This window comes from Xiphophorus hellerii, chromosome 2 (genome assembly GCF_003331165.1).
Source record: "Xiphophorus hellerii strain 12219 chromosome 2, Xiphophorus_hellerii-4.1, whole genome shotgun sequence".
Taxonomy (NCBI): Eukaryota; Metazoa; Chordata; class Actinopteri; order Cyprinodontiformes; family Poeciliidae; genus Xiphophorus; species Xiphophorus hellerii.
Genome location: NC_045673.1, coordinates 19,020,521 through 19,126,222, shown reverse-complemented (window position 1 = coordinate 19,126,222; position 105,702 = coordinate 19,020,521). Strand labels below are relative to the sequence as shown.

Here is a 105,702-nt window from a genome sequence, read left to right as displayed (position 1 = left end):
TAGCGGATCCAGCCAGCCTCCCGGTGTGGGTTTTGTTTCAGTTCTGGGCACCTGCATTAACACGCTGTTGCAATTGATTGTAAATAAAGAGAAAGTACTGTTCTGATCTCCAGATGGTGTTTCTGCATGTTGGTTAATCAGCTTTCCAAAAGCATGACAGAATCTTAATTAAGTCTTCAGTTGTTGATTGCTTTTCATCATCAAAGCACCAAAGCGATTGTAATTCTTTTACAGAATGCCAATGGTATTTATGCACACCAATTCAATGTATGGCCTCCCATTAGTTGATATCCTACAAATCAGACTATGACTATTTTATCTTTATTCACTAATGTGGGCTTAGTCTGGTGTGCACATTGGTGTGGACTTGTAGGGTTGTGTGTTGTGTTCTCGTATCGCATATTTCTATGTTTCAAAGGTCAATATTGATCTCAGAAACACCTAGTGGAAAAAAAAACACCTCCCATGAACAAGTCAAACTCTATAGTGGAAAAATGTGCTCTTCCACTGGCAATTTCTTAAAACATGTTTTTTCCATAAAATCTTCCCTCCACATTTGTTTTGATAAACCACGTTTTAATACAGTATCATGCTGTATAAGAGAAGGGGCTGCATACAGGAAATTTGAGACACTCATCATTAAATGTTCCAGTTGTGGTTTGGTTTGCTGTTCATTCTGCTTATGCAGACATGTAGGTGTTCCACTAGGGCCCAATTTGATTCCTCTCCCACACACGGATGCTGTTTATCTCCCTGTTCCCATTTTAACATATAATATTTCCATTTCCTTAGAGACCTGTTTATTTAGTTCTACTCGACCATTTACTGACATGAGAAAGGAGATTCTACACTCAGCTGTAAAAACCTGTTGCATTCAAACTTTTGGGTTTACATAAAATACAGGATTTCAAGAGACCTTTTTTTGAGACAAAGGCCTGTTTGTGTTTGTCCATGGATGTCCTGTATCTACTAATCACATGGTCAGTGTGTTTGCTTCAATGAGGTTTAAGAGTTTTCACTGATCAGAAATATCAATCAAAACCAGGTGTTAATTTGCATTGTGGATACAAATTAAAACTGAACACTGGTCTGTATGGAGTTTGCACATTAATCTTCTGCGTGTTTGTTCTCTCTGGGCACCCCAGCTTCCTTCCACAGTCCAAAAATATGATTGTTAGGTAAATAAACAGTCTCTAAACAGACCTTAGAACTGTGCGTGTGCATGGTTGTTTGTCCTCTGTGTTGCTATCTGTGCGCAAATAATTCATTTATTTCTACTTTTGTTAAACGTGTGCCAGTTTTGCCACAAGTACAAGTCAGTGAACACAGCCTCACAAATCTGTTGCTCAATATGTGTGACTTCAGATCCACTTCTTCCAAGTTGTTTGTATAACAACCCAGCTGTTAGCGGGAGGGGATAGAGTGTGGGAGCGTTGTCAAGGCAACATATTCAGCCAATCATAGTGCGAGCTCTAGTTTGGCCTGGTTTGTCATTCAGCCTTTTTATACAGTATTAAATGGAGCACAAAACTGAGGCAAGCTATTTTGATAAAACACTTTCTTAGTTTTTGCTACTTCTGCCTTTAATTAAAAAAAAAAAAACAAGTAACATACATCAACTCCATTTTGCTCACTACAAGTAATGTAATATGTTTTTTATGCTGGGTTGTTTAGAGGTTTTATTTATTGATTTTAGTCTCTATTATTCTGTATTCCTTAGTCTCATTCTTCAATTAGATTAGCTTTGTTGCTGATGTCTCTAGTTTAGTCCTTTCTTAATGATTCTAATTTACTATGTTTGTTTCTTGTGTCTAGTTATTTAAAGTTAGTCTAGTTTTATTATGTCTAGACAGTACAAAGAGTGAACAGGGCTTCTTTGTTCACTCTTTTATAAAGTGTTCACAACTTTTTTAGGGCCCCTGTATAAAATGATGTTTCTAATGAGATTACATTGAAAATGCACAGTCCACACTATTTCAAGTTGCTCCTTACTTTTTGAGAGATTTTACTGGTCAGAAGTTTTTATGAGCAGAAGTTATTTTGACTCCTGTATAAAATTTTCTTCCTGTTTCCCAAAATTATATCTGACTGCTATGTAGTATGGGTAAGATACTCATTTATACTTTAAAAATAAACTGAAATATCCATTTAAAAAGAGGGTACAAGCCACTAATTATGAGTGAACAATAGCCTGCTCCGAATGGAAGCTAATTATAGAAGGTCGGGTAAACGATGCCCCATTTTAACATTCTCATCAACATGGAAACTGTCAACGCACAGAATTGTGTGTTTTTGATCTCTAAAAAAAAAACAGGATAAAAGGGGCTTAGAGGTGGTGCTGGGATCATCCCACCAGTAAGTAGATGTGAAGCAAGAGTAAGTTGAAAGAGCTGCAAACGAGGTCACTTAGTGTGCAACTACTTCATCCCCCAGCGGGACTCTGAGCATCAGCTGCGATGCACACAAACATATGTACGCACACACTGATTCACATACTGTAATTGCTCAGGCATGCTAATGGTACCACTATCGAGATCTATTTTCTTCTTCCTGTCAGTGAGCAGTGAGTTACTGACTTGTTTGTGATCTTTGTGGGACAAAAATGCCAAGTACTGTGCTATGTTCAAAATGCTCTGCGACTAAACAAACATTTAAACTTGAAAAGAGATAATGGACATTGTCCATCCTTCGTTATTTTGCAGAAAATAAAAAAAATTTAAATGAATGATTTGGTGTTTTTACATTATTTTACTGTATTTAGTTTTCAACTTTCTTCATTACGTTAATATAAAATAAAATCTATTCTACCTGTGTTTAGTTGTATGATTTTATGTCAGCTGTATCTAAGGCTTAAACTGCCTTGCACATTTTTTTTTTTTTTAATTACAGCATAATCTCTTGCTCACTATTTGAAAAACTCTACCACAGCCCATGTTTGGATAGATTTAATAAATCTGGATTTCTCCAAACAACCTAAGTGTTGTTTTCTTTTTTCATTCTTTACAGTTTACAGTAGCACTTCACCAAAGGTAAAGGTAGGCTTTTGGATGTAATTGTGATGGATGCTAAGAGGATGGAAAGAGGAAAGCAAACAAGAAACAGCTGTGAGAGGAGCAGGAAGCAGAGACAGTGAGGAAAGGCTGGAGGTAATGGCTCATTCTTATTCCCTAAAGAATGTTAGTGTTACCTATTGTTAAAAAATGGCATGCATTGCCTTGATAGTTGGACAAAATAAATAACATACTATGATGATCTCTGAAAAGCCTGTTATTTAATTTTAAGATTATTACCAAAAGTAGAAACTCACTATGTCAGTTATTAATGTTAACATTTTTAAATTATCATAATTTATAAGTGTTAGGTAGTTTCTTGCTTTAATTTTTATCTTTGCGTTTGAACTTCTCTTTACATTTCTGTTTTATTGTTAGTTTTAGATTTTTTTTCCTTTCACCCATAGTGTGCCTGTACCTGCCTTATCTTTCTCCCTTCTGACAGCCTGTCAATCTGCTTCTATTCACAGCTGTTGCCTATTATCTGATTGTCATGACCTGCAACCAATGCCAGTCTCCATTCTTCCTCTGTGTATTTATAAATCACCAGTTTTATAGTTCTTTGTTGGATCCTCTGTTATTCTACTCCTTTTATTTTGGTTCCCATATGTCTTCCCGTAGTCTTTGTATATATTTTCAGTTCTTTGTTAAGCTCTTCATTATTGGACATTTGTCTCTATCCTACTGTTTTTGGGTTCTCCACTTAACGGCAACATGACAAATTACATCAAATGACCTAATAATATTGAAGAATACTGATAATTTACTACACTCTAATTTTTACATTCTCTCTGTGCTGTGTTTTTATTTACAAGACAAAAATCATACTATTATATAACCTGTGAATATCAGTTCAGAGCACTTTCAAAATTTTTTGTCATTTAGTAAAAGAAGAAAAAAAAAACTATATCCTTCCCAAGCTACAGATTTGCCACTATCACATTTCTGAGACGTCACAAGCACAAAAAAGTTACGAAACAAATGGATTTATTAATCCATCCAGATTAAGTAATGGGGACTGTTTATCTCTTTTAAGTCATTCTTAATAGTTTCATGGAGAACAAAATGTTCATAGCAAACTAATATTCTTATAAATTTTTCTGGTGCATGTAAGTTAAACACAAAAGGAAGAAGACAAGTAGTTTTGACAAACCTAAAAATCCAACAAATTACCAACATAAATCATAGACTTTTTTTTTGTAATTTGTGGAATTGAAGTCATGCTCTCAAACAGATTCAATTTGGATTACAGATTATCCACATTGTGCTAACACCTGGACATTTTCGACTTTACTTGAAGGGGGTCCTCCTTAAAATGTCATGAAATATGGAAAACCTTTTTTCTTCTTCTTGTTTACCCAAGAAGGTGGGAAAGCTTTCCACCTTCACTGAGTGAGCCTTAATGTCTGCCCTGGAGCACAGCTTATGGCTTCATTTACCTTAGTTTCTGGTCCACTAAATTGTGTATTTTTATTCAGACACCTTCACTTAAGTGAGCAAACGTTTTGGTTAGATCTGTACATACAAATCTGTCTACAAAGATGCTCCCAATGCTGATGCTTGGTGGGATAAACTGGAATAACAAGTGTTACAGCTTAGCTGCTACAGACAAATATGTGATACATCTGCAACCATTCTGAGCTGTAAATAGCTCGGCTGTCTTTAACTTCGCAGGCCTTTTCAGGCTGGATCAATCTTCTTTGCATCATTATGTTGAGTTGGTAGTTTATACTTTCGCAAATGGAATCTGCAAACAGGACTACAGACCAATTAAGATGTAAATGCATCATAGAAATCGCAAGATATTTTTTTTGAAGCTTCAAAAGCTAAGAAATGTTAAAACGTTAAAAAGCAGCTGTGTCGTTCAAAACCAAAAGCTGCATTATTGAACATCTTTTCATGAATCCCTGCAGCTGCAAAGTCACCAGCATCAGGTTAATAAAAAGGAAGAGTAGGGACCACAGACAAATAAACTGGAGAGAACCTTAGAATACGAGCATTAGAAGGTTCATGCTGATAATGTAAAAGCTAAAATGTCAAAAACTATTGCAAAATAAAATAAAATCACTTTACAACTTATGCTGTTATTTGTTACTTTGCATAGGTCAAGGGAAACTTTTTAATCTCTAGAACCAACACAAAACCTGTGTACATGCTTCAGAAGAAACATAGACGGATTATAACCGCATCAGTTTATTTTTATTCAACTAATGAATATTTCTGTGCATATTTAAAAATGTATTAATTTAGAAGAGTCAGAACTGCATTGGCAATTTACAAAGCCTCTAAAATATTCCTTTCAAGGTGTAAAGAAAAGTTTGGTTGAAGCTAAAGGTCAGGACAAACATTAAAAAAAAGTGCAATTCAGCTAGAGGAATTAATGTGTATAATAATTGTTGCGATAAGTTAAAACGGTGTTTTTTATGCTTCAAATGAAAACATGCATAAAAATCATTGGCTAAACAAATGAAACAAGACTTGGTTATGATTATATTATTTTATGTGTCTACAGACTCAGCTAGAATTCCTTGCAGATACATTTTAGAAAAAAATGCAGGAAGAAATCTGCTTTCATTTTGAAAATGCTGTATTTAAAAAAGAGTCAAGGTAAAAAATAACCCTTCTGCTTCCATCTAAGCTTTTTCTGGTCTACACTTTGTGTTCTTGCTATTCAGATACTGCTTATTATCTTATCTAAACCTTCACTCAAATGGACATTTGATGTGTGAGGACCCTGCGTTGTAATAAACAAGTGACAAAAAAGTAGTTGTGGTGGAGAGCCCAAGACAAAGTGAGTACATGTACGTCTGTTAAGAAACTAGAGGTGTGACCTCGCTCTCAAGCAAAATCAACTCATCACATACTAAACTACAGAACCGATGGACAGACAAACATGATGTCCAGACTGGGGACTTTATAAATCTCCTTTAAAACTGGCATAAAAAGCCAAATGTTTTAACACAAACTCACTATTCCTACATTTTTCTTTTAATACCTTTCTATGTACAAATCAATCCTTAGCTCTCTGAAGAACTGCTGAACTCAGGGGTCATGTTTTTTCTTTGCCCTTAGTACCACAGACAAAAGCCCTGGTGTGGTACGTCAGTATGCAGAGGAGATAATAAAAAGAACTAAACCTTCAAAAGGCTTCAAAGGAGGATTTATTTGTCTTTTATAGGAAGAGTATATATACAAAACTAACATTCTTTCTGTTTTTGTCCGACAGGGCCAAACATCCAGGTAAGGATGTACAGGGCTGTTCAGGACTGCCACCATGTGGGAAGAACATGCTATAACATGTGGAAATATTCGTGTAGTAACTTTCCAAAAAGCATTATGTTATGGCGCAGTATTTTTATCTAGTACACTGCCTTTAAGAAGTATTCACCTTCTGTCTGTCTTACCATTTTTATTGCTTTTACAAATTATGGACAAAAACACCCCAAAACTTTTAATGTCAAAGTGAAAACTGGTTTTCAGAAAATAGTGATGGTAAATAAAAATATTGAATACAAAATAGTGATTGCACAATTATTATTTAAGGTAACTGACCTAATTCAACAGACGTAAAGCTGCTTACAACAGACGAGCTAGTAGTTCGACAATGAGTGGACTGGAGACAGCTAAGTATTTCTGGCTGCCATTAAAGCATAAAGACAAAATAACGGTCAAAGAAGTTCAGAGAAATGGTTTTTGAAAAGTCAGAGGATAAAAACAAAAAATATCTTAGGCACTAAGCATCCCTTGAAATTCTGTTAAATCTGCCACCGAGAAATGGAAAAAAATATGACACGTGCAAATCTGCCTGGATCAAACTGTCCTAACAAATTGAGTAACTGTGAAAGAAGGAGTTCAGTGAAAGGAGTCTAGTGAACGAGGCCACCCGGACACCTGACCACGCTAAGAGTTACAGGCTTCAGCAGCCAAGCTGGGAGAAACATACAACACATTGCACAAGCAGGAATCCCCACTGTGAATAATGGTGGTAGTAGCATTGTGGTGGTGGCATCATGCTGGAGTGCCCCAGTCAAAGCCCAAATCTCAATCTCATAGAGAATCTGTGGCAGGACTTGAAAAGGGCTGTGCAAATCCACAATAGTCAGTACTTTTTATAGGCACTGTATAGCTTTCAGAATTTCAAAAGACTCCTGTAACATGTGCGTTCGGGGGTGAAGGGTTTAAATATTGAATATGTTAACAATGTTGTCAGGAAGCCTTCCACGGATTCACAACATCCACAGATAAACAGCTCCATGAGGCTTGACTTGCCTGCTTGGGAGCTGCTACAAAGTGCCTCTGCTCTCTTTTAACCTGAAAGCATGTCTAATGGTTTCCCTCATTGTTTGAGCTGAAATAACATCCCCACAACACAAACAGAAGCACAACATCATTCACTATTGATCATTGGTGGATAAAATGCTGTCATACTTTGCTCAGTTTTCATTATTCATGTATCTTAATGTCTCTTTGTGTTGAACAGTTGAGTACATCTGGCAGTTTAAGTAAAGAGTCGCTACATCTAAGACTTTTAAAGGTTTGTTAGGTTTGCAAGTCAGGTGAGATTTTTATCAAGATACATTAATCTGTCAAAACAATATGACCACTTGCTTATTACTGAGTAGATGCTCACTTTGCTGCAAACTGAACTGTCACCATTTAGAGTAGGGAACAAGAAAGTCTGACAGAAGTTTAAATCATCTTAACCCAGATGATTTAAACTTCTGGGTTAAAGCAGCAAAATACTGCTGTATTTTGCTGCTTTTAAGAATTGGAACTGGTCTTTCCCAGTACAGAACAAACATGCAGCTTTGAGAATGTCAAAAACAAGAATTGACTGTACACATGTGAAGCTGTTAGTCTAAATTATACATATACAGTAGTCTCATGCATACACCATCCTCACTAATGTGTTAAGTAGTAGGGTGCAAACCAATCATATGTTTAGTGTGTGAGATTTGGTTTTTTTTTTTTCTGGTGTCAATAAGGTTCTGTTACAGGTCCGGCTGGATATTTTACTACTCTTCATGTCAGAATTACTAGACTTTATGAAAATGGGTTTGTCCCCTATAATAATAATAATAATAGACCAAGATCTTTTTCTTTTTTATTTTTATTTTTTTACTAATTTTGACTGTATTACTGAACTTGTGGGAATCTACGTTCTTGTGTCTCCATCTAGCGGACAAAAACTGAAATTACATAATTTCTTTGAAACTTAAGACTAGTACAGGTGCTCAAGTCTAGTCCTCTAGTCATGAATTAGAGACATGAAAGAGTGCTTTCTGTATCATGAAAAAAATATGAGATTATCATGAAGAACATATTTCTTGCCATCAGAGAATAATGTTGCCTGTTTGTTTTGTACAGTTGTATTGTTACATTTGATAAATAAAAAGTAGAAAACTGTGTTCAAAACTGAAATGCCCTCTAAACGCAATTCTTGTGTTACAAGGCAAAGTTTTGTCCATATTAATTTCAGTACTTGTTCACTTTTACCAGAATGGATTCTCCTTGGTAAGACAATTATATCTAATCTATTAATCAGTAAGTCACAAATAGGTTCAAACTTGTGTATGTTTTGAGAATTGCTAAACTCAAATAAGCTGAAAGACCAATTATCATTCTGGGAACTAAAAAGTGAATTACTGATTTTAGAAATAAAAGCCCCTTTTTTAATACAATTCTACATTTGTATTTATGAATAGGCACTCGTTTTTTTTTCTGTTTTTTCTAATTTTGATAATAAACCTTATTGAACTTGGATAATGCTGAAAGTAATTTTAGATTTAAAAAAATGTTCAATGATTAAAAAACTTCACATTTACACTTTTATTGTAAAGGTGGTTTCTTACAAAACACTTATGTGACACAGAAATGAACAAAAAAAGAACAAAAGCAACAAAATAGTCAGAATTTAAAGAAAGTAGCTACAGAAATCTAACTTTGGTGATGATGTTTTTATTTAAACAGAAAACTAACCTGCTGACAAATACAAAAAAGAAAGTAAGCAACATAAAAACTATATACGACAAAATCTTCTAGCAAAAGCTCAGATAATGACTGGCTGCATGGTGACCTGTCCCATATGTTTGAAAAGTGTAACAACTTCCACATCAAAGCAGCAGATCAGCTCAGTGCGACTCACCTAGGATCCCATCTAATTTTTCCTTTCAGAACTAACTAAAGCAGATACAGCCTTTAAACGATCTGTTCTGTGGCAATAAGTACACCTGGAGAAGCATACTAGCAAAAACAAAAAATTGCACATGCTAAATCAAAGTTCTGTGATGTTATCGCAGCTTTTAATGCTACATCAGCTGAAACAACAGATAAACAGCAGTACAGTATATAAAGAACTAATCTGAACAGTATAAAACATTTCCACATAAAGTATTTGTTTATTAGAGAAAGCAGTTTAGTGATTACCTAGCAGTGTCTTTTATAAGTGTGGTTAGATAGATTTACAGTACATTTTGAAGCCCTAAAAGATTTCCTGTTTAAACATCTGTGTCCTGCAAGAAGCCCCCAATATTTTTATTTAAAAAAATCATCATAGCCTTATGCTGTTGGAGATAAAAAAGTAAAACTTGTTGATGATAAATTATAAAAAAAATACATGATTGTAAGGAAGTGTAACAATCCTCCTTTCACAACTAAATTACTGTTATACTTTTTAAAGCTCACTGAAACCAGGGGAATCCCATTTGAAATGAAACATTTGATAGTTTGGGAATCAGTTTTATCTACTGTCCTTCTCCATTGTAAGTTAGATGGAAAAGTTTGAATCACACTCAGTCTTAGAGTAGTATACGTGAAACTTCTACCAGCAGCTATTTCATTTTTCCGTTGCAAATAAGCAACAGAAAAACTGGCTGCTTTCAGATGATTAGTTTATGTTAAGAAAAAAAAAAGCAGAGCAAGTTGATGCTGCACATTTCACACACAAAATCACAGCAATACATGTTGTGTACAGTATATATGCAATGTTACATATGCTGTGTATTATTTAGTATTAAATAATGACTACAAAAATATTTTTTGTTGGCCAATAACTTAACTTTCATTGATTTAAAGTACAAATCCATGTTTTTGTTTAAATCTCAAAAGAAAATTTCTAAGAAAAATTTTCTGCATAATTTGAATTTAAATGTTTGCACATTGGTATTACTGAGATTTATAAGTGACGTCTTTGTTTAATATGTGATAAACTGTGGCAGCCTGTTAGTATTTTGGACAAGAAAACAGGTGGAAATCATTAATCAAAATCTCAAATTTTCTGGAGATACATTTTAAATCTGAACTACAAGCATGGTAAAAACAAAAGTATTTCCGTCTTTCAGTTCTAGGACAAAACATAACAGAACTGATCTGGCCTTTAACAGCTTCTACAATTATGTAAATATAACTTCAAGTGTACAAACACCCAATTCATTCTAGATTATCAATCATTGCACAAATGTGAAGCCAAAAAGGAAATGTTTGATAAAATAAACATCCAATTTACTTGATAAATGAATCATCAGAGTGATCACTTACTATAAATTCAGGAGTACTGGCAGCTTGCTCATCTGGGATATAACAACACACATTTTCTGAGAAGCAATTGTTGATGCCTGCCAAGATAGGTAGTTAAAATGCCATTTTTAAATTAGTTGAGTGCATCATTCTAGAGTTGGAACAACTTTTTACAGTTGGAAAACATTTAAGAGAGATAATCTACCGATGGGTGGACATCCCAGAGACAGTGCCCCAACAACACACTGTGCACTGCTTTGAGAAGTGACAGAAACTTCAAGATCATCTCAGTTACAAGTTAAATTTAGTTAAAGAGTAATTAGAAAAAATCTCAACAAGTATAGATTTTGGTTTGAGTTTCTGAGCAAATCCTCCTTTACCTAAAATTAAAATGGCATCATGCTATAGGATTGTGAACTTGACTCTGAATGAACTGCAGAACTTGTGGAATAATGTCCTTTGGTCATATCTCTGGTCATCAACAGAAGAGAGATACCAAACACAGCAGCCAAACATTATGGCTTTAAAAGGAAACAAAGTGATTTGTCTGACTGTCCCAGTCCAAGTCTAGATATTAACACGGTTCAGATGCTTCGGTTGGACTTTAAAAGAGATGTTTCAGAACAAAATATCTACCAACTTCAGTTTGATACAATGCTGAAAGGCGAGAGGCACACAAATCCTTCACAATGAAGTGATAAAGTCAGACAAGTGACTATTGAGAGTCACAGCAGCTAAACGTGCTTCTACAACGTATTGAATTATGTGAGTTTTTCAAATGAAGCTTCCTCCATTTGGCTTTATCTTTGTTGAATAGAAAGCACAGACCAACATTGTGTTTTTACACTCAAAGTTAGACTTCAAAAGCTTCAAAATCTTGCAAAGACCAAATCATCTTTGTTATACTTTGCTAAACACATTTGAAAAGGATGTCTTTTCTTTTTACCATGATTGCATAATTTAAAACCAATACTGCAGATGGTGGGAGGGTTGTGAGTTGGTAATGCTGAGGTTAACAAAGCTGTTAGTTCTTTGAAAGCATTTTTGCAGGACACAGATGTTAGTGTCTACTTTCTTTGTGTTCTAAAGTGAAAACCCTTCCTGTTTACTAATTTCTACAACAGCTTCACTAAACATCAAACCTTCTCTTTCTGTACTCTGTTTTCCATCTTCTGAGTTTATCACTTGCTTCCTCTTTCGCCCGTTTCTCCTTTTTTAAAGTTTGAAACTAACCCATCATCATCGCCCTCTCTTCCCTTCTGCCAACACAGAACAAGTTTCTTATTAAATTTTGACATTTCTGATGTTTGCAACACTCCTTTCCTCCCTGCTCAGAAGTAGCAGGAGTCACTGTTACAGGCACGGATCTCCCTCCGGTCCTTGCAATTTAACTTTCCCCTTCTTTTTGCCGTCCTGTAGCGCTCCTGTAAGCCTCCTCCACAGGGTTTAGTGCAGTCAGTCCAGCTGGTCCACGGCTGCATACGACAACCCGCTGCACCTGAACAAACGAGAAGCAGCAGGAGAGGCAGAAACAAAGAAAGAAACCGTCATTCAGAAGTAATCAGCAATGCACATGGAGGACTCTCTGTTGTTCAACACAGTGCATGCATGTCGCAAAAAAAAAAGACTTATGTCTACATAGTTATGAATTAATCTGATTTTAAATAGAGATGCAATTAAATTGTCCAAATACTTTTGTTTCTCTTAGTCAGTTGTTGAAGTGTGGACTATATATATCTAATTGGGTGTCTTGGCTCAGTGTTGACATTTTAACAGGGCAAAATCAGCAAAAACTAAGCTTCTTGTTCAATTTAATGCTTCACATTTTTGCAAATTTGCAGCTTTGTTCAAACTTTTGTTAATTACATCCTGTGAATTGTTTTGTTAGAGTGTATGGAAAATAGCTTTTTTTTAGTTCATGTGTTGTATAAACACTGTATATCAGCTTTCATTCAGTTTCTTTCATGGTGCATCTATTTACCCAATCCCTTGGCCTTACTTCCACCTCCCCCTTTTGTGCGGCACTTCCTGATCTTGCATTTCTTCCGCTGGATGGTCTCAGGACAAGAGCTGCCCCCAAACTGCGGCTCCAGTTTGATCATTCGAGTGCGAATTGTGTGTCCTTTACCGCAGGACTTGTTGCACTCCGACCACTCCGACCACTCTGAGACCATGCAGTCCACCGCTGGATGATGATAGGAGCAATGGGAGGTAAAAACATAAAGAGAAAGAAAAATCAAAAGAAAAAGAAGATGAATAAATAAGCTTTTTTTATGTTACAACCCAAACAATTTTTATCATTTTTGGGGGATTTTCACAATGCACAATGGTCTCTGTTAACCTTCTTAAAACCTCTTAAGTACACCTGATTCTATAATACACTTACTTAAACCTACTCTTACTTAAACCATGAGAAAACCATAGATTTTTTGTTGGTCTATCACACAAAATCCTAAAAAAGATGACTGAAGTCTGTGTCTGTTATGTTCCAAAATGAGAACAAGTTCAAGCTTATGATAACTTTATCAAGGCACTGAGCATGTGACACATTTTGGCTGGGTACAAACTGTGCAGAGCTCCTGGGAGACTGACTCCTTAAACAGTGATGAATATTTAGGAGGATCTTAAGCAGAATACTTTCTACCATTTATGAGATTCAGTTTGATACCACAAACCCAATAGATCATTTTATTTTATGAAACTTGCACATTCACAGCTAACTTTTTAAACAGCCTTTCTGCAAAGTGAGGGTTGTGAAGTTTTATCATCACATTGGACAGATCAGCACACAGCAGAATAACTGCTCCCACTGATGCTGCACCTTCCTGTCCAGAAACAATAGAACATAAAAACAAGCGTTTCATGCTACACTGTGCGTTTTTAAGACAAGAGAAATGACCAGGAGACACTTATGATAGATGACGTTTGTTCTGCTGTAATGTGCAAATGAATCCCAGTTACATAACGCATACCAATATTATCAAAAAAACAATATGCAATAACACATGTATTGCATATGTTGCTGTTTTAACCATCAAACCCATATCTGTGTAAACTCATTTGTCCTTTGAGATCAAAGGTGGGCAACATTTTTTCCACTGGTTTGTTTTGTTTCAATTTAAAGAAATAAAGGGTCAAAAACTGAAGTCAAACATGGAGTAATCTTTGTAAAACAGCTAAAACATATATTTATGGTAGTGCATGTTGCAGAGGTAGAGTATGTAGTCTGAGAATGATTGTGTGCAGTTAGAAAATGATGATTGGCATAAACCAAGCTGCAAAAAAGGTTGAGAACCATTTTCAGATGTGATGGCCCCTTCAGTGATTGTGACCCTTCAGTCCGCCCAAAAAAGACAAAGCATCTTTATAGTGATCTTTCTTCTCACAAAACTTTCCTGGCATTTCAAACAGCATTTAATCATGATGTTTAGATGCTGGCTAGTGGTTGATAAATGCAACATTGAGAATACATTATTCTCAATGTGTTAAATTTCTCAATGTGTACTCCTTCTTAGGAGTACATATGTTGTGGCAGTATTGTCAGTTAAGAATATTAAAAAAGTGAATCTCCTGAACAAATGAAAATATTATAAATATGATCAATTCTCAGAAACTCACAAGTAGAAAAATTATTGAGTGTTCTGAAAATGTGAGTCATTTTGTTAAGCAAGAAATTAGAGGGAAAAAAAAAGTTAAATTTGTCCCATTTTTCTTTATCTTTACAATAAGGACAAAGTTCAGGTTGATCCATGAGCTCCTTCTCCAAAGCTACGCATTTTACCTGACTATATACAATAAAACCACAGTGAAGAATGACAAAACCGCACCTGGCAGGTTCATAAAGAAGAAGTACATATATTCTGCACCAGTGAGGTTCATGACTGGTGAGGCACCGACTCATCTGGAGTCGCATATATAAATCCCAAACAGAAACTTATTGCTCACTTTTGACCTTAATCTAATCATTTAGTTGACTTAATTATATTTTAATGAACTCCAGACAGATGAGAATAAGGTTGTCTTAATAGAGATGATCACCACAGAAGAGAGTTGGTGCTATTTTGACTATATTTTTGGTCTTTTCAATCATGAAGAGAGAAACATGCAGGAACCCTTTGGCACCCTCTGTGTCTCTGGGACTCGACACTGCCCTCTATCAGTACAGCAGAGTACTTTTTGCCTCAATCTGTGCATTTTCACTGTGCATTTATGACCAATCAGAAAGACTAAATATCGCACACACTTTCATTAAATATTAGATATACTGTGAAACTTTATGTGTACCACATGTGTAAACAAACATGTACATTGGCGATATAAAGAGCGACAGAAATGGCAGGATCATTCAGTGTGTCTTCAGAGAGGAGGCACAGTTTCTCATTGCTTCACCTTGCCTTTCTCCCATGTATTTGAAAGGCAATGCATGAACTCAGCAATTCTGACCATGAAATGTTGAAATCCTAGAGAAAGCAAATTTATAGACTAGTCAACTGGACAAATTGATTTTCTCTTATCACTGCTAATTTACTTGTCATGATGACAAGTGAGGCCGCCTCACATATCTCTGCTCACTGCACGTCACTGTCCTGAACTGAAGGGAAGAGTTTAAAATTCAAGAACTCACGGCATTCAGGCAACATGCATTTCTCGGTTTGCTCCAGCTCCTCGGTGCACTCAGCAGGATCCGACTTCAGCATCCTCTGACGGTTTCGAACTCCCCGGCCGCACGTCACACTGCACTCACTCCAATCCGACCAGGGGGACAGCATGCAGGGGATAGTGTCTGTACACACACCCACACACACCCCCCCACACACACACAGTTGCAATCTGAAAAGTGTAGATCAATTTCCCTAAAGAGAACTTAAGTAACTGAATAACGTAAAGGAAAAATATGTAATAATAGATCTAAATCATGACTTTTATGTTGGTTCCTGATTCACACAAATGCAAAACAACATGAAGAAACAAGCATGAATTCCAAGTATTTGGTTTCTGCTTTACATATGTTAAAAAAATCAACCCACATAGCAACAGTGACAGGACAAAAACATCATGAGTAGGTTCTGAGGAAGTGGGTTATTTAAAGTAAGTCTGGATTTGTAAGAAAGTAAACTTTACATGTTTAGAACCTTTCATAGGACAAATACTACAAAATAAGCAAGCTCAAGATAAAACAAGGAAAAATAAAAACAGCATATATATAATAACATGCAGCATAAAACTAGTTAAAAGCCAGTCTGAATATATATATATATATATTTTTTTTTTAAACCAAAAGAACCCAGACAGCGCAAAGATGTAGCATTGTACAATCTGAAGGTGACAGGACAAAAGCATTTATGCCCTCTGGTCTTAAATTTTGCTTAAGGAACTATTAACAATCTTTGGCTAGAACTAATAAAAGTAAGAATAACTGTAAGCTCACGGCATTCTGGCATCATGCACTTCTCCACTTCAGCCACCTCGGTTTTACACATGGATCCATCTATAGGGGGCATCTTCACCATGCGCTCACGTCTCCTCATGCCAACACCGCAGGTGATGCTGCAGGGGTCCCACTCTCCCCACTCTGTCACCACACAGCTGCTGGGAGCTGTGGGGAGCAAAAAGAAGACAAAAAAAAAAGCTAAACTAGAACTTCCAAATTAAACACTTTTGCTTAATCTTAATAAAATGAAATGAAATGCTCACTCTTTTAGTTTACTTTCTTAATTCTGCAGAAATTATGGGATATAACAATAGGGTTTCCAAAATGCCTAAATCTAAATGGGACTTTGGGTAACTCATAGCAATGACATTCAGAAAGGGTGTTTTTTTTTTTTCTTTCTGGCAGCCTGGTCAGATGTGAAGTTGTGTGATTAAAGCTACTTAGAAAGTGATGCTGGTTGAATAACCTCTTAAATATGAACTATTTCTGCCACAGACAACAGTCTGTTAAAAACCTGGCCTGAGTTTTTAGTGATTGGTTTAATATTATGTGCATATTTCAGATCAGAGCTGCAGAAAATGTAAAAAATAAAACCATAGTATCACACTGTGCACACTGATGGAATACTTTAGTAAATGAATGAATGAATGAATATACTTTATTAATCCCAGAGGGAAATTCACAATACATGTGTTTTTCATTTCTTTGCATTTGAGATAAAAGTAAGTAACATGATTCAAGCTTTAGGGCCATAAAATGTAAATCGTAAGGTAAAAAAAAGATTTCAATATTAGACAAGCATCAAGACAGGGAGAATTGTTGGGACAAAAGGCACTGTAAGGAAATTCTTCAAGCTGTGCTTATTGCCACTGCTTACTTATGCAAGACCATGTTCCTCAGAGAAACCCATTATGATTGAAAAGGAGCATAAGGCTTAATAACAGGGTGTGAATAGCAGAGGGAAGTGTAGAGAGCCAGAAGTCCCTCTGCAGGCGACCTGAATCATATTCAAGCAGCCACTAGGGATTAATGAGACCTGACCAAACGTGTCTGTTTTTGGTTGATCAAACACCAGACATGCTGCTGTTTTGGACTGTTTAAAGGAGTTTCACTGTGAATTCTGGAAGATCTTGTCAGTGAGCACAACAGAATGAAAGTGGTGGCACACAGAGTCCGATGCTACACTGCAATAATTCTTATTTTTCTATCTTGCTAAAATGTCACATGTTTAACCAGGTATTTCCACGGATTTTTATTGTTATTTTAATTTTTTAAAATAACAACCCTTTTCTGTGAAAGTATGATTGATGCTTCAGCACTGTTTAATACTTTAGTTCAGTAGTTTATTAGGTGGATATCTAGAACAATGTGATCATTATAAACCAGGAAAGACTAAAGTGTTTTTCCACAAACAAGAGATGTTTGTGGAAACAAACATCTCTTGAACAACCCTTGAACAAATAGCAATGTTCAAGGGTTTGACCTCTAGGAAGTGCCATTTCATCAATTAGACCCGAATTGGGCTTTCTGGGTCAGGGGAGGGGCGTGCTGATTATTGTTAAAGATTTAATCTATTTAAATTCATATATTTCATTTCTCCGTTTCCAACCACACAATGTGTGCCCTAGAAGTGAAAATAAATGAGTTTGCTTGTACTTTTTACGAATTAGTTTTCAATATTTTTACTTAATCTAATTATGTTTCAAATGATTAAGAGGAAGGGGGCAGCATGTAACTAGATTTGAACTAGATATAATGTAACTATCACAGTTCAACCAGATTCTAAGTTCTGGCAAATTGGTCACGTGATTTAATATAGTCTGAAGTTTGGTAAGCTTAACTAGAGCATACATCAAAAACAAAGTATTAAAAAAAAAAAAAAAAATCCAAATATGATTTTTACAATGCCCTGAAAAGCATAGAGGGCACAGAGGATTGTGAAAGTGAAAAAAGTTTCATCATCCATCCACCCTGTAGTTCTGCGACACCATGTTATTTCCAGGCCTATAAAGAATTATGTTATAAAATTTATATAATGTTTTCCAGGATCACTTCTGTAAAGAAAAAAAACTAATTACCATTTCCAGGTGTACTTGTAGTTGTTTAGAGGCATTAGACTTAAACCTCAATGCTCAAATTTATTTTACTGGTATTTCATTTGAAAGAACAAAAGAAAGAAATGCATTATGCATTTTTGAGAAGTGGAAGGACTTCTCAAAGTCCTTCCACTTTGAGAAGGACTCAAAGTGCTTTTGAGTCCAAGTTTGTCAGTTTGAAACTGACAAACTTGTTTGTCAGTTTCTTGTTTATGACAAACAAGAAACTGAAAAATGTGGTGAGAATTTATACTTAGCATCCTTTATGATGATACCCCTCAGTAAAATCTGGAAAAAAACAATTGGTTTCAGAAATCAACAACTTATTCCCAGTATAAATTCAAGGCCTTCAGATGTATGAATATTATTTTTTTCAGCATGGACATGGGAGTTGGTCAGATGTGAAGAAGAATAGAGTTAAATACTGTACAGGAACATTCTAAAATTCAGGACTTTTCAGGTTTTTGTAAAACCATGTGCTATGATATTTTCACCTCAACTTTGTGTTTGTCTATCACCTAAAATCCAGATAAAGTACAACAAATATCCTGAGAGTAAAATCTGCTGTGAATTTCAGATTACATATATTCTAAATAGACTGAGAGCTATCAGGAAACAGAGAGGAGCTGTTAACCCGTACATCATTGGCACATTAATGTGATCTTTGATATTTTTTTGTACTTATTTTGATCTAACTTGCTTTATATACATCTTTGAACACAGTGATACAAGCACTGCATCTCTCAAGGCAAACTCACAGCATTCGTCGTTGACAACACATTTCTCAGTCTCCTCAGTTTGAAGCTGACAGAGCGAACCGTCCTCAGGATACTGTTTGACGTATCGTTCTCTGGACCTCATCCCCATCCCACAGGAAACACTGCAAGCAGACCAGCTGATCCACTCCGACATCATGCATGTTGAAGGCTCTGTCGACCAGGATAAGAAACAGACACTTTTAAAAGTACGTGATATTTTTTTCTCTTTGCATTTGACAAAGAGAAATGTGTGTGAAATGACAGAACACACACAGATTTTTCTGAGCTCAGAGACTCCAACAAATCTGAATAGAAATGTGTTACAAAATTAAATTAATATTTCTCAAAATTCTTACGTCAACAGCAGACAAGTCGTGAAAAAAATTTTTCTTGACAAGTTTTATTTTCTTCTGATTTTACAACTTGAGATCAAAATACACTGATTATTAATGCCAACAATATGAAACTCCATTTAAACAAAAATAAATAAAATACAAGTAATGAATGGCTTTCCTTGGTGTCATAAAAATGTGGTTCCCCCAAAAATTACATTTGCTAAGCGTTCTTTTTAGTTCAAAGTAAGTTAATCGTCATCCAAATTTCATTATGGATATCAATTTTTAACATCCACAAAACAAGTTTCAAATTTATTTGACAAAATTTGCAAACGGAAGCTGAAAGAAAGAACAAACAAGAAAAAAACATTTTTGCTTCTGTACAAAAAAGCCCAATTAAGAAAGACGGATTTAAACAAAACGTCAGAAGTGCTTATATAAACTGTATACGTTTCTTAAAAGTAATTGTTAAACCCTCAGTCAAATGTGTTCACCTCAACTAGCACTACAAATGAGTGCCATCTTATGTTTATAAAGATTAAATAGAGCACTTTTGAATCAGAGAAGCTGTTTTGAGTTCTTATTGAATGGATGTGAAAATCTAGTTAGCTGCAGGTATGTTGGGTTTGTATGTTTGACCTAATGCAAACTTTACTTAATAAATAACCTTGACTTTTTTTGCTTGTGTAGCTGTGATTCACTTCAGCCTTTACTGTCATGGATCAACAATATTTACTGAAACATAATCAATCTGATATATAGAAGTTCATTGTTTGTTAATAGAGGTTTCTGGTATGGATTTATATTACAGGTGTGGAAGGTTGGTTTGACATTTCCCCTAAATGTCAAGCAAAACATTAAGTGAAATAAGTAACAACTTTCTCTCAGCCATTTAGATTCATCACTACTAAATAAAAAGGCAGCCAATCTTTAAAGAAAAAGTTTGAAATACATTAAGAAGGGCTGTAGACCTTTTGATGAGGAGCACCTTTAAAACTTAGTAAGGTCTGGCTGGTTGGAAGAAAAATATAAAGAAATAAGGTGTATTATTATAGTGACCAGAAATCTGCCACATTTCACTATGACCAAGGCTTCTGAAAAAAGCCTCCACCATGATTTAAGACTACGGTAAAATAATATTTTATCTCACAAACAATGTTCCTAAGATCTTAAAATTATGGAAAATGAAAGGAAAAGTTATCACCAAACTGTTTAAATTACTGAATACATGTGAAATGCTTCTTATATGTATGAATGTATACTTGCACTACAGACTTAACAAGTTTGTGTCATTTATGGCCTTTATTGATGAAAAGCTTCACAGGGAGAAGGTCAGAGAGAGAAAGGGAAACATGCAGTAAATGATCTAAAGTCGGGAATGAAAACCACAACAGTTTTGTGGAGGACTGTAGCCGCTATACACACGTGTCTGCTGTAGCAATGAACTACGCGGCACCCCGACATAAGTGAACTTTGGCCTTTCAAAGCATGATTTATGATCGTTTAGAATTTTAAACATATATTACTGTGTAAAAAAGAGCCTTAGTCTTTTCATCCCTCAAATTTTATAGGACAATCTGTACTTTATAGAAGGAAATACAGATAAATACATATTTTTCTCTCTCAGGTTAAATGAAAGGTTTGAAAAACAGTTGAAGATATTTTGGTTTTGAATGGAGACTGTGCAATAATCACAAGATAAATGGTTATTGCACCCCAAAGCTAGAAGCTCTGAATCTGACATCTCCATTCTGATCTTCATGTGAAATGCAGTTGTAATGTTTTTGGTTCATTATATGCCTTTGCTACTCAGTCAAACCCATTTGTCATCGTCAATTGTTAATACACCCCATGCTTTCAGAGCAGGTTCAAAGAGCACAAACATCATGCTGCTGGAATTCAGGATTACACCAGGGACTTTTAGATTTTCAGTCAAAGGCTCTCCAAACTGAACAGTTTCAAAGGCTGCATGACAGAAATGTCTGTGCCTTGTCCCCTGGTCGCAGGACACCTGTCCCTACACACTGAATATTCCACGCAGTTGCTTGGCTAGCAGCTTCTCCACTAAGCTCAAAGTTTAAAGAAGCATTTTCAAAGAGTTCTCTTTTCAGAAATGACTTCAACCCAGTTTTCCCTTAGGGACTGTCCTATTCACAGCAAGGGCCTGAGGGAGCCTAAGTCAATATGTATGACCTCAGCTTGGATCAGGTGAAGAGTGAACTGCAGCCTCCGAAGCTTAATGAGGCTCAGCTCTGCCATTTTTTCATCACTATTAGTCAGGGTGGTGCTCCACGACCCCAGTTTTATTTGCTTGTGGAAAGACACTGTACAACCCTAACTGCTTTCGACTGAAACAACCCCTCTGAGATAGGAATAGATAACATATCACAAGTGTAAAGAGGGGGGCTGTCAAAAGCAGGTGATTATGTGGGAATAGACCTTGTAAATTGTAGATTTTCTTCGGGAATGATCAATGAACTCTGACAAACCTAAATGAGCCTTTCTTTGACTAACAACACTTGACTCTCGTATACTTCAAACAAACTGATATTGCTTACCAGCTGCAGCCTAATAAAGCAGAACTAAGTGAATCATTAATAAAAGATACAGGTATCTCAAGCTCAGCAGGGCCTCCAGAGAGTCGGAGTGTTTCCCTGGAATATTAATCATCCTGAGTGTTGCTTCCCATCCTGCCCCAGCATGGACCCCACAATTATCAATCTCCCACCACACACTAATGGAGCACTAAATGAAAACAAAGGAGAGGTGCTTGGGAATAAAAAGCTATCTGTGTTGCGGTCTAATAATCGATAAAGGGTGTAGTGGAGGGTAGAAGCGTGGGTGTCTGTGAGAAGCTCCTTTAGCCTTGAACTGTTTCACTTGTCTGATCACTAAAAGACTTCCTGGGAGTGAAAACTGAGGACTTGAGGAGACAGTGGAGACAGGCACTGCCTTTCAGCACTTGTTCCAGATGCTTTCAATAAAAATTGGACAAAAGCAAACTTCAGGCATTTTGTGATAATGTGTGCGCTTCTTCAGCATCATCATCTCTACCTTGCAGGATAAGAGAACCAACTTGACAAATTGTCATAAGAGAAGAGAAACACAATAAAAGGCTGATGTTAATCTGTGGATATCTTGAAATTTAACAGAGATCTGAGTTATTAAATATGTATTTTTAACTTCCCTGCTGTGTGTATTAGTCCTAATTATCCTTCAGAAAAAGACATTTGTTGTTTTTTTTGCTCTAGTTAGGTTTGACATAACAATGAACACATGGAGTGTTGATTTCTTTGATCCTCAGAAAACACAATCAAATCCCTGTTTAGAGATCTGGGAAGCAGAGCGCTGCTGAGATTTAATTGCTAATCCTCACAATTTTACCAAGTGATTATTAGTCTTCATGCAATGTGAGATTTACGTGTACATTCCTTATTTGCCTATCCACCTCAAAGATCTGTGGACTTGTTAGGACCACTTTTTTGTCAAATTGCTGCTCATTCTCCTTTGCGCATCTTAGTGGGAAGAGCATTGTCTTTCAAACCTCCTGATCTGATAAAAAGGCATTTTGAGTCATCAGGATGGATAAAAAGGCTTTATGCAAGTTTAGACAATTTGCGCTCGAGAATCACATTTGTTTGAAAACTACAATTTGGGATCAAGTTTTTATTCTTCTCTAAATAACTTTAATCTAGGTGATTGGAAAGAAGGTTCAGATTCACAAGAAAAATTGTTGATGTCAAGGCACGGGACAGCAGATCGTGTTTTTATCCTTGAAAAGCTGCTTAGAGCATTCTGAGATTTTGGTTTGATTTTCCACTTGTTTAGAGGATATGGAGAAGGGTTAGAAGGAGTTCAAGTCACATGGTGTCTTGTTCACAAATGATGGTGAGATTGAGCAGGAGATGGATGCCCAAATTGGAGGCTTATGACTCCATTGTAATGCACGTGTTGATCCCGTCTGTTGTGGTAAAGAAACAACTATTGCAAAAAGCAAAATTCTCAATTTACCAGTTCATCTATGACCAAAAGCCATTGTGACTGAAAGAATGAGATCCCAGATTCAAGTGGCTGAAACACGTTGTTTACATTGTAGGGTGGTTGAGGTTAGCTTTCAGAGATTGGGTAGGGAGGCAGAGGAGTTCTTAGTAGTTTCTGCTCCTCTGCATCAAAAAGACAAAGCTGAGGTAGTTCAAACATCAGCATTGACTCTGTACCTTCAAGAACCAATTCGTAGAATGGATTTAAAGTATTGAAAGAAAAGAAATCCTTTTTGAAAATATCTTCAAAAAGGCCTGACATTAAAAATAGTTTTAACTAGTTTGAACATTAATCTGATTGAGCATCCCAAGCTCTGAGATAATTACATCACAAGAAAGTGCTGCAGTAAGCTGCTTAAACAAAACTTAAATGTAATCCTCTTTTGATGTTTTGTGGAAACTACACTGATCTCCTCTTCTTTTGGGTAATCAAGCTATAGATGACATTGGTAGGTATTCAAGTGCTTTAAAAAATATAGTAGGTCCTCTGCTAAAACCAAATGAGATAAATTGTAAAAATAATATTTTTAGCTAGATATTTTGGATGATACAAAGCTCCTTTTTTAACCAAAGACAGTATTTTATGCTGTAAGTTAAACAAGGACAGAATATTGAAATATGTTCTATATGAATTTACAGTGCAAGGACAAAAGTCATTTTAAACTTACATATTTAAGTTTCTCTTTAGTCTATGCTTTTTTGTCAAACTTAAATGTAAAATTTTTATTTCAGATAAATATAACAACAGAAAATAAAAATAAAAAACTGTGGACTTTAAATAAATAAATAATTTTGAACCTTGTGCAACAGATTATGAAGCTCAGGTTGGTCCGAAAAGGGGAAGTCTATGTCAAAATATGGACCTATTATGCAAATTTTGGCCTACAAGTTAACTTCCAACTTCAAATCCAGACTAAACTCAGAACACAATTGAAATAGCAATTTGGTGAAAACTGTGGGCAGCAATTGGACCCACAATTGGACCAATCCTAAGCAAGAGCTAGGATTTGTAAGCCAAGTGTAAGCAGGGCCTAACTCATTAATTTCCAAAGTATTGAAGTGGCTCAGTAAGATAAAGCTGACCCCATTAAAAGAGAATTAAAGAATGCTTTCCTTCAGTTTAATGAGAGAAAATACAGAATTATCCTGATCTGTATTTCAGCAGTGTAAGCCCAGGCTGTTTCATATGCAAATAAATTTTACTTATGGACAGCAAGCTGCCACAGAATGCTTATTCTTTTAAAATCTTTATATGCATTTATTGTGTATGCCTTCTTACCCTCCATACTGCATCCTGGCGCCATGCAGGGCTGGAAGTCCTGGGTGTGAGGGCAAGGTACGCTGAGATCCAGCTGAGCCTTTAGCATCCGTTGCCTCATTCGGCGGCCTTTGTCACAGGTGGCACTGCTACAGGCTGACCAGGGAGACCAGGCAGAATAGATACACGTCTCCGGTGTGTCATCTAAGAGAGGCAGATGGACAGATCATGAAAGGGTAAGGGCTAAGTTCATTTATTTCCTATTATTCGGGGAAAGCCTCAGGTGAAACGGTCAATGTGGGAAGTTTAATTTGCATCTCAACAGATTAATAATCTATCTCACTGTGAATGAACCAGAATTCTCTTTCAGGTGCCGTGAGAATGAAGAAAATTACTTAACACTGAGTGTAAATGTGAGTACAACACATAGCAGACCACCAGAATCCCCCAAATCATATCCTGGCAAGAAAGGAAGCAGCAAGGGATTCAGGCTAAGCACAAGATGAATGTGATTTGTGAATGTCTCATCCAATTATCAGCTGAAGCAGTGGTATGAGAAGTAGCAGGGCTATGAGCTTCAATTAAAATTTCTCTCCTGGGACTTTGGAAAGGCAGGAAAAATGAGAGGAGGAGGTGAGAGTGAATATACTTTAGGGCTGCAGGGACGAACCGAAATGGACCCAGTTCCCTGGGATAACACATAATGACAAAGGAAAATGAGGAAAGAAAAGAGCTTAAAAGCTAAAGAGAGAGATGGGTGGATCTGTAAGTGAAAGCGTTAAAGGTCTGGGCTGACCAGAGGGAGCAGCCTGAATGGAACCTCTCCTCTTTAGACTCATCCCACATAGAAGCAAGAAAGAAATCCTGGACATGCAGAGGGACAGAGAAAGTCAGGAAAAAGGGAAATGGGTCATGACTCAAAGGGGTAGAAATTTATTAAACAGCTGGAGATGCTTGCTAAGATTTTTGCCCTGTGTGCAAAATCTTGAACTCAAACCAAAAATCGTTTCATGTAAAAACAGGTATTAGGGCCGAGATGAGAGAGGAAAAATATTACACATCACTTTCTTAATCACGAGTTGTTCAGTGGGTTGAAAAAAATATTAATACTTTGACTAAACAGAAGTAGAAAATTGAGTCTAATCAGCTCTAATTACCTAGTTTGTTCACACAAAGACAGTAATTTTACACCAGTTTCACACACTCTCTACATACAGATATTTAAATCTAAAAACTAATAAATAAATAGTATATATATCCATATGAATAGAATAGAATAGAATACAAGAGAAGAGAAGAGAAGAGAAGAGAAGAGAAGAGAAGAGAAGAGAAGAGAAGAGAAGAGAAGAGAAGAGAAGAGAAGAGAAGAGAAGAGAAGAGAGAGAATAGAAGTTGTTTGGACTGGATGCTTTGACTATAAACATCAAAGACTCTTGTAACGCAAAGTGCAAAACATTCAAACAGGTCTTAATGACAGATGCATTATACCTGTAAAATATTGCTCAATAGCTAAAATTGGTCAGTTTCATGTAGAATCTCATCTCTGCAAGGACTGGGGCAGAAGAATCCAAATGGCTGACCACAGTCCAGATCCCAAATCCAAATCCAGTCTTGTCTAATAAATTTTTTTTCCCCCATGTCCACAGTTGAATCACTTTTTTATGTAATACAGTACTTATAATGAGTACAGAGTGACAATGGGTCTATCAGCTGCTTTAATGATATGAAGCCTAGGCGCAAATTCAAACTGGAAGACTCTTTTATCCCCACCGGGACCCGTTAATTGAAGCGACCTGCCCACAATCGTCGACCTATCAACGCCGGACCAAGCCACGTCACGTCCAATCACCGACCAAGTCCCAGCTGATAAGGACCTTCATCCATGGTGTCCTTCGCTCTCCAGCCGAGCTCAACCCACCACCACCCCTTCTCCTCCATTCGCCCGGTCCTGAGGCCCGCACCCTTCTTCAACCTCCACCACCAGTGCCGGGCCCCGGGGGATGACGTTCCTAACAGCATCGGGGATGCTCATCTGAAGCCTATCGCTAATGCTGCGATAACCGTTATCCCCAGCCGGGGCCCGAGCGCCAAAGACTTTAAATTCTGTTTGTCAATAAACTCTTCTAATTGTCTTCTCATCTCCGTCTGAGTCTCTCCAGATTGAACTATACTTTCTTGCCCACTCTGTCAATTAAGGTGGATGGCAATCTCTTGCTAGGTTTCAAGTTTAAATGATGGACTGAACAATGCTTAGAGAGATGCCTTGGGTTGTTGTTTTATTATCTGTCTCTTTTGTTACTTGCTACTGATTTTATTTTCATCAATTTATGTTGTTTAAGAAACCTATGTTTCTTAGACTTTTTCAAGAACAGCTGTATTTATGCAGAGAATAAATAAAACACAGGTGGACAAATTAGGAGACTTTTAAAACCAGCTTGTCAAATTACTGTATCCTTTTCTTTCTGTTTCATAAAAATGCACTACTTTGTTTCCTTGTATTTACAGTAAAATACAAGTTTTATGTTGTTGCTTTATTGTAAAAAAAAAAACAAAAAAAACATAGAAACATTTAAAGTGGTATGACTTTCCAAAGGCCCGCTATGCAGTGCTACTAGGATATCAATATTCAGATCAAAAAACATTATCAGGTGTATTTGAGAAGGACAGGACTCTGAACCAGGGGTGGTGCTCTGCAACAACACAAACTCCACCTTCACCCAGCAGGATGAAGCCAAAGGCCAGCTAGATCTATAAAGTTACTATTTGACCTCTAATCTTAGCTTCATCTGAAACCAGCTGTGTCTGCAATGAGCATGGTTTGCTTTCTCAAGCTTAAAAAGACTCAGTTTCAACACAGCCTCCAGGATTCAAATAAAGAGGTTCAAATGTTAAATTTACAAGTTTATATAAATACAGACATCTGAAGAGAACCATTTTCCAGGAAGATGAAGGAAATATAAAATCGCATAATAATAAGGCTTGAATTATTTAATAAACACTTCATCAACATCTTAAAGTTACTGTGTTGTGTTATGGTTCATTTTCTGGTCAGCTGTAATACAGAGTGTCTGATTGTCCAATTTACTTTACCTTCCTCCTTCTCCTCCTGTCCAATATCGGCTACTATGTCATCGATGGTGTCTGGCACCACATTACACTGTTCTCCCTGTAAACAGGAGGAAAGATTAGATTAGGATCACAGGAAATGTAGCTCCTATGTGTCGCTTTTAAGTTAAGTTATTACCAATGTCTAATCTATGGTTCCTTCAAAGTTGGACCAGATCTATGCCAACTAAAGAATATCTATATTTGTGCACCTTTAACCATTGATTGTCATTTGGGCATGCCTATTTTCTATGTCATCGACACAGTAGCATAATATACATATACGGTGAATATTTTACCTTTCTAGCAATACGTTCCACCATTACCCGAGCCACCGGAGTAATTGCGCCCCCTTCTGGGTCATAGAAGGGGCTTTGAGGGTGATCCAGACTGGTCAGAGGCCGGATTTTCTCCTGAGGAACAGTGGGCTTGTTTGGTGACTGAAAAACCAAAAGGAAAAAGTGTCAGTGATCTGTAAAATGCTGTGAAGTAATAGTAAATCAAGAAGCAAAGATCAGTAACTGCATACAAAATAAGTTTTCATATTCAAGAGATATGCCCAAGAGAGGACAGTATAGATTTGAAACAAGGAATGGTTAGTAATTAAAAAGAAGAAGCTGAAATTTAGAACCAAGAAATCATTCATGGAACAAGAACACTATTCCAACTGCAGCATAAAAGGAATGAATGACTATAAAACAAGCTTTTCAAAAGAGGATAATGACATTGTTTCTCTTGATGAGAACAACTTAGTCACAATTCTTCAGAGTCAATAAAAAAGTTATGATGAAACAATAACCCCTAGATTTAATTACTAGCCAAGATGGCAGGTGTTTTATTATTTGATCTCTGCATGCATCAGTGATTCCCTTCTTACTCTGCTTTAATAAGAAAGACCCAGCTCTCTTTTCAGGTGCATCAAAACGTGAGTTTTCAGGCACTTGGTTTAAAACAATAAGAAAATGTAAAGAAAGAAACATGACAAATATCAATGGCAGCAAACTGCATGGTCTATTAACATACAGCATCACTGGATATGTTTCATCATTCTGACCAATACTATGGATGAATAAATACTTTAGCAACATTATATTTTCATCAATTGAATGTTTTTTTAAACCACAACAATATATCTATGAGATTGATGAACAGTGCATGACATTAATTTAGACCAGATTGCTCCAGCATAGCTTCACAGAGCTAATTTCAAAATCAAACGAGAATGTGTCTGTATCTGGAATATCAGCAGGTATGGGTTCTTAATTTATATTGACATAGCTTTGCATTGTGACTCCCACATCATTTTTGTTTAGTAATATGAACAATATTTTCAGTTATTTTTATAGGAAGATTAATTGCTAGCATACAATGTTCAACAGAGGAACCATAATGAATTAAAGCATAAATCCTGGTAGAGGTTATTACAATCAATGCAAAAGATGTTTGATCCAAGATATTTTTTCAAAGGTTTTTGTTAAAGAAAAAGAAAAAGGCCTAGTATAATCTAGTATGCAATATGTAGTAATAAATCTACAAATTTGTGAGTATAACACAACACAGGCATATTAGTCTCACTCTGTCCAAAAAGTACCTAGACTAGGTTAGGCCTAGGCGTACCCTGGCGGTTTTAGAAAACCACACACAAAAAAAAGGAAGAGAAAACATAATTTAATAGACAAGTGTTTCCAGGAAAATTCTTCAAACACATTAATCTTAAGGAAGAATGAAAACAAAATCCCACAGTTTTGTCTTTGTTCTACTATTAAACTGACTTTCATAAAGAATAACTTTCCCCTGCTGTGAGTGCTAATGTTTACAGAAGTGACACTGTCAAAAAGCTCACAAGGCTAAAATTAAGCCCCGACTACTGAAGAAACAGTTTGCCTTTCAAAAGTAACACACCTGGCTTCATGTGAGTGAGATTTTTGGAAAGTATTTACCATCTTTCCTCTGCAGGATGAGATCCATGCGTATTCATGAGTACACAAGCTATAAATAAATTGCTCTAGTCTCAAAACACTTGGTGAATATGGATAAGCCTCTTTTATTCCATGACTGTAGAATCTAAAGAAGCCTTTCACAGTACCAGAAAGCAAAAGTGAAAAGCACTTGGATCCTGTGTTTAATAACCAGACTGATTTAGACATACTGCCTGTGGTCCTTCCATCATTGTACAGAATAACACGTAGAAAGTCTAAGTTTGATAGACTGCCCTTAAAAAGAAGTTCAGTATAAGCTAAAATAGAATCATGGGAAAATAAAACACATACATTCCAACCTTGCTGCCTCTTATGGAAGATGTAAGCTTCCATTTAATATCACATACAAGTAACTTGAGAAAATGGAAAATGGAGCTGCTATGTCTGTTAGCACCACCTCAAGCCAAACAGACAAATGCAATGAATTTAGAGGAGGGATTGTTGAATCACATAAAGTAACAAAGGTTATTCACAAGTGGAAAACATTTAGAACAGCTGCTATTCCCAGGAGAAGGGATCAGAGAAAATTTACCCTTATAGAGAAATAACTAAAAAACACAGTAACTTTATCTCAGACACTCTAAAAGACTCAGTTAGTAAATTGTTTTAATTTTCTTGTGTGAAGACAACTTCTTTTTAAGAAGACTGTAGTTTGAATGAACCAAAACACTTCCAGAACAATGAAATCTGAACAGATAACACCAAAGTTGGGATGTCTGACTATAACTTACAGTACCACATTTAAATATAATCTCAACATACAGTATCTGCATAGGCAAGTTTTAGTAATTTTCAAGCATGGTGATGCAGTGGTGATGATATGGGACTGTCAGGACCTTTTCACTCTATATTCCTTAAGTTTACTATGAACTCTTCTGTAAGTCAACATTTTCAACTGTCTGACAGCTGATGATTGTCCCAAACTGGGTTATAAACAGGACAATAATCCCAAGCACAACAGCAAATGTACAACAGGATAAATGAAATAGAAAGGAACTGAAGTCTAGCAATGTTCCCCTTACCCGGACTGAAATGCTAAGGCTGCATTTTGAGAGACCATTAACAAGATAAATCCTAATTGTGTGACAGCATTTGTCTATTACCTCATGTTTCATTGTGATGGCAATGCTGAACAGCAAAGACTTCAGTAATGTGTCTCTAATGTGACCACGTTTCATTTTTTGACTTAATGACCCTTTTTCCTCACTGATGTTGTGATTCCTTATTGACCGTCATGATGACAGATTTTATAAATTGCCAACATTGTCAACAAGATGCTTCTTTGTGGCAACTGCAGGATTCTTAATTTGGTAGTTCTCTGTCTCTGACATAAAAAGATGTAATAATACACAAAATAGTACCTCATATGTAACACCACTGTCTGTGCCTGCATCCCACGGAATGAGGTCTGCGACAAGTCTCTGGACCCAGCCACAGTCCTTGGTACAAAGGTCCTCTCCGGACAGCCCCACGTTCCAGTCTGGGCTGGGCCCAAGCATAGTCAGGAAGGACATAAGGTGCCGGGTCTGATCCACAGAAAACTCTGCCGAGGGAGCAGCTCGCCTGATTTAGGTGGTGAGAAAATAAAACACGTTAATGTTTCACATCATAAAGATGTTTTAATATCGCACACAAATAACGCAAGTAAAAACACAATGCAGTTTTGAAATGATGATTTCATTTATTAAGGAATAAAAGTTATCCAAATCATTAAAGCTCTGTGTCAAAAGTAATTGCCTTCTAAATCTAATAACTGGTTTTGTCACCCTTGGCGGCAGCAAGTACCATCAAGCTTTTCTCCTTACTGGCAATCAGTTTTTTCACCACATTCGGGGGTGATCAAACACAAATGGCTGCTTAAGGTCATACCGCAGTGATCAGATTCAAATCCAGACTTTGAGTTGGCCACTGCAAAACCTTACATGTTTTGGAGCTGTTTAGAGGCGGACTGTCAGGCTTTTTATATTATTTACACTTCTTGAATGAGTTGTTAATTGGTTTATACTTGTCAGACTTGCTACTCCTGGGAACATTTACCAATGTTCTACTGCATGGTTTCTTTATCTGTAAATAGATAAATTAAATTTACTGGGATTTGCTGGCATTGTAACCATTTCCACATCAATAAATGTCAGTGGAAATGTTTCCTGCTGTGTTCTAAAATTTTAGCCAATGTGTTGTTGTCAGAAATGTTTTATCTTAGCACTAGTCATGGCCGGATTCAATTTATTTTAAATAAAATTGGAAATTTCACATAAATCATGATTTACATGGGGAAAGGCAACTAGTTTTTCCAAATATGACAGACTTGGTTTAGGATGCCTTTTTACTTTGCGAAACAAAATAACGTCAAAACTGCTTGTTGTACATGTTGTACTTTGTCAAAGCACTGTTTATACCATATTTGTAACTGCAATGTAAACACATTGTAAAGTTGTGCCAAAAAAGTCTTGTTAAAAATCTTGTTTTTAAAATAGCTGACTATTTCAATTTTTGAGGTGACAATCATCCATTTGCATAGTGCTTGAAATCAGTCTTCTTCTGTTAACCATGTTACTTGAGAGGAAACGGGCTGTCATCATCAGTTCACAGCAAAAGATTTTCACAGGAAATAATTTTGCTTCCCGTGAAACTTTGCATAAATTAATCTTTTGCTAGAATCATCAACAACTCCAACAAGGAAGCTTGTACTGCAGTGAAGGAAATGTCACTAAGGAAGGCCACTAAGTGCAATATTCTAAAGATGACTCAACTGAGGGAATGGATTGCTGTCAGTGCAGAGATTGCTCAGGAATCGCGGTTGTACCACTGAGAGTTTTGGATTCTAGCCTTATGCCAAAAGGAACAACAAAGAAGCTACTCCTCTTCAAGAAAATCATCAAGGCCAGGCTGACACTTTGCAAGAAGTTCCAGGAAATGTCAGCAAAGTACTGGGATAAAGTTCTTTTTCTGGTGATGGCCCCTTCAGGCTCTTAGGAGAAGAAAATGTGAATAGAAAAGGTTAATATTAACATAAGTCCCAAATCATGCTGACAGTAAGTAAGTCAGCAAGGCAGACTAAAACCATTCATGTCTGTGTTTGTCTCTCATCAAAGGTGGTAGGTTCACTTACTAGTAAAAGTACTTACGACTTAGATTTTGCCAAAAACCACTTTCATGAATAAAAAAAGGGATCCTAATATTGTCCAAGACCAAGTTCTGCAATCTTTGCACAAAAATAAGGAACAATTTTGAAATTAAAACTATTTTTTTTCAGCATGAAGTATCTCAAAGATCAAAACAACACACCTGAAACAGAAGAGTTAATGAAAAATGAAATTTCTGTTAGTCTCAAAACCTTTGTCCAGGTCTGTAATTTATTCACATACATAATCATTTGCAAGTTCAGGAAATCTTTGGAATCTCAATTAATTGCATGCAAATTTGACAGTTTACATGTTTTGACCTCTGACCCCAGTTAGACCGCTAATGGCTTGATAATTGCATCCACAAAATAGCTAATCGAAAGCTGAAAATGTCTGATTATGCTGCAATCATCTTGCGTAGCCATAAAGTCAAGACTGCATTGAGACATCTGGGAAAGAATTAGGTTGCAAGAGTTTTTGTTAGTGACTTAAACTTTTTATTCTAACCCATACAAGGGCAAAAACATTACATCCCAGCAAACACAGTTGCAGAATAGAAACAATGTTTCAGATTCACTGAGAGTGTGACTCTGCAGGTGCATGCAAATATGTGACTGCTGGTACTCATAAAAATAAGAGTTACACAAGCTATCGCAAATTGCTGACAATTCGAGGAAGGGCAATTAAACAGATGTTTAGTGAAAGATACACAAGTGTCGGCGAGTAAGTGAGTGTGCACATAAAGCCTCCAGGGTTGCAGTCGTGATAAGATCCTAATTGCTCTTGAACTAATTCTAGAGGATGCTAGTGTGTTAATATTCAAACAAGTCAGCATGCCACTTACCAAGCATATAAACGATGCCGTCAGAAAACAATAAGGTTTATTAATATTCATGCACAACAATAGCTCATTGATTGTGCTAGAGCTGAAACTTTATTCAAACAACTTCTATGTTCTGCTTATTAATTGTGGTAATTGCTACTTATGATGCAGATTAATTCTGTCATTCATGTATAAACCAAATTATCTGAAGATACATTCAGGACAAGAGAAATAAAGTGTCTCATACTTTTCTTTTGATCATCTGTTACAGATGATGAACTTTCTTTGTTATTTTTAGTCATGTTTGTTTGGTTGTTATTTCTTGGAATATGCTTTGAATAATTTTGCAGTCGTGTCCATATAATTTCTCAACAAAATATAATCATTCGTTTCTTTGTTTATCTCAAAAGTAAAGTCAACGTTGTCCAGACTTCTGAATGTTCAGTGAGCAGCTGTTTTTTCAGCAGAAATTACAAAAAAAATTAGATTAACACATTTCTTCAAGAAGCAACCTCCAGTAGTGCTAAACAAGATGAAAACATGTTTGCTCACACCTACCTACCAAATACCACACATATACAAACACAAATACATGCACAATTGCTGCAGCATAAGTCCCATCTTTCCACTAATATCTGTTTTTCAATCACTAACACATTCTAAGAAGCACAAGATCAGCAAATAATTGTTTAGCTTCTGTGAATTAAACTAAGCTTTATTATGAAGTCGAAGGATACCACTCAACACCAGCAATTTCCTAGGTATCGGAAAAAGTTAAAATATTAGTATTTGGACAAAATAATCAAAAACATGTACACCTATGTATTTTTTGTTGATCCCAAACTTTTGCTGGGGAAAGCCATCATTATTGCTCAATTTTTGTTTCAATCCATAGATTCAGAACCTTGTCTTATGTGAGCCAACAACTGAGGAGGTCTGCTACAGCCTCTTGTAGATCATTTCAGACCCCAATATGAATGCTAATAAGCTTTTAGTTTCGGCAGAAACACAAAGTGACAACTTGTTATTGCTGTGCTCACATACAATTAAGAGAATTGTCCTCAGACAATTAGAGTTACATTAAAAAACAGCTTCCTGACAAATCTGCAGGAATAAGGGTAACACTAAGGTGACACTAACGTGATGCTAATATCAATTAATGATACCAAGGACTGCAAGTGTTACAATTTAATAAATGAATAAGCCATTATATGAATTATATAATATATATATATATATAAATAATGATCCAATTTCCTTCACTGTGTATTGTTGGAGTTGGAGAAGTTACTCTCAATCAGTAAAACATTTAACTGATTGAGAAATAAATACTCCTTGGCCACAAACTTGTCACTTATATTTCTGTTTAATCTCATCTCAGAAGTACAGAAGTACCCTCTGTTTTGAAAATTGTGTGATACTTACAGGTTAAGTGGCTGCCATGCTGGCCACTGAGCTTTGGTTTTAATGACGGTCAGCACTTCATCACCCTGCAAAGAGACAGAAGAGTGGGTGTTACGCAGTGTAATGTGCTTCTAAATGTACAATCACAAAGGGAGAAAAACGAAACATGCACAGGGAAAAGACAAAAATTGACAAATTGACATGACTGGTGGGGAGAAATCTCATTCAAGGACAACATAGTATATACCAATTTTCTTAGGCTTAAGAGTGTGGGTAAAGTGGGTGTCATCATGACAAAATGGTCCTCAGGTGTTTTACTTTAGATGTCTTTGATTCTACATGGTGACGTCACTGTGCCCCCACCAGTCTGGTTGTTCTCTTTGCAGCATTACAGCCACTTTATGTACTGCAGCACACTCTTTCCATTACTATGAATCCCAACAAATTATTCAGCCAAAAGCAGGAGAAAAAATGATAGATTTTGCCTAAACTTGAAGAAGTTAGTTATAGAGGAAGGAAATTTGAAGTTTTAAACACACCTTTACAGTTCAATAAATATCTTTAATGCAATCTCAAATTCTCCATCTTTCACACTTTCTCAGACACGCAGAAAGAAAAATGTTTTATCTGGTTGACTGAAGGTTACAATCTTCTCTATGAGGCTGAATAAAGAAAAACAAGTTCAGGCTGGAGCATGGATGTGTATTGTGTCCTCTGTTTGAGTTTGTGTGGTTAAAAACAATTTTAACAAGTGAGTGTTCATTTTCTCTTTCGTGCATCCTGGGGCTTTGAGGCTTCAGTGGCTTCAGACCTCACCCCACTCTTCCACACACCCAAGCACACGCACACACCGCCAAGCACCAAATAGTCACATACAGACAGAAAGACACACACACACACACAGACAGATATGGAGACAAATACAAAAACACTTCTCTTGAGAGGGCAAGAATCAAAACACAGTTCCAACAAAGTGACAAGAAGTCAAGAGGAACAGAGTCATAAATGCATTAATCAATGTGCAGTGGACAGAAATCCAGACAGGAGCGGTTTCAGGCAAAGCAATAACAGAGATCCTAATCATACGTTTCCTTCTGCAGCATAGCCTTTTTGTGAGGAGAAAAACTACTTATTCAACTTTTCTGGATTTGGCATATTTTCAAATACAGCAGGTCTTTGCATGAAAACATCATGATTGTATTCAATAGAACGAGCAAAAATAAAGGTACATGTTTTGATTTATGCAATTTATATAGATGTAACAGCAATAAAGTTGCTACAGGTGTATAATACTGAACTGAGACTAATAAAGTATTGGTGATAAAAAGCATTGGTGACATCCAAACGTTTGAAATTGTTTCCAGAGACATGTTTTAAGGTGCGAAAGAAACAATGAGCCATTTGGCCACAGTGATAAAAATAATGTATGAAAGACTTAAGATGAGGCTTTCAGACCTAAGAACACTATATAGCTGTCGATTATGGATAGGCAGTATGGACTCAAATGTTTTTCAAAACACTTTGCGATATTTATTGTGTCAAACATAAAGTGATGACAAAAAACTCCCATGAAGTCGTTTTTAGCAATACATTGTATTTTATTGTGCATCACTGCATAACAGCATACAATGCCTCATAAACACGCTTGTTCTAACCCCTCCCCTGCAAACAAAATCAAACACCTATTTAATAATAATGAATAGGCTGTTTCTGGGCACCAAATGAGTTAAGTGGTGCAATTTCAAAGACAACAACTGTCATTTCGAAAATATTCTTATTTATTGTTTCACTAATGGAAGTAACAGAAAAATAGGAAGACAAACTATCACATTAATGCTTGGTTTTGGGTGATTTGATCATCATGAAGAGTTTATTGTTGTCACAAAAAATCAATATTCTCACTGTGATAAAACATGAATTATAATGAAGATAAACAGTATAACTACTCATCTCTACTCTCAATTATGATGACACTGTGCTGCCACCTAGTCTGGTGAATTGCACAAAGATAATAGAATACCTAACAGAAGCTCAAGTCACTTGTTTTGCATTTCATTTTATCCAGTACACATCAGAAGTTCAAAAGTAAATTGCAAATTCTTTGACCTATAAGTCAATTATTTCAGCCACATATCTTCTATTAAGTCTATTTTGTACAATTTAAGTGGATGGCATAATGAAATCTCAATCAGATTAACCACTGTTAGAGAGTCAGTCATGCTTAAATTTTTCCCCTCGTCTGAGCAATTTGGTTCTTGGAATAAACAGGTTTAAGGTAATTTTATGTCATTTTTCTTACCAGCATTCATTACCAGACAGCCAAAGATTTTCCTCAATAAAGGATAAAAGAAAATCATTCTCTGACAGTCACACTGTCCTGCACATTTTAGCTGAAAACACATGGCACAAAAAGCTTTGTGGAGGCTGTTTGGGAATGCAAATTTCTCTGTAATGGTCCTATTTGTTTATGGTAATTATAGTAATGGTACAAAATAACTGTGATTTTCCAATTTTTCAAAGCACATGATGTTTTTTTTTCAGAATGTTTTTAAGAAGAGAAGAAAGAAAAGAGCTCAGGAAGGTAGACTTTGAGAAATTGGTTGGGAAGGAAAAAAATTATATGGAAAACAACAAAACTGAAGAATTTTTACCCAGCATGATAGAAAGAGCCCCAGATGTGATGGAGGACTCACAAAATTATATAGCTGAACATAACAAGGATAGCAAGAAAGATGAGAGGAATATAAGGACTCAAATGGAACAGGAATGGGAATTAAGTGGGTTTTGGTACTAACAAAAACACATCTAAGAGAAGGAGAGGGAGTACAATGCAGTCAGTGGAGAAAATAAGTGTGGAGATTAAAAAAGAAGAAATGAAGAGCAGATTAAAAAAAATATAGATTTCTTTGGGTTTTGTATTCTTTTCATTCAGTCGATATATTATCTTGGAATTATATCTTTAAATGCCTCCATTATATGCCAGCTTCTTTCTGCCATTTTTACACAATGTGCTGATATCAATCACTTAATGAGCTTTTCCATGTGCAAAGATAATAACGGAACAAACAGCTAAATAAGCTGGTTAAACAGTGCTAGACAGGGAGACATTAAAGCATGCATTCTGTGGTTACGATGCAACAACTTTGAAACACTGATTGTAGTTGAAAAAAAACTATGTTACACAGAAACAACTCTTATGGATTTAGTTTTAAATAGGTAGTTGCATAACAAACAGTCTGAACAAAAGTAAAAATGGCTCTATGGCCTCTATACCATGTTAGGTTGTAGTTGTTTGCATCATGTCATCGGTTATTAAAGGTTTTACAATATCTTGTTACAAATGGTTTTATTATCTGCTGCACATATATTGTTTGCTGGCCACTGAGGGAGTACCAGAGTACTAAATAATTCTACTTAAAGATGTACTGCTGTAGTGATTGATGTTACTGTATTAGTAATGAAGCAATAATAATAATAAAAAACACCAAAACATAGTCAATGGCAAGTGATTGTGGAAAATTTACAGTGGTGCTCTTATGAGATCTCTCTTCTATTTTCAACACTGCTGACTTTGAGATTTTGTTTAATAGATTCTGAGATGATTTTAGGCTTTCAGTGGGAGTTTACTTTGGTTTATTCATATCTTTCTCCACAATCACATTGTAAGCTGCACAGGCAGGAACAGTATGGAGGGCGTTCTGGTTGTCTCCTATGTAATGATTAAATTAACATCATATAGACTTCAAAGTCCAGCAGACAGCACAAAAGGCTGGGTTCTAAATTAATTTAATCCCATTAGCTGGCCATGTCCCATGGTGATGTGTACTTAGATATATGAGGGCAGTATCATGGAAGCATCATGAATCGTCACACCTCCTCACCACTTTGGATCCTCGATTGAAGCCTTAGAGGTGTGACAGCCACATATTGACTCTAAATCTTCAGCTAGACCATTCCTTATCTCATGCCACACCGAGATGCCAAAAAAGCATGACTTTAAAAATTTTATAAAAGAGTTTTCAGACAATGACTGCAGTGCAAATGCAGCACCAGCAGCTTCTCCACCTGTTGAATTCTCTATCTGTCAGAGATTTGCTGTCATCTGTTCTTTTCCAGCCTCCACAGCACCAGGTGTGACAGCAATAAAAATAAAGAGGAAACAGCTGAGGCACCGGACACATCTTTCAAAGAAATTACAAAGATTAGTGAGTGACATTGCTGGCAAACACGAGGGCATGCAGAGCTCAGGTGAAAGCTTCAGTAAAACGATTACTGTGACTCAGTGCTGCATCTGCACTGTGACAGCAAACATCTATATCTGTTCTGTCAAACAGATGGATGGAGAAAATGTGAAAAATATAAAAAAAAAAGGGACACAGAGAAGGAGAGGGATGGGAAAATTTAAAGGCACATTGGATGTAATGGCTCCAATCATTCAGCTCTTGTGCAACAATTTTCGAATGAAATATGGCTGAAGCCATTCAGATTTATGTTCATAATAAACATAAAACAACTTAGATTATGACAAGATAAACATGTAGTTGCAGACCTCACCTTTCGCACAAAAAAGTGTCCTTGTGACAGTTATGGGGTTCAATTTAAAGTCCACATGCCATTAACCATATAATATAATAGTAATATAATATAATATAATAATATAACATTTTGATTGCAGTAATCAACAGACTTGTGAAAAGAATTCCAATTACAGGCTAAAAACATTACCATAAGCATGTTGCTTAATATTGATTCATGCCAATATTAGCTGGAACAGTGAACTTTGGACTGTTGTGTAAAGTATACTAATGAATTACTGTAACTGGAAGTTGGTGGCTTCAGTGGCCCAGGGTGTGGGGTTGTCTAGTGATGAGAACATTGTAGTGTCTGATTGAACAGGAGGACTCTTTGGAAATGCTTGAGAGAAACAGTCACACCAAAAGATAAGGAGTGTGAAAAACAAGTTTAATCTATGAACTCTAGATGCAGTAGCCAAGACCTAAACATGCCTATATCTGGAACATACGTATGTGATTATAATTACTTTGTGTTGATCAGAACCCTATGAAAGAGATGCTGTCCAGCGATTGGTGGGATTTCACTATGACTGGGCCAAGATTTCCTCGGGATTCAGTTGTGCTGTCTTAGGTTGCAGTTTGTAATAAAACTTTGCTGTTCAAAGTCATGCATGCAGAGTCTTCTTCCTGAAGCATCACTGAACCAACTTCTTGAGGACACTGACAGAAAACACCACAAGATCTTCAAGTTTCCAGTTATATGCAAGACTGACTCATTTGTCACTAGCTAATAAACTAGCTCAGTTGGTTTTACATTTGCTTGTTTGACACCCTTTTTAAAAAAGCAAATGTCTGAACAGCAGGATTGATAGAATCAGTGAGTTGACGATCTCTGTTGAGTCTAGAAGGACTATTCCATCTGCAAGATTTAGATCTGGTAAACATATATATGTTATGACTATCTAGTATAATATAAATTCACATTTAGGTAGTTTTTATTATTTGTAATTTCTTGTTGAATGAGTCAAGGGTCCTTCATGTAACATATTCATTATTTGGCAACTTTCAGCTTTTTTTCAAGGGAGCTGTGTGCTTCTATTAAAATATTTCTTAGCACAAACAAAAGGCAACCTGCAGCATTTCCATGGCAAATCTCCTCAATTGGCTCAGTTCTGCCCAGTTATCGCTCTGTTCACTTTGGAATTAATTTTGTCTGGAGAGACTCAATGACAAGAGGTTCTGTATTGTCTTTTTAGACTTGTCTAATAAAGGAAAATGAGCCTGGAGACTTTGGGAAAAGGTGTCTAATAAAAAATCAACACTGCACTAATGCAATTACAATTGCATAGAGGCTGTGGAACAGATTGGTTACGAGGCCACTATGTTGTAACTCAGTCAGATAAAATTCACAGCTCAAGTCAAAACATAAGAACTCACACACACACACTGGCTGAAAAATGGCAAACAATTTTAACAGTTTTATATAAAGGCGAGTAAATGATGAAACAGTTTAACCTGGGGGAAATAGACCGCAGTCCCACTCATCTTACAAGGTGTCTTCAATCATTTGCTGAATCTTATTTTGCAAACACAACTCTATTGGCTCAGGAGCTTACTTATCAGCCACCTGTGACATGAAGCTGTATCATCTGTCCAATTACGTTGTAATTTCCTTGTCCCTCAAGCAAACGGTTGTAATTGTACTGTACAAAATAACAACTTGCATTCCCTTAAAGCAACAGTGAGTTAAATGCACAAAGTCCACATCTTATTTTCCCTGAGGGATCACCAGTTCCAATCATTTAATGTGTTTTTCATTTCCAAGACATCTGATAAATTCTGGTAGTGAAATGGTTTGCGTTTGAAACATATTCATAACTTGGGTAGTAATTATATAGATCCAAATGTTGGCAAAATAATGTATGTGCTCTGAGATCTCCATCAATGCTCATACTCCAGCAAGTTGTGTTAAATTTAATTTCCTTACGAAAACCACAGTTTGAGTATACAAAGCTCCACAACTTATGTTAGAACACAGATTTAGTGAATGTTTTCCTGTAATTTAATGATGGAAGCTCTGATGCTCCTGGCCACTGGAGCAATATCATCCTTTAAAAGAAGAAAACTTGATTTTTTTATGGTGCTGCTCAGAGGATTATTTTTGCAAAATGAAAAATCTCCACATGGTGTTTGACACAAAAAAAGACAGAATCACTATTTCAAAGCCTGACAACCTGGGCTCAGATATAGTTAACAGTTTTGTTACATTTTAACATCTTTAATGCCAATAAGGACTTAGAAATTATGTAGTGACAAACAAAACAATACCTTAAAGTTCTGTAGTGAATAAATAATCCTGGTAGATTTAGGTTTAATGTAATTTTGGTCTAAAGTAATTTTACCAATACATTTTTTCTGACTAAAAGCTTTATCACTATTTTGGAGTTGGAACTCTTTCCCAAAGACAATCATGAAAATACCAGTGGGAAGTTGCAAAAACCTGGCCAGTAATAAAGGGTTTGATTGCTGTTGTGCTTATTAAAATTTTTCTATAGATTTTTTAGAGAGGTAGGGAGTGAAATACACTTTTGCATATGACAAACCAGATATTCCAACATGCAAGAACTGAGCTATTTTTAGCTTACAGGAATTGTGCAAAGATCTTTGCAACATGGGCAGTGCATTATCGTGCTGAAAATGAGGAGGTAGTCATGTCACAGAAATGGGATTCAGGATGTTGTCATAGTATCTCAATGCATTTAAAATACAATTAATGAAATGTTTCTTGTCTATAACATACAGCAGGCCATACCACACCCCCAATGCCACCATGTGTCACTCAATCCAAACCGGTAACATCGGTAAACTGCTCACCCAAATAAAGCCGCACACGCTGTCTGCCATCTGGCCTGAACAGTGAAAACCAGGCTGCATCCGTGAAGAGGGCAACTCTCCAGTGTGCCAGATGCCATTGAATATCAGCATTTACCCACTCAAGGCGATCACAAAGACAAACTGCAGTCAGGTCAAGATCCCGATGAGGGTGACGAGAACTCAGATGAGCTTCCCTAAATCCCTGGTTTCTGACAATTTGTGCAGAAATTATTTGGCTATGAAAACCAGTTGTTGCAGCAGCTGTCCGGGTGTCTGGCCTCATCTTGAAGGTGACTGTTCTGGAAGTGGATGTCCTGTTATGGTGTGGTTACATGTGGTCTGCAGTTGTGAACCCGGTGGATGTAGTGCGAAATTCTCTGACATATCTTTGGAGATGGCTTATACTTTCCTGACTTAACACTAGGACTACCAGGATTTTGAGAAATTCCTATCTCTACCAAGAGGGGCCAAATTGGGTATCTTCCTAGAACTACCGAGAGAGGGCCAAACTGGGTTATTAGCAGTGGTGGAGAAAGTACTCATACAATGTACTTAAGTAAAAGTACAAATACACAGACAAAAATTTACTCAAGTAAAAGTCAAAGTACCACATTATTATTTTACTTAAGTAAAAGTAAGAAAGTACAAGCTTTTAAAACTACTTAAGTATTAAAAGTAAAAGTACTTGCCGACCATAATACCTAACGGCTTATATAATGTCATTAAGTGTACCTATCGTATTTAGTTTTAATAAATCAGTAATGTACCATTTTAATGAGCAATGCTGCAGATAAAGCATGTTTTTATTGTGTTTACCCCCTGTGACAGTTTAGATTTAGATATTTTATTATATGCATCAGAATTCCAGGGATGACCTGCAGGGTTACATGTAATTAGGCAAAATGAGAGAAATTATTATACCTTTGAAATGTTTTATTTAATTCAAAATAAACACGTTCAAAAGAAAATTGTTTCCCTGAAAAAAGGGACTTTAAACTGACCTAACAAACATCAAGCGATTTGGAAACATCTAGTCTTTCGTCCTAACAAAACATGAACTTAACTTTTTTGCCAGCTATTTTGAGAGAACTCTTAACAGAAAGGGGCTGACAATAAACACCTTCCAGGCAGGGGGGGTACGGCTGACTCTGTGGGCGGGAATGTCCGCCAATGTCGCCGGACTTGCGACAATTGCGTCTCATTGGAACCCATATTCTAATTTATTGAATATGACTGTAACAGTTACATGGAGATTATTTTAATGGCGCTAACATTTATTCAATAACCAGGACGTGAAGGAGTTTAGCGTCAACTTATATGTAACATTCATGGCGGGAGACGTGATCACGACCGCAGTAATCACTGTTACTTGCAAGTTCATGCTAGCTTATAACAATATACAGTAATCGTATTTATTTACTGCAGTCGAGTTCAACAAAAAGCTTGCTAAGATTACATAAAACTTCACTAACACAAATTAATTTAACATCGATAGCGTTTAGCAACTTAACTTACCTCAATATGTTTTTTCAAATTTGATGGTGAATTTTTGAAAGATAGAATTTCATGCTTTCGGGGAAGGCAAAGGCGGCATTGGAATCTCCAGGAAGCGTTTTTTGACCCAGTTATTTCAAAGAAATGTTTTAAATAAGGCCATGGGTGGGGCAGGTCTTCTGGAGAATGACTATCCTTGGACTCCATTCTGGGAGTTAATGATTCTGCAGGTCCTGCGTACTGTGCTGCTCTTCTTGAGGGAGGGCCTAATGGTTATTTCCCGCTTTGGATTGGTTCAGCGGACTGATTCTGCTCTCGCCATTGGATACTTTCAAACTAACGAACAAATCAAAAAACTGAAATGCGTCTTGGATGTAACGAGTAACGAAACGCTATATAGAAATGTAGTGAAGTAGAAAGTACAGATACTTACTGTTAAATGTAGTGGAGTAAAAGTAGAAAGTATCCATTATTAAATCTACTTAAGTAAAGTACAGATACACGAAAATTGTACTTAAGTACAGTAACGAAGTACTTGTACTTCGTTACTTCCCACCACTGGTTATTAGCATCCAAATGTGGCCAAACTGACGACTCTGAATGGTCTAATTAGCATCCCTGTAGATGAGCAGGGGGGAGGAGAGCCAAACTCACTACATCAACTTTCACGCTGATTGTCCTTGGAACAGGATAGTAATGGCCTTATTTACATAACAAAGGCGCCTCTTCACACCCTCTCTTGGAGGGCCAAACTGGCCCCTCTCTGATACCTGGACGAAGATTCCCATTTTGGGAATCTTTGGTAGTCCTAGTGTTAATGCATTTGTTCTGCTGTCTTTTTATTGACAATGATAATGATCCTGTCTGGGTGTCTAATCAGAACTACTCTCTATATTTTCAAACATATAGGAATCTGTTTTCCTTGTACTGTTTTACCTTTGTGCTATTTACCTCGTCTTCCCCATTTATTCTGACCAAATCTCAACTTTTATTACTTTAAAAGTAACTTAAGCTAAGTGTGTAATGTTTTTATACATGAGAAACCCGCATGCATAACCTTTTCTTCTCATCTGTCACCTGAGTTCATTTCAGAGCTAAGATGATTTGTTTTGTGTGTTTGTGTATCTGTCTCCATATTGCTGATAACCTGGGGTCCTGTTAATACATTACACACCAATGTCATCACCGATATATAGAAATTTCACCTGGGGGAGCCAACATCAATCAGCATAGATTTTCTCCATATCTGCAAAAGTCTCTATTACAAACAACCTTCAATTAATATTATGTTTACTTGAAAAAGAAATGCTTAAACAAAAGCATACACATATAAACCATCCCATTTTAAGCTCTTAATGTACCCTTTGTCCTTACTAACCCCTTTAAAATTGAGGCTATACGGGAACGTAAATAACTCTACCGAGTAAGCAGTGTAGCACTTTTCAATAGAAATATAATATACAGAAACAAAGCAAACAAAAAAAGCACATTACAGATCACAAAACACAGCAGGCACAAAATGAACAGTCTCAAGGTAAAACAAGAAATTAGACACCGACATTACCATAAAAACACATTGGCGGCATGAAAGAGCTTTTGTAATAAGAGCCTGGGTATAAAACAGGGAAAATGAGGAAACTGCTGCAGAAAACGATATGAATTTGCATTTGAAGTGGATCTGGAAATGGAGATGACATCCTAAAGACTGTTATCCAGTCAAATTCAGCTGCTCAGCTGAAAAAACCTCAGAGGCTTTTAAATCTTAAATGTCGTTTTTTATGATCATCTACTGAAAGACGAGGGAAAGAGAGGAAGAAGAAAAAAAGGTGGAAGATAAAAATATAATCTTATTAACCTCTGTAATTTAATACAAGTAATAAGGATTTTTATGCTTTGTGATGCCTCTTGTTCCCTCTTGTATCCTTTGTGTTTCTCTTTGATCTAAAATATGATGAGTCTTAAATCTTGCATTATCAACAGTCAGTGAAATCTAGTATGCGTTAAATTATTGTATTTTAGAAAAATACATGTTTTGTATCATCTCTCATTATCCAAAGAGATGATTTAGAGCTATTCTACTGTAACACTACTCCTAGACTATAGGTCTCTTTTAGCTGAAAATTATATTTAAAACACTGCAAGGAAAGATCCAGAATGTGAAATTCTATGTAAAAAGACAGAGAATGGTTTTCATAAAGAAATGCCATTTTATCCAATTGTTGCAATCGTTCTGTTGTCGTTATTTGATTAATTATTGCACTTTATTCACAAACCAAAGGCACTATTCATGCAGGAGCAGTCCAGCCAATCAGGTCCAGAAGATTAAAATTAAACTGCATTTTATTTTATTTTCCTTTCAGAAAGAAACCATGTGAAGTGTAGACATTGCATATTTAAAGTGAACATGTTGGGGAGATTTCTGCTTCTCTCCACCCGATTATAGGTATGAAATAGGTAGATACAGTAAGTATTTTGTTATTGTAACACTGATTTAAAAAGTATTTCAAATGATAAACATGGTTTGTTCAAAGGAGAAAGGGAATTTACCTATTTGAAGAGTTGCTGCAGATGCAGAAGTGCTTTTGACCAAACTCTTGTATTTCATCAAATTCTGCTCTGTTGTCATTTTTCTCTTTTTATTTTACACCAAGTTCTGCTTGAACTACTAAATTCTGAGACTTTTTCCATATTTTATCAAACACCATTCTCAAACATCTGAAAGCAAAAAAGTTATCACACTTTACTATTTAAGACCTGAATTACAAACAAGTCAGAAGATTTACTTCTTGCTGACCTGGCCTTTGCATTCACAATTTTACTGGCAGTTAATTTACAGAAAGAACTACAATTCTGAGGTGTATATAGTACAAGGAAAAAGGAGCAGCACAGAAACACCAAAAGCACAAAAAAACCATGGATGTCACACAGAAGCACTGTGCAGACTGGTGAGGCAAAATAAAGCAAGGATCACAAGGGAGCAAAAAAAGTAGTTTGTTGGAGTGCAGATTGAGGTAAAAGGAGAAGAAGGGGGTCAGAGAGTGAAAGTCCAGTAATTGCTTTGACCTTGCGTTGAGACAGGGTGTAACTCAGTCAAAGCGAGTGATGAATTTCATGCCCTCAGCCCTGTTGTGGGAATAAAGCCACCACACTCAGGGTTTTTGTTTATGACCACTTCGGGCAAAACATGTAGGGAAGACAGAAGACTGGCAGTGGGAGATTCTGGGCGGGTGAGCTCTCACCGCAGCCAGGGGATACTGTTAAATGGGAGAGATAGACTAAAGGGGATACTTAAGGTCCAGAGAAACAAGACGGATTGCAGTTGGGAAAATTGACGTTTAGGGAAGATGGGCTGTGATCGTGTGACCTGTCAGATGGACGTTTATGAGTTTTAATAGACTGGACTCAGAGAGTGACCTGCAGAAAGCTGCCCTTTTTTCCCCTCTCAGGTAAGTTACAGCAGCTCCAGAGTTTTCTAGCACGGACAATATATGTTTTTCTGATTATTAAAGTTTTATAAGCCCCACAGCAGCAGTAAAATTTGTCATCTTGTACACTGCATCCACCAGGTGACCCCACCGTATGAAGGATTCTTCATAAACCATTATGTGCTTTTTATGCAGTTTTAGACCCCAGGATTAGAACAGAATTTTCTAAGAGATTTCTGTTGAATTTCAGTGTTTTTTATTTAAAACATTATAGCCATTACCTTGTCAAACTGCACATATGTTTTGAGTCCAAATACTTTGAAAGAAGATAAAGAATCGCTAAAGCTTATATAGAAAATGCTGTTTGTGTTTAAACATCTCAACCAATTTGTTTCCTTTCTCAGAGAATTTCAGTCTTTGTAGGTTAAATAGTTCTATCGACAGAATCCCTAATCTTTAAGGTTTGAAAATAAAAACATATGTATGTCATAATTATGGGTGTCTTAACGAAGAATATTTTGTTCCAGAAACGCCATTTAAGTGGTATTAATTACTAAGTGTCTACATTATAACCCCACTTTTTTCAACACAAAGGGGCTCAAGAGTTTTTAGATGCTTCTTGGTATTCAATATTTTATGTGATGCTCTGCTGTGAGTACAACCAAGCACTCAAGCGTCACATTTATATACAGTACAATCCCTGTTCTGCACTGTATTTCTTATCCCTTTAAACAAAAGGAGCACACTCTTAGTTGAGTTACCTGAATTCAATCCTTTTACTAGGTTCACTTATTTAATTTCTTCTTAAACACATAATCGGCCAGTCATATATTGGCAAACAAATGCACTCAGCCATCTAACTGTAGTTAATATGATTCTCTAAAGTTCAGAAAGAGCATGACAAAGATGAAGAAAGGGCATGGGTGTTGGTTCCAGATACACTTTTCTGAGCAACTCAGTAATTCATGATCTACTTTGATTTAAATGGACAACTACTGTATATCTCTGGTCTACAGAGAATAGTAAAAGGGTGCAACCCTATGCTAGTAAATTGTACCTAATACATTGGCTGGTCAGTGTATGTGCTGTGTAGTAATGGATCACCAGAGTCTGGATATTCATCACATAATGGTTTTGATCAGATGGGTATCTATCCAGAGTGCTGTGAGGCTAAAAATATAAATCAGGGAAACAACTAATTTTATGTCTGTTCTGAGGCCAATAGTCACATTAGAAAATATGCCCTGCTAGTGATGCCCAACATTTTATCCAGCTTTGGCAGCAGAATGCCAAATGTATGCAGAAAGGGGGACATACTCCATCAGTTTCAAAGAACAACAAAAATACCTCCATCACACACAGTGACGGTAGTATATAAATCATATCAACCATTCTGTGATTCGTTTTGTCTTAACATCATCCGATAACTTAAGGTAACACTTTTAATTTTGTTCAAATTCACCCTTAAGAAGAATTTCTATTCATTTTCAGAGACTCTCTGGGTCAAGTTAAGTTTATTTTGTTCTTAAGTCATTCAATACATTGTTTAGTTAGATAAATTTATTCGGTTGTTATTGTGAAGCTAACATCAACAGACTGTTATGAGCTATTAGCAGTCCATAACATACGAATGTCACTGCCTGATGATAAGGTTCGTCCCTTCACAGTAAAACATAAACCGTATCACATCACCTGTCTGAGCTGCAGTCTGTAGCTTTTCTTAGCTTTCTACGTCTGAGATTCATTTCAAATGCAATGAACTATAAAAGGACAAATACAACATTGTTGCACTCAATGAAAAATAAACCTTTGTGTAATCATCTGACACGTCAATGGGTTTCATGAACACTCTCATAGGTAATTAATCACTGCTTGGCCTTTGCAACAGTCCCTAATGAAAGCATTTCCAACTTTCCATTTCTAAAAACAGCTACAGAGAAACCGTCATTAAACTGATGCAACCAGAACTACACAGAACTCTTAAAAGGTGCAACTGCCTCTCCGACTTCTATTTGAGTTCCCCGGTCCTCCACATTGCACGTCTCCCTCGAGATACCATGATAATTATCTTGTCATGGGCGAGATTGGTTTGTTGAACACAAGTGATTACACTGAGGCTGATTGGCGCAAAATATAACTGGCTCCAGCGTCTCTAATGAAGAGGGATGTGAACTGGTGTCGAGCTGCTGTCACACATTAAATGCCAACCCACATGTCAGAGCTGACACGGGCACTAAGGTGGAGATGAGGGCCCTGATTATGCCTTATTCTCCAATATCCGGCTGATAAGTGTTAAACAACGATGGACTTACAAGAATAACACAAAGCAGAGGAGAGGAAGAAAGGTGGCAGGAACAAATATCTGGGTTATTTTACCCAAAAAATATAGATTTGTTTTTACATATTACATATTTTTAAAATAAAAAATGAAATGACTTGTGGAAGCAATGTGTCTCTGTTCTTTATTCCTGATCAGGGAGGTGTGTAAATGTTGCAAGCACATTGGAGGTGTGGTTGTCCTCTTACAGAGAACAAAGAATCTACCTGACTGGCATGTTAAAATGCTCCCAACGTTGAAATGTGCCACTTAACTAAGGAGAAACCAGTTATGTGGTTGCTTCACAGCAATGGTCTACAAGTCTAAACCTAATTGGCTTTGTTGGTTCAAATTAAACTACAAAAATTAATGAAAAAAAGAGATTCTCCAATTTATACCAGTTCAGACTCACATGTGATGTATGTCTTTACATTGCTGCAAGGATTTATTTTACAACACAAACGCAGGGACAGAAGATGTTTTCTTTACAATGAGAGTCTTGCATTCAGGTTTAAACTCATAGTTTTTCCACTTTGAAGCATCAGTAAAAAAATACAATCACATTTAGAACGCCACTTAATAAGTAATTACAATGGTAAATACATTTTAAATAAGACCCCAATAAAATTCCATTGCTGGAAGCAGCAAAGGATAGACAGTTATAGAAGTTTGTTCTTTTTTTTAATTGTTCAAAATCTGGTAACATCCTGTTCATTAGTTTTGATTCATAAGTCAAAACTATGCATTTCTATGGTTACCAATTCAGAAAATCAAAAAAACTACAACCTGCCAAATTTACAAATTTTCATTAGGCAATGTAGAGTTGTGCAGTGCTGCACAAAATGGGTGGAAAAATGAAGAAGGAGGATGACCTCAGATTCATCTACTTCACCTCAACTCATTAGTTGAGATGTTGACACAATAACTGGTTTGAACAAGACAATAATTGTAAACACACATAGAAACTAGCCTTGGAATGGATAAAGCAAGTCGAGATGTAGCCCTAGGAATGACCTTTTGTAAGCCCTGACCTCAGCGCTGTTGACAATAATAGACTCTAACTTAACAAACATGCTTAACTGAGCTCAACCAATTGTAGTAGAACGCACGGTCAAATATCCAGACAAAACTAAACATGAATCTCATCAAACCCGCCCTCGTTGTTTGTGTTCTTGGGCAAGACACGTCAACCACCTTGACTGCTGGTGTTGGAGAGAACGGCCTATGGCACAAAATTGCAGCCTCACTCCTTGCTATCATCGGGGTGTGAATGTACCCTTTCACATCACAACTTTACACAAAGATTTGATATTAATTATTATTATGATTATGATTAGTTAGTGTGGAGACTAACAAGTTGATATTAGCTGAGACTATTAGTCAAACTACCCGCCCGTCTGCTGCCTCGTTGCTTGTAGATTTCCAAGTGTAGTTGTAAATTTTTGTCGCTTAAATAGCAGAAATTGGGCAGTTTTTATTTAGTTTAAAAACTGCAACTACCCATGTAGTAACCAGAAATATTTTAAATAGCCAATTTTTTCTTTCTTGTAAGAAAAAAGTGCGGCAGCCTTTGCTCATCCAGCTGACTGGAGTTCAGTCCTGGCTACTCTTTGATAAAACAACCAACAAAACAGCTCCCTGCAGCACTTCCTCCCATGTCTCATTAAAATCACTTTCTTTCAAACTTAGGAAGAGAACGATGTAGAATGAGTTTGAAACTACATTCTAAAAACCTGTTCATGTTTAGGGCATTTACTAAAGGCTTGAAACTTTTGTTTCGATGAAGCTTATAGTTAGGCTGGCTTGATTTAGTCTGCACTTTTTTTGTAATTATACTGCTAATAACCGTAGGGTGCTTGAGGACAACCTGATCACTTTTTTAACTTTTTTCTTCTGCTACTCTCCAAAATGCTGTAATTTCAACTGCTAACTTTCTGCTCTCAGTTTTTTCTCTCTCCACAATGATGTGATGAGAAAGAAACTTTTCAAGCTACTTTGAATAATTAGTTAAGCTTACTGTGCTGTTTGATAACTGGGATCAATTGGAATGCATGTGTGACTGAATTGAAATACAGTGCCCAACATGACATTTGTGAATTGGCCTACTAGCTTCTTAACATCCAACCATCCGTAGATAGGACCGGTAAACATGGGTTTCAGTTTTCAATTGGGATTTCTTTTTAAGTGAAGTGGTAATAAAAAAAGATACATGAGATATAGAAGTCATGTTTTGTAGGAACAAACTGTTGCCATTCTGCCCACATTGCAAATGCCAAGTGGAATTGAAATTATTTGGCCTGGAAAAAAAAAAAGAAACGGGTAAAGGGGTAAAGTCACGACGACAAGGTCAGAAGAAACAATGTGAGAAAGTAGATGAAATTTAAGCAGAAAGGAACATGAAAAGTGACAGTGCAAACTGTGGAAAGAAGAGGAGCAAAAGGTGGAGTTAATTATTTTAGAAATAAGAAGTCAGAATAGTTGTGTTTTGAGAGGTGAGTAAACCTCGTTAACAAGTCTGCATCTTTCATTTCCAGTCAGTGTATTTCTGTTACCATAAGAGAGTGAGACACCTGATCATGCCAACTCTGTTGTTTTATCATGCTTGCAAAATCCCACATGCCCAAGTGCACCTCTTCTCATCAGAACTTAATTTTTCCTTTTCAACACTAATGAGGTAAAATAAAAAAGAATAACTACGATAGAAACGGTGATGTGTAGCACGTTAATAGCTTAAAAGTTATTCATCATTTCAAAATAGGAAGACGGACTTGGATTTTGCCGGGAGCCAGCAGCTTGGGAGATAATTGGAGATTCATGAAGTGATTGTGATTATTGATGAGAGAAGTGGAGAGGATGGCTATTCAGACCTGCCTCAAACAGAGGTGCGAGTGACATAAACAACAGGTGTGAGCGTGCATCTCTGTGCTCAATTATAGGTTTTAATGAATACAAATTCCAAATTAGCAGAGGGTGAATGCGCAAACACATACGTGCACACAAACCCAGCAGTTTCATAAGCAAACATGCAGAATGACAGGTTTTAAACCTCACCGCCTGAGGAGCAAAAACAAGATAGTAACAAAGAGAGACTGGAGGCTTGCAGTAATTTATTTTCTATCTCTCACTGGAGCAATATTGACTGAAAATAACTTAAGGGAGTATATTGAAGATGGTTTCAAAATGCTGGAACCCAATTAAACAATGTTAATGTAAACATCACATCATGATATTAGAAACAGTATGGCAGGAAATGCCATAGACCAGCACACTGAATAATACAAGTTATTCCAATTGTTTCAGTTTCTCACTGATTAGCTCTGCCCAGTAGTTGATTTCATTTTTTGTTTATTGAATGCAGAGGCATCTACTTGCTTTCCACATTTCTTTTATCCTCAACATTGACTACATTTATTTCACCCTGGATCCCAGCTACGGAGAAAATATATTTGTCCAAGAAACTACATTTGAACTCAAATTTTATGATTTTATGACATCTTGGGGTAAAAATACAAATCACAATTAACTATTAATTTCCTTCATCATATTCACAAAATGAAATCTACTCTGTATTAGTTTGGGGGGTAATTTAAAAGAACATTTGCAAGGTCCTACCGATTCACAGAAAGGACTCATTACATTCATAGGCTTACCTTTGGGCTTATAATACTCCAAAAGTTAAAGACAAACTGTGGAAAAGGCAGATTCACTTCACAGTTGCAGCAATTAACCTTGGCAGCTTCAAGCTTTAGAGTAATGACAAAACAACACACAACACAGAAACACCAAAAGTGTAAATAATTAAAAGGAATATGTATGATCCTCAAGTGGTTTAAAATAAATCTGCAGAGTGAGAAACCTGAGCTCAAAAGTGTCCAGCAGGTTTTTAATATTTAATGGCTCCTGAATTTGGACACTTATCCATCAAGAAGGGATATGTATTGAATGTATTGACATTCTAGTACAACATGTGGCAAAAAAAACCTGTAGAAAACAAATCCTATTTAAAAAAAGCAATGTAAAGTTTCCTTTTCATTTAGATCTGAGATTAACTTCAGATTTTATAAAGAAATCACTAAACACAATAGTTTCAAGACTCAGCTGCATAGAAGAGACCCTCATTAAGTTGCCTTTGTTTTTCGCACGTCATATTCCAGTATTGTTATCACATAATTTCATGTCAGTGGTTATAATAAACCAATGTAAACCACTTCACATCTGCTAAACAGCGAGGTGAACCAGTCAGCATGTGAGTCAGTCGGGCATAGTGTCCTTGTTCGGCAGTGGCTAAGATCTCACAGAAACTTCCCAGTCCAGACCTAAAGAAATATTTTTGACACCACTTTGCACAAAAGTGGTGTCAGATGTTTTACTAATTCCAATATAATTAATTACACCTGAAGATGTATTAATGTAGGTCAATGACTGGCCAAGCATTGCTGAATTTACAGCTTTATAAATGTAATTGATACATCACGAGGTAATCCTCAACAGTCACAGTAACTTTACGAGGTCAAATCTGATTTGGGCTTTCAAAAGACAATCTAAGAAATCATCTCAATCTACAGCCTGACATGTAATACTGGGTATCACATCACTGCACAAATGGCTGCAGTGTCACAATAAGAATTGATATCTTAAAATGTGGGCAAATTGTGGGATAAAAGTACTTTTGAGGTGTGGTAATCTCCACAACAAAGTGGATATGATACAAAGGTGACTTGTGAAAGCAGAAATTCCCTCAGTACTTTTGAGAATTTGAGTCGGAATGAAGTCCCACTACAAAGTGAAGCGATAAAGCCTTTCAACATGAGATGAAAGTCAGACATAGACATGAGAAGAGCTACGAGGGATGTCGTCGTCCTAACACCAAGTTGTAATTGAGCTATAAACTCTCTTAGTCAATTGCTACTAATAACCAAGAGGAAAACCTTATTTGGATTAAATCATTTGTGTAAAGTTCATTTGTTTGAAGAGTTTCTGCGAAATGCATTAAAGCTTGCAAAAACTTTGCTTTTATGTTGGAATCACCATTCGGCAGCAAGAGGAAGGAGAATTTCTGAGGTGTTGCTATCTTTAAGTTGCACATTAATGGTCACCCACCAAGACGGTATACGCTTCTTTATATCAAAAGGGGATGAAGGAGAGAGATACCCTATGTCTGTGAGTCCTGCTGCCTCTCGGTACAGAGTCTGCATTTCACATTTGAGTTTGGATGTGTCTCCTCAGCTAAGAGTAGAAGCAACCTCATCTAAGCCCGTAATTTAGTCCAAGGACCCAGAGCTCAGTTCAATCAAATTCCACCAAACAGGAATAAAATCTGCATCATAACAAGCAGAGAAAAACAGTCATGACTGGTAATATTTACTGTGGATGGTTGAAGCACAACTGAAGCAAGAAAATGAGGATATGCTGTTATGCAAATTGGCTTTTCTGGTGTTTCTTGGTGTACATTCCATCCCAAAATATTTTATCTTAAGCAAAAAAGATATTTTCTAGAGTCAAGCTTTGAGTATTTTTATCCTCCACACTTATTGAGCCTTTTAAAAAGGGAGCTCCACTCCTAATCATGACTGACTGTTAGTATTTTAGAGTTTGAACCACAAATATTCAAATGCAGTCCACACACAAAGAAAACTGTAAAATAGTTTGTGTTGAAGCTGCAAAGGAGATCCAAGCAGCCACATTCCCATTCTCAGCAAAACATAGAATTCACAGAGCTTCATGTCATTGTTTAGACCTTAAAGTTGCATTTCACTATTATGGATTTGTTTATGCTTTCTAAAGAGGCATTATTGAACTTCATTCAATCTCACAAAAATAACCAATTTTTGTGAGATTGGTTATTGGCCGATTTTTACACGTGAAGCCAATATAATCCACCGATGTTATCAACCTCGGAAAAGGTCTAAAAATCAACCACTGTGCTTTTCTTTTCTCCAGTGAGAGAGGTTTGACTGGCCGACCAGGTCATGTCTGCACATTTACAGTTAACAATAGTTACCCCATTGTTGCCAATTCAGCAACTTTCTTGATATATTGAGCAAGATTTCAGACAAAAAAAATGGTGTCGGCCAAAAAACCGGAATCGGCAAGTTAGGCTTTTTAAAAGATTGGTAATCGGCGATCAGCCAGAAAACTGAAATCAGTAGACCCTCATATCTAACAATCTTACAGCTGGGATAAGTAGACATTTTTCTGTGAGATTTGTCTCATGGGAAAAATAAAATGTTCAATGAAATATAAAGACTGACAAACACATTGAGAGCAGTGAAGTTGGATAATTATTATGCAAAAATGGTTTTTGATTTCGCATCTTGAAATAAACATCTGTCTTAGCAGAGATGAACAGAATGTTTTATTCCAGCCGATACTTGAAATTAGATTTTAGAAAAAGTAATTCTGTGAACTGACATCTGTTCTCAATGACTCACAATTGCTTATTGATTGTATTTTAACATACTGTTTTATTGTCAGTACAGCAAGCTCCTAGAAACCTTAAGATTGCAGCTGGTCTCTGATTTCCTGGTTTTGCAAAAAAAATTAAAAAATAAAGTGTACAACATAAAATGTCCTGACATGCAATGAAAAGAAATATAGAACTAAAATACATGAAGCACAGCCTTTAATTGGTGCTTTGAGCTGATAGGTTACAGGAAAATGGAGTCAAATCCTTGGGATGATGCTGCTTGACTGTCACTATCTTCTGCTTCATTTGTCCAGTTGTCTCCCTCCGATAACTCTCAGCCAATTAGAAATGGCTATAAGCTGCCATCCATCTATTAGCTGCCAAAAGCTTTCCAAGAATCCCCCAGGAATGGGTCTCTATTGTGAGGTGTGTATGTTCTCCCTGGCTGCTCTGACTTAACTGTGTCTCTGTCTTTTGCATCAAGAAATCAGGATAGCCCTAAATTGCATAAGATAGAAAAAAAATAGTGAAGACTCAGGAACACACACACAGAGCCAACACATGGTTGAGCTGTCTCTTCGTTTCCACCCACCTCTCACACTCCGAGACAACCGAGGTGGAGTCCAAATATAGTGTGGATGACAACACACCCTTCATAGCAACCTGCTACATGACCAGATTGACAAACAGTGGGATCACCGTTGAGACCAGTGATGCATAGGGAAGACACATTAATAGAAAGAGGGAAAAAAAAGTGATTATTTTTTAGCTTTGAAGATTATATATTATGCATTTTTAAATAAAAAAATTTATAAGTAAGTGATTTAAAAAGTGTGAAGACACAAGGAGTTTGTGTTGGAGCATCAAAACGCCATTGACATTTGTATGACAATTCATCAGCATACAATGAAACTGAATAAATGGCCATTTTAAAATAAAAATAAAACAGTTAGCTTCAGTTTGTAAATGTATCTGGAGCTCTGACAGGTTATTACTTTCTGTCTGTCAGGAGAGAGAACATGTCCCAGCGCCTGGATCTCAGAAGTAATTACAGAGTTGTCATGGTATAGAGCAAAGATCCAATATCCTTAGTATTTTTTAAAATAGTTTTAAAAAATTATGTCAAATGAAACAAACTCTGAAACAAAAAAAATACTAAATGTGGTTCTAGAAAAACTTAGGATAAATTGCATGACAGTTAAACTGTTTATTGAACAGCTATTGCCTATTAAAACTGTTCAGATGTTAAATGAAACTTGGTATTTACCCAAATAATCTCGTTCTAAAAGTATGTGGTTTCTTATTTGGGTTTGGTTTGTATAGCACAGTTTGAATAAGTCTACAATACATACAGCACAGAGAAATCTATCCGAGAATGCATGATGTTTTAATAGACGTATGATAATGGAGAAGGTGGTAGTTTACCATGTTGAGGAAAGAAAGAAGTTAATGAGACTAGCAAGCACACCATGCTGAATGCACATGCGGCTCCACCTTTCTCCACTCCTATCTATCATACATCCAGAAGATTTGCACCTGACTCACTCTGTGGTTACAACAAGTGACAAAATGGAGCTAGAAAATGTTTAACAAAAAGCAATAAATGGGGGAAGTTACACTAAAACGTCAACAGAGTGCAAAGTCAGAGGTAGTTAAAAATATATGACATATTAACTAACTAGAGCAATTGTTCTGGTTGGACTGGATTTGGACACAATGCCTATGGGCTCGGGCCAGGTTGGCTTTTCAGGCCCCTTCTAAACTCTACTGCAGTTATCCCATCTATCTTCAACTCTGACTAGCTTGTCAATAATAAGAAAAACCATAGTACTACTGCTACAATGCTTCAAGATGAACACGATGTGTTCGGAGTGAGATCCAGTGTCAGTTTTTCCACCACATTTATTCATGACTTTTCGGGTTCTTTCTCTGTTGCTCTTTCATGAATGACAATTTTTTCAGAGTGCATGAATGTCCCGACAACAGATTCTCCTACCTAAGTTGTGGGTCTTTGCAGCTTTTTAAAGATTTCCAGTGGTTCTCTTGGATGCCTCTGTGATTTAGTGTCAGTGTCAGTTTGGGTGGACAGACACGTCTTAGGCTTGCTGTTGTGCCATAAATGTTCCATTGTTCAGATGATTGTTTGAACAGTGCTCCACGAAATCCTCCCAGGTTGGGATTTGTTTTACAACCTTGTTCAGCTTTGAAAGACTCTGCAATGGTTTTTTTTGTTTTGTTTTTTCCCACACCATGACGTTGCCACCACTATATTTTACCATAATATATGTTCAGGGTGATGTGAACAGTCAGCTTTCCTCCACAGAATGTGTTGAGTATGGGCCAAAAAGCTCATGTTTTGCCACCTCTTTCATATTTGCTGCATCCTCTGATCACTGGCAAATTTCAATCCTTCCTTTTTGTAGCAGATCATTTTCATTCCATTTCATAATAAAGCAGTACTTTGTGCTTTTCTACCTTTTCAAATCTAAATAAAACACATTCAAGTTTTTTGGTCACAATGTGACAAAGTGTGGAAAAAGTTCAAAGTTTATGAATATATTTGCAAGGCAGTGTCTGAACAATTGTTTTCCCAAATCAACAAAATTTTTCTGCTGTGGCATTTTATAAAAACCACAAAGACAGTTCCCTCCACTGTGTCTGGACACTGTGATAGCTTGACAAAACTCTCCAGAAAGCAGTAACTGTTTGTGAGCATTCACTCTGACAATGATACAGTGCACTCCACATCATTGCTTCCTTAGCTCTCAGCCTGACAGATGTCAGCCATGGGGAAAGAACGGATGGAAGACTTTTCAGCACTCTAAGAGCAACTTGCATTGCCTCATTTTCTACAGTAGGGAAATCCAGACTTTTGTGGGAATCAATGAAGATGTGGAGAATGGTCTGCACTTGTGTAAAGCTGTATGTTTTTCTGTTTCTATGCCTATCCACAGCTCTCCTGGAGTGTTCATGCAACGTGTTTGGAGTAGAAAAATACAGAAGAGCTGTTTTTTCGGTTCTAAACTTCCACTCTGAGTTTTCTCAGTCTTCTCCTATTTCATATGTCCAACAACCTTTCAGCAATGAAGTGTTTCAAGAAAAGTTACAAAGGTTCTAAAACACAAATAGAAGTGAAACAAGATGATGGACTGCAAGCATTGTTGTGTTCAAAGAGAATGAAATGATGGCAAAGGAAAAGAAATTATGAAGCAAGGGAGAGAATAAAATGTTAGGTCAAAATGGCACAAATACAGAGTGATAGCTGGTGGTTTCAATCAGAGGAAAATCAAAATTACAAATGGAACCAATTCAATTCTGTATCTCCATCCGAACCAATACTGATGTGATTCTTGGATACAACCAGAAATTGCTTGATATATCCAACCTCTATCATACAGTACATCTATGATCCAGAGGCTTGTGTTACTGCTCATCATGATGTGGCTCATTATAATCTAATAGTTTATGCCTAGAGTCAAATAAACTCCTAGATGAAAAATTGTGTATCACAAAATACATGACAAATATTTGACAGATTTGCTGGTCTATTAAAATATCTTAACAGAACACCCCAGTTTGTGGACGGTCTCTGCTTAGCATGGCTTTTTTTGGGAGATATTTAAATATGAGGAAGAAAAATATTTAGATATCAGTACAGTTACAACAATTGTTAAAAAATCTCATAGAGTGATTCTCTAAACATTGCTAGGAAAATAAGCATCCAGCAGAAAATGATTCACTTCATTATTTTGAGCTTTAAAATTCTGCTTTAACTCTCTGTCTACCATTTACTGTATGCTGATAAGTAAGGTAGAAAGTGAAGAAAATGAAAGTGAAGGCAATTCTAAATCAAAAAGACATCAAGACTTGTTATAATCCAAAACCAGAGATGATTATGGTAAATGTTCCAAACACATCGTGTTAAAGATGCAAAGGCTCATATATAAAACGTTAACATGTTATAAAAATAGCAAAAGTAACTTGAAATAGGTAGCACACAGCTCACCTTCTTGCCTTGGCTATACTTCTCCAGGCTTTGAGAAGGTCACTATGACATGTATCACATTTCTAACGGTCAAGCTCTTTGTCCAGCTTTGAGAATTTGAAATGGTAAAGGTTTCTTTCTGTGCAAAGGAAATATCATCTGTGGCTTCCCCAAAGGAACCTTACAGATGCCTGAGGATAAAAAGAAATGATCAGCTCTGTGTCTTAAAGCAAAGTTTGCAGAGAAACTGTGTCCACCTGTCTTTACACTCCAACCTCCTTTGTCTCATTTCAAAAGACCTCTTCTCACACTGCTAAAAGCTCAGCCAGTTTTTAAAAAAAACATGTTGAACCTCAGCACAAAGGAACTGCACATCAAATGTTACCTCCTAACAGCTGTAGCCGTGGCAGGCAGCGACCTGAAGCACCTTCTGAATGAAGCTTCCAGAAAAGTAGAAGAATGGAGTTGGAAAATCCTTTCAGAGGTGAGCAAAGGTGCATTATGGAGCAAGCAAGCCCAGATAGGCCTTAAGATTTGGGTGGTCAAAATCACCACAGAGGGAGAAAACTGTGTGAATTACGATGAAGTGTAATTGACCAGGACCGTAATCACAGTTCTACTTTTTAATAGTGACACGCATAATTGTTGCACAGTAGCTCTTGACATTTTGCTGTCCAATCTTCATGTGATTACACCCTGGCTGCAGAGCATGTGGCATTTCTCTGAGAGCAATAATAAGGTGGTAACAGATTGTCCTTTTGGTTCTGCTGGTGTGCCGTGGCATTAAAAAGGTTGAAGATTTATTCCTAGACCAGCCGCACTTCACATTTTGCAATCAATAATTAGAGGCGCTGAGTAAATCCGTTCCTTGAGAGGTGATATTAAAAACGTAGTTCAAAATCTAACTTACTACTCTGTTCTTAATCTATGGACATCGGTACCTTTGGTTTCAATTTCAATCTGTTGTACCATAGAGTAGTTTGTCTTACATACAGTGATCAAGCATAACATTATGACCACAGACATGCGATGTGACTAACACTGGTAAAGTTTTCATCCCCTTATTGTCTAATGTCATCCTGTATGTTTCTATTTTCTTTGCACTTTGGTTTAGGCTCTTATTTTAGTGTTAGTCAATTCTCTCTTTGATTATAGCTTCACTTGATTTTCTCATTGTTCATTGCTAGTTTCTTTTGTTAAGCTTACTGATTCTATGTCCTGTTCTCCAAGTGTCATTTTTGTAAGTGTCTTTGCTTAATTATTAAACCCTCTCAATATATTTTTCCACCTCCAGTCTGCCTTCATCCGGGTTCTCCAACACCGAATTATGACAAAGTTTCGCTTTTTGAACTGAATTACTGAAAAAGGACACTAATTCAGCTATATTCTTTTTGTCGAGATGCTTTGAATGAGAGTTAATCTGTCCTAGATGCAGAATTTACACCTTAAAACATTAGTAAACTTACTAAAGGATTTGAAGGATGCTTGCACATTTGATCTGCTACTGCATGTCACTAAGTTTCACTTGATTGAAGAACCGCATGCACTGCAGCACAAACTGATGCCTAGAGCCTTGAAAATGGTCTTACTCACATACGTTTTACACGTGTCTCTACATGATGAATTGTTTTTATTGAACCTTGATGCTCAGATGCTTAGCAAAGAGTGTTTGATGAGGAGGTGTATTAGCCAAGCTCAACTTAAGGCAACAATCCAAAGGAGAATCATTTAAATCATGGCTGCTGAGTAATGATGCAAATAAAAACTTTCCATTCGAATCTCTCAAGGTTTACATTAGTGAGATGGGGCAAGCTGTTATGTCAACATCATATTCAGCTGCTAAATATTTGCTTCCAGACAACACCTGTGTGCAATTTCTCACAGGTAATTCATTTGTGCGAACAGACTTTCTAATACAACGTCCTCCTGCTGCGTGCAGTGCTGTCTGAGGAAGCGCTTTTCTGGAAGAGAACTTCTGGCTTTGTATTCACATCATTACAGTGAACGCGCTCAGGTCTTGTCATTCTTTAGCACCTGTGTGTCTGCTCATGTCTGTCTGCGAGCCTGCTGGTGTTGTTGCAGGCTTAGCCCTCTTAGTTATAGGAGTGCCGGTCAGCACTCGGCTGGAGATGTGGGTCTTAAGGCTTTGTCCACAATTCACCACAGCTGATTGCTCTTCTGGATGGTTGGGATTCTCTGCTAAGACTGGAATTACTGACCCATGTCGGCTTCCCACCTTTACAGCAGACTTTTCAATGTGTACCCAGCCGGAACTCCAAAAACTCAGAGAATTGAAAAAGTGTATTTCTGTATGTGAACAGCTTTTGATTATTATCTTGTTTTCAATGTTTTTTAAAAATCCCCTCAACTCTCTTACCTCTAAAAGCAACCTGAGAGTCTTCCTTCTAAGTAGTGTAATTATTAGTTTTTCATTGTTATATCCTCATTTTTAAATTGCTTTCCTTTTGATATAAACTGCCAACTACAGATCAACAGTGGTAAGTACGGTTTCAGTTTCAAGCTATTATACATTTTAAAAATCACTAAGGTTTTCTGTCAAACAGTTGCTTTTCATGACAAAAATAATCAACTCCTGCACCAATTATGAGATCATCAAAGTTGCTGTGAGCTGTCAGTTGTGTACAGAATCCAGGTCCTTAAAAATTGACACCTTTTATTCAATCCAGTTCCTTTGCAAACAAAAGAACCAAATGAGCTGATTCAGATTAAATTACAAACAATTCAATATAACACTGTCCAAATCAATTCAGCTTATTATAAAACTTTAATTAAATAAATTAATAAAACTAAAAGGAAGACCAGTCAATTACTTAAAATATTTGACTTTACACCAATCCTTCATTTTGCTTTGGTAGCAGAGGACCACATGTCTCTCCTTTTGAAGAAAAGCTGCTTTGAAACAACCATTTGGATAAAAAAACAAAAAACAGTAAAAAAACAAAAAAAACAATAGTATCTTAAAAAAATAATCTACTGATTGTTTGATATATTAGCTGGATGTTTATTTACACTCCAAACTTTGAGACATCCTGTAACCTTTAGATATTTTGCTTCTAAATACAGGTGACTCAATTACTATGGTCATTAGAAGGACTTGCAAACAGATACAGTTAGGCCCAAAGTAATGCATAAATCAATTAATCTAAAATTATTTATACTCCTCTCAATGATTCATGGCAATATCTTTTTTTAAGTATTACCACAATCATACCCTTCATATAATCACTGACTGAGTTTTTGCACTTCTCTACTGGTATTTGGTGATTTTATCTTTGGTAATGAGCTTCAAATCTCTGTGGATGATCTTTAGCTCCCTTTCTTATGAATTTTAAAAATTACTTTAAAGCTGGATCTTGCAGATGTTATGAATAAATCTGGGCTCACTGTTAAGTTTTATCTCTGCAGAGAAGGGCCCTGTTTTTATTTTGAAATCACTTAGTTTTATAGTCTTAGGTTTTTGTTTGGGGAGTACGCATTACAGAAACTGGAATTTATTGCACAAAACAAAATAGATGTGTCCCTTTGGAAAGATTATTCTGCTGCGGTAACTTCACATGCATGACTACTGAAGTTGAACTACTCCTTCCAACTCGACAGCTAACATTCCAGCCTATAGAGCACAATGAAGCCATCAAATGTTTTCAGTGAAACAGGCTGAAGTTTCCATTGTCTCCTGGTAGTTTTTAGCTCATGAGAAAGACCAAGCCAGCCAAGAGAGGGGTTAGGACTTTCTGTCAGCATAAAATGTCTCCACACTGCAGCCCAAACCTGAACTGACAGGCACACACCTCACCGACAGTCCTGTAACAACTCACTATTGTTCCCATCTGAAATGTCCAGCCCACACCTTTTAGAGCCAGGAGAAACAGGAGCATGTGTGGCGTCCACGTCAAACAGGGATATATCTGCAGCACATATTCATTTGAACTAATTTATTATCTTACTTTTTATATATATTAGCGGCATTTTACTCAACCCTAAAGTTTTAATTCATGGATTGAAAACAGTTTAAACGCCAAAATGGTGAGGCTGGTCTTTAATATGTGAACACGACAACTAAATTGACTGCCTGCAGGTCTGTTTGGTGCTGTTCTTTGTGTGAGTGAAAAGAACCTTATACAATGTCCTTTGTATTCAGTAAAAGGTTTTTAAATGCAGTCCATTACTGTTATCATTTGCCATCAACAATCATTTCCACCATTTTGCCCTGTTCCTATTTTGAAAACCATCATAACAGCTTTTTCAAAGCAATTTTTTTTTTCTAAAGGTTTTAGGTAAACTTGCTGATCTGAAATACAATTAAATATGAGATTTTGAAAGAAAGCACAGATGTAGAATTTAGGAGTACCAAGAAGTAAGAAGTCTAACATAAAACTCAAATTCAAAGCAGGAAGAAACAAGCAATGAAACACGGTGTTTGAATAACAATAAAATCTGAGAGAAAACAAAGAAACCATGCAACATTGACACCCAGGAAGCACAGTGACCGACACTTTTCAACTGCTATTAGCAAAAAAAGAAAGAATTCTGCTTATGAAACTTTTTCCACCACACTTTCCTTTTATTAGACTTTCCATCAATAAGCTTGTAAGCTGTGAACAGACAACTTGTTTACCAATGATCTTTTGTGGCTTGGTCATCCGCCCTCCTTGTGAAGGGTGGCAATGACTAAGTGAATGGTCTTCCCAATGATTCTGTAGGCCATAACAACATTATAAAAACAAAAATATTTTCTTTACTGGTGAGGAATATTGTAGGCTTTATGTTTTTACTATAGCTGGCAGCCAAAATTATCAAAATTAATTTTTAACACAATCTGATACATGATAACAAAGGTTAGGAATAAAACCTACCTCCATGCAACCAAGGCCATTAAAAACTGGATCATTGCTTATATTCTTAAATGTAATTTATTGATAACACATTGTATGGACAAGCAGGTTTTCAGTTTTCTTACATCAGAAAAATAAAGATTGCTGCTATTTTTAACAGAACTGATGGCTATGTGCTGGCACTGTGCTAAAATTGTTAATTAAAAGAGTAACATTTAACACCCCATCTTCATGTAAATACCAATATGAAGATTTTACAGTAATGCCAAAATATTAGATTTTATTTTGACCAATTTTCTGTATGTGTGTGGAGCATTCACAAATGTTAGACTATTACTGTGTTGGAACATCAAAAAACCCTAAAAATATATACATAGTAAGCTTAAAAGCAAAAAGGGAATGATAATGATTGGGCCTACATTTTGAAAAAGAAAAGTCCTTATCTTATGGAAAAAGATAAGTCAAATTTTGTTCTCAGGGGGAAAAAAACCCTGAAGATATTATTCAGTCATAAGGACAATACATTTTTGTGGAGATGAAAATATAAAACTTAAGAAGTGAAAAGGATGCTATTTCAAATTAATGCCATTCTTACCTTCTGTCGAATCTCTTCTTCCATCTTGATGGGGGAGCCGAGTTCAGCCACCTGCCGAACTCCCTCGCTGGCATAGCCGCCATATTCCCACAGCACATAACTCCTGGAGTGGGACGCACCAATCAGGGCAGACCAGTGGTTGGCACGTTCTAAAGGAGATGGGAAATTTAGCACTTAAATAACTAAGTTGTGAAAGATGGTAAACAATAGCTTGGGTCCTCTGTCAGTAACTTAAAAACCTAAAAGAAAAAAAAAAAAACAATCTATGACTAAAAGACTGATTTTGATATGGCAAGCCAAAGAGTCATAGCTATACCTAAAGGTATAGGCATCCTTAAATTATACAAATTTAACAACTAACCTAAGCAAACCTTAATCATTGAACTGTTTTCCCAAAGAACTTTCCTACTTTCAAGTTTGTCTCTTTTTTTTACTCTTTCAAGCTTTATATAAGATCAATCAGTTGAATATATATTCTTTTATTTAATCAGGTAAACCCCATTGAGATCTAGATCTCATTTTCAAGAGGGACCTGAGCAAAAAATTTGCAATATAGAGACTTGAGTAAAATAAAGTTCTTATGTGAGACTAACTAATAGTGAATGTCATTAGAATAATGCATAATGGATCATGTCAAAGGAAATTCTGATTCTTCAAGCCATTTCAATTGCCTTTTAAGTCCAGGAAAACAAAAACAAAAAGAAAAAGAAAAGTTCATACCAGTCACTGTGAGGAACAAACTGATAGCTGAAAACTAATCAGATACAGAGTGTATGTGAGTGTTGGGCTAAGAATGCTATAATTACTCACTTGGATAATCTTTTGGATGTACTTTTTCTGACCAATTGCCATAGAAGGTAAGTCTATATTTAGCAGTTCCACAAGCACAGCATTCGATTGCAGGTACCTCTGTGACTTCACCGGGAACACGCTCTGCAGGGAGATGGGATGTGAAAGATCACAGATACTCAAATAATACAATAATTCCACAGACCGGTCATCTACATAATATCATGATAAAAATGTTAATATTTTTCAACTTATTAAGGTAACATGTAAGTAGGTTTTGAATCATTTGTGACCTCATTCTTTTCAGCTTCAGTGCAAGTAAAATAAACAACTTCAACACAAAACCTAAGCTCTATAGATTCTCAGTGGAGGAACATAGACTGTTGTTTAAATAATAGTGCAGTTTTTTTAATAGGATGGGTTCAGTCAGCACCAAAACCATCACACTACAGAGGAAATTAAACAATCCTCCTGAGTTAGCTTTTATTCTAGTAGTGTATTCTCATATATTTAACCAGGAAACATAAGATAATGGATGGATGGATGTGCTGAAACCTAGAAGTCAGGAAATTACTACAATAAGAAAAAAGTGCATTGTTTAATCTGGTCCACATGAATGGTCAGACCAAAAGTCCCTGCAAAATACATAATATTGTCCCTTTTTACAAATGTTCAAAGGGAAACTCAGTGACTTTTGACTGATTTACATGATTTCTGACTACTGAATAGACAAAACTCCACTCAGACAAAACTATTTCAAAGTTATTATGGTGTACAATCCTAAACAATTACTTGGGTAAATTTAAATCATGATTGATAGCAATAAGAGGCAGTAAGAATCTAGCAAGCAGGAAAAGAAAAGAAAAGAAATGACACACAGACTCATAAATATTCTAATTTTGCACTGGACCAAAGTTTCTGAAAGATAGGTCAAGGCGATAGTTTGAATATTTATGAATCACCCAATTATTTAGTGGAAATTTTCTCTTGACATCTAAGTTGCAGAAAGGCGAGTCAAACTTTAAGCACCTAACGTATGTCAGAAAATCGAAACAGAGTGGCTTGATTGACTTGCGTAATAGCATGGAAAATTAGATTTTAGTGTGTAGCGAAAAGCTTTATGAAGACAGGATTCCTCTGAGATTTAGCATGATAAAATCATTCAACCAGATATGGCTTTCATTGTACAATGAATGTTTGCGTTTGAGTGGAGAGACCCCTGTGAGTGTACCATTTTACCAGACTGTTGTGCTGATTTTAAGAGATTTTAAAAATGGTGACGCATTCTTTTTCAATATAAAACCTCAGACATTGCCCTGGTGATCTCACAGTTTGACCGTGACGTCCGCCTCATGCTTCCTGAGAGTTCTGTTAGGACTGTGGGACGGTTAAACAGTTTGTGTCCAGGATGTGTATGGTCTGCAGAGATGTTGGCTGACTTTCTTCTTTCCCTAGAGCTGTACATGTGCTTTATGTAGAGAGACTGGTTTTCATGCTATATGTGGGCTACTGGCATTGAAAGATGGATGACAGGAGAAATCTAATGAAACATTCTTGATGATAATCTGAAGATGCAAGACAGTTATCCCTAGTACACAACTACAAATGGAAAGCAAATAAAGCTTATAAAATCCATCCATCTATCCATCCATCCATCAACATACTAAACAACATACTAGTGACATTCCTTGTTTTAAAAATATTTATGTCTCTGTTGTCTAGTCTCTAGCTGCTTATTCTTGCTGGGCAGCATGGGGGCTGTTCCCTATCTGAAGGAGTTACTGGGCAAGAGGCAGGGTACACCCTGGACATCATTTCATCACAGGACAATATATAGACACACAGGACAAGCAACCATGCACACACCAATGCAGAAAAGTTGAGAGAGACCAATTAACCTAATGCTAATATTTTTAGACTATATGTATTTTGTTATTACAGCCATTACTTAATTCAAGAATTAATTTGTTTTGATGCTTTGAATGTGAGGATTACTAGTGTTCTTACAAATATCTGATGCGAATTTCATGTCAATAGGGATTTTTTTGTATATTCATAGAGAAAATGCATCTATTTTCTCCCATGTAGTTTTTGAAACATGATGAGGGAGGTGTGAGGTTATCAGAACCAGAACACAGGGAAAATTCTACATTCGGAGAAGGTTACAATAGCTGCACGATGACAAGTCTAGGTTGCAAAAATGAGCTGCAAAAGACAGAATGGAAGAGAAGATGGGCAGCTGTCATTACCTTTCTCACACAGTCGAATGGTGAGAGAACCTTGATCCTGGAAAAAGATGACTCTTTTCTGCACAATACTGGCCCTGCAGACACAGAGAACAGGTTTGGAAGAAATGTAGAGTAAGAATAAAGGTGAAAAAGAAAATGGAGAAAAGTTGGATGATCATAGGAGTGCAAAAGCTGCATGAAATTGAGATTTTTTAGAGTTTCTTTTCGATGTCTGATCCATGAAATCCTCCTCAAGACGGGAGGGTAATGGCTTCCCTGAGGTTTCATAATGGACACTGAGTACACATTTTTTCACAGGAAAAACACATTCTCCAATTCTCACAGCCAATCATCCTGTCGCAACAGAAGAAATCATACCCACAGATATGAAGAAGAGGGAGAAAAGACCAGGAGTTACATTAAGAAGAGAATATAGATCTGTGCAATTGTTGTAGACAAAACCAGGCTTTAACTGATGAGTTAATCTCGACTGAAAATTAAACTGCCCCATCTAAAATTGATTGTTTTTTACCAATGCTTTTACATTGTTTTGTAAAACGTTAGAATGGAGGACAAAGACAGCTCACATGCTTTGTTTTCTACCTCTTCTACTGATATTTTGAAAACAAAGAGTTACAAATAATGAGAGGAGCACAAAGGTGGGATGCCCTTACAAAACTTTCCAAACAAACCTGCCAAATGTTCTTGCAGTAAATAATACAGTCTGTTGCAAATTCTTCAATCCCAATAAAACCATCAAATAGCCCAGTAAATGGTTCTAAAAGTCATCATGCTTTTCTGGTAAGGTAACAAACACACAGACAACTAAAATTCAGGAAAGACTGGAAGAATAAGCCAAAAACATAAAAAATACTATCCTTATAACAAACCTCAACTGTTTAAGAGTATTGTTCCATCAAAACTTGAAATTACTTGAACATAAGGAAAAATCCAAACTGATACTGTAAGCAAGTAGTACTGTATATTACGCTAGTGAGAAAATAAATAAATAGCTGTACTTTTCTTTTTACAAAAGTAGTGTGCTGCACGTACAATAGAGAGAAATAAAACTGCCTCAAAGTGAGCTGAACAATCCTGGCAATGAAGACAGAGGAGGGTGCGCCAACTGTAGGTAGGAGTTATCGGTTATATTGCTTCTATAAATCTTACGTGGGCTGAATGGTGCAGTAGACTCTGCAACATGGGGTGACTACTTGGGCATGAAATTGGAAAACAAAAGTGAAATATAATGACTATTACTGAGCCTGATCATTTTTTATCAAATTTTCTAATAGGTAAAGAAAAAAATGCTGGTAGTTTGTATTATTCACTAAGTCAAGTCGGAAGGATGCATCTATACGTACCCAAGCTCCAGCTCTCCTTTCCACTAGACATCTATGTTAAAATTTGGCTGTTTTTAAATAATTTGTTTGTTTGTTTTTTTTTGTCAGTAAGCAGCCACTGCTAGTAAAACAAGGCAAATTGTATTAGAGGTGTGCAGAAAACTCGGTTACTGCATCTTGTAGGCACAAATAGGTAAAACCTCATGTAAAACTTTATTCATGGTGTTTTAGCCTAATTCTTTAAATAAGAGTTAAACTATGAACTTAAGTATCTTTTGTGTTCACCTGCAATGTTTTCATACACATTTTGTCAGTTTGTGTTTTTCTTCAACATCTGTAAAATTACTATATGCATCAGAGTTTTAAATTTACTTTTGTTAGACATTTCTTTCCAGATTTTGTGACTAGAGTATTGTTCTACAACAAATTGATATCTTCTATTTGTTTTTAACAGCCATGCCACATTATCGTTACTAGTCTCCTTGCTTTCACTCCTCATATTTCCTTAAGGAAAAGTCCTAGTCAATGTTAGAATACATAACCTTTAATGAATACACTCTGCTATTTCAGTCAAAGAGCCATGCTAATGTCACCAACCTCTAACCAGACTACATGTTGCAACTCGGGAAATAATGAGAAAAGAAACACACTTCTTCTTTTATTTGATGAAGCCTTTACTGCATAAGATCAAACTGTTCTCTGACCAAATTTCTCATCTCAGTGTAGGGAGATGAATTAGACATGAACAGTACAAATATTTTTTTTAACTGGTGCCTGATATTAAAAGTGATAGCAACACTCAGAGGTCATTACTCTTCACAGCAGAGGAAAGCAAGAAGCACGGCAGAATAAGTGAATTCATATGCGTCTGAATTCATGTCCTCTAGTTTTTATTCAGGGAACTTCAAGGATAAAAAGAGTGGTAGTTCTTAAAAACTGAACATGCTCCAAATAATCCTGTCGTGTGATCAATAAAAAACTGCGTCTGACTGTGACAAGACAGAGAAGTCATCTTGTCAAACAACTTCAGAGTCTCACAGTTTGACTTGTGCTGTCACTGACAGGCGAAGGGTGTTCCCCCTCCTCCCGGTAACAGCATCCGAATACTGATGGGAAAAATTAACTAGAGGTCGATGTGGGGTGAAAATGTGATGAACAGACAGCCGTAGGGCAGAGATGGAGAATTCTAAGTATAAACCTGATAACGATCACCAGGACAGCAAAACCTAGATTGGAAAAACAGTCTTTTCACTCACACACACTTGCTTTTCTCTCACCCTCCCTCTCTATTTTAGCTCTGGGTGGGAAACACTTTCTAGACACCAAAAGACTTTTCAGGACTTTCTTGAGATTAAAGCACAGATTTGAGGTAAACTCATCAGAGCTACAAGAAAGACCTTTATCACCTCAGGTAGGAAACACAAAAATACCCACACAGTCTAATGTTCGTACACACTCTGCACTTTGTCACAGCCTGGGGGGCTTGCTTAAACAAGAACTTCATGCTTGCAAAAGATAAAAGTCAAAACAAGGCAGGAATATAAAAGAGCTTAGGGCTGAAAATACTCATCATAGCATGTGTCAGATGAAATGGGATGAAGACGTCAAGACAGGAAAAGGAAGGAAATTGGGTGGGTGAGTCATCATTATTGCAAAAATTTGAGAATATTTAATCAAGTTGTTTATGTTATCTGCTCTAATAGAAGCAAAACTTTCAAATGTAAACCAGTTCTTTTCGCTCTACTCCAAATTCTATGTACTTTAGGATTTCAAATGTTATAATCTATATTAGATATGGTCATTTAGGCCAGGGACGGTACATCTAATATCTCAAATTACTTGCCTGAAAACCTTACAAATATTTTTCTTCAAGCAATATTTTTACTGCAGACTATTCTGAATTCATAACTTTTATAAACATGTAACTATAGATTATTTTGAGTATATTTCAACAACTGTAAAATTTTCTAAAAACATTGGATTGTTACTGATGTTCAAACTGTTTCTTCCTTCATACATTTTAAATCCAATGTTATTTGTCCTCAATTCCTGCTAGATTAAAAAAATAAATAAATAAACATCTGTACACCAACCATCACTGAACAGACTGGAGCATAGCTTCATATTTTAACAGTATTTAAATTTCCCCTAACTCTCTTGGAAATTATGTCTTAACAGAAAAAAATATGAAGGATAAGTAAGTTAAAAAGATAAATATGTTATGAAAGGGGGGGGGGACAAGCATTTTGTGGAGGTTTTACAGCTGCTGTTTCCTGCTGCCTGAGGCAACATTTCTAGGCAGCTCAACAAGATGAATGACAAGAATTTGACCAGCAGAGGAGGAGAAGGGCAGTCCTGACGGTACACAACCAGCCTCAAGAAGATAAGTTGTATACTGCATCTTCAAGTTGCTGTTAGTTCAAGTGCCAGGAACAAGTGAGACGAACAAAGATGGTGCATTATGGACTGTGCTATTTAAAAGATGCTGACATGGCTTGCTTGCCAAGAAACTGATAGCAGTGTTTGTAACAGGTGACTTCTCTCTCCAGGGTTCAGCTCACAATGTGTAAATTAGAAGGAAAAATGTCTCTAAAGAAGCAGCACTAACAAGCCTGGCAAACCACAGCAGTACAGCCTGATCTGTGAATGTCCAGAAATAATCTGAATAACAAGTGTGTGACAACAACAAAAATATTTTCTTTTACTTTAACTGTGCCTTAAAAGTAACTTTCTTGTGAAAACATGAAAGTTTCTTGATTAACAGTTTGACAAACTTTCCTAGGATGTTTCACAGTATTTTTTTGGACAGTGGCTATTTTTACCATCAGTTTACAGCTTACACAGACTGCGATTAAAAAGTGAGGAAAGTTACAGAACCTATAAAAGGTATTCACTCCACTAGACACTTTACCTTTTTCTTGCTTTTACAAATCAATCATGAGCAACAAAATCTGACTTTTTCACAAAAAGAATGACCTTATATTGTCAAATTGAAAACAGATTTGTATAAAATAATGTCAATTAAATAAAAATATGTAACATAAAATGAATGTATAAATATTTGCCCCATTTAAAGTGAATGACCTAATTCAAAAAAAGGTCTAGTCAATTGTTTGTAATCTCACAATGAGTGGAATGGAGATCATATGAATGTGTCTCAAGCAATTGTAATGTAAAGACTTCTGTGTCTGGGAGGTCAGCTCACTGATTAATCAGTATTCTTGGCTTATAGCATGAAGACTAGGAGAGCACTACAAACAAAACATAGAATACGTTACTGAAAAGTATAAGCGAACGGATGGAAACAGAAAATCTCTGAGGCAATGAAATGAATAAAATGGAAGCAATATGACCCATGCGTAAATCTTCTAAGGTCAGGCGTTCTCACAAACTGAGTGACGGTGCAAGAAAGAGACAAATGAGAGAGGACTCCAGGACACCTGTGACTACGCTAGAGGAGTTACAAGATTCAGCAGCTGTGCATACAACAATTTAAAAATGTTATCCTAGAAGTGATTTAAAGTTGATTTAAACAAATCTGTGAGTATAATGCTACTATAACTAATACTTCTATATAGTGTAAAGCACTTTGAGGTCCTCTGAGAGTGATGTACAAGTACAAGCCATTTACCATTACCATTTACTTCTAAGGAAACTATAGCACTTTACAACTGACTCCTTTTATTTTTATGTTCCACTGTTTTTCGTCACTTTACATCAGCTGTAATTATTCCCAGCACAGTAAAGCTGGCTGAGCTTCCCCGTTTCTTGTCTTTATGTTAGAATAAACAAACTAGCTGCCAGCTGCAAACTTTGAAAGTGAGAGAAATAAAAAACATCTTATGTAATTCTTGGCAAATCCACATACAGTAAATTTTACAGCAGAAATTACTTTTCCTCCACTGTATTTGTTGAAATGTTGGTAAAGCCGATCTTAATGAAAAAAAAGGAGAGAAAAAAAGCTTCAGTCTTTATGGTATTACAGCTTCTACTGGTGGTTTGAGATAGCGATTTTTTTTTCAAGTTATTAGATCTAAACCCCCGGAGGGAGAAGAAAAAAACTAAGAGTCCAAAAGGGCACAAAGACATATTGAAAGACCAATTTAAGGAAGTTGGAGTTGGAACCAGTTCCAGTTAACATGGAGATAAGTGTTTGACATCCTCAAGACTGAACATATTACAGACTGAACATAAACACAAGAAGGAAATGTTTGGCTCTAAGGATTATTAAATTAAGTGATGTTGACATCAGTTTGCATAAAGAAGTCAGATTTAGTCTTGTGTAGTAAAGTTGATTTTTGATTGTTTTAATCAAACAGATTCATTATCAGTAATGTCTTCCTTCACATGCACTGAAGTGTTTAAAAAAGTACTTGACTTTAATATTTATTATGGCTTTTTTCCCCCTTACTTGCATGTTTAGGATTATCAGACATGTACCTAAAAAAACAAAAATGTAGTTTTCAAAATTCTGATTTATCCAAATCAACATGACCTCATGAAAATTAAAAGGAAATTTCTTCTGGGTTAAAGTCTGATCTTTGTCCTTTTTGTTTCTTAATCTATTCAGAGGTGAAAATGGTGTGCTTTGGATACAACTCAAGTGTTCTTGACCTTTTGCTCAATACTGGTGACATTCTCCTTCATAATTTTCTGAAAGAGTGCAGAGTTCATGTATCCATCAATTTGACCATGCCCTGAAGCAACCTCAGACCTTTACGTATTAACATGGTCCCCAAAAACTTCTACTTTTGCTTTGTCAGTTCACAGATTATCTTCCCTAAAGTCTTTGGTAAAGACATTCTTGGCCATTTAGTTTCTACCCTGAAACTCTCCTATGGATGCAATTTTTGGACAGTTTCTTTCTTATTGTTAAATCATGAAGGCTGAGCATAAGAGAGGCAAATGAAACCTTTTCTGCTTTGTACGTTGTTCTGCGATCTTTTTTGATTTCCTGGATCAACCAGTGCATTTTTTCAGTAATTTTGGTGAGCTGGTCATTCTTGGCAAAGTTCAGCACTGTTCCATCTGTTTTCTGTTATTTTCCACCTGTAGATAATGCCTCTCATTCTGAATCATGGAAGTCCTAAAGCCTTAAAAATGACTTTGCAGCCTGTCATAGACAGTTTCTATTATCTGTGTGTTTTGGATTACACACAGCTTGAATTTGATAGCTTGTTTTCCTTAAGAAATCATGCATTTAAATTTGCAGTTTGTATTTATTCAGTTCTCTTTATTTGATTTGACAATTTGCTTAATGGTCTGAAACATTTAAGTGCAACTGTAGAGGAAGAACTGAAGAAATCTAAACTAGGGCTAATCATTTTCACTCCAATGTGGCCTATTAACATAGTGTTGTAGACAGAAACAAAAATAGCCTAACAAGGTAAAACTAAGACTTATAATACAAAGAGTTTGTATGAGGTAATCCTAAATTTCTATCTTGGACAATTGTGACAGTAATATGAGGTGAATTTGAAATAGCAGATGTTCCACAACACCGGGTCAGATTTATTGAACCAGCAATTACTGGAGATGGCTACATGCCATCTGTCATACAACGGCAGTAGAAAAATTAAAAGCAACAGCTGTGCTTGTGCTGTGGAGGTAAGGGCAAGTTAAAGCTTATCGCTTAGTTGAGGAAAAGATGCATGTCAGGGAGTTTATTCCCTTCAGGTAGTCAGAAAAGGAGACAGAAATGAACAAGAGAGAAACATTTTTTCTTTGCAAGGTTTACCTGTTTATCATTTATATTTCTTATTTGTCAAAAAATGTCTTGAAGGTATGTGCAGTGCTATCACTCCATGTAGTGCACATTTGTTATATTTTTTTGGCACATTGCTTGAATAACATCTCATCATGTATTAATAGTAAGTGATTTCTGTTATCATAGAATATTACATTTACAGAAACACAAATTGCAGCTGATGTGCATGAATTCAGTCCCTCCGGGCTGTTACGTTTCGCTCTTCTGGCTCTGTTCTGTTTTTCTAACGAACCAATTTTTACTCAATGGTAATACAGCCTGCTGCTCCTTTTGGAAACAAAACATGTTGGAAATAAATGTGTTTATCATAACAGTCCAGAGGCTGTCATGAAGTCTGCTGTATTCAATCAAAATTGAATGCAGTTCCAAAATACCCATTTGGTTTTTGCGTGGCAACATAAATAACTTTTTCCACACACTGTCTTTATTTTTAAATTGGTTTACGTTAAGTTTTTTTTTTTTCTTTTTCCTTAAACTGAGTAAAATCCTCTAAAAGTTCAGAAGTGAGTGGTCCGGTTTCTGAAGTGAAACGGTAACCCTGCCTTTCCATCATTTGTTGAATAACAACTCAGATAATGGGCTAAATATACTAAGGTAAGCCAAAGGGAATACTGGTGACTTTTGGTAGACTCGTGTCTGGTTTATCCCAACGTGTTGGCATGTGAAAAATTTCAGTAGATGAAGTGATATTATGAATCTTCTTTCAGTCAAGTGCAAAACAGCAAAAACGTTAAAACTTCACTTTAACTGAGTAACTGCTGAGGTTCAAGTTTGTCTAATCTGAAGAGACTATCCCTTCTGAGTATCGATAAGAATGTTTGGGTTTGTCTTACCTGTTGATACTACAATTTGACCTAATGAAGGAAGGAAAGAAAAAATGAAGGAATAAAAGACAGAGGGAAGAAACCAAAAAATATATCTCCCACTAAGCAAAGCTCCCTGTAAGCCATCCAACTCTCATTAAAGCAAAATGTCACTTACTAATAGCTGACAGGCAATATGCACACTTCCAGTTAGACTGAGCAATTTAATTGTCAGGATAAACCTTTAAATAGCTGCATAATGTCATTTATCTGATTAATATTCCCAGACCATCACCAATGGTGAAAAAACACTGGGAAAAATGACACTAACATTGCTTTCAATGGAGCTCCAAAATAATAAGGTACTGAACAGCCATTTAAATCCTCAAACATGAAGACCACACTATTATAAGTAAAGATTTATTTGAAATTTTAAAGTGTTTGCACACCCATTTTAACGATGAGACACATACTCTTTGAAAGTAACACGGATTCTCAAAATCACACCTGTTTTAAACAATAAATTGTACCCAGTAATCATCATCTTCAGCTGTGTTGTGAAGATCATCGCTTTACAAGAGCTAAGGTATGCTGTGCTTCTAGGCAAAAAAAACCCAAAACAACACCTGGAGTCACCGACTTGACTTTAGCCAGGAACACCTGCTTGTAAGGTCAAAGGTAACTGGGCACTTCATTTATTAAGATGTTGAAATAATAGTCCCAACACATGTTTTTTCTTTTCAAAAGAGCAAACTCAACTTAAAAATTTGAAGGAGAAGCAAACAACATGAACTATGTAAAAAATTTAAAACACGTTTTTTTGCACTAATTTAAGTCAGTCATTTAACTGCTGTTATCTTAATATACACGCAAATACTAAATCCAATAGTTTTTTGATATTGCAACCCTGATATTTAATGAAAAACAGTCATTCAATATCCGTTGTAGCTCTGCACATAAAGGTACGAGAATAATTAGATAAGAATAAAACTTACTTGAGAATAACACACCCAGTACCACTGGGTGGTGCAGTCCACAAGACCTGTATCCTGGTTCTTCTGCGAGGTGTGCTCTCTGTCACCGCAGGAGGACAGTTGGTCATGAACTGGGTGTCGTCATTATCGATGATCTGGCAAAGAATAAGTGGCATTATGCAAATATCATATCAGATTTACAGAAGTCACTCTACAAAGATCCAAAACATATATTGTCTCTTAAACAGATCAATTTATGTTGCTTTGTGCAGAAAAAGTGGATAAAGTTGAAGATCCAACAGTAAAAGTTCAACTTAACACACAGAGTGGGAGCTTGGAGCTACAGCAGTGACAAATAGAAGAATTAAGTCACAGTTTGATGTATTATAATTATTCTCACTTTGCACTTTGACTTTAGTAGAGTAAAAGTAGCTGAAATTGTAGCACGTATTTTGTCTTTAAAGTGAATAATGATTTTCGGCTGATGTGCTTATGCAGCATCAAAATTTTATTAAATATGAGACCCATGTTCAAAATGTTTATCTTCTGAATTATGAATGTGACTGAATTTATCAATTTAACCTGTGTGAACTGGACTTAGAACCAGTTCTTGATAGGGGAACTAGATTTGCGCAACATGAGTATTGCGCAAATTTACTATATAGTAAATTTACTATATAGTAAACCTTAAAATTTACTTTAAGATAAAGGTTGTGATGTGATTTTATTGAATCACTGTGAAATCATGACATTTCTTTCTTTTAACTCATGTAAAACAATAGTTTTATTTTACATTATTTTCAAAGTGATGATGAAAGACAGCAGAAATATTAGATGGCTATCAAACACCATGTCATCTCCATAATTATTTTTCACGTCAGGGAACCACAACATCTCGTCTCCTTTGAAGGACAGGAAGTAATAGAGTGTTTGTCAGGGCTTAATAAATATGTATTCTCTGATGCCAACAATGTTTTTTTGATCGTTACATCCGGAAAAATATTATTTCACAGCATGATAATTAATCTTCACACAATGTCTCTAATCTTTATTTGTTTGTAGGAGGTGGGTTGGTGATCTGACAATGTTGATCTGATGCTTTTTTAATCTGATACATGCAATTTTTAATAAAACTGATATGCATAATATATAAACCGTAGAGCTCAATTTTGCTGCTCTATAGAAAATAATTACTTTAATCTTTTAGTTCTCTCAACACATAACTATAGCTTTTCTGTACACATCACTGGAATTTGGTATTTGACTCCGTCTTTTAAGCTGCTCGTAAAACAGGTTGCTATGGGCGGTTTGCTGTCATTTACACTTTATTTGCACAGTTTCAGTTGTCACTGGAAACAAGAGGTAGATGGGAAAAAAAGACAATTCAACAAAGAGACGTTTTTCACATTTGATCAAGATAAAAACTATTTTGTGAATGCGAAGGGAGGGTGATTTGGGGGGGGGGATGACAAAAGGTTTATTTCTTTCACCACTTCATGTGAATGTGGGGATGTTCAGTCATGCAATTTGACCTTAACTTATCAAGTAGTACTCTCTGTGACCAATCTTTGGCAGTAAGTTGAGCCAAGAGCAAAGCTGTGGGAAAGAAAAACCTTGTCAAAGTCCTAAGATGATGTTTTGGATAATAACAGACTTGTACATTCAAGACATGTACTTCCCAGTTGTCTCAATACTTAAACCTTGTCACGAACCTTACAGACTAAACACATAGCGAAACAGAACCTCATGTGGTCCTATGACCTTGTAGCATGTGTTCCCCAGCTGTCTCTCTGTAATAATAACAAAGACTCAGCATTCTTTCCCAGAAATCCTTCTTGACGTAAACTCACTAACAGTTTCCCTTTTGGAGCTTTTCTCGTGAATGAATAATTTCCATATTTCTACGGTGACTGATCCACCTTTGATTTACATTTTTTGTTGTTTTTGTCACTAAGACTGAAGCTCTGTCAGTCAAACGCTGAAACAAACAACTCACTAAAAGGCAAATGAAGAGACAGATTTCAGAAAGAACCAAACAAAGGAGAATGAAAGCAAAAAGAGACTGCCTTTTGACAGAAATATAAAGGTAGATTTGCATTGTGCAAATTTAAATTGAAGTTAAATCTACTGAGACGTAAACATTAAATACAACGATGCTTTGGAGACAAAAAGAAAATTGAGATGCTCTGAAGAGATGCTAAACATGCATAAACATGTTCATGGAGAAAAGCAAACCAGTAATACTAACCGCAATGGTTTTGTTTATGAAGCAAGTCAGTTCCTATCACTGATCCCAAAGTATGGTTCAAGATAGGTCTGATTAAATATTCTTACAATCAACTGAATACACTAAATCTGAAGTCAAATGGACACAGTGAAATCCCAAACATAAACTTATAAGCATGAATTATTTAGAAAAAAAAGACTAAACAATATTACAAAACTAGAAAATTTCGGAAGAAATTTAGCCGGGGCCTGCCAAGGCGCGCCCGTGGGTCTGGGCCCGGCGTTGTCACGCTACAAATCGGCATCGATGCTAAAGAACGCCGCAACGTAATCAGTGGCATGCGGAGAATCGCAAGAACGTTAAGTGAGGCGGACGTGCACCATTCAGTATTATAAAGTAAGTATATCAGCTAAAATCAGCAGAAACGCTAATGTTAGCGTCATTGCTTTCATCAGTATGTGGGAAATCACTAGGATATTTTCTGTAATTGATTTACTCCATTCAGTATACTAAACATTGCTAAAAAGTACAATAAATAGCTAATAGCTTATTGAAGCTAAAATGCTAACGCTAATGAACCTTGCATTGAACTGTTTAGTAACAGTTCAATGCTCATAAACTGCAGGAAGGCAGTTCATTAGCATTTACCTAATGATTGTCACAAATATAAATTTTCAATAACGCACACACACAACATATTACAGTTTAAAAATATATATTGACCTTATGTTAAAGATTTCTACAAACTTTTTACAGGTAAAGTTTACAATGAACCAAAATTACAACATTTAAAGAATACCATAAATTTAAGAATCTAATGTCTCTGCAATAAAAAGAAATTGCTATCTTTTTTATTTTTAAACAACACCTCATATTGTTAAATAACTGATTTTATGTATTCAAGTTTTAAATATTACATTTGAGTTTGCATGGATGTAAAATTACTGCTCAGTTTAAAAATTACAGTATTTTTAAACTGAGCAGTTTAAAAATATGCTCAGTATTTTTAAACTGCTCAGCTAAACTTCGCTCTTTAGCTCGTTAGCTTGTCGATGTTTTAGTTTTATTCGCTGGGAAAATTATTCTTTGTCTGCTTTGAAGATAAGCAGACAAATAATAAAAAACAAGTTTTGATATTAACTCTCAACTTCATTCACAAAACTTTTTCGTTATTTATTACACAACGAACATGCATTTCACATAAGAACAAAACAATTAGGTGACGTTGCCTGTCCTTGAACACAACGCTGATCCCTCTTCACCCTGTCACCAACTCACACACATCCTCATTGTGTTCTGTAAATAAACAAAACACAAGCAAAATCAATAAACTATATGCATATTCCAGTATACTGAGTTTTGGTTTTACATTCATTCTATTTCAATGTAGTTTGTTTGTGCTTACCAATGTTTTCTGGCCGGATGTCTGGCACCGTTTTCCCCTGGTCAGTTCGTCGATGTCTGGTTTTAGTTCTATTCTGTGGCAATCCGCAAAACGGCGTGTAGGTTTTCGTCAGTAATGCGCGATCTGTGCTTGGTCTTGTTTAAAGTCATTATTGAAAACATCTGTTCGCACAGATAGGTGCTTCCAAACGTGGACAAAACACAGGAGCTGCATGGAGTCGAAGCTGTGGCATCAAATCAGGGGGCAGTAGACGGTAAAAGTCCTCGATTGAAACATCACGGGACTTCGCTCTTTAGCTTGTTAGCTTGTCGATGTTTCAGTTTTATTCGCTGGGAAAATTAATAATCAGCTTGAGGTGACTCTGCTGCACTCTAGTGGCGAGAAGCCGTAATGTTGGTTGGTAAGAATCGGAAGGCATTATGGGATATGTAGTTTGTAGTCAATTCGTGCTCAAAACCTATTTTAAGTCAATCAATGGGGCTGTAAAACGGTGGTAGGGGGGAGAGGGCCACATAAAATGACGTAGCGGGCCACATGTGGCCCGCGGGCCTTGAGTTTGACACATGTGCAATAGAGGATCTATCTGCTGCTCATGCAAAACAGTCTATTTTAATCCCATGTGTAATAGTCATTGGGTTAAATCAGTTATATAATGCTGAAAACGCAAGTAGTTGATGTAAAAATATTCAAGGCTTTTATTTTGAAATTTTCATCAAGCTTAATTTTAAATTGCCACACTAATCCCATGTGTAACAATTGCTGGGTTAAATCAGTTATATAAAGCTCAAAAGAGCAATTTTCTGATGTAAAAATATTCAAGGCTTTTATTTTGAAATTTTTGTTAAGCTTCATTTCAAAGGGCCAAACTAATACCATGTGTAACAGTGCTTTGGATGAAAAAGTCAAATAAAGCCAAAAAGAGCAATTACATGATGTAAAAATATTCAAGGCTTTTATTGTGAAATTTTTGTTAAGCTTCATTTTAAAGTTCAAAACTAATCCCATGTGTAACAGTTACTGAGTTAAATCAGTTATATACAGCCCATAGCAGCACGTAGTTCTAAAGGCCAGTTCTCAGTCCTGATCTGTTTCAACTGAGGATAGATAGAACTACAGCGATGCGTATTTGTAGTCCAAATCAGCAGCCAATAGCCTCTTGAGATCCGTTGCTATGTTAAATAAGTTTCACACCAAGGTGTGAAGTGTTAGTGAAAGAGCCTGAGAGCCTCAGAAAATCCTGTCGCATGACTTTGCTCTGAAGCACCGTGACAGAAAACCGTACGGTCTAGATAAATTTCGAAAACATTTTACCGGAGCAGACAGGCGTATCAATGTCAGGACCGATTTTGATACCAATCGTGCGATATTTGTGGGCGTGATGGCGATTTCAAAAATGATTTGGGCTGAAAAAGTTGTCTTCATCTCTCACTCTAATCAGCGAGAGAAGCACTCTAACTTTAGGAAAAATGAGAAACTTTGGGTCGCTTAGAGACAAATTGTGGACAAACCGTAACTGGTATCGACGAGCCGTCTTCACTTTCGAAGAGATCACAGACGTATCTACAAAATGAAATTTGAATGGCATTTCTAGGTGAATTTGTGACGACACAGAAAATCCTCAAAAATAGGGTATTTCTAGGATTTTTCCCATTGACTTATAATGGGGGTTTTTTCGTAGTTTTTTGCGAATTATGTCGCCACGTTAAGCCCAAATCCCACCAAAAGTAATAGCTGGAATGGCGTGAATTTTCTGCACGTTTTGATACCTCATTTGTAGGTGTGCACCCAGCGGTACGAGCCGCATTAACGGTTACGGAAGAAAAATAAAGAAGAAGAAAGAAACACTTTCTCCGACAATAGCAATAGGTTCCTGCCATTGCTTTGCATGGCAGGCCCCAATTATCTGATTAATGATTTTATAGTCCAATTCTGTATCAGATATAAAACACATTTTACTCACTCTTTATTCTCATCTCTCAACACATTGCTATCAGCTCTGTGTGATCAGGTAGGAGCATCAACACCAGCTGCACATCATCCAGATGGCTGAATATGTCATATCACTGGAATGCAATCCCTTAAATCATTACACTTGGAATAAACTATTGCAGTCAAAACAATACTCTGTAATGTTATTGTAACCGATAATATGATGAAAATATGTGAATATATCTATTTAAAAATGTTCTCAGATGAACTTTAAATTCTAAAGCGTGTTTTCCAAATACCAGAAACAATTTATTGCTAGAAAAAAGCTGGGTGTCTTTTTATTTTTCAAAGTACTTGAAGAACATTTTATAAATTGCTAAGTATTTTGGCTTAGGGTATATTTCCATTGTTACTGTTACTGTTACTGTTTGAGAAGCAGAGTTGTCCCAACCACAACCACAGCCATATGGAGAATGTGTGGCATATTTTTGATGGAAGAGTCCATGCAAAGGAATGAGCCAATTTACGAAAACTCAGTTCCGCCATAAACGATTCTGTTTGTGTCACCAACTGCAAACACTATATTATTTGAAAGCAGGGGCTCTACTCTTTACATTGATGTTTTTCCAAGTGTGACAAAGACTTGGCAAGTTAGCACGCAAAAACACTTTTGCTGTTGTGTGGTCAAAAGTTCTGTTTCCCTCAAAACCACTGCAGATGTCTTATAGTAAACTGATACAACAGCTCAATAGTGGATAAAATAGGGAAAGTCACTTCACCAGTTTAGCAGTATTTCAGATATTTAAAACGAAAACTAATCAATATTTATCGACATCAAATGATATGAAATTACTGTATCATGATACTTTTTCAGCCATGTCGTCCAGCGATACTCTGCGCTAGTATCCAATTACAGCTTAGATCTATACTATGTGCATTAATTATGCAGCACATTGCACAATTAATGCACATTGCCCAGCCCTGCTCCACTCATATCAATCAGATTTGCACCTGACTCACTCTGTGGTTACAAGTGACAAAATGAAACTGGAAGGTGTTAAACAAAGCTAAAAATGGAAGAAATTACGCTAATAAGGCAGCAGAGAGCAAAGTCAGAAGTGTGGAATTGATTTTAAACTGAGAGTAGCTTAAAGTAATAATGCATGTTTACTTCAGGCTCAGGACTGTAATTAGAGTTCATTAGTCTGGTTGGATTGAGCTCAGGCACAATGTCTGTGGCCTCGGACCGGGTCAGGTTGGACTTTTAGGCCCAATCTAAACTCCATTTCAAACTGATAACTTGGTTGTTTACATAAAGACAAAGATAGTTTTAGAGGAATGAGTGATGAAATTATATATGCACTACTGAAATTGCTCATAATTCAATTAAACTTTCAGCAAATCTAATGCAGCACAATTTAAAATTGATCAATGATATCAGTGCATGTACAAACTATTGAGCTAGTAAAGAATAGAGTAGTAAGACAGGTTAGTGTGGGAAGACTGTCAAAAGAGGTGTTTGTTTTCTTTGCAGAGTCTGGCATGTCAGTGAGAGTCCACGGTTTGTCTATCTCAATCTCGCTCAATCTCTTGCTCCCACTTCAGTCGGTAAACACAGATGCTTTAGAGTGCCTGCACAAGCAAACGCAGAGCTCTGTTCAAACACACTCACACAAAGCCTGGGTGACAGGCACGGCAGACCTACGATCCTCTGGAGAAATCTGACAGAAACGGCTGATATTAGCGGGCACATGTGTGTGTTTGTTGGTCGCTGTGTGCACACACACATTCCAGGATAGCAATTAAATGTCATGCAGTTGCAAAGCAGTGAATATAGTTAAAACCATTGGGACTTTAGTTCAAATATGAGAAAGAAGAAAAGAATTACAAAGAGACAGAATGATAAATTGAAATGTCACATCTCCACTTGAGGATGAGCTCATTTCAGAGAATCACAAAGTTTTCTTGTCTTGATGAAGACCTCGGAGGCACCGACATTTTGCCTGAAGTTTTTCATCAATCAAAGCAGTTCTATTACTGCAGAACACCTCTGAGATCTTGGGGCTATCATCAATATTGCATCATATTACATTCGATGTCTCACCCACCCAACCATAGCAGCAAAGTCACATGTGAAAACAGCCACCCTTTGAAAGTCCCTTTACTTTCCAACATATGATTCTCTGACTTGAACTGTACAACTTCACAAAGCAACAATTAGAAAAATGTTCTGCATACTGTTCACTGAGTATCACGACTCACACTCTTCCACATATAAATCCATACTTTCAGTATAATGGTTGGAATATCATCCATATCAACCAGCTAGTCTGCAAGAATCCTAAAGCTGTTGTTTTTATAAACAAATTTCAGTTGGTTTTATGTTCACAAATACCAAATACCAAAGAATGAGCAAGTGTCTGTTCTGTTTTCAAAAGAAAGCTTCATTTTCTGCCTTTTCACTTAGTCATGACCTTTTCTTGTCATTTGTCTTTTTGCGTGAATGCCATTAAGGTGTGTTGTAAAAAGCTTTGACAATATCAGGCAAGTCCATCACGTGGACAACATATCACGGAAACAAAGTAAGTAATATGTAGAGGCAAAATATCACACAAAAAAGTGAAAGAACTGGACTGTTTGACACTGATCATTTACACATAAAACACATTTCATTACTAATCATTCAATCAACCAATCAAGTTTATATGTATAGCACATTTCAGCAACAAGAAAGTTTAAAGTGCTTTACATCACAAAAACAAATTATACAGTCATAAACAACACAGACAACAATTAAAACAAAACATTTCATCTGGTGGCAGTATTACACATCAGAATGTGTAATATCATGCATGTGTATTATCAATGTTTCATTTATAATGTTTCAAAAGAAACTCTAAACAGGTGTGTTTAAAAAAGGTCTTTGGTTTTTATATCTGGAAAGAAAAAAATCCCTGAAAACCTGAAACATGCAGAAACTGTTGGCACCTTTTAGACAGGACAAAATGTGTTTGTTTGCTTCAGATTTTAATCAAAGAATCTCACTAATGAACTGTTGACTGATTATAAATGAGAGATTGAAGCAAAAGATTGAACACAGTCAACACTGCTGTAACAGAGAATAATGATCCCTGGATAAATATTTTTGGCACTTTTGCTACCTATTCACCTGATTTAAAACTGTAGTTTAATGTTTGTCTTTATTATCTCAGGCAATTAGGTGTTTGACATACCAAGTTGAGTTCCTGTAAAGCACTTTTGACTGTCTTGTATATAATATGAGCAATATAAATAAACTTCCCTTGTCTTGCCTTCTGTAAATGAATCAGTAAAATGTCCAGTATATGTAGCAAGTTAACATTTTAATAATTTCACTTAAGGATTTTCACAAATAGTAGTAGTAGTAGAAATACTAGTAGTTGCTAAAGGCAATATTTTATTTGTTGTTTGCTATTGTTTGTTTGTTGCCACTGGTTTGCCACTTGTCTTGTTGTTGCCATTATTACAGGAGTAACGACCAGCAGTGTGGTGCTTAACATACACCAACAATACAAAGTATTCAAGCTGAAGATATCCCATCTGGGAGCATCCATCAACAAATTACTGTTCTAGATTTTCCCCAAGTATCCCGAAGGGGATATAACCAATGATTTTTGCACCATTATCATCTTGTTATGTCAGTAACATTGTGATATGTGTCATTATTGGCACTGTGCTGTCCTCAGGATACAGATGCTTCATTCAATCCTAATTATGGTTTGCTGTCATCTCCAAGGTACCATTTGCACTTTATTTAAATATTGTGATAACACTTTTCACACAGATTCAAAGCATTATGGGAATCAACATTTGCATTGCAATAGCTATTCTCTGTAACATTTGTGCAACAGATGTGCACTGATGTATGTAGGAGTGTCTAATATTTTAAAAACGTCAAGGTAATGCATTGCTTGATCGGCAACATAATTACATACAGGCAAGTGTTGATAATGTTTTATCATTTCTGCTGATATTTATTAGCACAAAATGGTGGTCCACACAACTTGCATAATAATTCCCCCTAGAGGATTTAATGAAAAGAGGTGACAACCATCCTGTCACAGTGTACAGGAACATCAGCTGCAGAGAACTGGACTTTATTGCGAAAGAAAAATTAGGTCTTAAAAAAAAAAATCACTCCCAAGTTGCATGCACAAACAAGAACAGTTGGTCTACCGCAAACTCTAACAGAGGCAGTGGCAATATGTTTTTCTACTGCAACCACTGGAATGGATCAAAACCACTCTCGTGTAATGCTTTCCTTTCCACCAGATGTCTTCGAAACTGAGCTCTGTGTAAAAACACACATCTGTTTTAGTTCTGATAAAACTGACATCTACAGACTAGATTAGTCAGACAGGATGACAAACATAGGAACACCACAGGGAATCCAATCAATTTTCAAAACCAAACAACCTCGGCAAAGTCCCAATGCTACATCACGCCACAATTAGTATGCACAGTGTAATAAGTTACAGGAAGATTTTGTTCATAGTGAAAACATGTTTTATTATCAGTATTTTGAACTGGACAGAATTATACACCCATTGCAAAACTTAAAATTTCTCTCATATATATATATATATACACTTTATCATTGAATTCAATGAGAAAGTGTTCAGTGTTCAGACCAAACTTTTGGTCTGTACTGTATATATATATACAGGGGTTGGACAATGAAACTGAAACACCTCTCATTTTAGTGTGGGAGGTTTCATGGCTAAATTGGACCAGCCTGGAGGCTAATCTTCATTAATTGCACATTGAACCAATAAGAGCAGAGTGTGAAGGTCCAATTAGCAGGGTAAGAGCCCAGTTTTGCTCAAAATATTGCAATGCACACAACATTATGGGTGACATACCAGAGTTCAAAAGAGGACAAATTGTTGGTGCAGTACACAGTATGTACAGTATATACAGTATACACCGTGTATATACAGTATATATATATATTTTTTTTTTTTTAACCTCAAATAAAACAAAAACAAGTTTGTATACATTGTTAAGCAACAGAACAGAAATGTTAAATAAATATTTGATGGAATTACCCTGACTTTCATTTTGTCAGACACATTATTGTGTCTGACATCCATATTATTGTTGGATTCAGAAGATCACCCAGTCAGAACCTCACCGAATGATGTGAGCTTCTGTTTGAATTCAATTAGCACTGGAATGCAATAGCTGTAAAAAAAATAAATAATAATCAAGTCTTATTTTAGAGCTGCGTATTTGGAAATAATTATTTTTATCTCCACATACAGTTAGTCGCAGCTATGTGGCCTGTTGGGCAAAATAAAACATTCAACTTTAAGCTGAATCCTTAAAAGGTCAAATTATCATCAACTATGAAAGAAAAACAAACTAGATAGTTACTCCCACACTATAAAAAAGTCCTAAACACAAACCATATCACTTAACTAAATGTACACCTTTTCCTAATACAATCATAATTTAACAGAAGCATATCATATGCAAAAGTCACAAGCAAGATGTTGATTACTAACAAGACGTGCTTCATTTGTGTTTTTGATCCAAAATACCTGCATAACAATCAGTGTGAAAGCAGTTCAAGCTACCGTTGCTCCACAGTCATGTATTACATATACACTGCTCAAAAAAATAAAGGGAACACTTAAACAACACAATATAACTCCAAGTAAATCAAACTTCTGTGAAATCAAACTGTCCACTTAGGAAGCAACACTGATTGACAATCAATTTCACCTGCTGTTGTGCAGATGGAATAGGCAACAGGTGGAAATTATTGGCAATTAGCAAGACACACTCAATAAAGGAGTGGTTCTGCAGTTGGGACCACAGACCACTTCTCAGTACCTATGCTGTCTGGCTGATGTTTTGGTCAGTTTTGAATGTTGGTGGTGCTTTCACACTCGTGGTAGCATGAGACGGACTCCACAACCCACACAAGTGGCTCAGGTAGTGCAGCTCATCCAGGATGGCACATCAATGCGAGCTGTGGCAAGAAGGTTTGCTGTGTCTGTCAGCGTAGTGTCCAGAGGCTGGAGGCGCTACCAGGAGACAGGCCAGTACACCAGGAGACGTGGAGGAGGCCGTAGGAGGGCAACAACCCAGCAGCAGGACCGCTACCTCCGCCTTTGTGCAAGAAGGAACAGGAGGAGCACTGCCAGAGCCCTGCAAAATGACCTCCAGCAGGCCACAAATGTGCATGTGTCTGCACAAACGGTTAGAAACCGACTCCATGAGGATGGTATGAGGGCCCGACGTCCACAGATGGGGGTTGTGCTCACAGCCCAACACCGTGCAGGACGCTTGGCATTTGCCAGAGAACACCAGGATTGGAAAATTCGCCACTGGCACCTTGTGCTCTTCACAGATGAAAGCAGGTTCACACTGAGCACATGTGACAGATGTGACAGAGTCTGGAGACGCCGTGGAGAGCGGTCTGCTGCCTGCAACATCCTTCAGCATGACCGGTTTGGCAGTGGGTCAGTAATGGTGTGGGGTGGCATTTCTTCGGAGGGCCGCACAGCCCTCCATGTGCTCACCAGAGGTAGCCTGACTGCCATTAGGTACCGAGATGAGATCGTCAGACCCCTTGTGAGACCATATACTGGTGCGGTTGGCCCTGGGTTCCTCCTAATGCAGGACAATGCTAGACCTCATGTGGCTGGAGTGTGTCAGCAGTTCCTGCAAGATGAAGGTATTGAAGCTATGGTCTGGCCAGCCCGTTACCCAGACCTGAATCCGATTGAGCACATCTGGGACATCATGTCTCGCTCCATCTACCAACGTCACGTTGCACCACAGACTGTCCAGGAGTTGGCGGATGCTTTAGTCCAGGTCTGGGAGGAGATCCCTCAGGAGACCATCCGCCACCTCATCAGGAGCATGCCCAGGCGTTGTAGGGAGGTCATACAGGCACGTGGAGGCCACACACAATACTGAGCCTCATTTTGACTTGTTTTAAGGACATTACATTAAAGTTGGATCAGCGTGTAGTGTTATTTCACTTTAATTTTGTGTGTGGCTCCAAATCCAGGCCTCCATTGGTTAATAAATTTGATTTCCATTGATGATTTTTGTGTGATTTTGTTGTCAGCACATTCAACTTTGTACAGAACAAAGTATTCAATGAGAATATTTCTTTCATTCAGATCTAGGATGTGTTATTTGAGTGTTCCCTTTATTTTTTTGAGCAGTGTATAATACAATTTATCTTTTTTAGTCCCTATGTCTGTTATGCAGCCTATTTTGACAGGCTCCTTCTTGTCCTTGTGTTCTGTCTCTGTTTATACAGTCTTTGTTAAAAAATGGATTTACCTTGAGGTTTTTTCTGACTGGACTTTCTGAACCTGTCATTGAACTGCAGCATGATTAGTTTTCCATTATCAAACCTTTTTTGTTTGCTTTATCTCTAGTTTCCCTTTGTCCTCATTTTGGCCGAGCCTTACCACATAATAGTGCAGCTACTTTTAACAAATGAATCTGTATGTATGAGCCTTCTTGTGTTTACATGTGTTGCTGTCTTTCCAGTCTATTTTGTCTTGCTTTGTTTGCTTAAGCTGTTATCAATAAGAAACAGCATGAATAAACTACAAAAAAGCTCCCGCACAGAGTCGCAAGAACGTAATGACTACAGCAGTATAATGATTTTTGGCTTCCAACCACTAAAGACTTAAATGGAGACATTTCTAATGACATCATGGAGTCATAATTAATTTTCTTTCATAAGTAATTTCCCTTGACCCATTATTTCTGTAGTGCAGATTATAGCATTATTCTGAACAATACAGCTTAATCAAGCTTTAATGTGGCAAGATGAGAAGACTTCAAATGTAGCCCTTTTTTTTCTGAAACCAAATTTTCTTTGCTGCGGTGTTAATTTTCACAACCTCCCATGTCAGTCACAAAGTTCATAGCAGGCAAGAACAAGCCATGTCAAGTGAATTTACTTCCATCTTAGGTTTTCTTCAAGCTATTTCTTCCTTCCTTAGCCTAAAGATACACATACATTATATAATTCAATCAGTACAGTAATGTGGAATGAAAAGCAGACTTAGAAATATACTTACTTTTATTTCTCTCATGTAAATATCTCTACAAAAGTCAGATTTTCCAAAAGCATACAACTGAGGTACTGACAGGCTGTGAAAATGAATTTTTTTTATGACTGATTGGTCAGAATTTTCTGTATTCTTGTAACTTGTATAAAAGTGGTCAAATATCAAAAGATGAGCTCTGGTTGAACTCTGCATGTAAGCCAAGATTAAGGAACCTTCATTACAATGTTACCCTTAGTTAAAACAAAAAGATAAATATATTATTTATAGTTTAGCTTTACATTTTTATTTATGTTTTATATTTCTATTGAATTGGCAGGAGCAGCTGGATGAGGAAAGAAGTCAAAGTCACAATGCAAGAAGTGTGAAAAAAGGGATCAGTAGACCAGTTACTCAAATGTGATAGTTTGCAGATAAGTAGTGTTTTAAACATGGTTTCTAAAATGCCTTAGGATCACTTCACATGAGATTATGTCTGTGTCACAGCATAAAAAATCTGTCCGAGGGGCATGCTATGGTGGCGTAGGGGATAGCACGACCCACAGTTTAACCCACTCGAGTCCTCAACACAGCCATCGCGGGTTCGATTCCCGGACCCGGCAATATTTGCCGCATGTCTTCCCCCCCTCTCCTTCCCCCTTTCCTGTCAGCCTACATTCATATAAGGGACACTAGAGCCCACAAAAGACCCCCTGGAGGGGGAAAAATAAAAAATAAAAATTTGTTTGAACACGGATAGTCTCTGCACCAACTTGGAGAGGCATGCTGTGGTTCAATGGGCTTGCAATGGAATGCAATGGGCTTTTCATTACATGTTATTGAGCATCCACAAAAATTCCATTATGGTTTGTCATCACGGCTGTGTCGTGACGTGTTGGACTTAGAGTTTCGGTTTTTTGCTTTTTGTTTAGTCAGCACTTTAGTCAGCACTTCAAACACTTTAAAGTGTTTAATGCACTTTAAAGGGCATAAGTTGGTTTTATGTTGAGTTATTCACCCCATGACTTCATTGGTAAGATGCTACTGACCCATTTTTCTGCTAGTCTATATCTGTTTATTCTTTGTATCTGAAGCCAGTCTTCTTCTTCTTCTTCTTGTTTCCCCACCTATTCTATTTAGAATTCTTCTGCTATACAGAAAACAGTATTGCCAATAATACTTGTTCCTCTAGGATAATGCTAATCAAATCCCTTTGTGTGTTTAGACTCTTTGATGCCTCTCGATCCTCCGCCTCCTGCCACCACCTTCTGTCTGCATTTAGGTCCTACACTAACACACATGATCATAGGTGGGAGTGTATCTGGGTCCTTGGCGCTGCATGAAAAAGCATAGTAGCAGCACTGATAGTCTAACCCATGCAGTGTGGCTTAGTTACATTCCTTAAAGAATTTGAAGAAAAACTGGACATGCTGGACTCACATGCTGGATATGTGTACAAGCTAATCACACCCACACCAAGATGCCAGTGGTGAGGAAGCACTCCAAAGTGCACCCCGACAGGTTACTTGCAGACGTTTTATTCTTTCAGACTTCCAGTTCTGGTTCCTCAGAAAAATAATGTGTCTAATACAAATAATACACACAAACAATGTGTGTAATAACGTTTCTAAAAATGAAATTCTTTCCTGTGTAAAAGAGGAAACTATTGGATAATAAAGCTGATTTTGGTTTGGTTGTTGGGTTGTTGCATAGCTCTTCTCATTCTTCCTGTACTGCTGATTCCGCTCTGTGAGGGCATGGCAGCTCATACAGCCAATTCACATGGTCCCCATTAGGCTAATCAGCCTGGCTGCATAAGAGGTGCTAAAGGACAGTCCTCAGTGCCTGATTGTCCATCAAAGTAGTGGTAATCAACCCTTCCTCTTGCGATCTCATTTGATGTTGCCTATATAAGTATGTCATGTCTCTCTTGTGTTTCTCAGTAGACTCACTTGGGCCTTACCTTCCACTGCTGGAAGGACAAACAATGGCACACAAGTACTCGCCATCTCAAGAACCTACCCTACAAAAAGCTACAAAACATAACACAAGAGTCTAAAACAACCAGACATGAAAAATATATATATATGTCAGCAGTACAAAGTCATTTCAATAAAATCAACAAGCCTGTGGGTTTCCTCATGAGGTAATGTTAAAAGGAAAACAGGAACAGAGCTATATTCAGTTAGAGCTTTGCAAACTACAGAAACAATTATTTAAGGATTATCTTTGAGTTTGTGTTATATATCAGGTCACTGTCAAGCTTTGTTCCTGCTTTATTTCAGCTGCTGCTTTTTACTTGTCTTTGAGATTGTCTGTATTCCCTCTACATCTATGGCTTGGGTTAAACTGATTAAGTGTTTGTACCCCAAAAAAACTCCAGACCGTTTATAAAAGATAATCTAACCTCTTCTTATTGCTTCCTCTATTCAAACAACCTCCATTTGTTTCCCAGAGCAATAACACACTGCTGACCTAGATAAATATGACCCATGTCCCACAGTAACACACAGAGGGCTGGGAAAAACATACACAAGCAGAACCAGACATGTATGTCCTGTCAAAGCACATTTAAGCACAAAGACACACATCTTTAAGCAGAGAATGGGCCAATTCAATGAGACATTCACACAGACTTTCAGACTTTTTTCAAACGTTTGACAAATTCAAATGAAAGTCTTTCAGTGGCAGTAATGCGTTAAAAGTGAATATTATTGTTTGAAGAGATGTCAATGAACAACAGCTCCTAGTTGTGGTGTTTTAGAGAAGCAGCATGTAGGCACATTCCAGGACAGCTGCCAGAAACAACCACAGCGTGAGGAGACAGAAAAGCCTTACAGGGAACCTCAACTTCCTTCAACTGTCTTCCCTTCCAGTCAATAAGAGCAGTCATGACACTGATGTAGAGACATAGCTAACCTTTCAAAGATATACTTTGAATAAATTATATGTACTTTCATAATCACTATCATGCTTTCTTTTTTTATTATCTGTGCATGAATGCAATAAGAACATCATATTTGATAAAGTGATTCTAAAGCTAATTTCTCCTTCTATGTATTTTCAGAGTAATGCTTCTATAATTGAACCAGATACATTTCTTTTTTCATAGCTGTGTTTCAAAAAATTTGAAAAGGAAAACATTTTTTTAGCATTTGACAGTGTTTGCCAAAAGTATTTTGTTTCCTGAGTGTAAATGGGTAAATTACGTCTGTCGTTTAAAGACCATAAAAGTCTGAATATGTATCAGACAGATTGCAAAGCCAGATTGTCAACATCAATTCTGCTCATGCTCTGCCCACATGGTTCCAGTCTCAGCTCGCTGCCTTCTCCCTGGTCTCACTGCAAACTCTGCAGGGACTTCGACTTAGACTGCAAGCTGTTTGTTGTTTCACTGAGATGTTGAGTTTTGAACTATTTGAACCCCAAAAAGCTAGATATTTGCACTAACCTTCCCCGTCCTTTTGACCTTCCCATGGCCTGGATTTTTCAACAACTTCACAGAGGTCCTCGAGCAATCTTGTCCTCGAGCTGAAGCTCAACATGTTTTTCTCTTGTCTCAATTTTCACACAGCAAACTAGTTTGTGAAAATTGAAGGGTAGGCAAGTTCAAGCAAAAAAAAAAAAAAAAATCTGATATTGAAACTTTCCTCTCCCTGAGGGCAAGAACTGAAAACGAACAGCTTGTCCATATTTTCCAACTTTTAAAATTATTTTAAATAAATACATTCGGGTGGCATCCCTGGTGAAGATGTGTCCAAATCTTGAGATTTTAATCTTTTACTAATGCTTTTTTTAATTGTCATTGGTCTTTTCTGCTCTTTCACTACTTATATTACTTTTATTGTTTGTGCTGTGCAGTACTTTGGTGCAAAGTGCTACGAAATACAGTCAACATTGACACTGTCATAAGATTTTAAATAAATTGAATGGGTAATCATTTAATGACATCCTATGAGCAACTGATCAGGGTGCCTCCTATGTGCCTCACTTTGAAAGTTTTCAGGCACATCCAAGAAGGACACGCATTAGCCGCATTGGCAGACTCAGACTATATTTCCCATAAATAACATTGAAAGTATTATTATTACACACATATTCTAAAGACAATAGATGGATGAATGGATGAGTCATCAGTGGATCTTATTTTCAAGAGAATATGTATTTAAACCTTATGGTCACATCTACACAGAAATAGTCTGCAGACACAACATCAGCCTATTTCCATTGTCATCTCAATCCACAAACCTAAATTCTCCAGAAAATCCGTGGGGCAAGAAACTGAAGAGAGGAGAAGAGACAATAAGAGAGGATGCAGGACTCTGGATTAATAAGAAATATCCATCTCTCTGTATGGTTCAAACTTATGAAATGTTATGGGAGAAGACTATGCACTGTCCTGTTGCCACAAAGACAGCAGAGCACAGGTCCCAACAGTTACTGCAATGACGATTACGCAAAAAACAATAATATATCTTAGCATAACATTTTCCTCAATAAATATATCCATTAGGTTGGTTAGAAATAGAAAACACAAAGCTTCACGGAGCCTAAATGAGAAGGATATATTTAGGCCTGTCGCGATAAACGATAAATCGATTAATCGTACGATAAATTAAAGCTATCGACGTCATTTTAATTATCGGCACTATCGTCTCTTCCGACCTTTTTCTCTTTCAGCTAATGAGACTGAATGAAAAAAAGCTCAACTCCGGTGCTCTCCACTGACTCCTCCCTTCCTCATTTCCTTAGTGTAAAGCCCAGCGCACACTATACGATCTTAGAACTGTCGGCCGATTGTCGGCCCATTTTCAAAACCTGACAGACCCACACATGAGCCGACAGAAATCCTTGGTATAACGGTTCGATCGGGTTCGTTCCTGCCGTGTGGTGTCCAACAATGGGCACAAAATAATGGCTACAAGTTCAGTGAACTAATTTTAAAACCAGGCATTAATTAATGCTTTACTACAATCTACCTGCAATGCATGTGGCTAGTGTCAGCGTAAAGTCCTGACTGAATGAAAATCATTAGAACCTATTTACGCCACGTTAACGAAGAACAGCTGAAAAGTTACCGGGTTTATCAACTGCGGTAGCAATTTCGCTCCAACTCCTCCTCTTGTCATTTCTATATTCTTTGCATGTTGAATAAACATTAATGTTGTTTCCACATATCATCTCCAATGTCCGCTGGACTTCGGGTTGCGCCGTGTCAGCTGTTTGGGACGTAATTTCCCCTCAGAAAACACGGAGGAGAATCCACGCTTTCTGATTGGCTGCCTGTCACATTCAACAGGCTGCGTTAAGTTCCCAGTCGGGGAAAAACCCCTGATTTAGATCGGGGTAACACACCACACAATCTTAGAAAGACCAACGTTTTAAGATTGTCGTAAGGAGAAAAATAGGATAAAAAAACGGTGTAGTGTGAAATATTGCATCAGGTAGTCGATGTGCCCATTTTCTCTATTTAAATCTAATTATTACTGAAGGGCAACATAATATACAGACTTCATAATCTGCACTCTTTTGGTTGAATGCAGTATTTATTTCCACTTTTACTTTATGTTGTTTAGTTTTTTTTTTCCAAGTGAGTTTTTTGTTAATGGAGACTGAGAATCCATTTTATTTTTGTTTTTGGTTGTTTTGTTTATTTTGTTTATCAGTTCAAGTGTTTAGTGTTCTTTTGAAAATAAACTGTATCTATCTTTGGCAGGAAACAACATGCATTATTACATCATTTTCAGTGTAAAAAGGTCTTCAAACAATATTATCGTTTATCGCAATAATTTTTGAGACAATTAATCGCTCAGCAAAATTTGCTATCGTGACAGGCCTAGATATATTCTAGATTGAGTGTCTGTGTAAGTGCAAAGTGCTTTAATTGAATGTAAAATATAATTGCAATATCAATATGGACAAGGAGAGCCATCCAGAATTTGGACAGTGCAACAATTTTTTATTTTTATTTTTTATCTGGGCTGACTCATAGAGAGCAGGTCAGGGAAAGATAACCCGAGTCTCAAGGGAGGAATGCATGTTCACATGTACACCCAAAGGTCATAAAAGAAAACTGTGGAACAAGACTGGACAGATTTCCAGATGAAACTTTTTTAGCTTAACTCAAGTGTTTCCATTGTTTGGTGCAACTGAGAATATGTATACGCAGGTATTGCACAGATTGGAGCAAGACAATGATTGAAGAGGAGAAGGAAAATATGACAGAGAGTTTATGACCATAGATAGCATGAGAAAAATATTGTGATAAAAGATGTGGTGATTGATTTTATCTGAAACTGCTCCCTCCAGGTCAGAGGTCAATCTGTGCCTCAAGCAAAGAAGTTCAAATATGTTGGTGTCTTCATCAGTAGTGGTGGTAAGACAGAGTGGGAGATGGATAGACATATTGGGGTCTTGTCTGCAAACAAAGCAGTTTCTACTCCAAACTGTCAAGGTTAAAAAAAGAAAGCTCAGCCCTTAAGTGAAGCTCTTGATTTACAGGCCCCTCCAGGTTCCAAACCTCAGCTGCGGTCATGATTAATGGATCATGACCAAACGCAGAAGATCTCAGATGCCAGCAGCTGAAATTTGATGCTTTGTATATTATCGTAGCTCTGTCACAAAGATGATTTGATGGGCTCTGTTATCCTTGAAAGCCAAAAGGAGAGCTGCTGCTCCTCCACATTGAAAGAAGTTAGTTGAGGTGATTTGGGCATCTGATCAGGATTTCACAAGGATGCACCCAGAACTCACCGGGTATATATATGTATGTATATATACAGTATATATATATCAGTGGCGGGCCGTGCATTTCACACCTAGGCCTTCAGTAGTGCTCCGTCTGAGTCAATTCAACCCTCAATAACTATTTTATGGCTATAAAACTTCTACAGCTGCGACACACATAAAAAAAAGCATCAAAAATAACCTGATAAAATTGCAATATTATTTAGGAATATAGCAACATTTTACTCACCAAAAATCCTGATTATTTGTACACAAAATCCATCCTCCTTTCTTTCCTCAAGAAGATTTCAATTACTCTGTTGTGCAGATTATCCGTGCGTTTCAGTTCCATGAAGAAGTCCTTTTCTATCGCCATCGAAGCTAATGCTGAAAGTCGAGCCTGCCCTGTCGTATTTCTGGCATAAGTTTTAGTTAGTAGACTGAAAGTGGCGGACAAATCCTTTTCCCGGTTGTGACAGGCTTGCTAGCTTCGGAGTTGCCCGACCTTGCTTAACAATGTCCAGCTTTTCTTGAAAAGTCCGTCTTGAAAATGGCTTTGACAGTAAATCTCCAACCAAATCCATTTCTTCTCCTCCTTCACCCATTGTGGGTTGACAAACCAGCTATTAAATCAACACAACAACATCTTTGCTTGTGCAGCTCGCTACAGATGCAGTTTGCTAGCTCTGGCTAGTACACTCTTTGACTATCCAATCAGAGCGTGTGAATACGTGCTGACGTTTCCGTACGCCTGTTAGAGGGCCTTGGTGTCGCCAACTCAAAATCTGATTGGTTGAAGCAACAGTTTGATCGACATTTATTTTATGCTACAGGGCCAACAGAACTGATTGTGAAGGTCTCCAGGCAGATTTCTTTGACCCTGGCAACAAATAGTGGCTGAAATGTGATTGGTTAAATGCTTAAATATGAAAATACACGTCTGGAAGCAGCGCAACCAGGGGGCTAGCAATGAAAGGAAGCGGACAGACCATTTGGAATTATGTAATACGTATTCATGGACAAAATATAATTAACATCAGTCTGTGATTCAGATATTTTTAGGCCAGCAGAGAAGGCCTTGCAGGCCCTGACGGCCCACCACTTATATATATATAAAATATATATATATATATATATATATGTTGGTCTGTACTGTATATATATACAGTATATCCATCCCAGAAAGACCCTAGATTTACCAAACAACAAACTGAAAAGTGTTAATGGGAAAAGAGATATCCAAGTTTCCATCCTGGACATGCAAGTGTACAAGTCTGCTAGATGAAAAAGTGAAAAGCTAAGGGAATGTAGATCTGCAGTAAAAGATGAATGTGTTTGTTTTTGCTGAAACTGTCTGACAGAGGTGATGACTCACATGTACACAGATATTAGACGATGCTGTTGGTGCCAGTGTTCAGGTGCAGGGATTTATGCAGAGATCCATTATGCATGTCTTACTATCTCAAGTTCACACTAGGCACTGCACTACTCATTTTACCCACAGCTCTTTGTACACAAATGTTTCAGTTGTTTACTTCAATCCATTCACCAACCTCATGACTTTATTTTCCAAAACACAGCAACAGTCAGATAAACAACACATTAATAGACTGAATAAATGCTAACACAAGCAGAACTCACACACCTTGTCAAGTATGTGGATGCTGAAGGTTTAAATAAGAATTGCTCCAACACCTCTATTCTTTCACCATAATGTAAAAATTACACCAACATATCTTACAACTACAGAGAGCAAGGAAATATGTTTTACTAAAAGGATTCTAGAGCCTATGGAGCCCCTGTAGGATTTTGAAACTGTCTGTGACTTATTAACTGGACTGCAGTTGTCTTGTTAACCAGGATCCATAGAAGCCTGGAGTTTTAAAGAAATGTATCATGTTTATCAGGCGGAAAAAGTGCAATCAAGAACACCTCATCTAGACGCAAATCCTCTCTTCTCAGTCTGTAAATTGAGGGTTCATTTCCTGTCGTATAAAATTTCTAATGATTTCACATAATTCCCATTTCCATATATTCACATAGTAAGAAAAAATATAGGATGGAATCAATCATAAAGACACTTTTTAAGTTAAGAATTTTATGGCCCAACAGAATAACTTTTCAGCCAGTTATTCTTAAGACCTGCAATCTTCTAATTGCAACAATACAGCATCTTCTAATATCTGTGTACCCTATTGCGAGTATTTTTGATACTCGCAATAGGGTCGAGTATCAACAAATTTGGGGTGGTGAGGTCTTTTGTAGAAATTAATCTTGGCAATGTTTTGGTAGCAGTAAAACATATTTATAAAGTTAAATATAAATAAATAAATACATATTTTAAAAGTTTATAAAAGCAACATATTGTCTGTTGATGTGTTCCCATTATGCTGTTTTAATTGACTCAGTATTCAACCAATAATCAGAACCAAAAGTCTTCCACTCTCATTTTGTGAGTCAGAAGCTAAAAAGTTTGGAAACAGCTATTTTTGAACTGCTACTAACAGGAAAGCCATTTCTTGCTGTTTGCTGTAACTCTGGTAGGAATGAGTGTGGAAACACAGATGTTTGTTCCTGTTTACACTGAGAGGAAGGTAATTGAGAAAGTCTGGCTCACTCCTTGGGAGCTCTCTGCTGCTCAGTGGGAGCTGTGTAACTACTGAAACAAACATTTCACATCTCGTTCTCACTGTTTATATCTCCTCTCTGTTCCCACATGCATTTTTCTCCCCTTAATCCTTTTTTCACCTTATTCTTCCTTTGGAGGAAATATCTGGTACTTAGCAGGAACTGGGTGCCATGTTTGCTACACCTTGGAAGGGTGGCACCAAAGACAGGAAGAGATCCTCTATTCTTTTCCATCTCGACACCTACCCAGTATCTGTCAGAAACACCTCCTTTAACCTCCACATCAGAGAACAGCAGGGTGCCGCCTTGTCGACTGCAAGGTGCGCTAAAGCTTGCAAATGAGCTCCTTTGCTGCGAATGTTCCCATAGAACACAGAACACATTCTATATGCGGAGATTCTTCTCCCCACCTAGTCAGGCTTACCTGGAATTGGCCGGCGAAGTCTTCGTCCGTGGTGCCCTCTCTGCCCTCCTTCAGCGCGATGAGAGTAAAGCCTCTGAAATAAGCAGGGCTGCTAGCTAGAAGCACCACTGTGAGGAAAACAAGAATATGAGTAAGTATATATCAGCTCCACAGAGAATCAGGGTATTAAACTGACTTTGGATTTTTCATGGTTTGTCTGCGACGCCCAGGGTCACTGCAGATAATCGTGACAGACGGTTTATCGTAACAGTGTGCATGATGTGGAAGAGTGAAGGTTGTAAACAGCAGCTTAGTATCTTACAAAGGAGTTAATAAAGGAGGATACAGCTGAATCACACTTCCTAGCATTCTCCTCATCTGTAGCCCTCAGTTCCTAGTTAATTAATCAGATATTACTTAAAACGGTCAACTGAGAAACGGGATACTCTCGAAGAACCTGGAGCAGCACCAGTTCTTGTTGATTTCTACTACATAAACATACAGATACATACATAATATGTGCAACAGTTAACATCCTTTAAGCACGACAATAAAATAAAATCGACTTTTATATGTTTAAAATGCATTTAGATTTTCAACAAAGCAAAACCACAAAGAAAAAATCTTGTTTATGATACATAGTTAATCCAAAAGTAACAGATGCTAAGAGTTCTCATAATCAATATAACTGCAAGTATGTTTAAGTATAGTCATATCTACTAAATCAGGTTAAGTGTTCTGACAAAGCTTGTCAGAAAAGTACCTTTTGGAAATAACCTTTATGAAGGTTTTATTTACCCCACATGTCTGCATTAATTTTTTTAGTCTAATGTAATGTTTAAATTGTAATTGTGTTTACATTAACTGCGAGCAAAAAGGTCATCAGAGTTATCAGAAGTAAAGGCTTGAAAAGATCAGTCTGTGTGTAATTAGTCAATATGTGATTCACTTAGTGAACTGAGTTACTAAAACTGATTGATTTTGCAATAATTATCTAGTTTATTAAATATGGCTACATCTTAAAATAAAAAGCCTTAAACTTTAATATTTAGAGTTTTCATGGGGTCTTTAAAAAAAGCCTAAAATTTCAAAATCACAACATTAGGCCAAAGTCTTAAATTCATTTAATTATTACAAGTATTTTATTAAGATTTTTATAAAATGCCAGGACACTTTATTGTGTTTATGGACTGTATTTTTTTTGTTACTGGCAAAACCACAAGATAGACCAACGAAGCTCTGCTGCTAGAATGGGGAAATGCAAATTCAACAACACTTAGCCTCAAAGACACAAGTGAAAAGCTTGGTTAAACCCTGATCCAAACAGCGACTTTGAAGTCTACAAATATGCAAAAAAAAAAAAAAAAAACAAGGCCAGTGGAGTTGATTCAAAAAGAGACAAACTCGTAACTGCTGTGAATGGACTGAGAGAAATGACAGCTGTCAGTCAGTCCTGTTGCTCTCCCCTCAGACATTGTTTGCACTACGGTTTGAACATTATTTCCTTCTCTGTTTAAGATATTTCTCTTTGGGCTAATCTGTTTCTAGTCTCTGAAAATAGCTCCACTCTCTCTCCCCTACTGTTCACCTCTACTCCATCTCAGAGCTGCTTTGTGTGCTGTGCTGCAGAGTACAGGAAGAAACCTGAAATTGTTTTACTGCTTTAGCAAATTATCTTTTGTATGCAGTTATTCATTACTGAAGCAACATTAAACTTCTATGAAAAGAAAGAAAGGTCATAAACACAAAAGAATCAGACGTGAGAAAGGACTCCATGTTCAACCATGCTTGTAAATAATTTACTTTGAACAGCAATGTTAAAATCTGTTTAACATTTAATAACTTAATATAAAGAGATTGTGCAGACTTTGAGGGTTTATTGTTTTAATAAGCTCCTCCTAATTAATCTTCCTCAAAAAAAAAAAAAAGAAAAAGTGTAATAATTATTTGGGTCAGTTTCCTCTGTAAGGTCAGATGTTTTTGTTTTCTTAGGGTTTTGCATCAAATATATACACCAAGTGAAAGCAGCATAAAAATAAGTCTAACAACTTTTTGTTTTACAAAAAACACAAACGTATTCCCAAGAACTGGCTGGATGTTTTTTTAGCACTTTGACAGTTTCTAGAAGCACTAGACACTCAAATGGAAATACATAACTATCCAGAAAGAGAATTTTGCATAATAAATTTATTTTAATGTCATGTTAGCTATTTGAAAATATTTATATTGGTGAATCAATTTGCAAGAACACTCCCAAACCCTTCACTTCTTTGCAAAAATGTTCATACCCTTTGTACCTTATGTCGCCTTACACCACAAGCTTCAGCATATTTTAATGTGACTTTATGTCATACAAAGAAAATTATACTGAAATCTGATCATTTTAGCATGCATTTGTATTCAGCTGCATTTATTCAGATACCATTACATAAAATCTGCCTTCAGATCTCACCCAATTATGTGAAATCTCAGTGTAAGTCCAGCTGTTAAACACTACTGGTGAACAAACCGCATCTTTAAGACCAAGAAACACCTCTATGGTCAGGAGTATCTAAGCTTTGAACATCTCACACAGCACTATTCAATCCATTATCCAAGTATGCAAAAAACAATAGCACAACCAGAAGTGACAGGCCAAGCATATAGTGTTAATCAGGGAAATGGTCTATGTCTGTTCTCCCTCTGGAGGAGTGGCATGTGTGAGAGTAAGTGCAGTTGCATACTCCACAATGTGGTCTTTACAGAACACTAGGAAAATAACCCTTTTATTTAAAACAAAACCATTATGAGTCCTATTTCCAGTTAGCCATGCACAAAACAGTCTGAGCATAATAATTTTGGTAAAAAAAATAAAACATGGTGGTGGCAGCATAACGTTGTGAAGGTAAATACAGACCAGTCCTGGAAAATACTGCAAAAGACTCCAGACTAGGGCAGCACGACAGTCTTAATATACAGCTACAATTGAATGGTTAGTTTTAAGGCATATTTATTTGAGTCCAAATGTAAATACAGTTAAGATAAATATTTGAAAATCAGAGATGCTCTTCATCCAATCTAAATTGGCGTTACCCATTTTCAAAGAATTTTTTTTAAAATTTGAGATATTAAACTATAAACCACACGCTGAGTCTGACGACTCCTAAATATGATAAGTACAAACATTTTAGATTTTAATCATTTTTTTACTTTCATTTTCATTCTGCTTCACACCCTTTGTGTTGTTCTATCACAACAAATATTGTAGTAAATTAAGTTTGTTATGTGGCCAAGTATGGAAATATTCAGGGGTAAAAATACAAAATTTACTTCATCAATCACCTGCAGGACTTTGTGCAGCAACAAGGATAATTATGCCATAAATAAGATGGGCAAGCAATTCAGGTTCAGCTTCAAGATCTATTTTACAATTTCCTACATCTCTTTACATTTATTATATATTTTTTTTCAGTTTGCTGAAAAAAATGATCAAATCCCAGCTTAAATGGTTTGAGTAACCTTTTGTGAGTTTTTGTTTAAATGGTCGATTCTGAGTTTGAAACTTTCAAGGCGTTCTTCTGAGCTCATCTGAAATCACTGTGAGAAACTCGCCCCTTTTTTCACTGTGGCCAAACACATCTGGCCGGCCGGATGGGAACTTAAAATTTGTTTTGTCAACTTAATTGGATCCAGATCTGTCTGTGTGTGTCTCGAAGCCCGTATCTGCATGTTGTTATATGAGAGATTCCACTTTCAGGCAGGAAGAGAGGAGGAAGTGAATAGGCTACACATTTTAACATTAAGTAGCCTTATCAAACGGTATCTCCCAGCAGGAGACTGAGGGAGACTTGCTTTGGAAACTGGATCTCCCGCGGCTGCAGTTTCCACTTAACATTGTAAAAGACAACATAAATTAAAAAAAATTTAAAAAAACATGTTGAAGAAGTGCTCTGTTTTCAATTTGGTACAATTTGGTAATCATCCATTAGTTTAGTTGGACGCAAATTCCCGTACTGTACTGCACGGCAGACTCTGGGAAGAAAAGTGAAGATGTACCTCTGTATGTGCTGCCCGGCAGGTAGGTCTCCGGGTCCCCCTCCACCCTGATCCTGAACTCGTGGTGCCCTTCCCGCCGGGTCCCCTGCGTCTGCGCCCGGAGGATCCGCCCGCAGTACCCGTCCGACCTCCCGCCGGCGGGCTCCTCCACGAAAGCAACGGCGTTGCACAAAAAATTCGAGACAAAATAACCCTGCAAGAGCAGCAGATGCAAATACATTCCCATTTCTGAACTGCCGCTCGGAAATGACTGTGCAGTGGCTGTTCAGTTAAAAAAAAAATTTAAATTAAATTAAGCAGACAAAGACCAGCGCTTGCTCCCTCCTGCCGGGAACTCCCACTGAACTACAGACGGAGACAGCGATGCGCAGAAGGAGACCAAGACAAGTCCATCCTGAAGTGGAGAGAGCGCGGCTGGAGCTCTGCGCGGTGTAGCGCTGCTTATAAGAAGAGAGGGGAGAGGAGCAGCAGCTGCTGATTCTGGATCAGTCAGTGTGATGTGCTGGAGTGGTAGAGAGAAGATAGGAGGGCTCTGCGAGCAACGGTGCGGCGATACAGGCGATTATCTCCCTGATGCGAGACGAGGAAAAGTTCAAACTGACTCCCAAACACTTCCTCCCCTCTCACACTTTACTCACACAAGCAGTTAACTTGCGGTCTGAATGTGCACAGATGCAGAAACGTCTCGCTGGAAAGTAGCCCCATGCTTTGCATTAGTTTATTGTATTAGCCGTTTGTGGCATGACATCACTAGTCATGCAACGGTGCAAATAATATTTGATAAACAAGAAATTTATCCAAGAATCTATACATTTCCATCTACTATGTGGACAAACCACAAAAGCATATTTTGTAAACATTATCTATTTGTGGTCAAAATTTATTTCAGCTTTTCATTGTGAACATTTTCTGCATCCTGATAATGCAAAGAAAATTTAACTATCCCCTGATCATGCTTTTCCTGACTAATATGACTTTTTCTGATTGCCTTTTAGTTTGA

General features: G+C 36.8%; 1 protein-coding gene across 2 annotated transcripts; it reads right to left on the bottom strand.

Moving 5' to 3' along the window:
* Positions 1-8,864: 8,864 nt before the first annotated feature.
* LOC116734840 (spondin-1-like) lies at positions 8,865-105,255 on the bottom strand. 2 transcript variants are annotated; one of them, XM_032586371.1, is made up of 16 exons: positions 104,703-105,255; positions 100,689-100,795; positions 77,308-77,441; positions 68,421-68,494; positions 66,193-66,315; positions 65,383-65,531; positions 34,941-35,005; positions 30,929-31,130; positions 27,888-28,028; positions 27,574-27,649; positions 24,505-24,687; positions 18,851-19,021; positions 15,994-16,161; positions 15,190-15,348; positions 12,565-12,750; positions 8,865-12,063 (listed from the first exon to the last, which is right to left on the bottom strand). In XM_032586371.1, the coding sequence occupies exons 1-16, from the start codon at positions 104,926-104,928 to the stop codon at positions 11,897-11,899; spliced, it is 2,331 nt and encodes a 776-aa protein (XP_032442262.1). In that variant the 5' UTR covers positions 104,929-105,255; the 3' UTR covers positions 8,865-11,896. The 2 variants fall into 2 exon arrangements, with proteins under 2 accessions (XP_032442262.1, XP_032442252.1); XM_032586361.1 differs by having other exon boundaries at positions 12,547-12,750; positions 104,703-105,253.
* Between the last annotated feature and the right edge of the window lie 447 nt (positions 105,256-105,702).

What these genes read in the sequence shown, in the direction of transcription:
- LOC116734840 (XM_032586361.1), bottom strand. Translation starts at nt 104,928, where the DNA reads ATGGGAATGTATTTGCATCTGCTGCTCTTGCAGGGTTATTTTGTCTCG. An exon ending in ACTGGGTGTGTTATTCTCAA is followed by an intron (nt 68,495 to 77,307) that starts GTAAGTTTTATT and finishes CTGTGTCTGCAG; the next exon opens with GGCCAGTATTGTGCAGAAAA. An exon ending in GCCAGGATGCAGTATGGAGG is followed by an intron (nt 19,022 to 24,504) that starts GTAAGAAGGCAT and finishes CCTGGTCGACAG; the next exon opens with AGCCTTCAACATGCATGATG.